This window comes from Echeneis naucrates, chromosome 3, assembly GCF_900963305.1.
Source record: "Echeneis naucrates chromosome 3, fEcheNa1.1, whole genome shotgun sequence".
Lineage (NCBI taxonomy): Eukaryota > Metazoa > Chordata > Actinopteri > Carangiformes > Echeneidae > Echeneis > Echeneis naucrates.
The window spans coordinates 17,075,332-17,219,510 of record NC_042513.1 but is presented as its reverse complement, the minus strand read 5'-3'; the positions used below and the strand labels follow the sequence as shown (position 1 = coordinate 17,219,510).

At 40.6% G+C, this 144,179-nt stretch overlaps 1 protein-coding gene across 1 annotated transcript; it reads left to right on the top strand.

Annotated features, from left to right (window-relative positions):
- Positions 1–46,315: 46,315 nt before the first annotated feature.
- Positions 46,316–134,156, top strand: cdh8 (cadherin 8). Its single transcript, XM_029497716.1, has 11 exons — positions 46,316–46,573; positions 79,279–79,573; positions 104,801–104,920; positions 111,537–111,704; positions 111,970–112,157; positions 118,460–118,707; positions 125,642–125,778; positions 128,598–128,719; positions 129,480–129,597; positions 133,238–133,489; positions 133,663–134,156. The coding sequence occupies exons 1-11, from the start codon at positions 46,316–46,318 to the stop codon at positions 134,154–134,156; spliced, it is 2,400 nt and encodes a 799-aa protein (XP_029353576.1).
- Positions 134,157–144,179: the final 10,023 nt, after the last annotated feature.

Here is a 144,179-nt window from a genome sequence, read left to right as displayed (position 1 = left end):
CCAACCCAAGTCAACCACATGCAAAAAAACAGCATCAAAAAACATTTTTGTAGGCTCTATAATAATTTGAAAAATAAAAAGGTACAATCAATTGGTGGTTTTTAACTGTAAAAAAAAAAAAGTGATACTTCTCATTTCTAACAAACGTCTTTAAATAAGATAAAACTAACTCATCCAATATTTCATTCAGCCACATACCATAATGAGTAGTGTACAGCTGCCCAAATTCCCCTTTAGCTTTGGTTTGTCTGAGGTTTGTGTCTGCCTCAACGCTTGTACTTAATATCTGAGCCCTTCACAGTTTTACTCTGACAATGATTAATTTGATGTTATCCATAAAGCAACAAAAACTATCTGCTCCCATGATGTTTCACGACTTTAGTTGTCTGTCACATCAAAATGACTGTTCCCTTTTCAAAAAATGTTCACAGTGCTGTAAAACATTTCAGGGCCAGAATAATACTGCTAACTTACTTGGAGAAATGCCTTTTAGATATTTTCTTCAAGTGGTTGGATGATTACCTTCTTCAAGTTCCAGTTCATCGGCCTCCTGCCATTTCGACTGAAACCTCGCATTTGTATTTATTTATATTTTCATTCAAATTTTTCAGCATTCATCAAGTGAAGTCCTTAAAACTGTTCAGAGCCAAACAAGAGAAATTGAGCACACCAATCGACTTAGTCACTATTATCATGCATCTGTCTCCGGGTCACGGGGGGTGCTGGAGCCAGTCCCGGCTCACATTGGGCGAGGGTGGGGGTACACCCTGGACAGGTCTCCAGTCCGCTGTTATGATGCATATTATGTAACTCATCAATATTCAAAGTTGTGTTCAGTCAAATTAGATTTAAATGCTGAACTCATGTTTTCTGAATCTGACAATGATGAACGTGGTCAGAAAAATAATATTAATCGTATTACCATTGTACCCTGAACTGGAATATTAGCTGACCCACTCTCCCTTCAAAAGGGGATATTCACATTCTACCACAGAGTATTGCATACTTCAGACCGTATTACGTCCATGCAGCCATTCTCATCGCAGGTCTAACACCTGCATGGGAAAACGGGGGGGATTTGCAGTGAGGGAGACTTGTGGGGGGGATCGTGATGCTTGGGCAAATGACTTGGGGAAGAGGATACTTTCAGAGTGAAGCTACAGGAGAGGAATTCTAATTAATAACAGGGTCTGAATACTACAGAGACGATGCAGGAGTGCATTACAAATACATTACAAATCACCTTCCTGAAAACTGAACATTTTCCTGAACATATCTGCTGCCCACCCTGAAGAAAAAGAAAAAGGAAAATCTCACACCCCACCATCCCATTTTCAGCAACAAGCCCTCTACAGAAGCAGCTATGACTCACAGTTGTGTTTTATATGGAAGAATTGAAGCAGTCAGTGTATGAGGTATAAAGCACGCATGAGGGAGGAGGAGGTCAGGGCAGAGGGATTGTCGTCATTTCCCATGTGGAAATAGCGCTCACAGTTATTGTAATGAACGAACATGTCAGTCAGTGCAACACAATAGCTAATTTATGTGGTTTTAATATAGAAGCACTAATCTGACAAATCCATTTTGTTGCTAGTGTTTTCTGTTTTTCAGATTTTCCAGCAAACTTGCATTTGTGAAAGCAGAACCTATTTTTAACTAATATGAAACTCATTCAACTTATATTTTTACGTTGTTCTTAGCACAGAGGTTCAGTTCTAACCACGGCATCCCGGGCTCCCACTTGGCTCTCCTCTTTCCCTACAACTTTCCTCCAACTCTCTCACTGTTACATATTAATGACAATAAAATATCCCCAGAAATAGGTTTTATGTCCCTTCCTCACTTGATGCAGCCCTGCAACAGTGCTCCCATGGAAGCAGGCGTGCCAGGCGTTCATTATTATGGTATGGATGGGTGACGGTTTGGTTGGGGTTAAGCTTGTTAAGGTTTATTGATTTGGTTTAGGTATATAAGTACAGGTTAGATTATTTTTGTTGTCATGGTTATGATAATAAACATATGTGGAAGGCTGTGGATAAAAGAAACAACATTTGGTTTGGTTATTTGTTCGCCCATGTTGAAGTTTGTGATTTGTTGACCCTTTCCTCCTCCTAATTAAGACTTTGTAGGTCCTTTCACACCTGACTTACCCCTTTACCCAACTTCTCAATTTCTATAATTAACAGGGGTGGATAGTAACAAAGTAAATTTACTTGTGTACTGTACTTAAGTACAGTTTTTATTATTATCAGTACTTGAGTATTATTTTTGGGGGAGACTAGAGAGTAGACTGGACCCTTCCAGAAACTAGACTAGACCCCCCCCACCCCCCAGAGGCTAGATTCCTCCAGAGACCCCTCAAGAGACCCAATAACACAAGAAAGGTTCCGCAAACAAGGGTTAACATCAGATTTTATTAACAATGAGCTTGAGAAAAAAAAAAAAAAAAAGCTTTACGGAGCTATATTGATCAATATAGTTGAGCATGCTGGTTTTGGTCTGTTGAGAAATGCAAGAAAAGAAGATAATATAGATCTGCTGTTTCAAGGATGAATGAATGCCATGGACACCTCATAGCTATACACAGCAAGTACAGCATCAGCTCTGATCACTATTAATTCACACTCATTAACACCCACACTCACCATGAACGATGTGTGCTCGTCACTTAATTTTAATTTGAAAACGTAAATAAAAAAAATTAAAAATAACCTCAAGTGTCATGCAGTGAAATCCACACAAAGAAAGACCCTGTAATAGGGAGAGTGTATAATAATGATTCATAATTTAAACATTTATTTATTTATTTATTTTTACCTAATCTACTGGTTTGAGGGCTGCTGTTTTGAAGCTTCAAGTTTATAATTTGACCATCTCCATCTTGGTTTTTGGAAACCTGAAGACCATATTTTGAGAAAAAGGAGGTGCTGAGGAGAATCTCTCTGTACTTAATCCTGATTGACAGGCAGATCACTGAGTCAATCACACAGTGACACTCTGTTGTCTTTATTTTCCTCTAAATTTGACAATAATTTTCTGAAAAACTAACATCATGTTGAACTGAAGCCAGCATAACAGCATAGTAGTAAGCACTGTTGCCCCACAACAAGAAGGTCATGGGTCATGTGCCTGGGGCCTTTCTGTGCAGAGTCTGCATGTTCTCTCCGTGGCTGCGTGGGTTTCCTCCCACTGTCCAAAGACATCATGTTTAGGTTGATTGGCGAGTCGAAATTGAGCAGCTGTTCTTCTCTGCGGCCTCGCAATGGACCTCGCAATGGACCCGTCCAGGGTGTCCCCCGCCCCCACCCAATGTGAGCTGGGATTGGATCTGGCACCCCCTGGGACCCAGAAACGGATAAGTGGTAGAAGATGAATGAATGAATGGACTGATGCCTGACATGATAAATTAATTTGCAAAATGTTTATTGTAGTATTAAATTAAGAGATGAATAGGGAGATTTTCACATAGACTTCAACACCATCTGACTGCAGTTGATCAGAGCAGTACTTTACAGACCAAGGAGCTGGTCTCATTTTCGTACATAATCTCCAGTTTTGATCTTTTTTCATGAAATTTGTTAGAAATAAAGGGCTGAGAATATTGCTCACTGCAAAGCTAACGCATCTTTAAAAATATATTTTAAATAAAACAAGAATGTAATCCAGTTGAAAATTTACCTAAAATGGAAAGTGAGGCCAATGCGTTGGAGTCAATGTGACTGGCGACATAGTGTTTAGTGCTGTTGCCTCACGATAAGAAGGTCATAGGTTCAGTTCCCAGCCTGAGGCGTTTGCATGTTCTCCCCCTGTCTTTGCGGGTTTCCTCCCACCGTCCAAAGACGTCATGCTTAGGTTAACTGGTGAATCTAAATTGTCCGTAGGTCTGAGTGAGTGTGTGTGTGTGACTGGTTGTTGGTGTCTGTCCGTGTCTGTGTGTTGGCTCTGTCCAGGGTGTACCCCTCACTGGCCCAGTGTAAACTGGGATTGGCTCCAGCACCCCCTGCGACCCGGAAACGGATAAGCGGCAGAAGATGATGCCAGTTTCCTCACATTGAGTTGTATACATGTAATTGTATTCTGTCTGTATTCCACCGGCCTAAGGCCATAGTTTATTCACTTAAGCGTGCTCAAGCTGCCAATGGAGGGCTTTTGATGAAACTGCTCTCTCTTGCTACACACCACAAGCTGTTTGCTATGGTTCATTAGCTTCCTGTTGAGTTGACTGCTAACACTTGATATTGTTGCAGGCTGTTCATTCCACACACTTCCAAGTGCTGCCCACTAGCACGATTGGAGGACAGAAAATGCCTGCCATCATAATGGGACAAGTGTTGCATTCCCAAAGAGCCGACGGAACAGTTCATCATGTGGAATGTGAGAAAGTGGTGTGCCATTAAGAATTTGTATTTATTTATTTATTATTGTAGATTTAGGTTCTGAAAAAGCATAAGGCAGATACCTTTTAAGAAGAAGAGTCTGAACAGCAAAAGAAACACCACTTTTCTTTTGTTGCTGCTGCAGGAAAAATAAAACACAAACAAGGTAAAAAAAAAAAAAAAGAAATAAAATAAAGAAGAAAAGTTTGTAAGAGGTAAAATGTGTGAAAGACTAAACTGGCGGAATAATATTACAAGTAAAGCAATCCTATGCAACACTTGCTGAGTGGCACTCATCATACTGTGAGGTACAGTATTTACTGCTCTTACAATTCTGTGTTTTAATGACCCAGTCAGTCATTCACAGAGGGGGAGGGCCAATAAACATAACAAAATTCCAAGAAAAATTTGGGTGGGGTGCCAGTTGAACCCTATGTCATGCCACTAGCGTGTCCGTCTGCCTTGGTCAGTAACTCTTTCAAATCGCAAGCAGAGATGATCCTTCCTCCGCCACAAGTTTAACAGTTTTGAGTGGTCCATCACCATGGGCAATGGTCTGCTGGGAGGGGCTTCTCTTTGTGTGAGTGTGTGTTTGTCTGCATGTGTGTGCGCTCTCCTAGAAACTCTAAGACATCAAGTTATTATTCAAGAGTGCCAAAATCTCTTTCTGGATCCTTCTGGCTCACTTGAATCTGACGTGTATAAAATTTATATCAAGGAAAGTCTCACTTATTTACCAAAACACTGACTGACAAAGGTTTAACCAACAAAGTGAGACTCCAGACTTTCTTCACTGTCCTGGTCTCCCTGCCTCGTCTCCCAGCTTCGTTCTCATCTCCTCTGCCCAATGTAACACGTAGATAATCACCTCATTCTTTTCTTAGGAAGATTTCATCAAATTGCTTCTGATCTTACTGGGCTCTTGGAATTTCTGTGCATAAAAAAATGACTGTAAGTCTGTTTTCCATTCCTCTTTTATTTTCTCTGGCTGACAAAATGCAAACAGAGCACACAGGTTATTTACAGCAGAAGGAGAAAAGCAACACCATTAACTGATCTAAAGCTAATAAACCCAAAGCTTGATTAGAGCCACACAATCTTGTGTCAACAACCTGGTGGCAGAATGGCTACAAAACCATTCTGGCTGTTATCATCAGAGAAAAATCCAGGAATCTAGGAATAGTAATTATTTTTTTATCTGGTATAATTTTAGCTGCTATAAGAAAATGATCCAGTAAAAACAACTGGAAAAACAATCTTGGAATGTAGCATGAACAGATGAACACGAGCTTTTTCCTCTCTCTGGGTGAGAAAAAACTGTAGCATGAGCTCCAGAGAGAAAACGCAAATGCATTTTCATCTGTACTTATTTTTAGTCATAGCATGTTGATGTATGATCGTATGGTAACAGCCTGCTAAATGAAATGATTTTCACAGCTTAGATGAGCAAATGTGAAATACTATACTACCCACTGCTGTCAGCCACCCACCCCTGTGTATGGCCAAGTAAGACCGTAGCAAATAATTATCTTTTTTTGCAGCCAATACAGCAATTTGTGAATGAGTGTAGTGTGCTGAGGCCTCCAACAGGCAGCAGCATAACATGATGTACAGAACATGTCTGTTCAAGCTGCATATCTGCTTTCAGTATTCATTTGGACACAGCAAAGGGATGCACACATGTAGTTTTGTCCCTTTTCGTGCAGTAATGTCTTCCAGACCACTGTAAACAACTGTCAACTGCCCAATAAAGTGCTGTTATACCACAAATGCTGCAGATACACCTTCCGCTGAGAGCGAGCTTCATCCCCAAAATAGCTGTCAGAGACCCAAAATTGCCAATCTAAGTAGCTCAAGCGAAGAATCCAGCACTTTTAGGGGCGTGCCAGCCAAGCGATGAAGCTGACAGATCTGTTTCCCCATGTGATGACAATGCGGACAACAATATATAGTACACAATGCCTCTCCCAACGCAGACGTCACAGTATTAAAGCATATGTGATCGCTTTTCAGAGGATTGCTGACCAGGTGTATTCATTCAAAACTTTTCATTTTCATTGGTAGATAATGATGGAAGGTAATCAGTGATAATATCCCAAACCAATGTGTTATTAGAAGAGAAAGTAAAATAATTATTTGAGTTCATCCAAATGACACATGTAAAAAGGATTATATGTTTTTTTTTATTACTGTTGTTTTCTAAGTACACAGATAGTTTTTTTGTTTTTTTTTTTTGGAAACATCCACTTTTTTGAAAGTCTTGGGATTGCTGCAGTGCAATGAAGGTTAATGGAATTTTGTCTGTGCTTATCAAAGCAGTGAAAAGATATTTTCTTCCCAAAACAACAATATTCTGGTTTTATATCCCAGCACATAAAACCAAAACTACACTCTGGATAATCCACTCATCTTTCTGGGACAGTAATGACTATTTCTTTGGTTAAAAACTATTTCAAGAGAAAACTGTCTTAAGCGAGGATTATATTGAGTGACCAGGGACATTATCTTTGGAAAAACACATTGTTGTTGAGCATCTGGCAACTTTCTAAGACTTGAGCATCACAAACATAGCTGCTTCTATTTTATTAGAGAAACAGAACGAATTTCACAAATCAATAAATATATGAAAAATTGGCTGCATAAAGACAAACCCATCGAAACAACTCTCCACCGCCAGATAACTTAAAGGATGGGAGTTTCTGGTAGAACACTTTTTTCCAACTATACACTACAAGACATCACCTTGTGAACTGATCGGGCATTAGAAACAGATATCTGACCTGGCACCAGATGGGTACACACACAGGGAGGACAGCTGGACGGATCAATATGGCTGCTCAGAATGAGAAAAACTGGGCTTTTAATACAGATTGTGCTTCTACATGGATGTCTACTCAAAAAGCTCCCAGTTTTAGCTTTATCGTAGCTGGAATCAGAGCCAAGAGTTGTCTCTAATCATCATATTAAATACTTAGCACTGTGCTGCCCTTCAGGTGCAAGAAAAATTAGGATAAAACTGACTGAATTAACTCTGTTTACAGGTAAAAATCAAACTTCTATGAACATCTAGGGCTAAATACAAAAAATAAGAGCATCAGGTCACATAATAAACACGTACAATCAATTTATCGGGGTGCATACTGAACTTCGATGAAGATTACATATTTGTGATTAAAGATGGATGATGGGAGAGGGCTGAGAATTATGGTACCCTCATTATTCTCTGTGATCAGTCTCGGTGTAGACATACGAGCACTTGTCTCAACATGAAAAAGGACAAACCAGGATCAAAGTAGAATGAACAGAGAGAGAGAAGAATAAAACAACCTGCAAAGTTAAGACAGGATGTATTGCAAACGTTTTAATGAGTCTGCTCTTAATTAGTGCAACAGGAAATCAATGGTTACCCCAAATCCTTGTCATTAACAAACGAGCAGACAGATAACCCGTGGGATCTGTGCCGAATAACCGCTGTTTTGTTCTCTCTTTTTGTCCCTCCCTCTTCTTCTTCTTCTCTGTCTTGTGTTGGAGCTGAGGACCAGGAGGAGTGTGAAATTGTGTATAAAATTGAGCCTACACCTAAGCGTCTGGTTTCCTGCCAAGCAAAGCAGAGGATTGATATTTTTTAGATATTTTTTTATATTGAGATTTGTATTGGCTGTAGATAAGAAGAAAATAAATAATGTACCTGAGACATGTGGAAGGGAACTATCGAAAATATGGTGAAGTATACTTATGTTTCAGAATAAAAGACAAACAAACAAACAAAATAAAAAACGGCCATTCTATTGTAATTTATGCTCCCAACAAAGGAACTATGGATCCTTATTTAACCACAGTTAAATTAAAACTCACCAAAGATTTTTTTAAAAAGAAAAAAAAAAAGCTTGAGGACCCTGGTGTTTGTGAATACAGTCTGAAGTACCTATTCACTGTCACTTTAACACATTCTCAGGAGCATCAGTTCGAGCTGTTTTTCTGTTACTGTCCTTAAATATAGATCTTACCTTGATGCTTAAATAATTATATGCTCTTAAAGGGGCCATTTGAAACAACGCCAATTTCATCCTGTCTCTGTCAGCTCTTTCCTTGTGGTGAAGTTAGCATGCTTAACAGCTAGCCAGTCATGCAGTTATTCGACTCCAATGTGCCCTGGATGTGTAGTACTGCTCACAGGGCACATTATAAAATGGTGTTGGTTCAAAACAAAAAAAGTCTTGTAATATATGTCTTATACCAGCGTTGCAACAGCAACATTTACTGTCTCTAAACCTAGCTGTGCAGCAGAGAACACCAGGCCCACTTGCGATCGAGTAACATATCCAGTTTGCATACATTGGTTTATATTTGCATGCATTCTTACTTTATCAAGCATATGGCACAAGGACAGCTCATAAAATAGATAAAATGGTCAAAAGTTTTTATGGTGGCATTTAAGCTGCATTGATTTCAGCATGTCAATCGTACATTCAAAAACATGCGACATTCAACCTTGAAAGTGTCTGTTAAGTACCAGTAACTGTGCTGAGCTGCATGTCTAATCATGTGAGCATGGCTGAGTGATGTATGTATGTAAAATTGCCACTATCAGAACAGTTATTATAAAACTTCAAAAATGTCTGTCATATCTCTGTATGGTAGCAACGCACGTCACTTGCCTTCCAATTACTTTACGACCTCTTGGTCATAAATAGAAATGTAACAGCTTCGGTGCTATTTGCTATCGAAACATTCATATTTGCAATAATGTATCAAGTTAGGGGAAGGTTTTAAAGCATTTGTTCCCTGAGAATCTCATTCATACTAAGCTGGAATAGTATGATAGTATTCACAGTGCTTTGCTTTTTCTACATTTTGTTATGTTGCAGCCTTATTTTAATAGATTAAATTAATTTCTTTCCTCAAAATTGTACACACAACAATCCATAATGACGATGTGAAAAAAAGTATTTTGGAGTTTTTTTTCAAAGCAAAAATAAAAATACTAAGAAATCACATGTACATAAGTATTCACAGTCTTTGCCATGAAGCTCAAAATTGAGCTCAGGCGCATCCTGTTTCCATTGATCATTGTTAAGATGTTTCTGCAGCTTAATTGGAATCCACCTGTGGTAAATTCAGTTGATTGGACATGCTTAGCTATGTAAGGTTCCACAGTTGACAGTGCATGTCAGAGCATATCTAAACTGAATGATTATGGGGGGGGGGGGGGGGGGTCTTAGTCAGGGAGAGCTCCAGAGTTCCTCTGTGGAGTGAGGCAAACCTTCCAGAAGGACAAACACCTCTTCAGCAATCCACCAATCAGACCTTTATGGTGGAGTGGCCAGGCGGAAGCCACTCCTTAGTAAAAGGAACATGGTGACCCATCTGGATGGTGCCAAAAAGCACCTGAAGGACTCTCAGACCATGAGATAACAAAATTCTGGTGGAAAAGCATGGTGGTGGCAGCATCATGTAGTGGGGAGGTTTTTCAGCGGCAGGAGCTAGTCAGGATAGATGTACAGAGACATCCTGGATGAAAACCTGCTCCAGATAGCCAAGACATCAAAGGAGTGGCTTCAGGACAACTTTGTGAATGTCCCTGAGTGCCCAGCCAGAGCCCAGACTTGAATCTGATTGAACATCTCTGGAGAGATCTGAAAATGGCTCTGCACCTATGCTTCCCATCCAACCTGATGGAGCTTGAGAGGTGCTGCAAAGAGGAATTGGCGAAACTGCCCAAAGATAGGTGTGCCAAGCGTGTGGCATCACACTGAAAAAGACTTGAGGCTGGAATTGCTGCCAAAGGTGCATCAACAAAGTATTGAGCAAAGGCTGTGAATGCTTATGTATGTGTGATTTCATTAATTAATTAATTTAATTAATTAGCAAAAAACTCAAACTTTTTTCATGTTGTCATTGTGGGGAAAAATGAATTGAATCCATTTTAGAATAAGCTATAACAAAATGTGGAAAAAGTGAAGCGCTGTGAATACTTTGTGGATGCATTATATCTAACTTAATCAATTCAGGAAATCTGTGAAAATGCCCAGCCTCATTATAATTTCCTGTCATGTGACAGGAAATTATAACATTCACAACATTCACAAGCACCCCTCCTAGGCAGGAAATAACATTCAGTGCAGACAAAACCAAGAAATAGTCCCTGACAATCTTCATCCACAGCACCATCCTTGGATGTTGATTTATTCTGTCGCATTTTCAATACCACTTGTAAATACTACTAGTGAGCAGGTTCACAAGACCTACTCATGCTATTCGTTAATCACACACAACATAGGTGACAAAATGGCATTGCTCATACTCAAATCACAGACAAAGCTAACACAAAATACAGTTCCCAGCCAAATTATTACAACTGAGTTAAACTGCCATTTACTAGCTTTTAACTTTTACCTGCTCCTGATGATGAATAGATAAAACGTGCTCCTGTCTTTGTCTACACAACATGTATTTTCTCATCAAAGTCACCTCTGAGGATTCACCCTACCATTGTGGGATACGTAACTAACTGCTCACACCCCTTGTTATGTATAACGCTCACATTCTGAGACAGGGGAAGACATCGACGTGCCCCCCCCATGAGTGAGAAAATCATCTTAACTTTTTATTTTTTTATTTTAAGGACATTAAAGCAGCAAAGAAAACTGCATCACTTTATGGGAGTGCTTTGAAGATTAAAGTTGTCTCATTCGGCATTATAGTAGGTACTGCCATGCTCAGAGACAGCATCATTTATTTCCATCGGGATCTGTCAGTGTCAGTTGCAGGCAGAATATGGCCTCTGTTTGTGAAGGCTTTGACTCGCCGAGCGCTTGATTGGAACGCACAAGTTTTAAAAGAGGGACAAGCCCTCTGACTTTGATGGATTTCTGAGCAATATTAGTCAGTGAGCACATATCCCCCTAAGCTGTGGTGGAACTGATCGAGGTTGACCAAATAATCTGCCAATTCCCTCGCAGGAAATGCAGAGACGACAAAAAAGGTCTAAGTCTCTCAAGCCCTCATCCCTGAGAGCTAGATCAGCAGTTGTGTCAAAAAAAAACCTCCCATTCAGAGCACAAGATTTCAACTTAAGAGGAGGTGGTGAGAGAACTTGCAATTTCATGGTTTCACTTTAAATTCATGCTTAATCAAACAATCATTTATTGGATCACAGAGTGAGCATTGGTGGAGTTTTTATTACATATTTAAAAAAACTGAAAAAAAAAAATCACAGCTTTGGTTTTGTAATGCAGCTTGAAATTAACTGTTACATCAATTCCTGAAACCTCATTTATTATGCAGATATTGCGCCAATACCTGGGACAGAACATTTTAATGTTTTTCTCTTTGGAATTCGTGTCAAGTGCTGGCCTTGAAACTCCCAGAGCTCAAGGGATTCTCAAGTGTAGTCAATAAGGTGTATAAAGTTGAGGTCTCCCTAGGTCATGCAAGAGCATCATATGAAACCTGAGCACTTGGCCTCCACTTCACAAACAAGTTCTCCCCACTTCAAACGGGCGTCAACGTTACCTAAAATTTTCTTCTCTTCTCGTTTCCAATAGCCAACACTGCTAATGGCCAGCGGCTCTCCACATCTCCTCTCTCCACCTGGCAGTAGCAGGGAGTTCACAGCCACAGCCAAAGGTAGTCTGAACCATGACGACGCACAACACAGCATTGGGCAGTTTAACATTAACCTAAAAAAAATTAGTTAGTCATTTCCATTGTTTTGACAATTTCCCCTGGAATTGTGCAAGAGCCTTTTTTTTTTTTCAGATTTTACTCTATTTTTTCCTTGTTGATTTCCTTCAGAATCTCACTGCTGCCTACAGTTTCCACAATGTTCAACAAAGTGTGTTCAGGAACTTGCAAAAGAACATGAACTGAATAAATATCCTTTGACATGAATAATACAAACAAAATGAGATCAACTACAGAGTTTTTTCATGATGAAAAGTGGTTTTAAACTCTCAATTTTTGCACTATAATTTATCTTGCATGATATGAATCTGCATCTTTGTGGGTACAGAACAAGAAAATCTTATTTCACAACACTTACAGCACAAGTTCACGTTGTGTGTATATATATATATATATATATATATATATATATATATATTACATAGAATGCTTTATGCATAATTTGGTTTGTTTATTATTATATATTTCATGAACCCGAGACTTCATTTTCTGAGTCTGTGGGGAGTTTCAGAAAGTGGTTGCACAAAGTCATGAAAAAAAGATGGGCTTCATATTTTCTCCAAATTGAAATGATGCTTCTGTGGAGGTGTGGAGACGTAAAAAGTTGAAGCAAACTTGTGCAGAGTGGTGTGTTCTGGGTAAATGGCAGAAGCTTGCGGAGAAGCCAGTGCACACACCTGTCAAGTGTCAGCGATAACTAGTGCAGGAAAACTAACCAGCAAACTGCTCAGCTTATCCTCCAACAGAAGTTTCTCTTTCTGTCAGGGTCAAGTTGGATGTTTCACTAACAGGACTGCCACAACTGATCCTCGAGTGGACCACTACCAACCCAGGTGAAAATTACAGTAACAATACAGTAAGTGAAATTAGGAAAAGACAGAATTCATTATTTAATTATAATATTCATTCTTTTGTTTTTATTTAGTTATATCGGCAAAAAGTTAAGAATCCTATGACATTTGAATGCACCGCCAGTTCACACGAGCCTCTAACAGCCAATCAGGAGGTGAAGTTGAGGCTCGTTGTGTTTTCCCGCCCTCTTAGACTGCGGACCCGGAAGTGAATGAAGCTACTTGTTAGAAAGCGGAAAGCAGAGAAATCACCGAGAGTACCTGTGAAGGCAGCTAGCTAGCTGGCAGGCCGACTTCCTGTCCTCCATCTTGTGAGCGGAAGTAAAAACCGGGCCCGGTTTTGATCGTAGACCAACTCGGTGAGTAATGTGTTTATTTTAGCTGATCTGAAGTTATTTATTGGCTGCTGCTAAATGTCATAAACCATTGTGGCCATATTAAAATGTGTTGGGATGAACTGAGGGGAAGAATTGCATGTAATTCTAGTCCATGCGGTTCATCATGTTTGTATTTTGTGGTATTTTTGGTTTGCTTTTCAAAGAGAAATGACTTGATATCATATATTTCATGATGATTACAGTGAATTTGTATTTAATTTTGTTATGTACGTTTGTGAAGGAATATATTTATTTTCAATTGTGAATTAGAGGTGGAGCAGAGGATAATATTTGGTGCAGCTTCTCCGTCGTACTGGTCTTTAGTGCAGAGAGAGTAATGAAGCATGTTTTTCATATCAAACAACATATATTTCACATGTTGTTTCCTCCATTTTATTTGTAATTTGTGCCAAATTTTAGGTGTAATGAGCTATATTTTATTTCACTAATGTTAATGGTTGATAACTGAATGAATACTGTAGAATGTGTTTGAGAGTTCCTGAGTGCTTGGTTCACATAATTGAACTTGATAATCTTGAGTGTTGTACAACTAAATTGAAATACGGAGTTTGCACTGTCTGAGTGGGTTTCCTCCTACCATCCAAAAACATGCACGTCTAGGTTAACTGGTGACTTTAAATTGACTGTAGGCGTGAATGCAAGCGTGAGTGGTTGTTCATCTCTGTTTGTCTTTGTGTGTGGCCCTGTGACTGGCAACCTGTCAAGGGTGTACCTCGCCCTTTGTCCGATGTGAGCTGAGATTGGCTCCAGCAGCTCCGTGAACCGAAAACGGAGAAAGCGGTAGACGATGGTTGTTACCTTTTGACACTGAAGCCTCGAATGATTCCTCTTAGAATAGAATGTGATAAATACATGTGACCTTGTATTTAGGTTAGGTTTTTTAGAGTGGACGGAGATGTTTAGAGCCAATGGAGATCCAAGGAAATTGGTTACACACAGGAAACTAAAAAAATGTCCCTTCAGTCGTGTTGTTGCCCATATTGTTAGGGGCGCCTTTGTTTTTGCTGTCCCAACACAGAATAAAAGAGCTTTCAAAGGGACACATACAGTATTTGATGACTCCAATTCATCCAAAGGTGCTAAATATGTTAGAAAGAAAATTTAATTTCTGTCAGAAAGATTGAGCTCCACCTTTAAATGGGTGTATCTATTTTTTAGGGTGTTTTAGGATGTATCTAACCCTAACCCTAACCCTTCCCTTCATGATCCAGTGCAAGTCTTCAGCTTCCTGCCTGGTACTTGTACTAGTGCCCACATGCTTGTGCATGCATGCACAGACTATACGGGAGCAAAGCGCATATATTTGCTTCCTGCTCATTTGCCAGAGGAGCAGACACAGACACAAATGCCTCCACTTGTCTGTCTGCCACCCCACTTCCCCACTTTAGCCCATGTGTTGGGCCCCTTTCCTCCACCACCCTCATTGTACAGCCAATTTGAACAGCAAGTGCAGGCTGGGCAGCCATCCAGGAGCTTTTCAAAAGCAGCTAAATATTCATCTTCATTAGGGGTATTACCACCCCCGCTTTGTCCAGAGCTGGGGCCTTTTAACAAGGAGCAAGTGGCTCAAATTGGGGGAGTATGTGTGTTTCTCTCTCTCTCTGTAAGTGTGTGTGCGTGCGTGTGTGTGAGTACATGTGGGGTCGGGGTTTGGTGGGAGGTATACACCAATTTTTTCCTTCTTATTCTTATTCTATTTTTTTGCTCCTGAGGCAGCATGGGCACTCTTGCCCTTGTCAACATATTTTTAGCATTTCCCTGGTCCTGTTGTTTTGACACTGTGGGGAGATCTGGGCTGCAAATAGGTTTGGAGCCGGTGCCATTGATTTGTCACTGCCTGTTGAATAACAACTGAGCAGAAAACTGAATTGTAAAGAGTTGACAAATCCCTTTTCAGGACAGATAAATTGTAATTCTACATTTTGTATTACTAAATTGAAATACCACACATTAAAATAAAACAACAAACTGCTTCACATGAAAGGCATTAATGTGGACTATACCACATTTTTTGGTTATTTCTCAGTTTGCTGTTGCCTTGCTTCATGAGTCTCTCACTTCAGACAGACATGGAAATCTGTATTAAAAGACATTTTGACTAGTTTTCCAGCTGATGCAATCAAATGATATTCCAATGTGTTATATCTGGTGCAAAAGAGACACACTGAATACCTGCACTGACAGACATATAAAAGCGCAATATTTTTTTCCGTTCCTGCAATGACAAATACCTGAGATAACCCTGTTGTAAAGTATAGCTGTGAACATTCAGCATTTTTTCCGCATTGATGGAAAGAACTATTTGTGGATGTGGAAACTTGAGAGCCTACTGCATTTCTTGCCAAACCACAAGTTGATGTGGACGTTGCCACAAAAGTGTGTTGTGTGGTGTTTTTTTTTTTTATTTATTGACAATGCAATAGATGGAAAACACTTGCTGTGATGTTAGTGACTGAGATTGAGGTGCATGAGTTGATAGTGTCACTTGACAGTTTGTTAAAGCCCCCCCCCCCTCGCCCCAATCCTCAAACAAAAGCTTAGTAGCTGCAGCTATAGAGGCTTGTCAAATATTGAATTTCACAGCAGCAGCAAGGCTACTGACTCCACTCCACAGGGTTAGGGTCTGACTAGGACGCCTCATGGGCTCTTGAATGGATCTGCAAAGTGGATTAATTTAAGAGGATGGATGGATAGGGATCACTGATTCAGACCAAATCTTGCCCAGACCCTACCTTTAACGACTTTTAAAGCAACTCATCCAGAATGGATCTGGATCCCTTAGGGTTCCAGATCCAAAATGGTTCATCTTATTTAACATGCAATTAAACAGCACCTCAACTGCTTTTTAAGCGCTTGAATACTTACTATAACCAGCCCACATTTATTAATACTAAAATATTCATACAGTCAAATATTCATACGAGGAAAAAAAAATCCAACTTAACCATTAAGCACCCACCTGCGATCCTCCAGTTAAATGCTTTTCTTGTGCAGCAGTAATTCAACTTAGCTACAGTTGTAAGGGAACCATCAGTTGAGTATTGATTTGGGGTCAAATAACAGTTATACTAGGCAACATAAATGCATACCGATTTCAATTCTTTATTTGAGGGGGAAAAAAAAGCGGTCATTACTAGTTATAAATGGGTATTGCCATATGCATAATTGCCATGGAGGACTGGGAGAAAAAGAGAAATTTGATCCCGCAAAAAACTGATCTATTAATACACATTCAGGCTCACGTGTTATTGTCTGGGTCTGCACCCATATACTCTATTTCCATCAGACGGGCTTATTCTCATCATCAGAGGAGGGTTATTTGTCTCCATCTTCAAGATTCTCTTGAGGACTAATCACCCCTCCTGACACCTGAACATGCCTAACTAGTACTTACTGAGACTTTTCTATTTGATCTTCTAGCACTAATTGCACTTGATGGTCTGCTGTTGTCCCTCACCTGTGAGGAATAAGAATCTCTGTAAGTAGTATACTGAAAAAGAAAGAGCAGGAGATACTGTTTGCATGCATGTGTATCTTACAGTAAAAAAAAGCAACTTGGGCAAAAGAGACAGATGCAATGCAGGTTGTTCATTTATGAGTTGAAGAATAGACTTTCCCAAAAGTCTGAGTGAAGATTTATCACTGAAAAAAATCAGTGTATGAAAATGTGTGAATTTATGAATAATCATAGGAATTCTATTTTTTAGAACACATTCAAAGCCATGCAGATACTATGCGCACCAGAATACTTGTTATTGTGAACTAACAGCAAGCTGATCTTTTTGGGTAGAGAATCTGACAATGGCACGCCCCCGGGAGCTTTCCCTGTGTGCTGCTAGGTCCATCCATTGTACTGCACGCTCTAGGATGTCATCATCAGTGACAGCACAGGAGACAGGATTGTTTCATTTCATGAACTGCACCCAGTTTGTATGATTTAGTAAGAAACACAACTGTTTGTCTAAAAACTGAAATCCAACATTTAAAGGAGAAAGAATTCATTTTTGAGAATGTGATTTCATTTGTTGAGATAGATATTCTAAATAATATATATATAATATCCTAGAGAAATACTTTGGATTTGAATTCAGTATTTCATGGGTATTAAAGCTGAGTATAACTATGGGATCTATTGTAGAATTTAATTTCAAATTAATCTGTGATGAGCTGAAAGCAAATCAAACCACTTCTGTCACCTGCAGTTGACAATTCTCAGGATCTACAATCCAGTCTCAAACGTCATCATCTTCCCCAATAAATCACAATGAAAAGTTTCCAAACATTAATAAACAAGATAATGCTGATTAAAAAATAAATTGTGGGCATTCTGTTTTTGCAAATTTCAACCCACCTACAAATCAGACAAAGACTGCCCCTCCTTCTATTTCCAAAATTTGCTGTTTTATAGAGCTCTCAGATATCTTTAACTTATATTCTGACCAGACATATACATAGAGACAACTATTTTGAGGGGAATTTGAACCATATTCCCCTCTTTTGAAAGTCCTTGATATTTGCTTTATTATCACCAAGCATGCTGCCATATTGCTTTTTTCCCCTGTAGAATTCTCTTTCAGGAAATGTAGTCCATTGTTGAAATGCACCGTGTTTTCAAAGTCACTGTGTTAAAAAAAAAAATGTGATCTCTATCTTGATCAAAATAGTCATGATGATTCTTGTCATGATTGTGCAGCTCTATTGTGCAGGTTTGTTCAAAGGCTGATAATATGAACTTCTGCAGAGGAAGAATATTAGAATATATAATTCATTTCTCGTCTGCTTTTGACTCACTAGGGCGGATTTCTCTACTGCCTGGATTTCAAATTATTGTCTAACATGTTACACGTTCACATTTCATTTATCTGCTATCATCGCAAACCTGCGCTGATGTTTCTAATTGTTAAGATAAATTATTGCATTTCTCAAGCCCAGTATTTGCGCTTCAGAATCAGAAAATGTAATTTATCATTTATGTCTCAATGTTTACAATACAAATAAGACACTGAACAAACTTAGAAAAGAAAGAAATCTATTAATTCTGCACTGTACCGATATAGCTCGGTGTGCTGTTTATGGGTTGTACAATAAAGACAAGACTTTTGTTAACAAAAAGGAATTATTGAAAGGTTCAGTGTGCAGGCAGTGATATCAGTGCTTTGTGCCTAAAAGAGCTGATATAAATAATAAAGTCAAATTTACTTGAATTTCACAATACAATTTTTTTTTTTAAGAAAAAAAAAAAAAAAAAGCACAGAATTGACAGCATTTGTACAGAACAAGATTTATTAAAATTATTGCGTAACAAGGGAAATGTATTTTGATATCAGTCTATCATGGGTTGATTTGTTTAAGCAATATATATATTTTTCTTTTTCCCAGTAACTCTTCTGTCGTAGCAAATCCTAGCACGCTCTGCCCTGCTTCACCACATTTCCCTCACCTGAGTCTTTCCACTTTCTTCCACAGCATACCCTCATCTTCCTCAGCGGTCTCACCTTATGTACAGCTCTCTTTTTTACATGCTCCTTGTCAGATTGTCAAGCCACATCCCTAGCTCTTGTCCTGCCTTTTTGGGTTTTCCAAAGGCTTCTCCATCTCTAGCTGGAGGCCTGTTTTTGAACTCCCTGTTTTAGTTTAGTTAATCCTTTGTTTTATACCTGGTTCATTGATTTGTGCTCCGAATAAATTTGAGCACTTCTGAGTTTTTGCTTTTACCATCTTTCAGAGCTGTCCAAAAGTTATCTCAATAAAGTTTATTTGGGACAAAATATCCATATCTCCATAAACAATTCAGACACTCATTTTCCATTTTTTTCCATTTTTCATTTTCCAGTCTGATCTAGACTCCCCTTTGTTTTTCTCTCTGCCCTGTCCACCCTTTTTTGTCACTTCTGTGATTTGGCTCATAGGCCACACATTAGCTGCACCATTGTTGCTAATTAAGTAGAACAGGCTTAATTGAGAAGAGAAAAAACAAACATCATCAATCACAAGAAAATAACTTTCTCTTCTGAAAGAATTATGCAATTAGTCAAATACCTTCTGAAGCCAAGATTATTAATCGATAACTGGTGCGGCAGATCGACAACAAACATAAGGAAATTTGGTCCAATCAGTCTGATTAGTCTGAGTTGTACTGTGATGATCTAGCTCCTCTTGTATGAAACAGTTGACTCGTTTGTATTCCAATTTCATTTCAATCTTCATAGTGCAATCTTGTATAGCTAGATTAGCTAAACTGTATAACATGTAGTCGTACTTGGTCAATTATTTTATAGTTGTAGCGATGCAATTTTTGTCATAGTCTGACTTTGATCAACAACATCCAGTCAAAACTAAGGTGCTCCACCTCTTCATTTTTAACTTCTATTATTAGAAGAGCTGCTGTCAATTCAACCACCCACATTTCTGAACAGGCTCTGAAACTTCAACACACTTGAGCGTAACTGACATTATTAGTCAGAGTTGAATAGTTGAGTGAAGGACAAAGGCACACCCACTCGGTCACTGTCTTCGACGATGTTATGTGTGGAACGAATGTGATTTCCAATTCTAAAACTTTATCACCAGTTGAATCTTGAGAGTCCACTTATTGCTGGTCACCTCATTGTCACCATAACTGACAATACAGTGTTGTTTTGTTTCAGTTGTTCTCTGTCAACTTAAGCTTAATTTGGGCCTTAGAGGGAAATTTTGATTCAAATGAGCTTTTCAGCTAATCCAGTAACTATGTTATCGTAATTCATCTGCCAGATGGAGTAAAGCATGTAGGCTATGCTATAAACAATGTGATCTTGGCCATTTATATATCAATTTAAGTAAATAAGGGGTGAGTGTCCTGTGTGAGGTAGAATAGAGAAGGGTTTTGTCTTAAATAATTCCCTACTCCCTTTTGCAATTCACTATAAATGGATTTGTCGTGCTTTCTGCAGTATTGTGGCAATTGTAAATTATATAGTGGGCTACAAGTATCCCACAATATACCTTTTTTAGAAGTAGCTTACAAAAAAAAAAAAAAAAAACACTACCTGAGTAGCATCTCAGGTTTCTCTGTTTGTCAATTTTGCTCATGAGCAGTCTGTATGGTCTTCTACATAGAACTGCCTCAATAGTGAACGAGTGGGGAATTTCAGACAAATGGCAATAGCTAAAATTTGTTGTACATTTCGCTGTCAAGAATGATACAGAATATTAGAAGGTCCTGATCCTGATCAATTCAGTCACACCCAGCGATCTGGTCTTTCAGACAAAATACACAGTAGGAATACAGCAATGTGTTTGCTTTTCTGAAATTCTGACAGCCACGTCTGCAGGTACTCAGTAATCTATCAGAGCCAGATGTGTTGTTAATGTGCTGCCTTAGGTGCCAAACTACACCTAATCAAACCAAATGCATATAATCTAGAAGGAGTCGTGCTGTTAATGTATAGTCTCTGTGGGTACATCATGTGCCTGTTCATGCATCTGTAATCTTTTTTTAAAATCACATCTTCTGACAAACCAGTAGTGGTTTTCTTCATCAAAGCATCAAACTCTCACTGTTTCTTGTTTTCCAAATTAGAAGAAAGGCCCTCCTCTGCTTTCGAGAAGAGACAATAATGACAGAGACATAGCGAGCATTTCCACTGGGAGTGCATCAAGACACTCACATCTTCCACTCCGCTTCCTAAAATCTGCCAGAGACAGGTAAACGCAAGGTGCCTGTGGCGCAAATCAGGTATGCTCTGCTGCAGTCATCAGGAACTATTTCATGAAAAGAGTACACCTCATTGCCTGAAATGCCTCTTGTCCAATCATCAAACCATTTCAAATGTAGCATCAACAGTAAACTGTGCTGTTAAATGATAAAAGCAGTCAAATAAAGTGTGTTGTTGCTGAGCCATAGTGCGGGGGGAAAAAAAAAAAAAAAGGGTTATATAGTATGTAAACTAGAGATGTATACAGTGGACACACCTTCTCATTCAAATGAATAGGAAAGTGTGTCCAAACTTTTGGCCTGTACTCTGTCTCCATCACTAAGGTCGATTTGATATGCATCATACACTGCCACCGATACAATATAATTGCGATACACTGAAACCCCCTGTTGATACGATACGATGCGATGCAAATCAATCCTGTTCACGATACGGTTCATCGTGCTGCTAACATACTTGATAGCCCCTCTGCATTGTTTGCAGAATGTGTGCATCTTGTCAAGTTGACCTCCTTGCTTGAAAAACCTCAAATATTGCCACACGTTTGATTTGTGTCTTTTTTGGTGCATAAATTATCTTGTCGTTGCTAATGTGGTTCTCGTTTTCCTCCATCTTTGTTGTGTACAACTTCTGCGTGCTTGCATTAGTTCCTGTTGATGCGATAGTGAATTTACGTTGCCTCGAAAACACAATAGGGCAGGGATTATATCCGATGCACCCTGGATCTACTGGTGCAGTTGCATCACAAACGCTTGTATCGAACCACCGATATAGATCGGTGAATCACGCCATCCCTAATGTAAACGAGTAGAGAAGGTGTTTTTAGAGTATTGTTGATCTCAGGGTCATCTCATAGAACCGAAGGGCAAAGAGCCTCATGAACTGAGCAGAGGTTCACGCAGGCATTCAAAGAGTCCGGGCTATTTCTTAGTTATTGCAGTATGCGTATAAATTTGACTCCTGCGTCAGAACAAATGGAGAACTTCTCCAAACCACAAGGCTTCACATGGAGACATTTTCTGCCAATTACATCATTTATTTCTCTCAGTTCTAAGTCTAAAAGGGTTTTGCCTTCTTTTTTTTTCCCTCTGCTTTTCCCCGATGCTTGTCAGATTGTGCCTTGTGTCTATCCCCAAGCCCTTCCAACAAGGCACTATAAAATATACATTATAGCTTTGTATAGAATTTGCCTTACTTCCCTCGCAATTATGCGTGACTCGTCACAGTGTTTTATTGATACATGAGCCAGGCTTGATTCTGCTGAGCCTGTGCTGGATGTGCGTCACAATTAGAGGTGAATAGAGAGAGAGGGAAAAAAATTCAGACAGACCTGCAGCTAATGATGTAGGTTATATCTAGCTAGGTTAGTTTATGTCAGCAAGGAAAATTTTTTTTTCTGATGGCCTTATGGGATCACCTGCATGAAATGGATAATTCATAAGAAGTAAAGGAATATAAAGCAGGTTAGAATGGCTGCAGGTTATCAAACCATAAGTCTTTGTTGGCTTAACACTTGAAATCATTTGCTCAAAGTCAAAGTGTTTACCTGAAAGATTCAGAGACCTTTGGCAACGGCGGAATATTAATGCCTTTCAGAATTACTTGCCAAAATAGATCAGCATTTGTTGGGCCCAATTTTCGTCCAACTAAGACTTTGCCGCCTCAAAGGGAATTTTCTACTGCTCGGTGAGCAGCCTTTTTCTACAAAAGTATGATAGAAATTGTCTATGACAACCGCCACTCAAACTGAGCGGCCCATAACGACAAGAGAGCCAAGAACAGGCTTAATACTATTTATAAATCTCTAAAATGGCAGGGTTTGCAGGAAAGTGGAGGAATAAGGGATGGAGGGTAGGAGGTGGAATGTGGGTTCTTTTTTTTTTTTTTTTCTTGCCCACCCCAAAGCTTCTTATGACCTTCGTGTTCTTCCAGTCTAAACATAGACCCACTCCAAATACAACGGATCCTTCCAAGCCAATGCATCCCTGTTTAAGGGATGCATTTTAAATGCTGTCACACTGCAATGCTGCCCTTTGTATTTAATGAAAATAATCTTAAATTAGTTTTTCTATAAATATAAAGTGTCGATTTCACATAGTTTTGATATTGGGTCCCGATCTCTATACAAGCATAAACGTTTTCTCAGTTTCTGCACAGTGTGTTCATTAATTGTCCAAATGAAATACTCCTAATCCCAAAAATAGTTTTATCCTCCTCACCATAATTTCAACTCTTGACTCTAAGGCTCCTTACTTTTCCAAGAGCACAGCAAGTGCTCAGTCCTACAACATCCAGTTCTAAGAAGTCCCAAAGGATTAGCCAGATTATTGAATCACGGCTTTAGATAATACCATCAGTTACAGTTTACTTCTGAGAACAGATGTAAAAAACGGGCAATATGGCAATGTTGTGAATGTGCTAATGATAGCAGCAGATTTTTCCTCCAAATAAGCAGATGCGGTGAAGTTTAAACAGCTGTCAAATATGATGAGCGTGACACAAGCGCCTGCATTGGAAACTGTGGGACTTTTTCCTGTGATATAGCAGACTACACACCAGCTCAATGTGCCAGATGACAGATCACGCTATCTGGGAAACACCTGGCTCCTCTCTTTGAGAGGAGATTTAGGGTGCAGAGGTATTATTGTTTCATCATATACTCTACATACAGTTGAATTAAGTATAATAATTAAAACATTCTGAAAAAAATGATGATGACAAAGACATCAAACCTGTAGCTTTATGTAGTCACTGTATAGGTACTTTAAACTAGAAAATAAAGATTTTCTTTTTTCATGATCATAAGGCCAGGATATAACATGCACGGGCTGATCATTGATGTTATTTGCTGCAATCTCCAGATGTGTCATGACAATGCAATCTCGTTTAAGGGTTACTTCCCTCACATCTGGAAACAACATAATTTATCACCTAGTGTTTATGGTGTCCAATGTACTTATGCAGACAATTTTGGTTTTCTGTGCTGAGATCTTGTCTTTGAGATTTATGCCTCCGCAGCAAAACAATGAGGTGACTGCACTTTTATTTGCAGTGCTCAAAGCCTCACAAAATTACATTTGAAAGAATCAACTGCAGTGTTCTCCTCAAAACTGCACACCACTGATCCACAGAGGAAAACAGTTGATGATTTTAGTTGGAACTACTTTTTCCCAATCCTCCATACATATCCAGCTTTCAGTAAAGATTTATCTTCACTGGTGACATGGACATACAATATATGACATTGTTGTTTTGCAACTGGTTGACAGTATGTCAACATCCTATACTGGGTTTTATACTAACAGGAAATGACACAATTTATTAAATGCTGAAAATTGAACTTTTGAAATCCTCTGCCAATTAAACTTTAAAAAGAAAGATAAAATGCCTTGTATGAAAAATTTAAACTGTTTTTGATTTGTTTTCCAAGGTATTTCTGAACATCCAATTCAAAGTTTTTGCAATGCACTGACAATTATGAAATGTCAACAACATGCCATCACAGACAGCAGTTTTGTTTAATGGGTACCTTTTTGTTTTTTCCAATACAGAATTTTTTCTCTTTTCCAGTTGAACTCAATGAAAATTTTGACTTATTCCAAAGCCTCTTATTCCAACTCCCCCCCAAAAGAGGAAAAAAAAAATCCTCAATTTGGTTCAAATCTGGAGTTTTTTTTTTTTTCTTTAAATAATCAAAAAAAAAAAAATCTAACGGATTATGGGAAAAGAGAGCATCTAGTTTCTCATCTAGTTGCCAATCTCATTATTTTCCTAAAATGTGCATTTAAATGAATTTAAATATACACTCTAATTGTGTTTAACCATGTATCTCTCAGTATAAATTCATTTCTGAATTTTATATTTAAAGCACTGAAATTATGCATATTCATTATTATAATTTATTTACTGCTTTTTACGTGCACTCACGCCTTATTTGTGAATGAGATCTAAGTGTGGGTTCCTGATTAAATAAAGTATAAATAAAACAGTAAACCACTTAAATGATCCTGGTGATCCATCCCTGGTTAAATTATTGGTTTAATAGATAAAAATTGTCATAATTTTGTTACAGCACTGCTATTTTAATTTCAACTCTGCAGCTTGAAAAAAATCAATAGGCTCCTGATTGACTCAATGTGTAGGACATGAGATATAAAACAAGAACAATGAAGTAAAGAATAATCAGTATTTGTATAATGGATGTGATATAGATAAGACGTCCTATATGCTTTAATAGAGCATGCTGGCTCTATTAAATTTGAAATCAAGGGTGATTGACCTAAAACATGTTTTGGAGGGTGTTGGAGCTTTTGCAGTCCATCTGCAGCATGGCTGAATCACTTCACATTCCATACTTGATAAGCTGCCACCAATGTGTTGTGTTACAATTACAAGATTAATGGACAGGGTGGATTTTGGTTCACAGGAATTAATTGTGTGTCATTTTACTCCCATGCCCCAACAGATGAAACAATCAGGGCCGTAAACCTGATGGCGATTCTTGTCAACAAGAGTGCAGATGTAAATTAATAGATGCTCAACAGGCCATTACATCCCAGAGAAGCCTGGGCCATTTCAGGACACAATGGTTGTGCACTAAGTCCATGTACAACATTGTTTTGTTGGTTTTCCTTCACTCTCAAAGTTAAGACCATCTATAATCATGAGATAGTAAACATTGTGATGCAAATATTTCCTTATTTCTCATACAGACAATCAATGACATCACAGATCTGAGAGCTCAAAGGCATTGTGGTTTAAGAAACACATGCCAACATGAACAAATTCAGAAAACAGTAATTTAACAACACAAACGGTGCAAATATCCACAGTAAAACCAAACACACAACACATTCACATTGTGCTGCAAACATTCACAAGGCGGTCAAATGAAACATTTCCAATAGTGAACAACACAACAAAAAACACAAACACTGCATGCTCATAACACAACAAACGTGTTTCCAGGATACACCAAAAAGTGATGAAACGGGCTGGAAAACATTTGTTCAGTGATTTGTGACTTTTGAATTTAAAAGCATTGAACATCAAGTGTGCATCCATGCACACATGTCCAACTGACCAGGAAACTCAATTGGAAATGATTATGACTGAGTACTCACTTAACTGTCACTCACTCAGTCAGTCGTCAATCAGGTTTTCATCACGACACTAGACACTATAGCTGCCTTCCCTCTGTTCACTAACCAAAATCCGTGATTGGATTTTTACAGTACTGGCCGTGCTTACTAGGGGGAAACATGAAATGAAACAAACCTGGCAGGTGAGGGGAGACGTCATTCAGAGGAAGTGAATTTGGGATGACTTTGAATGGTGATGCTGTTGTGTTTAATTATGTTCTATAAATGATTGTCGTTGCATTTTTCTAAATGAAAATTTCATCAGATGTGGAGCCAGCAATGGAAAATAGCACTAAAGAACATAAACTATTACTAAAAAGGAGCAAAGTTATTAAGAAACAAGTGCTTATTTAACCAGCTACTCAAGTTATAAGGTCTGCTGATAAGTCTAATCGCAGCTCTGCTTTTGTAATGTTACTAATTGTTGGTCAGAGTTGTTCATTGAAGTGTATGATCACTAGCGGTGTGGCTGAACTGGATTAAGTTATACAGTGAGCTGCTTCTATTAGTCACCTTTCTAACAGTTGAATTGAACATAAAATACTGACGTTGGATCCTTCAGCTGTGACTGCTAACATTTAGCAGCCAAGCCATGCATAGTTTCTGTAACATGGCAGGTGTGTTTGATATCGGAGGCATGTCGCGGTTACCGGGTGGCCCAGCTGATCGCCTAACTTCCTCTCATTTTCTCACAAGTTCATAGATAACTCAAGGACAAGTTAAGTCATGGATATTGAAACAGCACAAAAAATGACTACTGCAGTATGACTGTTACTGTAATGAGAGTAAATCTAAATTACTTCAGCCCTAGTGGATATATTTTCTGTATGGCAACTTTCATAGATACTGAATCACAGTCAGTTCTTTACATGAATGAAAAACGTACTGTGAAAAAGAATGTCAGCAAACACCCCAAGGTACAGAAATCACTGCAAAAAAGAAAGAAAGAAAGAAACAAAAAAAGCAAAACAAATACAAACACAGACATAAAAAAGTACAGGACTTATGAACACAGAGGGAAATAAGCCAATAAAAGGTAATAAATAAAATGAAACAGCTATTCAGACAAGTTACCCAAAAGCGTCACTGAATTGAAATATTTTCAGCTCCGTCATAAAAATGTCACAGGAGTCTCAGGCTCACGACGACAAGGGCAGATTATTCCATAAATTGAAAAGCACAGTCACCTCAAAATTTTATTTTGTGTTTGAGGGGCAGCCAGTAATTTTTGTTCAGCAGACATAAGAGTCTGATTGACTGCATATTTGGGGGGGGGGGCTCAGCGATCTCCTGGCAAAGCTTCAAAGGTTCATGCCACTATATTAGAATGCTGAATTTAATTGCATGCCAGAGCAGAGAGGGTGTGACGTCTTGCTATTTGTAGTTAAAAGGAAAGCAGTTGCATTTCCATTGGGGGGGGGGGCATGAGCAAATTTTGGATAATTACCAGAAGACAGAAAGGCCAAAGGTGATTCCTAAATTTAAAAGGTTATGCTGAACATGCTGCCTGGTGTTTTGAGTTAAATATCTTTGCTGTTGTTTGCCAACAAGTCAGCCGTATCATCTAGAAAGGTGTTGATGTGTCAGTGGTGTGCTGTTTCCACTGCTCCCCACTGACCCCCTCCAAAAAAAAAATAAAAAGTTTAATGCAAGTTGAAGAGCCTGACATGAAATAAATAGGGGATGAAATATTTTCTAAACTCCCCTGAAAGCCAGTCCCAACTGAGTTTATCCACGGAAGGGTTTCTAACGAATGAATCACACAGATACACTGACAAACAAAGGCCCATCCTCTGAAACAACAGCCGCTGCATGTGCTGCTGTTTCTTTTTTTCTTTTTTTTTTTAAAGGGAAAAGACGAGAATGAGAAGAACAGGAGAAAAGCTAAAGAACATAATTATGATTTAGATTCCCTTCTGAAAAATATACAGCTCAGCGTACTTTGATTAGTTGATCTTGTCCAGTTGATTTACTTAAAATGACTTTGTTATTGCTAATAATAATGTTAGCATTAACAACTGTTTACTGACCAGTCCACTTTACAGGCCATAAGATTTCTTCGGTTTTAGAACAACCCTTTTGTTTTACTTTTATTTTTATCACTGCTTTACATTCTGTTTTTCTTTTCTTTTTCAAATTTTATTCAAGATAATTTTCTAATGTGTCGGCAGCATGGCGGCATAGTGGTTAGTGGTGTTGCCCCACAATAAGGTTACAGGTTTGGCCCCAGGGCCTAGGGGCCTTTCTGTGTGGACATGTGTGCATATTCTCGTTCATCCAGGTCATAGCCAACAATTGAATTGAATGCAACTGGACTGAGGACTGAGGACTGTTAAAGATGTTTCGCCTCCTTATCCCAGGGGCTTCATCAGCTTGGAATGCATCGGTCAGACTAGTCCTCACTAGTCTGACAAACAGTGAAGTTGAACCCAGGTATTTAACCTCTGACAGCCGTTTACTGGAGGCCTCGCATGACTATCAATGGTCAGTGAAACTCCACTAATGAGTTTTTGTTCACCAGGAGCTGTGTGAAGACTCCCACAGAGGTTAAATACCTGGCTTCAACTCAGCTCAACTGTTTGTCAGACTAGTAAAGTGATAGAAGTTGAATGAATGAATCTAATGTGAGTTTATGTCTCAATGAGTTGTTGAGAAGGCCTCTTATGGACTACTGGACTTCCAGTACCACTACTACCAATTTTGATTTAAGTTGCTTTTTATTCATCTTGAAATACTAAAGACATTTGTGAATTGCATTTCTATTAAATAAAATACTTTTTTCTTTCCCTTCCATATGTGGTGACATTGAGACTGACTGCTCAGGGAGACATCACTGGTGTTTACTACTGTCTCTAGTTGGGGTCTAGGTTCATGTATATGAAAGGCATTACATTTCCACCTGCTTTTATCAGAATCTGTCTTTGCCTCCAGCCGAAAAACTCCTCCATATGACACAGTCTGTAGCTGGCCCAGACTACAGGGTGCGCTTTAGTCTCTCATAGACTTTCTTCTCAGGACGCATATAGGGCACATTCAAACCCAGAAACCAAGACAATGCCTCTGAAAATCTGACACTTATCTATTTAACGGGAAAGTAGTTTCATGGTAAGATACTGAAATCCAGTGTGTAGTGCTTTGTTAGCAAGGCTGACTGTTCAACTGCAAACCTATACAGCTCTGTATGGGAAAGGAACTTTCATTCTAGTTTCAGCTGAAAGAGAGGCCCTGCACCCACTAATGCTCAGTGAGGTCGGGCGTTTCGTGTGTGGCAGATGCACATCCACAGTGATGGTGCTGAAGTTATCTTTCTGCTACGAACTTGGCAACGAACTTGGCAAAAATGCAAGTCTGAAGATAATGAAGCCCCACATAGAACTTTGAGCCTTAATGCAGAAAAAAGGAGCCATTAAAATAAACAAAAAAACACCAAGATATTTGAAAGAAAAACTTTCCGGAGTCAGATATTTGGCACCGCTGTTATAGAGGAGCGTACAGAGTTGTGGGAAAAAAAACTGCATACATGGAAAAGAACCTCTGCAGTTCAGCGATGGGCCCTGCGGCCGCGGTGAATCATTCTGTAGTCATATCTGGTCGTAGGTGTGTGTTGCAGGTACACACGGAAACACAAGTAGAGCCATCCCATTGAAGCAGACGCTCAGTTTTACTTTCGGCAAGCAGTCAGCAAGTCAGCATCCACTAAGTGGAATAACTTAATTATTTAATTCAGAATTTACTACATACACAAATAATATCAGTTTTATAATTGTTTGTATATTTGCAGATCTATTTCATTTTTGCAAGATATTTTTGTTAGTTTACAAATGTATTTTTTTGCATCTGTGGAAGGTGATTTTTTTATTTACAGATTACACATTTACACAGATTGTCCATCTGTTGCAACAAACAATACTGGGACAGAAATCTTGAAAGAAATACAAATGATTTTGGCCAAAATTATGTGGCAATATGGAAATATAATGCATTGTAAGGATCTCTAATTTTCTCTTACCTAGAAACTTCAATTAAAAGAGAAGAGGCAAAAAATTCTGAATATCAAAATGACTTTGTAATACTTATTTCCATTTCCCTTTGCTTGTATGTCTCTCAGACCGTGTGTTTCAGTGTCTGCTGTGCTTCTGTTGTCATACATTTGAATGCTAATGACGTAGTGTTTACTGTTTTCAAACAATATGGACTGACAGCATTGGTAGACCTTCGCTACAGTCAAACAGAGCAGAAATTGTTCTTCTCTGATTGAAAACATACAATTTTAAAGTGGTCTTTCATTACCAGCAGATTGTGATGTGTCACTGTGGATCATAAAAATACATGTTTATGAATATTGTGAAGTTTTCATGAAATTAGTTCCTGAAACTTGGTCCACGGTTTCTTCTTATTTCTCTGTCAATTTTCCCTGCTCTGAGAACCAGACAGATCTAGTTGTATTCTTCGTTTCTCCAAATAATACTTTCGCTACAGTTATATTCATTCATAATGACTTAAAATAAAGTTGTCAGTTCATGTATTTGCCTGACAGGTTATAATTGGTGCATCTGTGAGTGTGAGTGAGTAAAACGCAGAGTTGATCTGATTTTTGTGTTCGTGACATTAATGATTAGAAGTGGGAAAATTATGAGCTACAGTTAAACTGCATGTTTGCATGCATGCTGGTGAAACAGTCACAGATATTATAAACAAAATTGTAATGATGAAGGATAGCTATGGTACAGCTGTACCAGTCTTTGCAGTAACCTCAGCACAAGGAGTTTCATCAGGTCACTGTTGGAATGTGGCGTTATATTTAAAAACTCAACATAGACGAATTGAAACAAAGAAAAAGCGAACAAATGATCCTGTATAAATGTTAGTGTTATCATGGACATAGGCATTTTGGTTAGGGTTAGATTAGATTGTCTGGTTTTCCATCTGGACCAGTATGCTGAGGAATGACAAAGCGCTCAAGTCCAGTGCGGTACATCTTTCTTCTCTCCTTGGCAGCAAACAGAATTCTTGGACTTTCCTCACTTTAGTGCTTCTATCCCAATGCCATCGAGACACTGTTTACTGGCACCTGAGGCATGGAGTTTTACTGCAGCTGCAATAGCATGTGGCACCTTCTCACTCAGAGACACAAGAGGGAAATCTACTTGATGACTCCATCACAAGGCAGCATTGCGGCACAGTGGTTAGCGCTGTTTCACCACAACCAGAAGGTCGTCCGTTTGGTTCCCATGCCTGGAGTCTTTCTGTGTGGAGTTTACCTGTCCTCCCCGTGCCTGCGTTAGTTTCCTCCTGCTAGTCTAATAATTCATTTTTGACTCTAAATTCCCTGTGTGTGAGTGGATTTTACATTACATGTTTTGCTACTTGCTGGACAAGAAATTTAATCACTAATAATGCTTCATAAAAAAAAAAAACCCCAATTGCTTTGGAAGCGGTATTGTTGTGTAGAAACCTATCATGCTAGAGTAAAAGATATTATGACCTGACCTGTTATGATTGTTGCTCATGTGTATTGGCTCAAAAATGTCGTCAAAAACATTTGGAACTTGTGAAAAATAGAGTTTCTTTCAAGATGGACACAAGCAAAGCTTATACCAAACAATGTCTAAACATATTTGAAATCAAAATCTTGAAATTTAAAATGCAAACTTGAATTTGTCTTTTAACAAGGGGGATTTAAAACTCCAAACTACAGCTAGTTTCCCAATAAAAAATCTTTATGACTACAATGTTCAGCTTGATGCTCCTGATAATGTTTGAATGAGGAGTCTACAGCAATAAATGCATAGAGTGTCTTTGGTAAACTTTGGTCCCTTTGTCAACGTTATACTGGACTTTGCCAGCCCTGAATATAAATTAGCATTCAATCCCCTCAACCACCATTGTCTCAAGTTTAAATTGATGTTGCAGACTCAGTTTTCTGACTGTCCCTCTGTAGGATAAAGGCCTGTAGCAGCAATAAAGCAACTGGTGAATTTGCAGTAATGTGCATGACTCACCCAAGTCCACACTGATATAATAAAACTGGACTCCATGATGATGGATAAAAACCTGTAAATAAGCAAAACGAAAGAAATTAAATGGTGATCAATACCAACATAAATAGTCAAGGACTAGTCTTCAGTGGTTACATCGTTGATGGAAAGACAAGACGGTGTAGGACAGCTTTGTAGACTAGGCATTATTGTTCATTTAGGGTTTTCTATTTCACAATCAGATGCAGAATATGCAAATATGCTCTCCCTCATTGGTACTTACTAAATTGATAACTTTTGTTTTCCTATCACTATCAGGTACAAAAGGGAAAGTGCATCGAGATACAGTATGTATGGGCTTTGACATATATAAAATATTAAAATGTATTTTAAGGCAAGAAAATAATTGATTAAAATCTGAAAATAAAACAAAAAAGAAAAAACAAACAAAAAAACCCCCCAAAAAAACAGAAACCCAAAACCAAACCAAAACAGCCCAACAGTGACCTTGGTTTTGGTTGTACAGCCTCTGAGTCGGCTTTGAATTGAACAGAATCTCTCACCAAACAGAGAACCTGCTAACATGGTCGGTTACTGCCTCTGCAGTGGTGAGGAATGTCAAGGATCCTTTGACCCATTTTGAGTTTCCAGTGATGGATATTGGCAAACAGCTTGCCGCTGTGAGTAAGGATAACCTTCCATTTGATCAATCTTGCGCCCGTCTCTAAGACTATACCTCCCAATAAATCAATAGCCTAGATTTGTTTGTCCTGGTGCTTTCCATTCCTCTCAAACCCTCTCCATGCACTCATGTCCTAAAGTACCTTTCTTTCCTTTTGCTACTCTAGCCGCGTTGTCTTTGATATGTGTGTCCCTTTGTTGTTCTTTTACTTCTTGTTTTTAAGCTTATTTGTAAGACATGATCTAAAGGCTGTTGTAAATTGCATCGTCTGCTAATTTGTCATGATACAGTATTTCACAGTATTTCCCAGCGCTTGTCATCAAACAGACACACAACTGGCTGTCTGTTTTGGTTAATTTAATAGAGAACAAAGGAAACCTTCTGCATGTAGCAAGGGAGAAGCGATTTGGACTGTGAAAGCTAGAAGATATGGAAAACCAAATACAGAGGGAATTTGATTGAGTAGTCAAGACAAAAGGCAATTTATCATCAAACTATGAAATAAGGCACTGAGAACATCAGGACTTGGGGCATTGGCTTTAATATTTCTCCATTAGGATTATTCCAGTCTGGAGAAAAAAAATATACATATTTTTAATTTTGTGTTAGAACAGAATCATTATTTTGTATTACTCATAGGAACAGGTCTGTGGATGCCACAATTAAATTTCCTGAACAAAACACGTTGGGTAGAGCTGTGAAATCCCTCCAGGATGTCTTCTTTTTCTCCTAAGATTTAACGAAAGGGGGTGTTTTCTAATGACTTCAAATAATCTCAGAGCATCAACCCCATACAGCAATTATTAATTAAAAACAAAAAAATCCCTCTGAGAATTTGGTTTTAGTAAAAGAAAATAATATTTAGGTAATCCCATTGTTGCCACAATGCAAGCCACTTTTAACCCGTTTTCAATTGTCGGGTGAAATATACTCTGAGATGTATGTATACATAAATCATAGCATCTTCACTAAGATTATATAGTGTATTAACTCACACATTGTCTCTGACCTTTCAGATTCACTAACACGTTCAGTTTTTTTTTTTTTTAATCAATGTCCAAGTCCAATTCAGTCCATTAATTTTTAAACAACCAAAATTAAGTTAGCTATTACTGGAAGACCCAACATACAGCTTTCTTAGAATTGACTCAGTTTAAGCTGGAAATAAATCAGTATCATAGTAAATCATTTGTCATTTATAAGGGACAATTATAAACAATTAGTATTAATTAGTATTAATTGTTTTTTATGTATTTATACAGTGCCTGATATCAGCAACCACATCCTGACGCATTCGGTACATTGTTATTTATTTCTTAACTTTCTGTGAAAGATAGACAAACAGCAAATGACAAAACCTATTGGCTAGCTAACAATTATTTATCATTCAAATATAGTGAAAGTTCAATATGACTAGCATTTAATGTACTAGCTGGCAGATAATGGTATGCTTCATAATTACTATAAAACAAAAACATAACTATACCTGTCTCCATGTTTAGTTTTATTGTTTCAACAGCACTAGTGAGTCAAATATAGATTGTAGTCTCAAGCATAGTTTATAATCAAACTTAATGAACATGTTGCTTTAGTCATATTTTGCTGTTTTGGCTGATGTCTGGAAAAACTGGATGCTGACAGCATCGCAAGTAATGGGACCCACTGCCAATAATATAAAGCCTGTTCTGAATGTTATACAATGAACCTATAATTAATCTTGCAATAACTGTTTTTTTTTTTTTTTTTTTTGCCACTTGACAGCAGCAAAGACAAGTTGCAGCACAACATAGAAAGTTTAACCACCCTGCCAGTTGCCAACTTATTAATTACAACTTTACACATCCAGCAATTACAAAAACCTGCTCATCCATTTGGAGACTTGAGCATTTCTGTAAAGTAATACTTTAATGCTTCTCTTTACATATATCTCTTTGGCCAACCTCTTTCAGACAATACAGGCACTTTACATTTACAGTCTGTTCATATTTTTGCTTTGATGCAGTTATAGGGCCCTTGGTTTGTTTGGAAGAGGATTGAGAGACAACCATGTTGCCCTTTGGTTTTTTTGTTTGTTTTTTTTGCATTTATTCTTTTGTCTTTCATTGGCACAGCCTCATTTGCAAACACTTCTCCAAAAGTACAAAACACCTTTCATAAATGTTTCATTTTGACTGTGTCAAAAATTATATGGCAGAATGGACCAGTTTGCATATTTTCTGTGCTTTTACCAAGAATAGACTGTTAAAATATCACACAGAGACTCTTTTGGCTTAATTGCTCACAAATATTCACAAAACAGGACCTTTATTAAGACCAAAGAACCCTTTGCACAGTGATTGAGTGATGTCATAATAATTCAGTGTATAAAGTGTAGGTATTACCTTATTGTTGGTAATAAGTGCAATACATCAGGATGTATTATGCTTATCTGCACAATAATTCATGAGACCCTTTCCTCTGTTGGTGGTCTGACGACAAATGTGCTCATTGCTCATCCTTGTTAACCTAGCTAGTCTTGGCTCACCACTTGGTTATTAAAGGTAAAGTGTCATTACTGCAGCATTATGTCTATTCATTACAACCATCAATGTCCATTGATGTCTGTCTTCATCTAATCATATAGCACTTGTCGTCATCCATATCTTCCTTCTCACATTAGACCAGATTGGTGGCAATTTTCTATATATATATCAGCTGAGAGAATGAACATACTCAATTCGGTCAAAATTAAAAGATTTAATATGGACAAAAATGAGACAAAGCAGAACACTTAAACATCATAAACATAAAACAGCTACAAGCAAGTAACAAGTCAGAGTCGTATCTAACTAGTCAGCTGAGTAGGGACAGAGTTCTTTGTTCCAGGTGGTTTAGAGAAGTCTGACAATTACCCTGTGACTTGAGTTTAGTTTTATACATGTAACATCTGGGGAGGTCAAAGGGTGTTGGTAGTCCTTTGTCCATCATTTCTCTGGGGGGCGTCAGATGAGCCTTCCTGTCCTCTAGTCATCTTTATGACCTCAGGTGACAAATGCCACTTCCTGGCTATCGCTTCAGGATTTTAACGAATGAGGCCTTCAAAAATCAGGTTAGGGCCTCACAGTTCAGATTTCCCCCCACACGGATTAATGTAAAATTTCTTTTTTATCTCATTCGCTCATACTATCACGTCTTACTCATAGAGTGCTACAACTGTCAGCTGAAGGAAATGGTGAGACACCCTTCATCCAAAATTTTGATCTGTCTCTTGAGAGTGATTTTCCATAAAGACCAGCTTTAAAAGATCAATTCAGTTTACGGGAACACATTCACCTATAATCTAATCAGTGTATCCAAATGATCTTGTCAATTACAATTTACAGTTGCTGGCTTGATATCTGCTTCAGAACTTGAGTTACTTTTTCTGTGTCATTCTGACTTTGCAGTAACCTCAGAATATTGGGCTGTGGTCTGATGAAGAGAAAAAGATATTTGGAAGCACAGTTGAAATGATGATTATGGTATTTAACTTCCTTGGTTCCCTAACAGTCCTCTGAATGTTTCAAGTGAACACTTTACAATGATTTCATAGTTTTTTTTTTTAACTTGTCCCATCCCAACATGTATATCTATAACATGTGTATAAACATATGTACAGTAATTAAAAAAAAAAAAAAAAAAAGGGCATTTCACCCCATCCATATGACTTTCTAACACTGAGCCAGGTTCTTGCTCGAAGACTGAAACTGTCACTGCTGCACATGTGAGCAACTGCAGAATGTTTTTTTTTTTTTTGTTTGTTTTTTTTTGCCCAGATGTTCTTGACACAGAAGATTGAATTGTGGGTGACTTTTCCTTCATTTCCAATCTCAGGTCAACAATATACTGTGTCTAAATGTAGCAACAAAACATATCACCACTGAATGCCACTGCCATGTGCTACACCCTATCTCTGTTGGTCGTTGCCACACACTATCTTTTGTTTTGCAGCTCAATTTTTGTTGTTTTTGGGTGATTTAAATTTTTTTTTTTAAATTGTGTAATTTCTACCTATGCTGGTCTGTCATTCTATAGTCAGCATGGTTTGTGCAAGGATTTTTCAAATTTGACTGTTGACCAGCAGCAGCAAATTGTCCATCCTGAATCTTGCCATTTTTTTTTTTTTTTTATTATGTTCTTTGCATTGACTGTTTTAGCTCCACAGTAATGTGACATCCTTTGGCTAATTCCATGCAACAATGAAGTCCACATATAATTTAAACGAGAAAATAATAGAGAATATACTTCATTAAATTGTTTGGTTAATTAACATTTCACATGCTCTAAATAAACATCTGCTGATTCACCATTTCATCCTAAGATCAATGTTTTTCTCAGTATTTTTTCCAGACAGTTTGGGGTTCTTTATTATATTGCATTAATATTACATTCCAGCTATTCAATGGATTTTGGCACGTAGACATGGTCAAAATTATCTGCTGAAGCGTGAACTGAGTATCGGAATGAGAAAAAAGTAGGTTTCAGTGGCTTTGAATGAGACATTTGATGTACCAGACAGGCTGGAATATTTCAGGAACTGCTGATCTACTGCGATTTAAACATAACTCTCTATGGTTTAAAGGGCCAAAATGCTTTATTGACACCAGCAGAGGACCACACCAGGTGTCCGACCGTCAGCTAAGGACATGAACTGATGCATGAAAATTTGGAGTAAACAGCATGAAAGTCTGGAGCCACCCCGCCTTATACCGGCATATCAGGCTGATGGTGGTGGAATGATGCTGTCGGGGATAGTTTCTCTGCACAGTTTGGACCCCTGAGTACCAGTTGAGCATGGTTTAAACACCTCTGCCGATGTTATTATTGCTGCTGATCATTTCCATTGCTTTACAATCAGTGTACCATTCTCTGAGGGCTACTTCCAGCAGGATATGACACCATGTCCGAAAACTCAGATCATCACAAACCGGTTCCTTGAACATGACGAGTTCACTGTACTGGCCAACATACAGAGACAAAGACGATCACTCAGTCACACTCACACTGACGGGATATTTACCACCACCAATCAACCTAAAAATGCATTTCTTTGGTCGATGGAAGGAAACCGGAGTACAGAGCTATGCTGCTCTGCTAACCTTCATTCATTCATCTTCTACCACTTATCTGTTTCCGGGTCATGGAGGGTGCTGGAGCATATATATATATATATATATATATATATATGCTCCAGCACCCTCCATCTGCGTGCGTGAAAGTCTAATCTGTTGCTCGGGATTCTTGCTGTTGCAGCTCTTCAACCTTGGATACTCATTTGTTCCTTCATTCCCTCACCATCTTATTACATGCATCTCCTAATGAAGCACGAATGGAATTTCTGTTTGTTATATCAGCAGGGGTCAGAGGACTGTCCTGCATAATTGGAAAGTAAGTGGAATAGATATGTGAATGTAAATAAATAAGCCAAATGTAATTAATGAGGACCAATGATTCGACCGGTGATAATTAAATCTGCTGTGTTTTTCAATTTGCATGATTAAGATGTTAGTTAATGTTATGTTGTACCCACACGTTACAGGGTGTTCATTCTCAAAATGTCAACATATCAGAATTCTCAAGACTGCACTTAATTATCTTCAGGAGCTTTAAAACTATCAGCTAAATCAATTAACTTTAATCTGCAACCAATTAAAGTGTGACTTTTAGGAATGCTAATGTGCCACATGCTGTAGTTACATCTTGGCCTGCTCAAACACAGACATCACCCAAAATTCAATTTGCCACAAAAGTGTGGGGGATCGCTTGCGCACTTTGCATAATGTCTCAACAGGAAGTGTTTAAAAAATGTTTTTTCCTCACACTCAACTCAAATTAAGTTTTGTTTTATGCTGCGTTTTATGATTCAAAAGAGGGAAGAAGTGATTTGTATATTTTGACATTTTAAACAATTCATACCAGCTCCAAAAAATTTATAAATTAATAAAAAATAAAAATTAAGCCCTGGTGGATTTGAAGGAGCCAAATTGAAAGAACCTACCCAGGTTGTCAATTGTGCTGTTGCTGTTATACTGTCAACTGGAGAGGACAGCACCTGACAATTAAAAACTGAGTCAATCCAAGGCTTTCATGTCTATAAGTCGCAGGCATATTGAGTAGAGCACTTTTACCAATATGCAATTTTAGTGTTTTATTGATCAAGACAAGGGAATGAGGTGATAAGAGGGGAGGAGTAGGAAGAGTAGGACAATCATTTTGGACACACCGCTCTTCACACCTCACACACCCCCTTAACACCTAGACTCCATCATACCTCATGGATATCGTGACTGTAACCTCTCTTTTGCCCTAATGACCGCAGCAGTAGCCCAAACATTAGTGAGACACGTTTGTGACTGGAGGGGAAATTACATGAGTTTCAATCTCTGGATCACAAGGGAAATTGAGGGAACAGTAGTCCCAACTGTCCCACTTCCTTTAAAGCTGCAGAGTGAGATTTATTTTTATTTTTATTTTTATTTTTTTCCAGCAATGAAATGGCACCAGATGGGATAGATATATTACACAGTTTCATTCTGTATGTGAACAGTGACAACACCTCCATTGTTTGGAAGTCTTTTTTCTTCCAAAACAACCCATAACTCTTTTTCTCGTATGCCATCGCTATGGCTTAAGGACTGATTAAATTAAAGCAGTTAAAAATATTCTGATAGCGACAGGAGGTGGTTTGAAGAAACAAGTGTTGATGGCTGGTAGGTGATTGAGAGGTCACGTAAATTCCAACACTTTATGTTTGAGCTGCACCAACCGGTTGATCACTAGGTTGATTTGCACTAATCGTTGAATTTGTAATCAACAAATCTGAAAACAATTAATCTTTTAGTGCATTTCTTGAGATAAAATTCCATGATTACTTTATGTTCAGCCTCTCCTGTGTGAAGATCATCTACAGTTACATTTTGTAAGGTGTGATTTTTAACATGGAAATAATTAATCCTCCTTGGTTCCTCTTTTTTCGTCAATCCCGAGAAACCAATTAATTTGCAATGTAAAAGTAAATTAATAGACAATGAAAAAACTTGTGGCATACAGCAATAAATAATTTCACATTTTTTTTAAACAAAATACAAATACTTAAGAGTAAAAAAAAATACAAAATACAAATGAGCACTGTATGGGACTATAATGATGGAAATATATGGCACTTCTAAATAATTAGAAGGATTTTCAATCCATTGTGAATTTGAAGCCAGTCGACGCATTTCTCTGATGTAGACATGATGAGATAATGCACAGTTAGTAAACGTGCAACATAACTTTTGAAGTAATTGTAGCTATTACCACTTTTTTTTGCTTCTGCACAAGCATGGTGCATTATAGTGGCATCCGATGATTTAGTTGAGCTGTTGGAAAGATCAGAAGAGGGCTTGCTGGGAAATATATCTTAATATAATATCTGACTTTTGTTTCTCAGCAGGGAGTCCAAAATGATCTGTGGGTTCTCGGAAAGAGTCATTACTTGCACATCCACATGAGGTCAGTTGTCAGGAAAATGTAAACATGCTGTCATTTTTCACATCGAATGCATCTTTTCAGACAGCTAAATATCTTTCAGGTTGTATTGTGGATGAGCGTGGCCAGTCATGAGCAAATTGTAACTGTCAAGATGAGGCTAGCAGTCACGTCACACAGCAGCATCGGTGTGTACAAACCAATGACAGCAATGAAGGACAAGCAAAATACACTAAGGAAGGCGCATCAAAACTAAAAACATAATTTATGGTTGGCTTTCAAAGCCTCAGGCTGGAGGCTCTTTCAAGGTAGACTGCTCATCAGGATGAGTGATACGTCAGAAACTTGGTGAAATTGTGAGCCACTGGCAGGGTGGAAGGTTATGTGTCTTTTAGAGTCTCTACACCTGCTTTAATAGCTCATATTCTTGCTAATTTGAGAATATACTGATGTGAATATCAACAATTATGACCTAACTTGTGCCTTTGATGGCAACCAATGACAAACAAGCAAGGTTGTAGGTTGCTATATGGGCAGTAGGGACATGCCCACACTAATAGCTGACCGAAATTGTCCACATTGTCTTTTGAGTGAGGTCATTTGCATCATTTCTATGTGTTCTCCAGGCAGCTACGTCTCCAAGACGACTGATTTATGCATACTAGCATTTGATTTGCTCAAAGCGTGAAGAATATCTTGAGGCACACAAGATGTATGAATGCTGCATTTACTTCTAGAAACAAAGGAGGTGAGCCTGGATCAGTGTGCTGACAACAGTAAGTCATCAGCGCTGTCAGTCCAGACCTCAAGCACTGGTGAAAATGTAGCATTTCACCCTGTCCTCACTGCACAGAACACACAACTTTATGTTGTCCATACCAACAGATTGTCGAGATGCTGTGGATATAAACCCACTGACAGAGACTTAAGAAACTTTTTCTTTCACAAACCAGAAAAAGTTACAGCCAGAAGCCATGTTGGCCTGTAGTGAAAACCTGCTACGTATAATGTCACCAGTGTGTTCATATCGATGAAGATGAGCTACACTCAACTGTTAGAGAAGGTTAACTTGGAGCGCGCTTAAAGGGAGAAAGGGGAACTGAACATAAGTGTCATAAAAATATCTGATGCAAAGATATTGTTCTTCTATCTTTCCTGTTAACAAATAGCCAAAATGTACCTTCTTGCAGTCCTTGATTTATTATTGTACACAGTTTTTATTTTAATGAAAATCCAAATGTTTAATGTTGAAAAACCATTTGCTTGACATCATTAAAAAGCCCTCTTTCAGCAGGGTTGTTCTGTCCCTCCCAGTGGGGTGACCAAACCTACACCCGTCGCATACGGGAAATTTTAAATCAAGCAAAAAAACTCTCCGCATAGTTACAGTCCCTGTGGTGGTGACTTTTTGTGTGGCACCTCAGATGTGGAAGTCTGCGGCGCATGCCGCAACAGCTCTGTGATTAATACCTCTGACAAAGCAGTAACTAATGATCGATTGAGGATGCTTGGGTTCTAAAGACTATTTCCCCTTCACTTACTTTGCCTATTTCAAAGCCATCTGATATTTTGAGCACCAGCGGGGACCATGTCAGTGGAATTATCAGTAATTTAAAGCTGGAGCGTTCTCATTTACACATAACTCACAGACTGAGATTGGGAAGGATTTGATCATTTCAGATGGTCCTGATGTCAGCAAGGCCTTCATCTGAACTTTTTCGAGCGGGTGCTGAGAAAAACAGCGATCCCAACACATTCTTATAACATTATATATTCTTCTATTAAGCATAATTCAAGGCTTGCGCTTTGAAGTTTGACACGTTTTCTGTTGTGTTTGTGCGTATCTGTCAGACGGATCAAGCAGAAGATTAGACTGCCTCTAAAAATGTAATTAAACCATGCCAACAGCTTCAGTTACTGTCATCTGCTCTCTGGTTGTTTATTTAGCATAATGTAAAGTGATTTTAAATTAACGCCAACCACCTCCCTCCCTGAGTGGGCCTTTTTTTTTTATACACTAAACTCTATTCACACATACTTGAAGTGCTCTGAATGTCCGTCAATGAAATCTTAATTCATACCAAGTGAGAGAAACACAGCTCAACATTTACAGGCTAATGTATAATGCAGCAGAAGTTTTTAAAAATGATGATTGGAGAATTCCCCACTGAAACGCAGTAGCAATATTAAAGCATGTGAGTGGGAGGAAAATTAAATGGTAGAGAAATAAATAATGGTCGACTTGATGTCTTTGCTAATTGGGATCTCTGGCACTTGGGTCAGAAGGCCTCCTGCAGGCGAAGCCTAAGAGGAATGCTTCTGTAACATTGAGGTGGTGAGGAACAATAACATGCCATGCTCCCAGACAAACTCTTTCACTCATTGACTGACACTTGTTACCACCGCCGCGTGCACTCCCATCACGAGGTCGAGCCGGTGGGAGTGTAACATCGCTGGCGGAGCGGCGGAGAATAACGCTGAGGCTGTGTTTAAATGCTCAAATGATCTTCCTGAACTGCTTCTCACAGCTGAGGGAGAGTGTTGTGTGTCAGACAGTGCACTGACCATCCTCTCCTGATGCACTCATAAAGGCCTACCCCCCCCACCCTCCCAAAGGCCTGCCTGGCTGCTGCCAAGTAGCCTCACAAACACTAGAGGGCTCTCTCCATGGACAGCAAGATGGGCAACCCCCCACCCCCCCCCTCTCCACTTCTTCTCTGCTGTCACTCTCACACACTACTGCACTCACACACAAGCACTCGCATTCAGCTATGCCATGATGAGCATGACCTTTTCACTGACTGTCTTAATAAAACCTGTGCAACACTTTCCCTGCTCCTTGTATTTTAATAGCCCGGGCTTTAGTGTTGTTTTTATGCACATAATTTCCTCTCGTGTAAATGCATGTGTCAAGAATACAAATCAACCAAAGTTCAGAACAGTCAGGAGAGGAGGAGGAAACTGGGGGGGGGGGGCTGCACGAGACGGAATATAGTTCTTTGACTCTCCATTGTGCCAGCGGGGGCCACAGTGCACGTGCGTCCATCTGTTCATTGCTTAACCCTATCAAGTGACAGTGTAAATGAGCAGCCTCGGCTTCGTTTCACCGATCGCCTGGCCTCTTTCATTCCACTAATAAGGGAGAGAAGTGAGGACGAACTGAAAGCGTCGCTGCGTTAGAGCAGCGTTGGGAGGAAGAGGGGGCTGGGGGGGGGCTGTGGAAGAGAGGACCTCACCTTGTGCGCACGTTTTTGATATCTGCAGTGGCGGCAATGTGAGACCGATAACCTTTTTTTTATCATTATTTTTTTTCTTTTTTTTTTACGCGTCCTTGCCCGTGCGGAGCGGCGCGCGTTCATTTGCGCGCCTGTTGACCCGGCTCCTCATCAACCCAATGAACGCCGCGGAGGGGAGGCTCTCTTAGCCGCCGTGCATCTCTCCTCCATCTCCTCCTCACTTTTCCAGTCGGCCAGCGAGCCCGTCGGAGCTCTCAACTAACAAACCCCAACAACACTGTCAGTCTGCCTTGACAAACTGCACGGAGGATTTCTAGCCCCTCGACTGTCCGCATTTTTTTTTTTTGGCTCCGTCCCCCAGCAGCCAACTCGAACGAAACGCATTGGACTTTTTTTTCTTTCTTTTTTTTTTTTTTTTTTTTGCGTATTTTCAAGGAGGTGGGGGGGTTGGAGGAAAAAAAATCTATATTTCAACGATGAAATGATGCAGCAGCACAGAAGGATGCAAGTCTCAGTAGTAAGTAAATCCCGTCACCATCACATATAAACCTAACAGGTATCACTGTTGTACGCTGGTGTTTTGTGGATTTAATAGGACTTCCCTTCAATCCATCGCGGAGCTTAAGTACATTTTTCCCCCCCGGCGGATTTTCACGAGCGAGATGACACGAGCAAGTCTACAGAAAGGTCTGCAACTTAGGCTTCCTTCTTTATTCACATTTGACTTGGCTCCGTCGCGCACATGTGATGTTCACATATGTTTTTAATCTCTGGTAAACTGCGCTGCTTGCGCGCACCGGTCCCATATATGACGCACCGAGATGGACCGACGGGAAACACTGGTCTCTTCAAATGGGTAAAAAACTTAAGAGAGAGGGAGAGGGGGCAATTTTGGGTATGTGCTGCGGACTGTTGCAGAGGTGTAGAAAAGAAAAAAAAGGCAAGTGAAGACCCTTAAACTTCGTGGATTGGTTGGCGGTTTTTCCTTTTCAGATCGGCTCATCGTAGAAACTGAGGAGGGAATCGCTGCCCGGCTTGGTTCTCCTACCTTGGACAGCTCCTCCGCTGCCGGCGCTCCGTTCCTCCGCAGAGTAGTCTGGACCGGAGCTGTCCAACCCCCGTGGTGCTGAAACCACTTGCTTAGTCACGCGCCTTGGTGACTTGATAATGGACTAAAAAAAACAGAGAAAGAGAAGAGAAAAACAAACCTCCCATTTTCACGTTATATCCTATGTGGACCATAATTTTTCTGTTTTATGACATGTATATTAGAATTTATTAACCTGGTTAATAAACTCGGGTTGGTGCCGGTAGTTGGTGAATGCCACGGTAACTCGAATCCCTCCACACTTTACGGTGTTGCAGTTGCCTTCAGGTGGAGTACATTACAGCTTATTGTCCTTGGAATTGCACTGCTGGAGCCGTGTATTACTCCACAGCGCCTATGACCACGGTGACATACTGCGTGTAGTAAAAGTTATCAAAACTAACAGTGACACTGTGCTGAAAGCCAGCCATTCAGTGGGCTGATAGCATGCCCACCTACATCAGTTTAGCTGAGGACAACTCACAGCGAGCCCTTTGTGTCTGCGCTTTTTTGGCCTCTGGTTTTGCATTCTGGCGAACAATACAACATCAGTGTGTGGTTCTCTGAAACCACTAAGCTGGTGAGATGGATGTAAGAGCTCAAGCTGCTTTTGATTGAAGGGCAAAATTTGCATCTGGTTGCATTTTTTTTTGTTCCTATGTCACAGCAGTGTAACTCTGTTGTAATTAATTTGGTTATTTAGTTTGATCAAGGAAAAAGTTTTCGTACATGCTTATCAGAATACAGCAGCTCCAATGTAATACTGCACTTCTGATTAACTGACTTAAACATGCCTCTAAATACCTTCACAATGATCGCACCAGGACCACTGTAATATCAGTGAGCTGCAGCGCTGTTGAAATTGTGGCGCTCACCTGCAACCAGCCTCTTTCTTTAATACTGACACTTCTGCACGCATTTCATGCACGGAGGAATTTGATTGCAGCATCACGGGGCATTTCACCCGAAATGTATCGGCAAAACATTAATCACAAGAAACATGTAATTGCTCTCAATCTTTCAAGGATAATCCCCAGAACAACACATTAAAACAACACAATCTGATGTGATGGGGCTCCATAACCTCAGAATACAGATACTCGTTTTGTTGTGTAATCATAGCAGGATGACACAAAAACAAGATTAAAATAAAGACTCGTGGCTGCCGCAGACAGATCATTTGTGATGATGAAGTGACATCTTGTCCTAGAATGAGAATTTCCTTCCAGTTTTTTTTATATAATAAATCCCTTTTTTCTTTCTCTTTGGCTCCCTGAAAAGAAAATTTTCTCTCCTTCTGTCATTTTGCCCATCTTGTCCGATTTTTTTTTTTTTAAATGTTTATTTGCCTGTTTATTTTCTTATTCCTACCTCTCTTTCTCCCCAACACGCTGACAACTCCTCACAAGACATCTAACAAACTGTAATTGCTTCCTTGCAGGTCTTCCCCTCGGAATAATGCCAAATGGATGCTGTGCGGAGCACCTCAGCCCCTCTCCGACTGCTATGGAGGCATACCATGCAAGTGACCTTTAACACACCATGAATGCAAGCTTTGTCGTTCAAAGAGGACACAAGTACCCTTTCTTTATCTGAGGAGCTGTTGATCTAAAGAAAGTAGGGGGAGACAAGACAAAGCGAGAGAAGAGTGTCGTTAAACAAACAAACAAACAATCAAAAACACACAAGGACAGGATGCCAAAGCGGTCCGAGGAGATGCTCATGGATCTGTGGATGTCCTTGTTGCTGGTGTGGATTACTTGTGTTCCCTGCGTGTCTATGTCTCCTATCATAGGCCAGTCCAAAAGTACACATACTGGTGGGTCCACAGCAGTGGCGAGCGGTCTTGGCGAAGGACAAAGATTACTGAGCCGCGCCAAGAGAGGATGGGTTTGGAATCAAATGTTTGTGCTGGAGGAATTTACTGGACCAGATCCAATTCTAGTTGGCAGGGTGAGTGTGCTGTGATTGTCAGCATTATATTAAGCTTGCTTATCGTGTGGAAACATTAATTCGGCCATTTGAATGCTCCCTCCATTTTTTTTTCATCCCATGGGCAGTGATGGGAGGGTTTTGGTTGTGTGCGTATGTGTGTGTGTGTGTGTGTGCGTGTGTGTTTGTGTGTCTGGGGGGGGTGAGGTGGATCTCCAAATATTTTTGGAAATAATTATACTCCCATCAACAAATGGTGGCAACATTATTCCGCTGTTTCGGATGTCCTTGAAAACGCTGTAGCAGTCACACAGATTATTACTGTTTTTTTATTTTATTTATTTTAACCAGCTACTCTCTCCACACAAACAGCATATGCCCGAGAACAAATGTTTTCAATTTTTTTTTTTTAATCTACCATTGTTGTCCACATCCACATTTGTTTCCTGCAAAGGCATGTGTTACAAATTGTGCATAGCGCGGATAAGAGCGGGGGGGGGGGGTGTATTTTAGATATGGGCAGTTTTATCCATTGTGGCTCTGTAATGAACAGAACTGTGGGCTAATCCTGCTGCTAAGGGCCACCTGCTCCCTGGCGTGGAAGTCAGGCAGGTTTCAGGAAAGGGGAAGGTTGCTGGCCAGCCTGGCCAAAGCAGCTTGTTCACAGCTCATTGCTGGAAACTCACCTGGGGAGAGTGAGCCTGGCAATCACGTCTGCCTTTCTCCCCTGGAATTTCACCCAGCCACTCTGGCATGAGTGCACACCATCAAGCAAAATATTTTATCTCATTCAGTAATAGCTTTTGAAAACAGTGTTTTGGTGCTTAATATTTGATAAATAGTGGGTATGCCTTCTTACTTATGACATATGTGATAAATGTTGTTTGTAACCCTTCACACAGGGCACCTAATCTAAAGCAAAAGAAAAAAGCTGGCTTCATTTTTATTGCACAGGAAAAATAAGTCACATGTTCTCCAAGTAAATAATTTTAGTATAGTTTAATCATTTTAGTCCTCTTAAACCAGTTTTTTTCCCTCTCTCTTTCTCAAGTATTGTCATATGGTTGCATCAATTAAACATTTGCCACCATGCGGGATTTGCACCTGTGTTTTCTAAATACCATATGAACACAAAAATGCTGTTAAGTGATGCATTAATTTTTTAGGCGAGTCAATTAGACAGCCTCTGCTGGATTTGACAATGGCTGCTCATCAAAATGCTGAAACAAAGAAACGCTCACCAGTGTTCATCCATGAGCTGTTATTTTCCATTTGAAAGATGGAAATAGTGTCAAAGATTTTGACTGGTCAGTTGGCAAACCCTCATATATGTATTGATAAATCACCTGAAAAAAACAAACAAAAACAAGTACCTCAAGTGTAAGGTAAGAAAAGATGCTGATGATGGAGTTTTGATTCATAATTCTGAGCTCACATTCACTGTACCGTGTGCCTCTGGCCCGAGTATGAAGCCTTCTGCAGATCAAGCTCAATCCCAGTCATAATGAATGCTTTTTCTCAAGGTCTCAACTAATGTTTTGCAACAAATTAGAATTTGGATAGGTTACTCATAGGTGTGAGCATCCTATTGTTGAAGGACAGTGCAGGAGATTGGGTATGGGGTAGAGAAGGCGGGGGGGGGGGGGTAGCTCTGGGGCAAAGAAGAACGTGGCTTGCCTTTTTGCGAGGTGATGATGATGGGTTGCGTTCACTGCAAGGTTAAGTGCTCATGAGTATGCCTGGCAGAGCTAAGATAAGTTCTATGTTAAACCAAGATGGCACTGTATTGGTTTAAGAGTATAAATCTCTCCGCTGTCTCAGTACCTCTGTCTGCTTTTTCCTCCCCTTTCTCTGTATTTCTCACACTTAATTAAAGAATGAATCAAATTGGGTGGGAGGTCTGATTCAAATGGCTAATACAGCTCTGTGAGTGAGTATTTTGCTGAATTTCCTCAGCTGTGTGTGTGAGGCGGCCTGTGTCTGTGGTTATGGGTTGATTGTCAAAGACATCCAGACCAGACCAAGATTGGACTTTTTCCATCCCATAGTGTTTTTTTTTTTTTTTTTTTTTTGCTGATGCACTTTGAGTTTTAATCATCCATGTATCCCCAGTCTTCGTCAGTGACAGGGCTCTCTTCATCTATCCCAACATTGGGATTGAGCGTGAGATATGGTTTGTGTGAGAGGAATGGGGAGAAGAGATTGTCCCACTGATTTTTTTGAACAGTGTGCCATCCTCTGTGTTCCTTCTCTCTATGCAGAGTATTAGCATGAAGGCAGGACAGCAGGGTAAGGAGTGGGCGGGTGGAATGAAGAGGTGTGGAAGAGTGAGAAGGACGACCACAAGGTGTGACAGAGGCACCCCTCCCTTTATTTTCCTATTCTTTCGCAGCGCATTGTTTCCTGACATTGTGATTCACGGAACGGTGCATTTGTCAGCCCCCATCAGTCCCATTGGCGTCAGGGAGGCAGACATGCAGTACCTGTTAAAGTGAAGCAGGGAGACAGCTGTGAAAGCTTGTTGCTCAGCTGTGGCTTAAAATTAACACGATGTTGGAAGGGATTTCAGGATTACTCATCATGAGCCAGGGACGGTTTAGAAATAACCCGTCATTAAGAATAAAAATAGGCAAATGGAGTGTGAATGTAGATAGGTCTGAATGGATCACTCATAAGCACTGATCTAGGGAACCTGCATTTACTCGTTGACACCAAGTGGGAGATGCCACTTGAGCATGTAAAGGCTCTCATGTAGACCACTGGAGGGAAAGGGGAGGGTAATTTTATGCAAAGCAGCTCTTGATTTACCGTTTGAGTGTAATTGAGAAGCATAGCCAGGTTTTTAAAATAACGAGAAAGATTTTACACAAAGTGGATGTAATCCTCTTTTATAATTTTGGCCTATTTGAACCTTATGTGACCGTCAGCCATGTTTATACAAAAGTTGGCTCCTTCAATTAAAGGACTTTCAATTATTCACACAGAAAAAACAAGCAACTCGTTTACATCAGGCCATTAAAGGCAAAACAACGCAGGACAAAGCATGAGCAAATTGCTGTGTTTGCACCAAAGGAGAATACGCTTTCTTTGTAGCATGAGGCAGATAGCACAGAAATATCTCACAGCCTCTGATGTAACTTTTCAAGAAATCTTTACTTTCTCAGCGATCATTTAGCATGTGGTGTGGGGATCAACAGTGATGGATGCAAGTCTGTGGAGTTGTAGTGCAGATGAGGTAAATTGACTGATCCCTCATCCTGTTGTCCAGCACTTTTATCCCCCACGGCATCGTATGTGTTTTTCAACAAAGAGAATTAATAATCAACCATTAATATTCATTAATTCAGGCGGAACGTGGAGATTGCAAGGACTGACAGCGATACAGAAAGAAGAAAGGCTTTGATTATTGATTCAGCATAGACAACGGATATGTCCATAAAAAAAATATGCTTTGTCTTTGTTCATGCATGTGCAAGGAGAAGGAAACACAAGCTTCGTTCTTTCAAACAAGCTGTTTGACAGGGTCCCCAAGAAGATAGGCCAGAGAGATATCACATTGGTGGTTTTTCCTGCAAACAAAAGACATTCGATGTGATATAAGACATATTTCCCCGAAAAAATTGAAGACCTTTCTCTAGTGCTGACTTAGTCTGAAATACTCCAGTCCTCCTTTCTTGTTTTCACTTATAAATGTTCATTCAACTCAAACTGATAAGAGGCCACGACTTAGATTTGGGAATAGCAGTTGCTTCAAGCATTTATGTGAGGCCTAAAGGTTTATCTACTGAATAGTATACCTTAATAAGCAAAAATATCATGGATCGCCATGTTAGAAGTTAAGATTGAAGGGCTTCTTTTTGTGTGTGGTAAACACCACCATGATCTTTCAAATTCAATCTAGACCTTTTTGTTGCTTTTGTTGCTTTCTGCACTTTGGACTGCTAGTACAAGATGTGGTACATCAGTCTATAAATACTGATGCGAGACTCTTCTGCACGGCTGGATTGCCTTACTCTGCCTCTGTCCCCTACCTCCACCTCCGCCTCTCCCACTCTCCCTCTCTTTCTCTCTCTCTTCCTGTGATGGGGTGATTATGGAGAGAGTGACTCTTGAGCCCCAGTAAGCTTGCCTCCAGGGCTGATAGGGTGTGGTACAATGACATTGTTAAAATTTCTCCAAGTGTTTAGCTTTGGCGACGCGAGTAAGCGAGGCAAAGCTGATGCAAGATTGAGTCCTCAATGGGGCTGAAGATTCCACGGTCCTGCCAGCAGCCCTACAGTTTCTGGTTTACAGCAGATCAAAAGGTTGATCCCCCTTCTTGATGGAGTTGTGCCAACGTGGCCTCGGATTACAGAGGATCGCCCAATTTAATCTGCGTATACCCAGACTGGCTCCAGCCGCTGAGCGGATATAAGAGCCAGCCTTTGACTGATGGATGAGGAGTGGGAGTTAATGAGAATATTAGCCGAGTTATTGCCACTGATTGATAGCCATTATGACACAAAAAATTATAAGCATTGGCCTAGTTATAATAAATTCTCCAACATTTCCAGAATTAGGCACAGGTTCAGGAGCCATGGTGAGAGGGTTGAATCAAAAAGCTGTCATTAAATTCAGGGAAGGGAAGCCCATCAATGTCTGTTGGACTTAATTTCATTGCATTTGGTTTTTCTCACACCCACACCAGCTCCTGGAATGCATGCTGTGATCTCTTTTCAGGCAGCACCACAAAGATCCATATTGAGCTGCAGACCAGCAGCAGCTCCTCTGTCTTTCAGACCTTAGATCTCCATTCTCTCCTCATGTGTAATTTGGGGGGAAAAAAAACAAAACATGAACATCCCTCTGTTTCTTGCCTTCGCTGCCCTGCTCCTGCACTTCTCTCTTTCTCCAATTCTCACCTGTACAGTATATCACTAATGCCGGCAGGGCCATTATATCAATGGGCCATGGTCACAGGCTTCCTCTTCCTTTCCAATCTCTTCTTCTGTCTCTCCCTCCTGGTTTGTAATAAAACACCAGGCCCAGCGGTGGCTCTGATAGAGCTGTGGGATCACATTAGTGCTGCCCTCAAAGAGCTGGACAGGTTGTCTATGGCTTTGTGTTGCCGTCCTGCTTCCCATTAACTAGCTGCGTATGTCTATGTCTGGGTGTGTATGTGTCATGCACTAGTCCATCCAGGAGTGTTATAGCCCAGAATGAGGCAGTCTTGGAAGGAGCATATTTAGACATGAGGGTTGTGTGTGCAACGGTAAATACAGTGTGTCCAGGAAGCTTTATAGCTGCTGTATCTTTGCAAACATTTGTTGGAGTGTCAGCACTGGCATATTTATGAAATATCTCTCACTAAACTGCTGTATATGTGTTTTAAGATGAAATTGCAGCCTGAAATCTGCGCTATCGCAAATTTATAGGTGACCTCAGCCTCACTGGTATTACTTTTCCAGCAAACATATTGGCATCACTTGTATCTTAAATGTTATTGCCAAGGAATTTTGTTTTTAAAAGGCTGACAGTGATCATTTAACAGAGGTACTGTTGTGTCTACTGACAGTATACTATTGCCTTTCTTTTTTCTTTTAAAAAGCGCTCATTCAGTTTTCCTTCCTTTACGTCTTTCTAAAAAGACTCCCGTGGGTATAACTATTGAGCATACACAGCTCACAATGTCCTCTCTTTGCCTCTCATATGCACCTCATAACCTCACAAACACTGCATTAAATCAAATGCTGTATTTTCATAAGGGAGATGAAATCATGTTTCACTTCAGTGTTCAGTGTATCATGAGGAGGCACATGACACGTCTTGTCCATGATCCCGCGGAAGCTCTCTTGTGTGCATGCATCAGCTGCAATAATAATTTAACATGAAAGCACATCTATTCACATGACTTCGGGACTCCCTCAGCAAAATAACAAGCTTTCCGCTATCGCTCACATCTGCGCCTCAGAATCATTAAATCTGTGTTGTACAGTCAACAGCACACGCGGGGGCTACTTTCCCAAAGCTTCTGCATCATTGCTAATTCATCGCAAATGGTCCTTTTGTGAGTTCACCTTGAACCATATCGCTGTGATTAGCCCTCTCCCATGTCAGTGTTTGTCAGTCAATGGTGTCAAACTCTTGGAATGGAAATCCAGAAAAGCCCCTGCCACTCATTAAGTGAAACTCATCCCTCAAAGCCCACCCTCTTCGTACTGCTTCCTCTCTGTTCCGGCCCCCTCACTCTCACTGGCTCACCGGGCTTGGTCTGGACTGGCTGTGCAGAGGTGGCACGTACCAGGCTAAATCATCTGGCTCTCTGCCCTGAACTTTGCTCTAACTAATTTATAGGAATTAAAACGGTTCACCTCAAATGCCTGGCTTTGGCTAAATTAGTCTAGTTTTTTCTCTTTGTCGCCGTCTTTGTCTGGATTATATCTTGTACATGCGATGCATTTGTAATTTAACAAACTTAAACATCTTGGCTTTTCTGTTGTGCTGACATTTAAATGATGTTTATTTCCCAGACAAAACACCAGCTCATGTATAATCACATTTTAAACAGGCAGCGATAGACGACTAACATTAAAGAGCCTGATGTTGGACATTCTGCCTACTTATGAATCTGGACTGGGTTTTCCAAGCCAAAACACCAGCCAAGAATCAGTAGCAATAAATGAGGTTACAATTATTCAAATATGATTATTCAAATCAAAAGATTATGATTATCTGAGACCTGCTAATTGGCCCTTGCCTCTGACATAGTGGTTGCGGGCACAAGCCACGGCAGCAGCGGTAGTGGCACCGGCAGCAGCAGCAGCAGCAGCTAAAGATTCCTGCTCCCTGTGCCAATTTGCTCTTGTGGGCTTGATGTTTGGCTCCACTCCCCAGGCAGCTCCTCTCCTATGGAAAGCCCAGAGTATATGCAGAATGCTGCAGGCGGCTTATCCCTGCGCCTCTGCTCCCATACATGTCCCATCAGCCAAACTGGGACTGCCGGAGTAATCTTGTTAAGAATGGATGTTGTTATTGTGCGGCTGGATGTGCATTTGGCTTCATGGTTAGCTGAGAGCACACGTGGGCTGGAGCAAGAGAGACAATGGGGAGGGAGTTTTGGATCCGGGGGAGGGGAAGGAAAGTGTAGGTGGGGGGGTGCCTATTTCTGGCACTTAAAAGATGACAATCCTCAATCCTCTTTCTCTGCCTCCTTTACTTTCCATTCTTGCTCTTCCCTCTATCCATCCTAACCTTTTCTCCCACATCTCACACAATATAATAACAACAAAACAGCCTCTGTAAGCAATGGATGTGACATTTACTTGAAGATCGTGTCTTCACCCATAACTGGTATTAAAGATAATGATTATCATCACAGCCGGGTGGAAGACCGAGGGTTGCTCACCTCAATCACAGAGTTGACAATAAAAAAAAATAAAAACACAAAGAAGAAGAATCGATGGCTCCGTCCAATGCTCCCTCTGCTCCCTCAATGCCAGCACTCCAAATGCCGGTATCTGGGTGTCAGCAGACTGTGGCTTTGACCTTTCTCACAAATGAATTATTTGGGTTTAATGATCCCTTCTGCGGCAAGAATAAAAAGATAGCCGAAATAATAGCCAAGGGAAGGAAGGAAGGAGGTTTGTAGAAAGGGCAGCACCCACACACACTAAGGTACAGAGAGCCTTAGCCTCCAACTTTACCGCTGCTCTACATGTGAAGACACCTGCACCCCTCCAAGAGACCTCGTGGTTGTGTCTCCAAGGTGCATGTGATATATCCAGCCTGAACTCTTCGAAGTAACTGACTTCAAGCAAAAACATAGAAAAACAGCCTGTATGTAAGAAGCAGCTGGTGGTGATGAAAAAGCATGCTCCCCCTTTGTGTGTGTGAAAGTGACATTTTCTTCTTTGCTTCACCAATGTTTGATTAATTCACATTCTTTTCCTTTTTTCCCCTCCTGTCACATCAGAAAAGAGGGTGGGATGTGGAGGGGGAAGGATGGGTAGATGCATGAAAAATTCAAAACGTTATAATATAAAATCCAGATGAATCATGAATGCTTAATGGGAATCAGGGCTGGGCATGCAGGATGTTGAAATTGTTCTCAAAGAATCCTGGTGTCTGTACGTTGGCGGTGCCGCGTGCACAATAAGTGACATGGCACGTTACGTTGCCTCTCAACTGCTCTCCCCACTCTCGATGGCACCGAAATGATGCTCTCAGGGAAACTGAACAGAGGATGCCACAAACGTGTAAAGTTTTTTTCGGGGCTAGAGGCCTTCTGTTATCGAAGTCTGGCTAATTGCCTTTATCCTAGCCCCAACTGCTTGTTGTTCTGCTTGTGGATTGGACATGCACCAGTGCGCTATCTGATGAAATATTAACAAATCTTTGCTAACACCCGGTCCTCTTTATTGTGTTTTAATGAAATGCAGAGTTTCAAGAAAAACTTCTGCTATTATGAATAATAGAAGACCCAATTAGCGGAACATTATCACAGATGAGTTTGATGAAAGGCTGGACTGGTGTAATGTGTGAGGAGTGTGAACATTTAGTTATCAAAGTGTTTGAATGTAGCAGTGTTGTGTAGGTTGATCGCTTATAAGAATTGATATTAATGTCTAGAAGATTAAACCCAGTATGATACTTAAGTTACATTCACACAAAAAATCTGAGCTTCAGCAGATAAATGAAAAAAGTTATTTTCATCCAGATTTTTTTTAATTATTATTTTAGAAAGAAATCAATTTTATACAAGCTACATTTGTAGAAATAGCACTTAAACTTGAAGGCAGCAGTTGACGTTGATTCATACTTGAGAGTATTGTGAGTGTGTAGTCCCAACAGATGGTAAATGAAGGCCTAATAAGTCGATGGGACCAATATAAAGCTAATCCTAGGTTTTCCTATTCTTACATAGTTAGGGTTGGTGCTAACAGCTGTTTTACTTGGTGTTTGAAGAAGAAACATTGTGAATTCAGCATCATACTTCATGCCTTTAGTCCCCAATAGCTGTCTGCAGCTGTTGAAAGTGACAACAATGTTAACTCTTGTCTCAAGTGAATATTTTCTTCTGCTAAAGCCACACCAACCACTTAGCTCCAAAGATGCAGCTCTTCCCACAGGGCGTATTATAACCAAATGCCTTCCAAATACAACAGTGGATGAAGCAAGGGAATGAAGAAACTGTGTTCTTAAATGTGGAAACTGAATTAAGAACTGAATGTTTTATTTTTGATTATTACCTTAAGAATAAACCGAAAGATGACAGAAAAATAAAATTTCTTCGCAAAACGTATTTCAGTGATTATATATATATGAATGTATAAGTGACTTTCTTGAAAAGCAACTATCCCTTTCATCTATGCTTATCTTGTTTAGTGTCCCAGAGGGGTTGGAGTCGGTCCCAGTGTGCAATGGGCAAGGGGCAGGGTACACTCTCACAGGCTGCCAATCTAACACAGGACTAACACACATAAAGACCGACACATTCACACTCACATTCACACCTACGGGCAATTTAGCGTTTCCAGTTCACCTAACCTGTAATCGTCTAAAACCCCCACGGTAGCAGTTATGAATGTTCTTTTTGCTGGCAGCATTATGAGTTCAAATATAAAAATTAATAAATCATTGATTTATTAATCAGCTTTAAGTGAACACAATATTCTGGAAATCCCAAAAAATGAAATGTTAACGATTGAACAATGATATCCTTTGAAGAAATTCTCTTTAAATACTGAGCAGAGAAAACATGAAGTGTGAAGATGCTGTAAATTCCACAAAAACAAGGAGCTGTGTCTTGGAGGGAAACCCCCACTGAGTCTCATGAGATGACTCTCCTCGCCTCTAAGAAGCGAAACACTGCCAAATGGCAGAGTGCCCTTTCATGTTACTCTCTGTGCTTTATCTGCATCATGAAGCTGCCGTCGCTGCTGTTAGCTCACAAAGGGGAAGGAGCCGCTGTGGTGAGGCGGCAGTATTTCAGTCGCTCCGCAGATCTTTGAATGGTTTGTCCTCAGGTGGGAGCAGGGGGCCAGGGCTTTTTTTGGGAGGGGGTGGGTCAGAGGCAGGACCTGGGCCAGCCCCCAAAAAGCCATGGTAGGCTCCATCTGGATGGAAGCATTCACACAGGTCCTCATTTCCCTCCATCTCAATCTGTGCAGCAGACCCAGTGTTTCCAGAGGCCAGCGCCTCCTTGAAGCACCACTTACCAAGATGTGGCACGTTAATCAGCATATCTTTCCACATTTCTCCACACACAGCAAAATGCCAGCACATAAACACAGATACACATGCATGCACCAACACATGTTGTTTATGTGTCTCATTGAGGGATAACAGATAACAAAACGTGACATTATCTTTTTAGTGTGTCTGGGTGCCTGTGCATGCACATATGCACGTGTGTTTCTGCCAGTGTGTGCATGTTCGTGTGTGTGTATGTGTGCAGTCAAAATGCTTATGTCATATGTCTCTGGATGAACTTTTCTTCTTTGTTGATTCCTGGTGTTTTTGTAAATACCATGCTGATATCCTGAGATGTGTAATTACCGCACCAAAGCAACACGCTACCTCTTTATTAGTTTTCTGACAATGGCTTTCCTCGTCACTGCTGAGTACTGTGTTTGTGTGTGTGTGTGTGTGTGTGTATTACAGTGTGTATGAGGCTATGTTGTCCTGTTTGCACAGCTGAATCCCAGTCCTCATACTGCTGCTCTCACGCACATCTGATAAAGACTATGGATTGAGTGCGCGACCCTGCTCCTATTTATATATGAGTGTAGCTCAACTGTAGTCATAATAACCATAATATCCCATTTCTCATCCAGTTATTCATCCAGAGCAACTGCTTATAAATGATCTCCAGGGATTCATAACTGGATCAGATCCAGTCCAACACATGGATGGAATTAGGATGGAAGGATTTATCGAAGCAGATACCTGAATGTGCTGTATCACTTCACCAAATACCACATCAGATGGCAGCTGCATTCAGATCAGATGTCTTGAGTAGGATTTCTGCACGCAGTATGTGTGTGCTAACATTTACAATGCAAAAACAGGAGCGGTATCCCTGCCTTTGTTGCATCACTGATGCGGAGGGAGAATGCATGTCAAAAAGGTCTCTGTGCATACATAATTAGATTGTGCTCTGCACAGGCTCCGCGTTTGTCGATAAAGATCACACTCCCCAGGTTCGACTCCGGGGATTAGGGCATAGGCCTTTTGATCTCTGTGGTTTTGCATAAAAATCACAAGTCTCCTGAATCCTGTAGCAAAGGAGCTGAGTAAGCTAATTGGGAGGTGCTGCCGCATGCGCGAATTTCCACTGTAGCTTCGTGTAGTGTCCTCAAGATGCCTCTGACAACGCTGCAATTATAGTAAAGTCAGAGTGCTTTGTTAATGACACTTTCTGAGTGGAGATTAAAGGGTTTGGGTTGGTTATAGACCACTTGATGCACTGTAACCATGCTTTCAATACAGCAAACACACACACGCACACTTTCAATAAACTGTGGGCATATGATCGCAAACCTATCCCAATCGCACCAGGCAATCAGATGAGGAACTAAACTTATCCATCATCAAATAGGAGCTGTGGTTAGTCTCGGCATATGAGAGTGTATCCTGAAACACTTTCAGGGTCCCCTGCGTCCACATCGGATCCACATGCGCCTCGGCAGCCAACGCAGCAAAAGCAGAAAGGGGTGTGCCAGTTACGGAACATAATTGCTACTAATGACCATTAGGAGTTTGGTTTTCATCCTCCAGGGGCCATAGAAAAGGCCTTTCGTCTTATCAGTTGATTAGAAGCAAATAGACGGGGCCGGATCCTGCATATTAAGTAAACAGGGGGCTAAAATGGTGTTACTCTATCAGGGGAGAGCCTAATGGAATGGCGGGCAGCTCATCCTCTGCTAATGCCTGAGCTGCAACAAATGGACAACTGCTCACAAACCTCTGCTCCACTTGTCAAATATTGGAAGCATTTTTTTTTATTTTTTCCTCACTCCAACTGGAAAACAAAAACAACAAAAAGGACTGTTGCATCAGTCCAGAGCTTGGGTTTATTTTCCTGCCTCTGTTCGGAGCAGGATAATAATATGTTTCTTTGCCACAGAGCAACACAAAAGTCCACAGAATTTAGCTGTAGACCTTTGTGCTTGCTCTGTTGTAGTCACTTATGCTCTTCCAGCAGCAGTGCTGGTATCCAACTGTTAGCAATGGCAGCAAAGTTGTTTTTTTCCCCTCTCTCTGAGGATTCATTTGCATTATGCAAATGAACAATTGATATGGATCTTCTCCCCTCCAATGAACATTTTGCACAGCAATATGCCGAGCAAGTAATTACTTATTGACAGAATGATATTACACAGGAAATGGCTGCATAAAATGGCAAAGTCATCTGATTGAAATGGTGGCAAAAACAATATGACTAACAATAATAAAATTAGAAATCATCTGTTAAATGGACAAGCATTATTGGGGCTTACAGTCATTGTGGCTGTTCTCACTGCACTCTCTTTACCACCACCTGTGGTTGCACTCTGGGCTCATGGCTTTGCTTTTTAATTAATTCCAAACATTATTTAGGATCCCAATTCACTGTCTCGCTCCACTGCAAGACGCAGCGTAGTTTAGCTGCAGGAATAACAGTTTTTATCCATATTGTGATGGAATATTTATGCTTTTCGTGTAACCTGCATGTCAGAATGTGTTGAGAGTAGTGATAAAGACCTTTGGTAACTTTTTCTTGATTTCCAAGAAATTGAAACAGTAGCATTGGAAAATCCTCTCAAAGAAAAATTATTTTTAATGTATTCTCTTCAAATTTACATGAACTGACAGCAGCACTTTTCAATATTTCTTCAGCTGGACATCAAGTTTTTGTTACAGTACACCAGTTTGTTTCAACACTGTTTCACTCTGTTGAATTATGGATCAAAGCTGGATTGAAAAACTGTGTAAAATGCATTTCTTTTTTCCTTTTCTAGTCCAGTTTTCAGCAAAGTTCGGTTTAAACTCGAGGCAACATCAAAGCAACCGAAAATATGGAGCATTACAGCACTTTAACCTCGAGTAACCTTGAGAAAAAGAATGATCTGAAAAATAAAGTTACCTAAGTCACCAAAGCCGTTAATATCACTGGAGGATGATCTGTGCACAGTCCCAGAAAAATTGCATTTCTTTTAAAACATGAAATAATGCGTGATGATTTATCTCGTCGTTATATTTCTTTTTGTTAGTTTTGCTGGTCTTTTTTGCGTCAGCGCCATTCCAGCTCTAATATCGAGCATCCCGTGAGATTGGCACCTGGAGGAACGCAGAGGAAGGGGAAAAAAAGAGCCAGTGTGCAGCTGCATTTTCTCTCCCAGTAATCGAATCCCTCAAAAGGGGTCAATTTTTCTTCATCTCACCAGGTCCACAGGACCTTTAAACAGAGCAAGGCACCGAAAGAAGGCGCCATAGAACACAATTATAATTCCAATATAGTCTTGTAAAGAAAATGTAAACAGATAGCCGGGCTGCAAAGCTGCCCCCATTTTCCCAGAAGACTGGTAATAAAGTAGAAAAGATGTAATACTGGAAGAGGCTTTTTACCCCCTGTCCTCTCCTCACTCCAGAAATTGAAAAGTGTGGCTGTCTGCAGTGACACTGGTAAAGAAAAAGAGATGCTCAGAGATTTATGAGGAGTTCTTTTTTTTTTCCTTTTTACCAGAGGCATTAATGTTGTTTTCCAAATGAGCTCTAATACATGACTATTGATAAGAATAAATGGAGTTGGCAGAGCTGCTCTTTCCAGTACAGTGCCTGTGTATGGACCGTCACGGGCTTAAATTCAGAGCCCTCCAGACTGAAGGGGGTTGAAGCGGGTCGGGGTTGAGGGTGGGTGGGCACAAACAAGCCACCATCCCCCTCCAGAAATTTAAACAGGAGCAAATTGGTAGCAAACTTTGATTTGCAAAAATGTGTGGCTTTCATGTTTTGGCAACACATTTTCTTCCCTATCAATAGTTTTCTTCTCTCTCGTATATTCCATTTGTTGTGCTGCTGTCATGGGAGTAGTTCTTTTGTTTTTGTTTTTTTTTTATGCCCAGTTTTGTTTCTTCTCCTGTTTATTGTGCAATCATTGCAATGCATGAGAAAACAGTAGTAGGCTGCTTATGATAATTTTCCTGACAGTTGTTGCATCTGTCCCAGTAATTACCGGAGTTGGAAGCTGTTCAGGCACGCCACGACTCAAGGGTACAAGTGACTGGAGTCTTTTTTTTCTTTTTTTTTTAATTCACCCATCAGTCATGTAAAGGGTAAAGGAGGTCCAATTTATTAAACAGCCTTGAGGTTAAGATGGTATTTCATGAATATTGTGTTATGTTATTTCTCAGCATAAGGATTCATAACAGTGACAAGTAATGTCTGCTGAGGATCCGTGAGGTCTATGAGGTAAGACCCATTGTCCTTACCATTAAACTGTGAGTGCAGTCTGGTAGAGCTGATTGCGAGTGTCTGCACAGTTTCATGTTAATCACAGAAAGAAAGAAAGAGACACTTATGCAGCTTTGTACTTGTGTGTGCGACTATGAACATGACCGCGTGTGTGTCGGTGAATCCGCGGCCAACAAGCAGTGAGGCCCAGCAGGCCAGGAAGGCACGGAGGAGGGGGAGTGGAGTGGAGGGGTGGGTGGGTGTGACAGTTTAGTGTAAGAAGGGGAAATGGCACGGTGCTGTTGAAGCCAGTCATCCGTCTGCTGTGACACCCAGCGTGCATGGAAGATGTCCCCGGGATTTGCAAAGGCAAGAGAGGAAGTGTGGCGGTGCAGAGGAGTGGGCGGCAGAGTGAAAGTGTCATCCTCTCTCTAAGCGAGACTCATCTTGTCTTTCTGTTGCACAAGGACTTTGTGTCAGCTTCGCACTCTGGACACACAAGCGATTGGTTTATGTAGCCCGTTGTAACAACTTAACACCCGTTGTTGTGAATGAGAGGGCTGAAACGTCCAGCTTTTGTGAAAGTTGCACAGACCTGTTAAAAAGAGACTTACACAGTGAAAGCTCCACATAATGATTCTGCCTCGTGTGTAGTCAGATACTCAGGTAAAAATCTGCCAAGCCACTGTTTTTTCTTGTTTTGTTGCTGTGAAAACAAAAAAAACACTGCAACTTTGCAAAACTCATAATTTTTTTTTCCCCTCATCTAGGTGCTGAGTCCAAAACTGCAAGTGTGACTGTGATTTCTGCCTACCAAGAACTCACAAAACTGAGTTGACTGTTACACTGCATTACATTAAAACAAGTACAAGGTTCGCAGCACAAACCAGGACAGGTGTGCATAAAGGTAAACAAACACAGCGGTATTTCGAATGTCACCAAAAACAATTAAAAAAAGGCAGTGCGAACAAGTTAGTGCAGTGTGAGTCCTTTGTAGGCAACAACGACCAAACCTGTTTTGCCTGCCCCTCTATTGACAAGAGCCTCGACAAAAGAGCCATTTTCGGGGGGTACAATGTTTGGAAATGCTGAGTTTCTTTTGCATTCACAGGATATATGCACACAGTATTTTTATGGTATGTCTGCACTATAATGTTACATGTCATGTTACAAAGTCTGTTCTAGCCTTAGCACTGCAAAATAATGTGCTCACTATATATATATATATATATATAAAACTAGAAGTGTGTTTGTCATTTCCTTTGTGAAATTAAACTCATTTTGCACCAGCTGCAGGTGGCTCTGGCACATCCTACAGTACAGTTTGTACTGTAACACTGACATTGGTTTATATATATATATGTGTGTGTGTGTGTGTGTGTTATTGCACACAACTGCAGCTTGTCCACTTGTTACAGTACCTTCAGGTTTTCCAACACATGCACAAATGTCTGTTCATCAAAGGAGTGAAAGAGCAAGAGAGAGAGAAAGAAAGAGCGGGAGAGAGAGAAAGAGATTCATGTTTAGCACTAAAGTTAAGCCACAGCGCCACCATAAAACTCAGATGTGACTCCACCCACAAGAAAAATGGACCGGCCCAAAAGACAGCAGTCAGCTAATTACTACGCTACAATATACAGTTATATACTATATTGAATGTCCCAGAGAAACGTGCAGTAAAGCTTGGCTGTACCCAGCAACACATTCACTCCCTCACTCAATAAACAAAATAAATCTCTTTTTTTTTTTTTTTTTAACTAAAACTAGCTATCCCTGGAAAGACTGGCAGGCTTGGTCAGTGTGTGTTATGAATGATCAATCTCACATCTAACCCTCCCTCCTCCTTACTCCAGTGCAAGCTCTAGTTATTAGCTGTGCTACAATCAGTACCAAGTCTCTCCCAGTGGGTGACCCATTTAGGAGAGGGAGAAAGACAAAGAGAGCCCAGGGGAGAATGGTTACATAGTGTGGTCATGAGCCTCCGGTGCAGAGAACAGGCTTGACCAGACGCCGCTCGAGCGACAGCATCAATGTGCATCTCTGTGCTGAGGGGAGGGGGGGGGGGGGGTATCCCGGCTCCCTGAATCCTCCGCAACTAAAACGGGTGTAAGGATGGAAGCATGTGCTGCGTCTGTTGTGTTTTTTCTCTCCTCCCATAAATGATGCTCTTCTTCCCGTCTACCTGTTATGTTTGTGTACACTATTTCTCAACCCTGAGGTGGCTCAGAGGAAGAAGGAAGAGGAGATGAGGGATCAATAAAAAAGGGAGAGGAAAATCTGTGGGACAAAAATGTAGAAAAGACAGAGAGAGAGACTGGTGAGAAGAAGCTAGACAGTGGGGAGAGACGGAGAAGGTGCAGTATTTTCACACTATTACTGTTTTTAGAGCATTTTAGCACCTTCAGTAACTGTACTGTGTCAGAAGAAAATGATGTGCCGGATCAAAACATCTTTGTGGAAAATCACAGTATGACCCAGAGCAAAAAGAGCGGATAAAATTACAAATTACTTAAAGATAATTTCCCAAGCTCTACAACATTACTGCAGCTTGTTTTCTTCAAGGAGCATGAAGCTTCTCCATGTCTGTTTCCCTGTTATAAATATTTCAAACCTTTTTTCTTTTTTCTTTTTTTGTTTTGTTTTTTGTAGAGGCAGGAAGAAAACCTGCCCAACAGGATAAAATGTATTTGTCAGGTTTGTATTTTCGATCTCCATCCCTCTCCCTCCCATTAGCGGATTGGCTACTCAAGTGCTGCTTCCTGTCAAGGGAACTGCAAAAACTCTGCACGAGCCAGAATGATGGAAATTACTTTTCTGGCTTCTCTTTGTGGCCTTTGTATGAGACCAGGAGTGTATTTCACATGTAATTGAGTTTGTTGCATTCACAAAGGCAAAAAGATATGTGTTGTGACCAAAAAGAAAAGAATAAAACATGCACATTTTTTCGCTTTTTGGATGCAGCAGCCAGACTTTTTAACCTTCCAGTATTCCCTTGGATGCTTTTGGCCAATGAAATGTGATTGTTTTTGTTTTATATGAATGACTCAAAAGCTGCTTTGTTTGGCTTTGATGTTATTAAATGAAAAGACCTCAGGATTGCGGGACGTATAGTGGCACTTGCTCACGGCATCATACACATACAGCAACCTCTGGGAATTCAATTACTTTTACAGCCAGTCTAATGACAACAGCGACCTCGCAGAGTGAATGCAAAGTTAAACTTTTGTCCGTCACAGGCTCTTAGACATTATTCCTGAGCCTGTGACGTCCTTTGTTTTTCCTTCAGTCTGTGCCGACTGTGCAGGTCACTAGGTTTGGCCACCCGCTTTTTGTGTATGTAAGCATTTTTGCCAGCATCTGGAACGACTAAATGGATATTGGAAGCTGTTGCTGGAGCCGAAAGAATGTTGGACAATGGTTGAGATTGATGAGTATTTGGGCGCTTTCCCTGTGACCCCACCGTACCTGGCAGGAACAAAGTCAGGCAGGTGTGACAGCCAGCATCCATCTACTACTCAGCTGTAATAGAGAGTGGGGCATTTGTACAGTGACACGCACACACGCACACACACACACACACACACACACACACACACACTCTAAGGCATGCCCCCTCCCCCTTGCACGTACACACAAACAAGTCTGCAAGCGAGGCAAGCATGTGCACACTCTCTCAGGCACACAGAAGCACAGACACACACACACACACAAACACAGACACACACACACCGGCTGCGTTCCTGGCAAGCTTCACTGTGTGTCTTTCCAGGAAGGAGTCGTTTTGCGATGCTGACTTCCTTCAGATGTCTGCAGGCTCTCATGTCTCATTAAGGGAGACAAACGGCATATCATACCAACGCCATGTCCCGACAACTGCCGCAACACAGTTGCACTAAACAGCTTTCACCCTCTGTCGGCTGGACACGTGGGACACCAGGAGAGCATGCACTCTGGGAGTTTACATGTAATCACAGATAGATAAGGCTCTGCTTTCAGGCACACACTCTTCACACAAGTCCACCAATTTTCACTGTCTCTAACTTAGCAGCAAGAAGAAAATGCTGTGTCCTCAGGTGTCCTCACATTTTGAGGTATCTACCACTGAGATTTTACCCCAATCGAGGTTAATTCATTTCATTTTCAGCTCTTCAAAAGCAAAAATCAGCATCTCCACAAAGGAAGAAACCTGCCCGTGTTCCCGTTTAATCCACATCACTTCCTACAGGTGCGATAAGTAATCATCATCATTGTAATTTAATATGATTGTGTTCATCACGGTGATCATTACAACCAGCATTTCATGCATTTCCACATCCCTGAAGTAGAAAAAACAATCAAACCGACGGGGTCCATGTGCAGGAACATGAGGACAGATGTTAGGAAACATCTATGTTGCGTTCGTATTAAGGTTTGGACACCACAACACAACAATCAATCCATGTCCAACCAGCTTGAAATACATGCAGAGCCATGCTACTGGTCTTAATCAGCTCAGCGCAGACAAAAACGCAGCAACAATGACGCCGCAACACACACTTCGCCAAAATCATGGCGGGGTTCAAAGGGCTTGGTATTCACAACAAATCTTCACACTGGTCTCATTCTGAAGTTCCGTCTGCGGGAACCCGACGGCATAGGGATGGACACGTAACAATTTCAGTTAGTTTTCCATTACATATAAATTGAAATATACACAACTCTGAGTCACATTTAATCAAAGTAACTTATGCATCTTTCCCTGAATTGTGTTTGACTCATCATTGGCCGTTTACTTATTAGAAGGTCAGGAGTTTGACTTCCAGATTACTGCCCCCTGTGTGAATGTGAAGGTGAGTGCCGTCTGCATTGTAATCTTCAATTGAATTTACCTTCAGTTACAAGCCACTGAACACCTCATTTTAGGTTTAGGCTAGGTTTTGGGGGTGTCACAATAGCTGGGGTCAAATGGATGGAATTACCAGATTTTACCTGAAGAAGGAAAATGCTCTAGAACTCGGATATATAAATATCCAAACTCAAAAAGCTTTTTCATTATTACGGCAAAGAATGGTCTATATGTGTGTATGTTTGTTTGTGTGTGTGTGTGTAGCATTGTTTTTCCTTTTTAAATTTGTCATTCAGGTTTACAAACACCCTCAGTTTAATGCTGGTAATAATGTTATGCCTGAATAGTATGTTGAAGGCTGTCACAAATGCAGTCACTCCGGTCCCGAACCATCCTGGAAATAACTTAGTCAGACCTATGTGCTGCTGTGTTAGCAGGTTGGTGACATTTAAGGAGCAGGGCCTGGACGCAGTCATGCAGGTTTTCTTTGCAGTAAAAGCATGTCTCAGCTCTCAGCCAGGTGGTCTACACCAACCATTGTTAAAGTGCCTTACTGTGTCAAGCCCCGAGGTGCCGGCTCCATCCTCCCTCTCTGCCCCCCCTGTGCACTCATCATCACTTTGACCGCCGTTGCCACAACCACCGTCATTGCCACCGCTTCCCTCCCTCCATTGGCATGGAAAATCCCCCATGAGCCTCTTCTCTGATGTAAATCACAGGTAGGGGAAATGTGAGCCTGGCTGATGCACCGGCACTGTGCCGTGAAATCTCTGTTGACATTACCGATGGGCGATTCCAGAAAAAGAAGTGTGTGAGCAGGAGAGGAGGAAGGGATTGATAAAGAGGTAAAGTCAGCAAAAGAGAGAAAGATGTTAGGAGTGTCACTTTTGACTTTTTTTTTTTTTTTTTGGACTCATGGTGTTATCTTTGTCTTCAGGTTGATGGACTGAACTCAGTAGGTTGCATGCTTTCATGCCCTGTCTCATTGAGATTTGGCATGTTTAATGATTTTTTTTTTTCTCTCCCACAGTTTTATAGGCTGACACTGAGAAACTACCTGCTTTTAGTGGTCTTGAAAAAAAAAAAAAAAAGCCCTTTAATTCTGCTGCTGAATCGTACAGCTCTAATACCCCCTAGGCCTAACCTGTTTTTCTCCTTTTCTTTAGGTAACCTTTTAACAGACAAAGATAGATATTTTTCCAGATCTGGTTGCTTTGTTATGTGATAGAAAGAAGTAAAGATGAGGGCATCGTGAAAATGAAATGGAGGTAACAAGGGAACCAGGGAAATTGTTAGAGACTATTTTTAATACCCAACGAACTGAAAGGAGGAGTGAATGAGTTTTACTTAATCTGGGTTTTGATACAACTTATGTTGCCTGTTTTTAATTTTATTTGGGATTGAAGTGGTGCACCAGTCTGTAAAGGTTGCCCCTTTTTAGCCAAAGAATGTGTTTATGCAAGCGAGAGAGGCCTTAGATATTTGAGTTACATGGCAGAGGCAGGCTGGGGGATTTGGTGTTTTTAGCGACGTGGTCAGGCACTTGATGGTTGCCCGTATGGGGCGAGCGGAGGGATAAAAAGGAACATGTCATTGCCTAAGACAACAGAGATGACTGTGTGTCTACTTTTCTTCTGCTTCGTGTTCCTTTGTTCTCCCCTGCCTCCCTCTCCCACCCCACCAATCTTTTCGGTCTGTGTTCCTGCCTGAGAGTGAAACACGTATAGTGGCATCATGACACATGGAGAAGGAGTGCTTGTGTTTGTAGCCGCCATCCACTCCAAGGTGATCTGACATCTTAAAGCGATTCTTAGCGCAATTGCACATTCGCTTAGACAAGTGTGTTCACGTTGCTGCCTAGCCAACAGACCCCTCCTGCTCCCCTTACCAGTCTGAAACCGGCTGCCAAGTGCTTCCGCGAAGAGGATGGCTTAATTGTTTCTGCCACAGCCATGCCTCTTCTTCATTTTTCTCTCTTTCCTTTCTAATCCCAGGGACGGGAAAATGGAGCTGTTATTTGCATGTCTAATGATACTCGATATCAGAAGCTCCTCAAAGGAGAAGACACAGATGATTATTAATATAACCAATGAAGCCCTCATTTATACTACCTTTTGTTCTTAGACCTGAGCAAATACTGCTTTCCAATACCTGCCTATTAAAAGCTGCATCCCCATAAAGAAAAAACTGGCTTTGATTGTTGAAAAACTACAGCAGATACATGCAGAGCCTTTTGTTTGTGTCTCTCTTTGTTAGCGTGGATGCTGGCAGGAGACACTGATGTAAAAAGAAGATACTTAGGCAAAATAATGTTGCTGGGATATTGAACCCACTGCAGATGAGCTCGGTGCTCTTCTTCCTTTTTACACACACAGATCATGATCCTTTGTTTTTTTTTTCAGCCACTGTTGGTCTCGCTCCATAGGCTCCTTGTGAATCTGATGGTTTGAGCCCAGCTGTGTTCACACGATGACAGCAAGAGAATAACGCTTCAGTTCTTTATTCAGACAGGACCTCACAGTGGAGACTCGGTATACAACAAACAACACAGCTTAAGGAAAAGCAGTCGTGGCCCATTATTCGAGACCCCATAAAGAAAACTTAGTACACACCTGCACGAATTTTCAACAGCAACAATGCATGCCTCTCCAGTGGCAGTGGCAGTGACATTGAAACTGGCTAATTTGCAAGGCTTCTCAGGTTGAGAACAATGACTCTGACAGCTCCAACAGGCACTGTGGAGCACATCTGCATTTTTCTGCAGGAATAAGCCCCAAATTATGGCTCCAGCACTGCATGTCTTCCAATTATGGAAATTTGTGCACGTCGACGTATACCATATATGAAACACTCCTTGAAACACGCTGATTAGGAGAGAATCTGACTTGATTTTCGTCCTCTCGCAGCTTTGTTCACAGTCATTTTTAAAGGTTGCTGTTCAAGTTTAATTCATTACAGATTTACTGGCGGTGCATAGTCACACACTTGTTGCAGTGTGTAAATGATATAAAATACATTTAAAATGTTGTCACACTGGACACACGTCCAGAGAGTCAGTAAATTTATACTCAAGTATTCTATTTAAAGAACTGCTTTGTGATACTCATACTTAAAAACAAAATTAATGATTCCAATTAATTTCAATGCAATTCAATTCCTTAATTGTCATTGAAAATCAAGCAAACAATGAAATTGCGCTAGAATCCACTTAAAATCGCTCTCTCTCACACACACACACACACACACACACACACACACACACAAAACAAGACAAGGACAATACAATAATAAATAAATACATACATAATAAAAATACAGTTACACAGCATGCTGTGTGACTTACAAAATGCTACAGAAGCATTCAGATCATCTTGTACCACATTTTTATACTTAATATTTCACTGATAATGCACACTGTACTTTAAGGTAAGATTTGAAATGCCTGACAAGGGAGGATTCATTTGCTGGAATGATTGTACGTGTTTTAGGATGAGGATGAGGCTGAATGCACTCCCAACCATCTCTACTTTTCACTCTGGAGTTTTCAGGCCTTGAACATGGAGAAGCTTGGAATCACTGTTTCACCTTTTTTTTTTGTTTGAGAACTCTGGGCGTGTGTTTTAGTCTGGGGAAAAATTCAGTGTTAGGTCTCAGAAATCATGCCCAGTGGTCAATGCAGCCTGAGTAACCGTGTCACTGACCTTGTTGTCTTTGCCAGCAGCTGTTGCGCAGTGAAGTTCTGCATTCTGACACTACAAATGTCTTTGTGTGTTCCTCACTTGCACTATTATCTGCACCTAATCAGCTGATTAGCTGACCAGAGTACAGCTGATTTGGGCTTCTTATTTACATTACCTTGCCCATGTGCTGCATTGTTTCTGGTGCAGAGCTGAAGCTGTGCCCTGGATGTTCTTTTTTTTTTATTATTATTATTTTGAGTAATTTCAGGCCTTTGTGTGCGATTGACATGCTGTGAATGGTACATCCGGTTGGGAGTCAGGCCGACCTCCTGCTCAGGCCTCAGTATGTCCATATGTTATGTGCTTTAGCCACTCACCACCAGACCGCCTCCTAAAATTCTGTCTTAAAACAAAAATGTAATGGTTCCGATGAAGCCTGAATTGTGTGTTACACTTTGTAAAACAGTGCCAAAGGGTCATTAATATTTTACTTTGCTAAAACTGCAACACCATCCTCACAACATTAATACCCAAACACAGCATGTCAAAATAATATATGATGATAATAATAGTGAATAAAAGTGTTTAATTGTTTGCCCCAGTTTAAAGTTTAATGTCGTCATGGAGCTCACAATATAATCCCTGCTTGTACAGACAGAGTTGGTGTCCTCAGTTTATGGCCGAATGCAAATACAGCAGGATCTGAGTGTTTCTTCCAGCAAAGCCAGAAAAACTACTTTGAGGAATTGTAGTAATCATTTTCTCTACAAACCAGGACTCTGCTGTTCTGCTTTACTTTCTCAAACATAGCTCCAACAGCTCGACCATGAAAGGCACCTGTTGACATGCGCCGCTGGTGACATTTAACGAGATCACAGGATCACATGTTTGACAAATGAGTTTGTGATACTTAACCACGTCAATGCTCTTTCAGTCAGTTGCTAAAACTTGGAGACAAAAAAAGGGGGGAGAGAAAAAAAAAAAAAAGGCAGACAAGGGGGAGGTGGGGGTGGGAGTAAAATGTTAAACTATGAATTACAAACCCGAGCAGCACCATCTGGACCGAGAAAACACAGATCATAGTGGAGAGCCGGCACACTGAATTAGACTTGCCATGGGATCCATCTGCACCTCGTGAAATCAATCTCATTCCTTGATTTGATTAGGTCAGCCGCATGGAAGAAAGAGAAAACTTGTTTTGCTCCTTGATTAAGCTTGTTTTGTGTTTGTGCCCCTCTACACCCACCCACCTGCGGCATGCTGTGTATGCCGATGAGTTTCGGGACCCACAGGTAGGGTAATGACAGTAGTCGAGGTTAATGCTAAAAAATCTCCCTCTATTTAACACGCAGCATGTGTGCCATAGCCCCTGTGGCTGAGCTCATTTACACTTTTCCACGGCTGTCGCATTATTGTTTGGAACATTTCTTTTTGTGTGTATGCGTACGTATTTTCTTCATCGCAGGTTTTGCTGGCAAACGGCTTAAATCATGCTCCTGAGCTTTACATGTGGAGCTGCCATGAATTGGACGCGTCTTCTACCACAAGTCTCGCTCTCTCTACATACATATTAGAGTGTATTTGGAGTTGAACCAGGCACACAACAGTGAACAGGCTGGGTGTCCGATGCCACACAATAGGTCAGACTTGGAGTGAGAGTCAACATTGCCCTCAGCCTGGATCTATTATGCTGATTTGTATTATCCCATTCTTTCTCTGCAGTGACATTGTACCCTCCTGTGATTAAAATTACATCCTCCCCTGCATCCACACTCACAGACAAAGGGCTTTTCATAGGTGGCTAAATCTAATTGTGTTGTCCTCTTGTACTAAAGGTAGTTGGTTTGACTTATTTTCCCGACACAATAAATGCACCAGTGGCTGTGAATGCAACATGTATGCCATTGCTCAAATTGCAGGGATGGACACGGTACATATTAGCCCTGATTGACCTTGGCACAAATAGCACACAAATCCACTACAAATGGTCCTATTCTTTTGTACGTCTGTTAATTTATGATTGTGCGTGAGGAAAATGAAACAGGAATGTAAGCAGAAGGTGAACGTTTCGCAGATAATTCAGTCCTAAAAGAAAGCAGAAAAGAATTTGCTGTGTGCAGAAGGTGCAACACTGTCGGTCTCTGTACAGATTGTAATTACTGCACCTTTTCTGAGTTGGTTGGCTTCAATTCCAAACCATCACCTTTACTTGTGTGTGGGTCATGATACCATCTCTTTCGAAATGTCTGCGCGGGTAATAAAAAAACGGGGAAACGTGTGAGCCCTTCTTTCCCCCTTTTGGCCTCCATGAATACGACGGGTGACCTCTCAGTAGAGGGATATTGATTATTGTTTGTTTGTAACAGATGCCCACAAATCCCCATGGATTTAATTCCTCTGTGGCCATTACAAGAGACCACCTTAGGATCTGTATGAAGATATGTGTGTGGTTTTTGGCTCTTTACAGCCAAAAGTGGAGTCTACACTTCTCACTTCTCAGTATATTTTTACATCTCTCTCAAATTCACCCTTGGCCTGTCATCGCAAAACGTCAGTCAGCCAATCAGAATAGAGAGTCAGCTCTTCTCTTGAAATTGACTGACAGTTTTCTGTGTGATCAGATGAAGAAATATAGCAATTTCAGGAACTACTCAGGGAAACCATATCCAATATGATTAGATGATGCAACATGATAGATCACGAAGTTCCAGCAGTCCTGGAAGCTATTTTTAACGCTCACTTTCTGAATTAAGACAGTAAGCATTTCTCTGTGGACTAAGACCTTTGATACTTTTACTGTATTAATACAGAACCAAGACTTGATTAATAATGAAAAATGCATATGGAAATTTTACTTCATCTAATATGGCACCTTAAAGCCTTTACTTTTACCTTTAAATTTCACACCTTTAAATTTTTATGATACAAAATGAAGGCTACAATATTTTTCAATGGAACTTTTCCCTTGTTCAGTCGAAGGTTTGTTACGATAAAATGTCTGTCGTGGCTCACACCAGAAGGGAACTTTACTGTCTAATTTGATAAAACGCTACGTGCCATGAGACAGACTGGAGGGAGAATGTTCCCAAGAATAGCTAAGTGTATCATATATCATGCATCGCACCATCTGTTCCGTACATTCAAAATGTTATTGAATATTTAGAATTACAGATTATTCTTGTAGGTGTAATTAACACAGTTGAAATCCGACAAATGGGAGGAAACTACAATTAATTTCCAGACATGTTTGAGTAGAATCTGTCTAGAGTCACTATTTAGGCTACAGTTGCCTTAGGATGTACAGATGGGGAAAAAAAAAAAATGTTCGCTCTAATTTTACCAGTTCTGGCAATAAATTAGCCCTTGTTGATCCCTCACTGCAGTGTGTAGCCCTTTGAAATTCATTCTTCAGATTTGTTCTGTGCCACGTTGAGCAGATGAGGGGGAAGTGGCCCGTAAAAAGAAAAATTGACTGAACTGGATAGAAAAAGGTCAACATCTGGCTGTTACAAAAGGTGCAATGTGAACTAGTCCACCCAGTGTGTGGCTTTGGGCTCTCCATACATTTTACATAACAACATGCAGAATGCTGAATTTTTAATAGTTAACATGACTTTTCCCACCGCTATGATCACCTGATCTGGTTATGCAGCCTCAGTTAAACAAGCCTGTCATCACCACATCAGGATCACATGACATTTATAGTCAACATAACAAGACATTCCACAGCTTTTTTTTATGCTGCTACCAGATCTTTTGGTAAATTCATTCTCATGATATTCTATATAGTGTAGTATTGTAAGTAAGTGCTCGTATTCGTACAGTTTAGAGGGAAACGTGCACTTTGCTCCTTTCTACTTTTATGGTTAACTAGCTACAACTCCATCAGCTACGGCAGCGCAAAGCTGGTTGCACGCCGTTGCATCAGTGTTAACAATCTAATAAAGTCATACATAACAGCATGTCAGTCACAGGAGCCATCTCTCTGCACAACAAGACTGTTATTAGTAGAATTTTGAATGCAGCACCCCTAATGGTTTATTTTAACACTTTGACTTAAGCGATAAATCAAAGTGAAATGCCTGTTTAAATGGTGTGGGCATTTCTGTATTCTTTTTAGAAAGAGGAAAAGTAATCTCTGCCCCAGTGTAGCATACTGTGAGCAGCAGACAGCTACAGAGACAAGCTGCATCATAGTGACAGCCTCTCCTCCCTCTCCCATCAGTCTCCCTCTCCTTCTCCGGTCCTACTGGTGCTCATAGGAGGAGCAAATGTCATATCTACCATTTGCCCTGACAGGCAGCAAAATCATTAATTCCCTGTGTAGAGCTACACTTAGGCATGCGTTGCCTGGGCCTGATTGCGGAATCTGCACTCTCTTCCTCATTAGGACACAGTGATTGTTCAAGTGATTGCCATTAAAGCGCAACTTCAGCAGGGACCTGACGTATTTCCTCCTACACTGGCAGTGTACGCAGTCCCATGCAGTCACCGATTGGAAATTGTGGCTAGGAAACGGAGGTGTGCTCATGCGAGTGTGTGCGTACACTGAAAAGTACTGCCATGGGATTTTTTTTTTTTTTTTTTTTTTTTTTCAATCATCCAAGGCTTTCATCATCGTCATTCCCAGCTGCTCCCTCGAAATATATAGATGTCCTTCTTTTCAACAGCCGAAGCACAAGCCACTAAGGCAAGAGCTGGAATAATTTCTTCCAGCCCACATGTTGTGATGGCATGATGGCTTCTGTGTGATAGATACATGATTTGCATACATACAATAATGTAGTCAGTGTTCACATTGTGGACAAGGACATTCAAACCACACATAATGACGCTCAGTATTATTTAAGGTGTCACTTCATTGTCATTTCAATATAAGCTCAGGCTGGGCAAAGATGTGTCTAAACAACTTTCACTCTGCTCAGAGGACTGTGACTCCACTCTGCATTGACTACAGTCTATCAGTGTCCATTATCTGCACATTTTCAGATTTTTAACATTGCCCAGGCAACTCAGTCAATGGCAGGACCTTTTTTAAAGACTGGAGATCCATGTCGCAGCTAGCAGCTAGCTCTCCTCAACTTTCCCTGAATGCACTGAATGAAAGTGGCAGCTGTTCTGATTGAAACCAAGACTTTTCTTCTTGAAAAGAAAGCGTCATTTATATATATATATACATATATATATATATATATATATTTTTTTTTTTTTTTTTTTTTTTTTTTTTTTTCTTACAAGTGATGCTTTTACTCATACAACTACAATTTTTATTAACCTGTTAGCCAGCATGCTCCACAGCTCATGCTAACCAGACAGCTATATGAATGAACCTAAAAAAAAGTTAAATGCTACAACTATCCACAAGAAGAGATATAAATATCCAAACTAAACTAAATATATACTCAGTTGAGAGTAGACCAGTCCTAAGACCAATTTCAAACTGCTTCCATCAGACCTTAAAGGGACCCTCACGCATCTTTTAAATGCATCTTCACATAAAGGTCTATACAGCCAAGGTTCTTTACTTTGACAGTTATCGTGCATCTTTCATAAAACTTTAGTTGACCTTTGACTTCCATCCCAGTGACTTTTTTTTTTTTTTTTTCTCCAGCCATTTATACCTCATATTGATAAAATACTCAAATAGTGCTACTCCCATGAGCTAAAATGAGCTATCAATGCTAAAGTTGGGGTCAGGGTTCAGATCACTCTTTTTGGGTCATCTGTCGACTGCCCTTTACAAAGGTTGTGTTGAATTTCTTCCTGTGTCTCTGCTACCTGTGATATGTCACAGGACAGTGCCCTAAGTCATCTTTTCTGGTCGTGTCCCAATCTTAGGAGTTTTTGAGATGACATTTTTCATTCGTACGGTGACATATACAGCAGACAGTTAATCCCTGACTGTCTCTTGGTGATATTTGGTGGCTCCAACTACCTTTTTGACTCTTCCCCCAGCATTGCATTCAGCCCTCAGGCTTAATATGGTCATAGCAAAAAGGGTTATCCTGAGAGAGCAGGAATTGGTCTCACCTCCTTGCTATACCTTGGAGAAATGTACTCTCCCCAGCTCCCACCTCAAGTTTCTCTCGATTTGAAGACCCCTCATTGGCCATATCAGGAAGGAGGGTGTCAAGCTCTGATTCTGGTCTGTGCCTTGGACCTCAATGGTCTTCACTTGATATTGGTTCCATGAACTCTGTTTCTGACCTTCTATCCACATCACAGTCAATGTTTGGACTTTCTGTATGACCTGTCATCATGTTATTTTAATCTATAATTTGTTCTTGTTGGACGTGTGTTATAATTTCACAACTTTACACATTCACTTTAAGAAGCTGAATCATTAAGAATAGGTCAAATCCTCACTTGGTGTACGTAGAGTTCATACTTGATTTTCAAATTAGCCATTCCAATGCATCAACATGAGGATGAAACTCTGTTGCACTTTTCTAACTTAAGTCACCGGACAGCTGGGGGTGGGAATCTTTTACCATCTCATGATTTGATTTGATTCTGATATTTGGGGCTACGATTCGATTCAAAATGATTTGATTCACAATGATTTCTGCTTCAATCTGTTGGTGTGCAAAGGATCCTCTTGATCTACTCCAGTCTGCTTTGCAAGACAGAATGACAAATGGAGACATTAAAGTGCCTTTTTCACATTTATTAAGTTTTCTCAATTCCCAGTAGGTGCACCTGAACATGTGACCTGAGCACGGTGGCACAGTGGTTAATGCTGCCTCCCTGTAATAAGAATGGCGTGGTTCAGTTCCCGGTGTGGGCAGACCTGACTAGACCAGAGACTAGCACCTGAACATGTCTAGGTTAATTGGTTAATTGGTGATGAGTAATGGACTGGGCTACAGCAAGGAATGGTGACCCCCCCCCCCCCCCAGGACTTGGACCGGACCAGACCGGAGCAGACAGACTGGACCCCTCCATAAAAAAACTGGAAGAAGAAAAAAGAAAACTAATATGGGAAAAATTTAAACTGAATTTGGGAAAAAATTAAACAGATTTTGTAGGGCCCTAGGTAAAAACCTAAATGAGTGTTTGCCTTCAATGAGAACAGGGCCGGTTGAATTTCTCTTTCTCCCATTATTATAGTTTCCTCCTTTTTTTGGTGCTTACTGCGCATGTCTATGTTCCAGAACGCCTCTGTGGTGACATTAGGATGTCCCGCATACAAAATGGAGGCAGACAGCCTGCAGATTTGTTTTTTTTTTTTTTGTCAATTTTGGGACTTTTTAAATCGATCTTAATCATAGTAAATGAGAATCGCGATTCTTATTCGAATTGATTTTTTGGCACACTCCAGACAGCTGTGTCTGTAGGTTGGTGTTATTACTTCCAGCTCAGTGCCACTGGTCTGTACAGCACTGCACATGTGACTAAAAGCTCAGCGGTGTACTGTCTTGACTATGTTCCTATGATTTTTTACAATGGCATTTGCCATCTTGTCCGGTCTTGCAGACTTTTAACAAAGAAGTAAAAGACTGAATCACAGCTCAGCTATTGAACAGCTCTAGTGTGGGAATCAGGAGTGGTGGCTTAAATAGTTTATAAAGCGCTACATGGAGCTTTTCATTTCTGTTCTGCTGGAGGATCTGACAGCAGCTAAACCTGATGACATGGTTGTTATTACACTGTGACTGTCATTATTTATTTTATTATTCATTCCTTACAATCACAGTTCTATTTTAAATTATTTAGACTGCCTTTTGCTTACACAAGCCTTCAATCATCTTATTTCTTATATTTTTACTGTCAGGTTTTTTGGCTGCCTTTAGTGTAAAATACACAAAGTAAGTCTGATTAACTGATTACCAGGGGGCAAAACAGCTCAGTTTATATATACTAAAAGTAACAAATGATTGTCCCAATTTATCCCTAACTTATTCCTAACATTGGTGGCAGAAGGTAACAGAACCTATTTGCTTTTTCTGTAGCTTTTGATTGCATCACAAAGTGCTCATCCATCTATTCAGCTTGCTCAGTTGCCATTGAATTCTACACTTTTTTTAACCTTGCATGATTATTGTTAAAGTTGAACTTGTCAGTTCAGTCTGGCTCTCCAGAATGAACATATTCAGAGTATGGCACATTTGAAGAGCATGGCATTAAAGGGTGACCTTACCTGACAAATGAAGTAAGGGAGCATCAGGGTCACGCACACCAGGATTAAATTATTGCTGCCTTTCTAAAACAAAGAAAACTGAATCCAAAACCAACATGAAAGCTAAGATTGTTAAGTTGCCACCCTCAGAGAGACGCAAACACATGCAGTCCTATATGCTGAGCTGTAGGCATATCACTTCCCATGATTCTCACATACGAGAAAGAAAAAAAAATTCCATGACAGACTGTCATTAATTTGAGCTCATTTAAAGAGTTTCTCAGTGTGAAGGATGTTGTGAGGCATTTGTGTTAATGAGCTACATCATTCATGTGAAATGATGGCACAATTAGGAAAACAAAAGTGCAAGGTGTGACAATTTAAGTGAATGTGCTTTGTCAGTGTCTGCAAACAACACCTCAGAGATGGTATATGCATAAAAGCCGGCTTAGAGAGACATAGCAGCTGGGGTTGGGGGCTGTTAAGAGGTCGGGATTTTCACCGTTTTTTGCTTCGCTATTCTGCACCCTAACTGTGTTCCCGCAGGACTCTCTGATGAAACACTGTGGCAGGAAATGAAATTAAAGCCGCTGAATACAGATGTTTTGATGAGTGCCTGTGCACTCAGTTGTGTAGGTGAAAGCATGTGCGTGTGTGTGTCGTGTGTGTTTCGGAGGGATGGACGTTAACAAAAAATACACACTAAAAAGCAGAAGGGCTGCCAGCTGTGTCACACATTGTAAGCGGTCCATTCTGCGTCTCTCACCTCCTCCTCTGAAAGTGACTCACCTTGGGGATCAGGAGGCTTATATGCGGTGACTTACAGTAAGCGAAGTGCTCTCTCCGTTTATGTTAAGAAAGAAGAGCTCTCTGCTTCCCTCATGTTGTGTTTCACTTTTTCTCTGACCTCTTTCTTTCTGCACCGTTGGAGCTCCTGCCCTTCCAATTTACCTCTTTAACTTGAATCAGCACAAGCTTTTTGCCTGCGCTTCTGTCTGCCGATGTTTCGATGGAGTCATGAAGCATCGTCAGACTCATTAGATATCCTCAGCACATGTGGCGGACGTCAGCCAACCACTCAGCCTCGCATGTAATGCAGCTTTAGTGAACTAATGAAACTGTAATCACAAAAATAATGAGGAACATGCTGTATCGTCCAGTAACTTTGGGGCTAGTTAGTTTTGAGTATGAATCATAGTGTGCAGTTTTCCTCCTTATTTTTTTATGAATTCTGGTCTGTTCTTACAGTGTTATTGAATGCACTTCCCAGCTTCTTCTGTGCATTTCAGACTGTGGGGAGCAATATACCCAACAATGTGTGCTTGTGTGATGTATTTGCGATGTATAACGAGGAACAATGTAGGCTAAGGTCCATTTCCTGTGCTGCTTATGAAGTTATTGTCCCCAGCGGGCCTCATTTAGAAAAGTGTAGGCTACGTTGGGCCATGTTTAGTATCACTACTATACAAGGTGCCACAAAACCCAGCAGCAGAAAACAACACATTATAATCATGCTGCACACTTATCTGCATTTACATGGCAAGAACTTTTAGGGTGTGCTGAGCTTATCAACTTGCATTCATTAAAGCCCCCAGTCTCTGTTTACACAGTGGAAACACTATGAACTCTGTTGAAACTTTTAAATGTTTTTTTGTTTTTTTTTTGTCTCTCTCTTGCCTTTTGATTGCAGTTACACACAGACTTGGATGTGGGCAACAAGAACATCAAGTATGTCCTAGCAGGTGAGGGGGCAGGCACCATCTTTGCCATCAACGAGTTAACAGGTGACATCCATGCCATGAAGAGGCTGGATCGTGAGGAGAAGGCAGAGTACACTCTAACAGCCCAGGTCATTAACGCCGACACAGACGAGCCTTTGGAGCCGCCATCCGAGTTCATCATCAAAGTCCAAGACATAAATGACAATCCGCCGCAGTTCACTGAAGGCCCATACCAAGCTTCAGTTCCAGAAATGTCTGCTGTTGGTGAGTCACAATGGACAGACTTAATTTCTGGTTTGTGCTGCATGCAGTTGCCTAATCAGCATGTGAGAAATAATGAGTGAATAAGAGCAAGAGGAAATGAGTATGCCTATTTACAAGACTGCCCGCTACGAGTATCTCCGCATATGAAAATACCAAAATGATAAATCAAATCAAATCACAAGAACTTCACCCATAGCTCAGTGCTGCAAATGAACAACTAGCGTAAGTTTCAACACACAATAAACAAGGCAGGCTGATGCGAATGTTACATCGTCTCCAAACAGCCCACTCACAAAGAAGTCCAACTAACGATATGCAAAACATGTGCCAAACAACCTTATTTTGCAAATTTAAAATACTCACATCAGTAGGAAAGAAGTGAATGCTAAACTAAAACTCTCTTGCAGACAGTCTGTGCCTTTCTACCTTTAGTAGAAAGGCACCATTTATGCATTTCAGACATTCAACAGCAACATCAGGATATGTAGATATATCACTTGTCCTTCTGGCAAGCATTAGATAAATGCTACTTTTTCACCTTTTCTGTCAAGGGCCATGCTATCTTTTTGATGTGGACCACTTCAGAGTATGTTGAATTTTTATTGCGTCCTTTAACATTTTCATGTGTGCAGTCAGTTAAGTCATAGAAGCTGGCGATCACGACGATCAAATATTTATGGTAAGATTCAAAGCCTCTGACTGAAATATTTCCTGAATGATAAAAACTGTAAACAAGGGACTAGGTGTGGTAGAGACAATTGTGCAGTACCCAATAATGAATCAGGGGAATTTTGAAGTGGCCATTTAACCTTTTATGCTTACAGCTTAACAAGCTTCAGCATAGAAAATTGTGTACGTGGATAGTTTTTAATTCAGGATTCAAGCATTTTGCTCCAATGACTAACAAAACAAAGGAAACCGAATAAAAGCACAGAAAAAATATATATATATTTCTTTTTTATGCATTTGCCCTCCTCAATTTTTAGCACCGCCCTGTCACTTAGACAGCACTGACTGATGCTAATTGCCACAAGTTACCACCTTATAAGCCCCTATATACTGCTACACAAACCAGTGCAAGTACTTTCAGTTTTGCTATATGGTAATGCATTCATGTATTTACATATTTATTGCAGCCATGAATTTAAACGACTGCCATGTGATGATTACAATGTTCTAATGTGTTGCTCATATAAGATGGACAGAGGCCTGAATGTTATTAGCACACTGTGTGTGGGTGTATGTGTGGTTTTCTCTTTTTTTTTTTTCTTCAGGGGAGCTTTGCCACTGACCCCAGAGCAGCAGGAGGCTTGTAGAAAATGTTTCCAGTGGTAGCAGGAAGGAGATCAGAGTGTGTCTTTATGCCGTTTTGACATTGGTGGAGTTCAGCAGGGGTGCCGAGGTCTGTTGTTGGGCGGTATGCGCTTGTTATTGTGTTTTCTCATTGAGCTCCCTCTTGTTACCTGTCATGAAGCTGACATAACACGCCAGGGCAGATGGTGTTAGGTATGTAATGGAATCTGCTTCCTAAATCCCATCTGTAGATTGCGGCCTTGGATTAAAATCTTTGAAGTGACTGTGATTTCAACTTCAGATTCTCCTGATCATTGCAGTTGATTCTTATTAGCGGCAACTGCTGTGATGTGGAGGCAAAAAGGAACAAAACAGGAGGCAAAAATATCCATGTAAACACACATTAACAGTGAACTCCTGCTGTCTGAACTCAGTTACTTGATCTTTGCTGCTCATTGTTTTGGATCTCAGTTGAAATGTACTGTAGCTCTCCAAGGGGTATTTGTCAGTCAGAGTCGGGACAGCCAATAGTGACAGGGTAGAGAGGAAAGTGGTAGTTGACAGCACTCTGTGATTTGCCAGTGGGAATAATTCATAAGAAATAAGCATCTCTTTGTTGACTGTTGTTCCCTTTTGTCACTACTGATTAATTAAATATTCACAAACCCTCAGTTGTTTGCTTGAAAGGCTTTTCTTTCAGCAATAACTTTTCCTCTTGTTAAGTTTTCATACACTGTGTCATTGTAGGAACAATTTGAGGCCCTGGACAAACCAATAATAAGTCATTGATCTCTCTTGCCTCGTATTCATAAATCACCAGTTTTTCCGCAGTGGTGTTTCGTCTTTATCACACATAAATGAGAATTCGGTGCCGGACTCAGTGGATTACTGGGAGTGTGCTGAGCAGTGGATAACTAATAAAGTCCACAGGAAAGGGAGCCTTGAATAAACGGATGGTGTTCAAGTTGGATGCATGCGACCAAATCTCCACAAGGACGAGGAGGAGCAGGGAAGCATTTAAATGTAATTATGGCACAGGCTAAGAGATGCAGCATTACGTCTGGTACTCGGTTCCGACAGTGCTGAGTGCGCACTAAACCTAATGTGAGCCCACTTGCATCACGTCATCAAAAACTCTAATCCACACCGTTAACAGGCTGCTCTGCCTGACAATGTTATCCACTTAGAGAGCTTGTCAGTTCCACTCCAGACTTCATCAATGTCTTACCAGCCCCCCGCACCCTATCAACAAATATCAACACCCACCTTTTATCTGTCAAGAACTGCGGCAAGATAGAGAAACCCTCCTCACTGAAGGTCACCATCCCCCATAGAAAACGGTCCCCACAGCCGGATGAGATATGTGACATGGGCCACTGAGGTCACTGTGTTTCCTGTGTGCGGAGGAGCATAGAGGTTAATGGGAAATGAAGGAGAAAGGCCTTTTGTTCTTCCTTTAAAAGGGCCAGTCGGATAAGACTTGTAGCTTTCTGTGACTTTTTCCTGACTTTCACTTTCCTGAATGGCTGCAAATGGAGGTGACTACCATTTTAATTGTGGAGTGGACTGTCTCTGAAAGTACAGTGCAACAATGAGAGGAAGTTCAGGGAGAAGATGGTGGGTGTACTAAAGGAGGGAATGACAGCAGGGTAGAGTTTGATCTCTCTAGTGATCCAGTGTAAGTCTGTTCTCACTGGAAGTGCCCACTTACATTGACTTGGCGTTAGTATGTGGTGCATGAGTAAAGGAAAAAAAGCAAAAACAAAAAACAGACTGGATGTCAAGATGGTCTATGTGTCATTGCGACGTTTTTTTAGAGACTTGGGCTGCATGTCAGTTTTTAGGTAGCAGGCTCCTGTTAGCCTTGTTAGCACAGATGGACTAACCCAAGGCTAATTCATCTGGCAGGTGATTTATGAGCTAAGCTATCAAGCCTGTTTTTGGTGACACAGGCAGCAATAGCTGTTAATGTGTGTGAAGCTTCTCAAAGTAAAGTTTCTTCTCTAAAATAACGCATGAGAAAGAGACTCAAGCCAATGTAGTTTTATTTAGAAATTGCCTTCGAACTGGCTTTAAAGTTGGCAACCATCTGATGCGGCTGATGACTGGTTTGGTTGGGGTTGGGGGCGGGGGGGCAGTAATAATAATAAGGGAAAAGAGGGAAAAGAATGCACAGAACTATGGGAGAGAAGCGATGGCAAGTAACTAACATGAATTAATGGGATGTGAACGTGTACAGATGGATGAGCCCAGTGCATTATGGGAAGCCCCTAAGCAGTGAAGCTTTCGCAGCATATCTCAGGGATGGTTCTTGACAGGCCTAAGCTGGCCCAAAGTGTAGGCATTTTCAAAAGAATAATGTTTTAAGGCTACCCACAAGACCCTAAGTGGAGGATGGGTGGAGCCGGACATGGGAATGCTTCCCATTTTGGTCTTGCAACCAAAAGTTGGCCTGTATTCCAGGAGTGGTATGGGTTCTTTAGCATATGATCATTTTTGACCTTTGTAAGAAAAGAATTTTAAATTAAATTCAGTGAGAGCAGACGTGCTACTATGAGAGAGATTTCAAGCTCTTCTTAGTTCTTGTCAGTACATGTGCAGCAGCCCTCTGGATCAGCTGTGGAGTCTTCGGAGATTTGTCTGGCCAGCCTTATTATCAGGTATTGCAATGGTCCAGCAGTGAAGTAACAAACGTCTAGACTAGTATGAGTTTGTTTTATTAAACATCTTGCTAGATAGAGCCGAGGTCCTCTGCTAATTCTGTGAAGATAATTTGCAGTTTATAGGCATCATGCGCTTCCTATAACAATATTTTTATGGGGTGTACAATGGTCATCTTGAAGAGACGTAAAATTAAAACATTAAAATATTGTTTTTTGTGTATGCTCCCTGAAAACTTCAACCAGTGCTGACAGTACAATTCATGAATATGTATTGGGCTTGTCAATAAAAATTTGACTGTTGTAGCCTTTTACTAGAATGATCCTCTTTGTTCTGACGTCAATGTTCAGAACATTTTTTTAATGCAAGTAATGCAGTATGTGTCCCCACAATGGTAGCAATTTATTGAAATTCACATATAAATATATATATACAGTACAGGCCAAACGTTTGGACACAATTTCCTATTCATTTGAATGAGAAGGTGTGTCCAAACTTTTGGCCTGTACTGTATATGAATGAATGAGATGCTGCATATATATCTATGCACAACACAAAAGTTGGAGGCCGGTGGGCATAGAAAGTGCAACACTTCAGCAGCGGTAATTAAGGGCTGATATCTTATGCATTTTTAGGTTAAGGCAGCAGTTGCATTTTCTTTGAAATTTGTGTTTCTTCATTTCTGATAACTGCTAATAAACTCTTTTAAGCTGGAAGTCACTAGAAGCATAATTTCCGCATTGAACCAGGCCACAGTCTTTCATTAATGTTATCCAAGCACTGGAAGGTAAACCACGACGTAATTGTTCATACAGCTTTATTCTTATGTTTTTTTCAAATAATTTAATAGTTGTTTTTTTTTATGTATTTTACAAATCCAGAGGTTGTGTCTTTAATCTCCGCGCAAGAATTATGATCTTTATTTTAATTGAGGGATAAAAATTCAAATCATTATCAATCTATTTAATAAAATGAATATTTGATATAGTCTACCTCTGCACATCTCTCCTATGTTCTTAGCTTCAGAAGTATATTCATTAGATGATTATGTTTCAGTGTCAGTTCAATTAAAAGAAACTATATTACTTGTTTGTGCAGGCCCCATCCATGACTAGAATTAAAATTCATTTCCATGGATTGCACAGATCTCACAGGATTAGCAGATCCTGTTTTCCTGTTAATGGGGTCTTCGACTTTAAGGCCACTACAAGCTGACAAATTCCCCCCCGTATGGCTGCCGACCATATGCTGGAATTACGAGGCTCTGCTACCCTTCTGCAGCTAACAAGGGGGTTGCCATGTAGTTGGAAATGATAAAGTCCTGAAGTGACGCTTCAGGTAATTAGGAGGGAGTGACTAGACCCTCCTCCATGCACTGAGCAGGGTGCAAATGACAATAATTGCTACACTGCGAAACAGACTTGCTGCACGTTGTTTTGCCGGATTGAAACTTGTGATAGAGATGCCTCAGGAGTGTGAGCTGTGAGCACGCTTCATTATCAGGGCGATTAATAAACAGGCACGTAGACAGATGGCCCGTCTCCTCTTCATGTGGGTCGCCCTCTCTGATGCCACCCGCACGAGCTGATCATCCTGTGCCTCCAATTTTGAAGCAGTAAAAAACTCCCTGTGATCACAGGTGATTTAATACCCACATGGTTTTATTAGAGATAGACTTGTACATAATCTGGTCTGAAAGATACCATTGTAAAATACTCTTTGTTTCATCAAAGCACATTTCTTTGTCCCTGTCTCTCTATCTATCTATCTATCTAACTGTCTAGCTGTATGTCTGCCTCATATTGCTTTTTGGCTACTTTTCTACACATAGCTATGTTTCAGATCAACGAAGGGAAAGCTGAGCTATTTTGAGAGCATTTCATGCTCCACTTGAGCCAGATGTTCTATAAAAATCCCCTTCCTAGATATACCTTAAAAAATACGATTGTACTTTGCTAATCTTGCAGTAAATCTCAAGCATATCGCGGCCTTGGAAAATGTGAGTCCGAACACATTAAATGCAGTTTAATTTGTATAAAGTGTAGCAGTATTTCAGGGTCATAGCAACCCACATAAGTAAAAGAAGCACATTTATAGTGCATCCTTTTATCTGGCATTTCTCTGTTGAGTTTTGAGCAGAGAGCTAAGAGCAAGAGTGTCTGGTGTCTGTGTCTCTCTCTTCTCTGATCCTAGACTCTGCTTTGCAGCTTGGCAGATGGACTGAGTGGCAGGGGGCCCTTGGCCCTTTAACATAGTGGGCAGCTGGGCCAGAGCTGGGCCAGTGCTGGGCTGGGGCACATCTGACGAGCGGTATCCTGGGCCGGGAAGGGACACAGCAAACCGGCGCTGCTGTGATGGTGGTGGGCGGCTCACAGGCTGAGCCGGGGTGAGAGGAGGTCAGAGCGGTGAACCTGGCCAAGGCTCTGACTCTCTCAGGCCTGTCTAACTGCCAGGCAGCGTGCATGCCAGCCTGCCCTTTTCTGGGGCCGTGCTAAATGGGGATAGGACAAGCCACCGAGGCAGAAAGGATTTAACTGACACACAGGAATTTCTCTGTAAATAACCTGCTACTCCTATCTATCTCACCTCATTTGGCAACAACATCTGCACTTGTGTTTTCTGTGTGTGTTTGTTCGCACTTTACTGTGTGGGTGTTTTTGTCGGCTTGCTTTTATCCACAGCTGTTTGTGTCTGTGGTACTTGTCTCTTGTCAATAACCCAGTGACTCCCTGTCCTTTGTGTGCATTCATTCTTCCTCGCTGCTCTTGTCTGTGGCTGCACCCGGTGGTTGATGGAGAGTCGATGCAAATTCAGCATCTCTTTGTTTCAATTACAGCCATTGTATTGAAAAAAAAAAAAAAAAAAAAAAAGAGAGAGAGAAACTCAGATGTTTCCTGAAAACATGTGTTAGGGTTAACACACACACACAAACACACCAACTGTGTAATAGTAATTCATCAAGTGTTATTTACAATCCAAAGCACCTCTGCATTATATATGGAACATCATCAGTCATCTGTCCAGATACAGTAATATAAGCTCTTTAGAGCCTCCAGGGGCATTGTTTCTTTTCTACAGAATGCAGGCAAACATACATGCACACACACACACACACACACACACACGAGTGTGCACACACGGTGAATACATGCACAAGTGCGTGTCAGCACGCATGTAGGAAAACACATACCTTCCCTTTGTTAGCATAAAGCCACCATGCAGTTGTAAAGATGCTATTGTTGAGGTGTAATTTGTCCCTGTAGCCCACAGAGACGCACTCTTTGTAACTCACTCCCTCTCTCTCGCTCTCTATTTCTCCCTTATGCACCCTTTTTTTCCCCTCCCTCTCCCCCTCTCTTGCTTCTCTCTTCCTCTCGTTTGCTCACCAAGCCTCTCTTTTGCGAAGCTAATGCTCTCTCTCACTCTTCCCTTGAGGGAGAACAAAAAGTAGCTGGCTTCCAGGTAATGAAACCCTTCAATGTGATCTGCATAAGATTGCCTCCCTCGCTGGCCTGGCTGCTTTGCCCCGATGAATAGCAAAAGGCTCTCAATGAGAGCAAGGACAAAAAAAAAAAAGGCAGCCTTTTTCTGAAGCCACAGTGTAGTTTCTCAAACAGTTGCCTTTTTGTCTTTTTTTTTTTCCCTGTGCCCATGAAGTAGAAAGGGTTAGGAAGAAAATAAAAAGGATGGAGGTAAATAACAAACAAAGTTAATGAAAGTGACAGCAAATGAGGGAGGTTTTGTGTGTTTGCGTGTTCGAGTGTGTGTCCTTTTTGCAATGATGAGGAGGATGCGAATAGCTGAGGCTGTCAGCGACACTACCCTCTGCGTCACTGTGCTGAGTGGATGTGATTAAACTGATTTCATGTAACAGGTCCAACAGTGTGACAATGGGATGTGAAAGAAGCAAAGGTTGAACATGAAATTTATTTGGCTGAATGCATGTTGGTTTTTTTTTTCTTGTCATATTAACGGGCGCAGTCTTCCAATTAACACCTGGAAGGACATTTAGTCAAAACGCATAATCCTAAACATCCCAGGTTTGTAATTATGCTTTTTACAACCTTGAAATGCATGTAAGTCTCATCTTGTGGTGTCATGCTGTCACACACTACTAATCACTGCATCAAGGTCACTTAGTCAGTTTTGGAGTGAAAACAAGGACAGTGCATCCTCACTTCAGCAGTGCTGCAGGGGAGGAGAGGGACTGATCTGTTTCAGTGTGGCCCTGAGACACTGCGATGTCCTCTGATGGCCACCGGTGGGCAGATAGCAGACAGTGAGTGAGTGAGTCTTCAACTATGTTGATGTAGAGTCCTGAGGTATGGCTGCCTCATCATATGCCCAAAAACACACATGCCCAAAAAAGGAATTATTTTAACTGAGTTAGATGAATTCATTCATCATATAGCTGAACACTAATCAGTTTTTATTATGATATTGATTGATTGGTTGAGTAATTTTTCAAACACAAGCAATCCGGGCTTCACATTTGTAAGGAGAGGCTGCTTTTCTTGGCTTTCACTCAACCTAGAGTCGAAAGCCCTATTTAAAATGTCGGCTTGGTCTTTTATCAATTGTAATTTTCTGACCTTTTATAGAACAAAAATAATTTAGCGTTTTAATGGATTATTTGAGAGAGTAAACAACAAAAGCCTGGACTTATCTGATGGTTTTGAATTTGAATCTGCAGATGAGCTCCCTCACTGATAGGTATGTAGGAGACAGATCATGCACAATTCAAGAAAAATTTCATACAGCCTGCTTTGATGTTTGTGTCTACTGTAGTTATTTAGCATTACACGTAAAAATTGAGGGGTGGTGAGAGGATAAAAAAAATGAAAGAAAATCAATGCAGGGTAGACCGAGATATTCCAATTCTAAATCCCCTATTTGGTTCCAAAAGTGGATTTTAAAAATAGCCTTTTGTTACACCTGCTTGGCTGGTTGATGCCGATGTGTGTTGAACCTCACACTCATCCATTATCTCAGGCTTCACAAAACTCCTACAGAGCCACAGAAGACATCACACCAATGATTTCACCGGTTTGCAGCCCTCACCACGAGCTCTAAGTTTACGGCACCATCTTTGCTGGAGTCGACCCCTTTAAACAGAATTTTAGTGCAAACCTACTGCTGACGAAGAGCTATTCTATTGTGTTTTTGATCCTTTCTAATGACTTGAATGGCCTTTGTTTTTCACCCCTAACGTGAGCCAGCTGTCGAAAAGCACGTCCTGTTTGTGCACTGACCACAGCTTGTAGTAAGCCTCTGTTCAGTCGCCTTCTGACGACCCAGTGGAGCGTGTGTACAACTTTGAGTTGGCACAAAGCTGAACAACCTGATGAGTAAATATGACAAAGACATTACGGAACATTTTTTATACATCTGATGGGTTTTAGTTATTTTACAGGCGCGGTATTGAATATTTGGAGCAAATTTTGCAGTCAACAGTATAAATATCAGTAATACAAGAATACAGCATTGATGTACAGCTTTCACATGATGACTTTATGACCTCCAGTACATAACTGCCAAACAATATAACACTGCCTTGAATATGTTACAACTTTATACGATGTACCTGCAAATGAAGAAATTTTTGTCCTCCAATGCTCTAATATAGTTTATCTACATTTATTTCTGTGCTCTGCAATAAACTGACAATATTTATACACCGTCACCATATCCATTAAAATATTGCTTGTAATGATAATGGAATTTTCTGACATTTGGGGGGAAAAAAAAATCAAAGTATTTTTAGAAGTGAGGATTTGAGTTAGGTGAAAAAGTGTGTAGTTGACAGCAATAAGATTTCATTCCTGGTTCTGACATCTGTGACTTTTGCTCCAAATGGCACCCGCTGCACCTATTCAGTAAAGACGTAGCAGCTGCTACACTTTATGCTATGTTTGCACTTGTTCAAAATTGGGGCTTCACTTTCAGATAAAGGAAAAGCAGCAAATCAAATCAATCAGTCTTGCAATCAGAAGATGTAAAGTCTGCCTTTGCTCAGAAATAATGAACATGGACTTGAATGATAGGATTTATTTGTAGCTATATGTCTAAAAGCAATTTAATAAAGGAGACATAAATAAGACACTCATGACAAAGAGGTCAGACACAAACAGATGATTAAAGTTAATCTTTAAACAATAAAATGAACCGATCACTTTGTCTCTGCTTCTTTAGGACCTAAAAATAAGAACTCAAAGCTCTGTTCAACATGAGCTTTTATCTCTGATGGCAGAAATAAAGCTTTCCCACTCCCTCAGTGTTGTATCAATGCAGAGCCTCCATACATGAGAATTAAAAAAAAAAAAAAAAGGTCAGGTGACATGGCTGCTCAGCTGATGTAGCAAACACACTTTGGATTTAGCAGAACAGACTTTCCAGGCTTTGCAAGGAAACTGTGTTTGCTGTTTGTTCAATGGCTTCTTGGTCCGTTGTTCTCATGGTTGGATATAAGTCTTATATGTCCACTTTCCTTGATTAAACCCATTAAATAGACTTGAAAGTAATAAAGAAGTGTCACTGGAGGTAAAATAATGCTGCAGAAGACACTTACAAGAAAATACTGATGGACAGATAGCAAGATGGGAGAAATTTGGAGAGATGAAAACTGACCAAAAGCTGAAAGTAAAAGTCAGGCGAAGTCAATAGCAGAGTAAAACAATTTAACGTGATTTACTGAATAGATTCCAATACTGTCAACATGGATAAAACAAACATAAATTGCAAAAACAGGCAGAAGAAGAAGCCGAGCTATATCTTACATGGCCATCGTGCAGTACTCTAACCTTTTACATCATGGGGGTTGGTTGGCTTCAGACTAAAGCCTGAAGTTCCAGCTGTTTTCAATTTCACCACCTATAATGCATGCTCTACTGACTGTCCAACATACTCCGTCTACTGCGGCAGGGAAAGGGCACTAAAACATGCCAGCAAGGCAGGGAAGAGATGGCATTTAGCAACCCACACAAGCTGGCAGATACCAAGACACCATCTCTGTCCATCCCTAAAAAAAATCTTCATATTCTAGGTGTATAGCACTTATAAAAACATCAGACACTGTCAGAAAGAGTCTCTTCGACGCTGCTCCCCTGAACATGTTTCTCACACCATATACCAGCCCTCACAAACATCTGCTGCACCGCTGTCCCATCCTGACATTAACTAATAAATAACCAAGAGTTATTTATTAGTTAATAAATAAAGCCACCAAAATTATGAATAAAAAAATCCCACAATCATTATGAAACCTGAAACTCCCTCCAGAGAACAGCCAAGTGTATTAAATATATGATATTAAATTAATATGAGATGGCCCACCTCCCCAAAAGCCATCAAACATCAGTGGCACATGTCAAAAACACTGTAGCTGTCAGAAACTAATGAAATGCACAATGAATTAATGTTCCCCCATAGTGCTGAACATCCGACTGTCCATACAGGAGAGATTCTTTACATTAAGATACTCGTAGCAGTCAGACTGGAGCCTTTTATCAGTACTGTGCTACAGAAACCTATGAATAACTCCTCACAACAGATGCTGCAAGTTGATCATAACAGTAACACATAAACCAAATTCACGCAGATAAAAGAAATTGATACAATTAAAGGCTTGACTATCTACAGCTGAAGTTCAATGATGTTCAAATACACTGCAGCAGAATCTCAGTGGATGTTGCTGCTGGAAGGTGCATGGTTGTCTGGAGAGCCATGTTTACAGATGTTTCAATGTCACCCCTGACACTTTGAAATGAGCCAGGTAGAAAATAGGAAGCTAATCGTGACACACATTTGTCATTTTTAGTTTAAGCAAGGTTAAGCATTAAACCAACAGGCATTTTTCACATCCTCTTCTGTCAATTCCATGTCTGGCCACTGTCAATGAGACAGTTTAGAGAGAGCGCTGTTCAAATCCAACATATTATCTCTAAGCAGAATTCAACAGATGGAGAGGTGTCCTCACAACACATGCCACATCTTGCTGGAGATAGTACTGGCGTAGCTCAACTGAAAGAGCCATTTTCTCACTCAGTCAGTCATACACTTATTCATTAATTGCCTATCTGCCCCCGGTTCTACTGACGGCTTGCTGAGCTGAGATTGTTCGCTACACTTTCTCTCTGCAATCCTGCTGAACTGCACAACGTGTTCTTGTTTACAATGTTAGACAGAGGACATTTTTAGAAACATTGCTGTTGACACGCCTCCATTTATTTAGGCGCACACAACACAGAGCTTTAGTCATTAACTTTGGGGGAAATTCATTTGCTGATAATTAAAACAGAAAATATTTTATGGACGGTGAAATTCTGTTGCTGGGTCCTCAAATAAGACACTTGACAAGTTCTATTTCCATGGTTTGTGGAAGTAATCTAAATTTTTGTGTGTGAGTTTATATATGTGTGTGTGTGTGTGTGTGTGTGTCCTTATCAACTGTGTCTCATATCAGCCAGAAGTGACAAGGGATGGTTTGAAGTCATGCTGGTGAGTGGGAGGTCCGCTCTGCATCATCGCTTTAACAGGCAAAATGAGGAGGGCTCCAGTTCGCACCTCCAACTTGGCAAATGCTTACTCATATCTGCTAAGTTGCCAGGATGCTTTCTCATACGCATTCTTCAGCATGCAGTCGTGGCTCACCCATTAATTATTCAAGGAGAGAGTTGTGGATATTTAATGTTGTTGCAGGGCCTCTTTTTTCCTGATACGCTTCTTCTCTGCATTCGTCCTTCTTTTTCCTACTGTGCTTCCCTTTCCTGCTGTATCTTGCATTGTGCAGAATGTCATTCCCACTTACTTCTGCTTTTTTTTTTTTTTTTTTCAAAACAAAAATGAAAAAGAAAAGCAGAACTTTTTTCCCCTGTTGCTCTGCAGCCAAGAGTCAACGAGAATGTGGATGTGTGTTTTTGAGCCGGCGTGCACCCTTGTCAACGCTTCGGGTGATGTTAGAACGTCGAGCAGCGCGAACAGGATCTCCTGTACTCTTATCCCTCCGCGTCTGCATTATTAATTGTCTGAGGTACCAACCATGGTTATTTGCACCCTGCGGCCACCTGGCACTCAGTACTTAAAATTAAAAGCTGCAATTGCATCCCATTGAAAGAGATAATAGCACTTTTTAAAATTGCATGTGGCTCCCACAATAGGCTTTGTGGACTTAATTTAACAGTGAGAGAAACAAAGAAAATATTACATTAAAAGGGAAAAGGGAACTTAGCAATATATTTATTTGTGTTATTTTATTTTATTTTTTTATTTTTATTATTTTTTATGTGTGTGCGTGTCTGTGCGGGTGTGTGAGCGAATACACCTTCAAGTGGCTACAGAAAAGATTCATGTGGCATTCTGTAGGCGGGAGCGGAGGGGATTGGCCAATGCAACATAAATGGGGGTGGAAAACATTCATCAAGGTGGCAGAGATTTGAGACTAGAGAGGCCCATTCAGTCACCTGCAGAGAATAAAAGGGGAGAGGCATAAAAGTCCATACAGCAAGGTAATTTGAAAAAGAAGCTGATAAGACGAAAGGATCAAATCTCCAGTGAGGACAAGGTCTTTCTCTTGAAGTCTGTCCCCATTAACTAAAGCCTTCGCTCGGCCTGTACAGTTGTTGCCAACTGTCTGATACAAGGAAGAAAAAAAGAAGAGTTATCTGTCACACTTTCAATGCTTTTACTCTGTCATAAAAATGTATAGCCTTGCTGGTAATTGAGTTTGTAACCTTTTCTATTTTTTTCTCATTTCTTGTCCAGATATGAAATGTTCAGGTTAGTCTTTTGTTTGTTTGTTTGTTTTTTATCTTGTTGTCTTGTGGACCAGCACCTAATTCAGGTGTGCTTACTCTGTGTTTTACCCTCCTGTCTTGCTGTGAGGCAGGCAGCCGGTTTGTGGCATCACACAGTCTTCTTCTTCTTCTTCTTCTTCTCTGGCTGTTTTTGTATTGGAGGTCTGGCGGCCGTATTGCTCTCAGCGCTGCAGTATGGATTTAGTCAATTTGTGGTTTTTCCACAATAGCGGTGATGTCCAGGCACACGCGCACAAACATAAAGCCACACGAAAACACAGTCAATCCTACAGCAGTTTTACTATGTCACACTGGGGGCTGCTGTGTAATTGGGTGAATCTGCTCTCCAGCACACTACAGAGATAGGCCTTTAAAATTTCACTTCACTTGTGGTGTAAACAAACCTAGGGATTACTAGGGGTGTAAATCCACGTTCCACCATTTCTGTCACTCTCCTCGACTGTCATTTATTTTCCCCTTTTCTTTCTGATAGCTACCCGCTTTGAGAGTTTAGAGGTGGGTTAGCTGTTTAGACTCTGTCTCTGTCTGCCTGCGTGAGCTTTATGACTGTTTTCGTGTGAACAATTGAGCATGAATGTGCATTTACCTCCATCGCTGATATGTGTGTGTTAGCGTGTGTGCCTGTGCCAATACTTTATGTGGCGGCATGCAACTTTCTGTCTGTGTGTTCTCGGTGATGGATTACTTTTCAGACAGCCCCGTTCTCACCGGCTGACGAAGACATTAATTCGCCAGTCACGTAGACGTACTACGTTTCAGCATTCCTCTGGGAGAACGCTTTAACCCTTCTTGCTCCAGAACAGCTGTCAGATGACAGAGTGTATTAGTTCAATGAGGCTCGCTGCTAAAAATCCACAGCACGAGTGGATTCGCTGCAGTTTGTCGTCTTAATGTAGTTGTATGGGAGGTGAAGGACCTCCGCCCACTGCCATCAGACTTTACAGCTCCTTACCAATTTGAAGATACATACAGCAAGAGGAAACATGTTTGATCATATTGGAATATTGAAAGCTGATGAAATGGCTGACTTAGGTTTGATGATCACTTCAGGCTGAACAATCCCCAAGATCTCGCCACAATTTTAGCAAAACCCCCGTTTGTCCGAAACTGTGAAATCACTTAAAAAGTTGTTTGATGTAAATTGAGCGTAACATCATGAGATTAATCATTTTTACAATTTCAGTTAGTTAAATTGTTAAATATTTACATGTTGATAAGCAACAATCAAAGTTTTGAAGGGAAAAAAAAAAAAAATCAATTCGAACCAGTGATAAGGAGACATCCAAAAACTTACCCATGTCTTGTGAACCAAAGCTCTGGCAGATTATTTCATGTTCATCTACGACTCTGTTGCTCCTAGTAGGAAGCTGATTGAATAAATTGGGCTTTAAAAACATAATCACAGTCTAAGATTACCTTTGTAATTGAAAATTTATTAACTTAACTCACTGTAGCAGAAAAAGAATATGTAATAATTTAGTGGTGCCCCCAACCTAAAATTGTCAAGGTGTCTTCTATGTCTGCACAGTGCTGTCTGTTTCTGTCTTTTTGTCTGGGCTTCAAGGGGAGTTTTCTGAGAAATCATTTGGTCTTCTGATTTGGTCTAATGGCTGACAAGAGGATTTGATTCTAAGGACATTTGCTGCTAACTTGCTGTGAGAACTTCATAGACCAGCAGGGAAACTGTGCAGTTTGTGGTTGAGCAAGAAAGCCTCAGACAGGAAATTTAAGTGGGCAGGAAATGGTTTGCTGTCCTGGAGAGCAGTCGATTGATATTCCCCTCTTATTATATTTATTTTGTTTATATAAGACTTATTAATATTTTGCCTAGTTTTCAAATATAATGTATCGTTTCATATTTTAAAAGTCCCATTTTATGCATAGTCAAATTTGTCTTCCTCAATTATAAATCAGGTCTAGGTTCTGTGCGGTGAAAGTATCCAAGTGCTCGGTCCCCACAGAAAGCCTCACAGCCTGTATTCACAATGTGAGTGCTCTTTTACTTTGCTTTTAATTTACGTCGCAACAAAGGAGTGACTGCTCTCAACCACTCACTCCCAAAACAGGGTCATCTCTCTTCTGATTGGCTCGCCTCCAGTGAGGAGCCTAACAGGACATATAAAACTACATTTGAGATAGTTTATATTCAAACATATATTCTTGTTGATACCAACACTTCTAATAGAACGTAGGAAAAATGTAAAATATGGGAGCTTTATCGTGAGTAAAACATAGCCTATATTATTGCGAAATCCCTGATAATAACACATTGGTCATGCTGCAATGTGCCCCGTCTTATTTCGTGGTATAGCCATAATCCCGGCTTCAGTAATACCGCCTGTGACTTTACATTCGCAGTAACGCACACATACACTCAGGGAGTTGTCTACTGTTGGCCTCTGAGCAGCTCAGCTGGAAATGCATTAGGCCACGTGTCTAGTTACGAGCATTTTGGCAACAACATATACAAAAGTAATTCATTTCTGGTATTAGGTAATAACTTTGATCTCTGGTTGGTTTCCAGTCTCAGGAGCTCGTGCTGATGTAGTAACCACAAGTTCATTTCCCACCACGATTCTGCATTATGCTGAAACTTGTTTTTTTCCTTTCCCAATTTTTTTTATTTTTTGGTTAGGGGAAGCATAATTCACATTAAAAACCCTCACCCCTGTGGTACAGTTCTCCAATTAGGTAACGTTTTTTTCATTTAGCCATGATAAAGTTGTTCATTAGAAAATATACTTTGCTTTATTCTTTGTTATTACTATGCCATTGTAAATGCTTTGGGAGCAATTAAACATGTGAAGTGCCCAATTTCCTGTCCTCGACTTCCAGTCCTGAACTCTATCTGCATGTTGCACACATTTACTATGAACTAATTAAAGTGAATCAATGACACAACCCTTTAAAATGGCGGCATATGTCACAGCCATCAGTGGGGAACAAAGTACCCTCTTAATTATTTTGTTCCTGTAAACGCTTTGTCAAGGCAGCGGACTCAGTGGCCGACTCCTGGAAGACGGGATGTCTTACACAGCCACGCACACATACAATCGGGCGAACAAATGCGGACGCATCTGCTGTCCCTTGTTTCTTAGTTATGGCTCCCTCTCTATCTTATGAAAGACTAGTAATCGTAGTACAACAATGACAATGTAAGTGCTTAAGTGTGATGGTCCCCTTGCTCTTCAAAAGCGCAGCATCCCTTATCCATCATTGGCTCTGGGGAGCAATTTCTTGGACGCTGACAACCATATCTTATCTTCAGGATGTTTGTTTTTTTTTTTTCTGCCTTTTGTAAGCCCGCTTCTGGCCCGTGTTGGCCAAGTCTAACTTCGAAAAGTGTGTTATGTCCTAATGTAATCACACACAGCATATCCAGAACTTTTTAGCCCCTGCAGGGTGCTCCTCATTCATTCACCCAGTTCCTCGGCTGCATCCTGTGGATCTACTGGAACACGCAGTTTAGTGTGAGTTTGCATCAGTCCTGTTATGAAGACTGATGAACCGAGGGAGATCGTGTTTTTTCCTGCATTGCAATTATTTACTGTGCCTTGCTGTAATGTGAAATACTTATATCCTCCTGATATAAATATGAAACATGGTGGTGGAGTAGAGAAGAGAGTTTTGGTCGCAGCCTGGGTTTTGGATCTGTGACAAATGAAGGGGTGGGAGTTTTCAGGATTCTCTGGCAAAGGACAAAAAGTTCACACATGCCAGTTGTTTATGGGTATGTTTATTTGTTTAAGGGTTTTCCCATAATGCCCATCTGCAGTGTTGCCATAAATGCCCATCTGCAGCCCAGGAACCTAAAACTGGCTTTGAAAATCAACTGGCGGTCCTCCAAGTATGTCATCTTCTCCTCTGAGAGAATGGGCGAACAAGGATGGATGGATGAAAGAATGCATCGAAATGCTTGTTTCCTCCGCCTCGTTACAACCGTTTCTGTGTTATCAAGAGCTTTGGCCTGCCACACTACAGAACAGCACTACACTTTGTATTTGACAACACTCTGCCTCGCGGTGCTACTCACCTCTTAATTCTTGTGGTATTCCCCATCCGTGCACATGCATTTCAATCAAATAGTTGCTACTGTCCAAAAATAAAGCCGCTAGCAATGCCTGGAGAGAAGTGCTGTCAGTCTCGCTGTCTGATCATGAGCTTTTTTGCTCTCTGCCCACAGACAGGAGAGAGCGCTACACCAGTGTCTATGTGATTGTGATCAATACATAATCACTTTCCTGTCACCGCAGTGGTGCTCTCAGGGTACAGTCCAGCCCCACCCAACAGCCATTTCAGAAAAAGAGTTTGGCACGCCATCTTTCTGACCTAGAAAGTAAGAGTGATTGCCATGGGATGTATTATCACATTTGCACTATGCTTGTGTTCATTACATTTCTTTCCAATATACAGTTTTAAGAAAAGTGATAGCTATAAAGATGAAAACTATTTACTGACCCCCCCCCAGCCCTACTCATTCCACCCCCCCCAAAAAAAAAAAAAAACATCTTCCTCCCAAGCGAGGGTAAATGACAGGGGAGCCTGAGTTAACAAAATTTATTACATGGCTTCATTGAGCAATTGTGTAATTGGCCAATTAATGCATTCTGAGGTTTGCAGTTCCTGTAATAATAGATGTTTTTTTCACATTTAATCATGTCAGTCCACAATCAAGAAGTCTGATTGTTGATAGTAATCAAATTATCACTGACACCAAGTGGGGGAGAAAAAAGTAATGAACTTTGACGTTTTCATCCAAAATAACGTGAAAAATGTACCTGAGTGCACAGGTTATAAAGTAAGTGGGGGGGGTCCAGCAGTTCTTAGTTTCAGATACTGGATGTAGGATCAATGCATCATCACATAATTATGTCAGACAGACACTGATAAACTGTGGTAGTTAAGCTGATTGCAATAAAATGAGGTTTTATTATAATTGCATAGTTTTTTGTTGTTATTTCTTTTTGCATTTGAAAGTACAGAAAGATCTTGTCTCACCAAGCTGTTTTTGCTTCAGCAATGGCAGCCTACAAACTGACTCTGACATGACCTTTTATGAACAAATGAGCACAACACAACTGATAGATGTGTGTTTAAAATGAAGCTTTTATGCTCGTGAAATGGTTCTCCTCATAAAAGGTCAGTTTTTCTTTGTTTTTTGTTTTTAACTTTATGCTGTGTTTTCTCTTTAAAATTGCAAGTATGGATTTTATTCAGGCACAGCAACGAGATTTAATATATCATCATATATACAGCCAAATTTAGCAGTTTGCAGGCATGCAGTAACCTCAGTATTCATTAGAGGTCATTGTCAAGACTAACAGTGAATTACTATCTAATCTTTCAGCAACTGAATTCTGGCCTGTTGTTTGGCATTGCTAGTTGTTATGTCTGTAAGCCATTTTCTGCTACCCAGGTAGGGCTCACAGTTGGAAACAACACTTGCATCTGACCAATGAATATTAATTATAAATGCTTTAACTTCAGTAGAGAGAGTAACCCTAGTTTTTCGCCACTGTATTCAGCAGACTAATTTAGGAAGCCATCTAATGATGATGTGTTAGGTAATAACTTCTAGCTTCCAGCAGCTAATTTTGGGTTGTGTCAGCTCATTTTGTTTAACTAACAGGTTGACATTTTCTCCTCTCTTCTTTTGTGATTTTTTTTTTTTAAGAAATAATGAAATAACACATATCTGTTCCTTTCTTCTGAGAGAGCATTTCAATTTTATAATTGCTCACACCTCCTGTTGACTAATGGCAGTAGTGTGTGGTGGCCTTTGTGCCCCCCCCCCCCCCCCCCCCCCCCCATCCCCTTTTTTTAAGCAAAACTTTATAATATCTAATTTCTGCTTCCTGCATGTATTGTAAAAATAAACCAATGCTGCGCTGGTGGGCACACTTCGGCCCCTCTGCTCCTCTCCCCATATATTTCTCCCTCTTGCTTTCAATCCCCGCAGCGTAAAGCCAGTCAGACATAAACAGCATTGTTTTACCTGGGTAGGGCTCACAGCAGGGCACTGTTAGCCCCACGCCTCATGCGGCCCACAGCTCTCCCCATGCCTCAGTGATATCCCTTCTCTATGGCTCAGTGCCTGCATACATATGAATGCCCCCTGTCTTCTACCCTTCACGCCTCTGAGCTGGTCCGTGCCGAGCATGGCGGGGTTGTTACACAGCCGCCATTGGATGCAGGGATGTTGTGGAGAATTCCAGTAATAATAAATGAACTGTAATGATACATTCCTTTGTGCGATCATAGGTATGATGACACTTGAGCCAAAAGTGCTTCCCCGTGGTGTGGTTTGCTAAGTTATATTATGGGTGAATTCTGTGCAATAAGAGTTTAAAAATAAAAAATAAAAAATAGATAGCTCATGTTCCTGTGAGATCAACTGGAAAATAGAACCTGTGTAAATGCAAATATTATAATGAATGCCTGGTAATAGTTTTCTCTAGTGCAGTTTTTTGCATCTTGCACAATATGTCATAAATGGACCTGCATTTTTGCAAATATATATTAAGCGTACCTTTGACTGTAGTATAATATTTTGTTTCTTTCGGCTTCTTAAATGCAAACACACACACTTTTATTTATAACAGCAGAACATGGATATTATCATCTGACACTGGTGAATGAATGTTTTCCCATTTTTTTCTTTTGCAGCCCAGCAGCCACATTTTGATATTTTAGAAACTCAGTCATGGTCATTGATTTCCTGTATTTTGACCGATATGTTGCTTTTTTAATGGTGGAGATATTCCTGAAGAGTCAAAAAAAAATAATTAAAATATCCGGCATAATATTTAAATACCTCAGTATTTCTTTTTCTGTATTATGATGACTCAGCCTTCCATCTCCGTGGCCTTATGCTATTTGTGTCTCCTTGTAACGCATCTATGGGAATAAGCGGGTCATGGAAATTACTTGCAATGTCCTTCTGCTGCCATTGTGTGCCACATTGTGTTGCATCCCCTAATTTATCCCTACCCTGGTTCAAGGGAGATTCCTATTGATTGGCTTTCACTGAGCCAGTGTACAGAGTAAATAGGAAGTAGGTGCCCTATTATCTGTGGAGGTAGATAAAACAGAAGGCTCGAACCCCATGTCTTTATTTCAGGGCCCATCTAGGGACAACGGGCCCTTCAAACCAAAGGGCAACAGCAACTATCAGCATGGTATTAAATCCTGAGATTTCGATTAATGAGATTACATTCACGGTGGGAAAATAAGCGTGAACGCAGGCTATTTTTTCATACATGCTTTATGTGTGTCACCCTGTGGGTTACTGCCCAAACCAACAGAAGGAGATTTGCTTTCCCCAAGAGAAGGTAACATGCAATCTTTCCATATCTGGGCATCTGCTAGGCAGCAGGAGAAGTCTGAGACAAATCCAGTCAGACCAGAAAAAGCGTGATTGCACCTACTTCCACATGTCTGGCAGGTTTGACCAAAAATAGTGTTTACTGTAAGTAAAACTGTTCAGGTTGAAAAGCTGCCAAAGCAGCAGGGGCGTGCAGGACATCACACACATTTTATGTTAATATTTTCTATCGTGGGCTTTTTGCAGAGCTAATTCCACCCCGCGCGGCTTTTGTTTTGAGCAACCATTCAGCTTTTCATCCCCGGAAGTTTAAAGGTGTTGTGTTGCTATTATTGTAATTGCTACAATGCTACAGGCTTCAAATAAAAGCCAGAGACAATGTCCCCTCCTACAATTGAGTTTCTGTGCCCGTTGCCTGGCCTACAGCTGCATCCATCTCTGCAGTGTCCCTGAAATTTCTGTGCATTATCAAGGGGAAGGATGAACTAATCTGCAGTGATTTGAAATAGGACCAAAACACTGGCTTTCTTAATCTTTCATTTTTTTTTATCAGGGATGGTGAGGAGCATTTTACCCCTGTGGGAGGGAAAGGAAGAGGGAGCTATTTCATGCTCCAGCAGTTCCACAGTTTTTATGAAGATTTTTTCCCTACTCTTTACTACACCCGTTTCAATTCATGGTGTAACTAAATTTATAAAGCCTGTTTGCAATAGTCAGACACCTTTTAGAAGTATGAAGGTACTTTTCACAATTAAGGATGCGCAGATGGCTGCCTTCTCGCTCTGTAGTCGTAGTAATTTAACTTAAAGGCAGATAAGGAGCTGTATCTCTGGGAAAAAAGGAGGTGCAATTTCCTTAGCTGTCTTTCATTTTATTCATTTGACAATTGGCAAACACCTATGGCACACAGGATGTAATTCGCTTCTCAGCATTACTGCATGAGTGCACCAATTTGGATTATTGCACACACATCTGTGGAATGTAATTATGTTTTCTTACATTATGTCAACCAGTTCATTTGATATTTTATTTACTTGTTTGTTTGGGGGGAAGTTGCCACACGCTAATTTTTCACAGACATGGTTTACCGTTATTGAGGCGTTATTCTATACAGTGTTCTCATTTGCATCATAACCTAGGCTGCTCATGGTAAGTGCAATGCAGTAAGTGCTTATATAGCTGATTTGAAATAAGTGGAATCAGTTTATTTCGCATAAAGTCAGAGTAAGTGATCTAAGGGGAGAAAAGTCGAAGTGTAGCAGCAGCTGACACCCAGGTATAATGTACTGTTTCTGTTGAAACACAGCACAAACAGAAACAAAAAGAGCACATTGATCTGCTGTGATCTAAACACTACAAAAAGGCATGCGGTGTAACAAGCAGGAGGAAATTTACAAAGTAAGCTTTGGCAGCACAACAGCATAGGTCATGATAAGACTATGAATTACTAGAACACCTCAGTCTCAGAGGACCACTTGAGGCTCTCTCACTGTGAAATAATTGGGTTGCAACAGTGAAACTCCAACTGCAGTTAGAGTCTAAAGGTGGCGTTTGCTTTGTTTTGCTGTTGCAGGACCACAGACGCAGCAGTGACTATTAATCAATGGCGGACACGTGTAGCTAACGGCATAAAGAGAGAGACGAGTTCAGAAACTGTACCATGCGGATCTGAAAAAACATCACTGGTGAATTGCTTCTCAACAAAAACCCTCTCTCCTGTTTTTTCTATATTGGACATGTTTTTGTTTTTTTTCTGTATGTGTGTGTGGTTTTCTTTTTGTTTGTTTTTGACACGGTATTCCCAGTTTGTTTTTACCTCACTGGATGTATCTTGAAGATCAAGTGTTTACACTTTCCCTCTGTTTTATTAGAAGTTCTGGGCTTCCATAAGATGATATAATTGTGGTTTTCAGAGCCAAAGCTTCTCTTTGGAGCTCTTTTGTTTTCAGGTCGATCAGTCGATCAGAAGATACTCCAAGACTCTTGCTCAGAGACTGTTTCCAACCTGGTAACGTTGTGAGGATGCTGGATATTTTCTTGTGACATCACAAAGCCACAAGGTCCTGGCAGCTGGTTTCAAAGCTCAAGATTCTGAATAGAGGCTGTGAGCATTTCCCTGTGGACTGAGACCTCTGATACTTTCACAGGATTAGTAATAGAACTTAGACCTGATTTATAATCAAAAGGTACAAGGACATCCACCTTTAGAATATATGGGATCTGTAGGTCATCGCTGTTCAGCAGATCAGTTGGAGCCCTGGGCTGTGCTTCTTGTGGCAAAAAAATCCAATCTTCTAGCAGAATACAGATGTCTGATTTGTTGGTTACATGCTGTAAACTCTGCAAGCACTGTGTTTCCATCACATCTGTCATTGCATTTTTACCTATTTATTTATTTATTTTTATTCCCATGTTTTAATTCGTGACTGGAATCGCTGAATCACAGAGAGAAAAAAACTGCACTCTTTGCAGCAAGCCTTTCTTCAGTGGACAGACTTTAGACACCCGTGGCAGGATCTGCGCTGTATGCAACAGGGGACATCTCCCTTTGTTGTCAGATCACCACCAAACATCTTTCACGGAAACAATTACCATACCATCTGTAGCTTCCCGCCAGCACGTTGCTTGCTGCCGGCACGTCAGCAGTCGCTCCCCTCTCGGTTTTTTTCCCCCCCCCTCTCTCTTTGACACACAGTCCGTCACACCGAGACTGATGAGGAGCGAGGTCAGTGTGATTTAAAATTGATATGTTTAATTGCGTTAATAGTCGCTTTGCATTCTTTTTTTTCTCTCTGATACCTTATAATGGAGCTGTCAGTGATGGATTGAATTCTCACTAACCTATTTTATGCTTTGCCTTGAGCGGTTGGCAGTGTTGGTATATTGATGAAGGTCCCTACATACATTTCCAGCAAACCTTTAATAAAGAACTTAATTTATGTCCTGCTATTGTCACTATGATGGGAATGGCTGATCGTTCTTGAGTTAAAGGAATAGTGATATTAGAGAGCATTACATGTCTCACACATCCTCCATTATTCCAAATGATTGAATTCTTTGAACTCTTTGTTTGTTTTCTTTTGTTTTGATTTTTTTCTTTTTTGTTTGTTTCTGCTTTAGGCAGTGTTCCTCAAACACACACAGTAAATATGATTATCTGCTAACCTTGAGAAGTGTTTTCAGGTGCTGAAACACAGCTGTTTTGTGCATATTTAAAGTTTACAAAGTCATGAATCCCAACAGCTGTTGTTTTATATATGGAGTTACTGTTCCTGCCGTGTTGTCATAAATAAGTGACAAAGCCATCAGTACCGCATCGATCGCAGACTGGCTAACATATCCAGCAGAAGCTAACATTACAGGAAGGTAGATGACTAATCAGCTCTGACATGGCTGATTTGCTCAGTTAGGTCAGACACACATTATAACATATTTCATCTGAAGTCATGTCACATTTTGCTGCAGGTAATTGACACTTTGATGCCAGAACTGTACACACCCAAGTGAAAGGCAAATTAAGGATGGCGTAGAACATTCCCAGCATCAGTTTGTGTGTGCTCATTCACATAAGGTCTGTACTCAAAAAGGCTGAGACATTGTGAAGACCTCAAGTCTTTACAGGGATAAAATCTGAGAAAAAAGAAGGGTGGTGTATTTGATTATTTTGCTGAAGTGAACTGGAGAGTGTCTAGAAACACTGTGCCAAAAAATTTATTATTTCCAATGGTTTGTTTCTATTTAACAAAGAAATAGAATACTTTTATTACATTTTTTTGGAAGTGAAGTTGAAGTTTTCTATATCAAGATGAAAGAAAACAATGGACAATCATGGTGTTTTTTTCCCCATTTGTTTTGGTTTCCTTTTAAGAGTGAACCATGCATTTCAGTGCCCATCCCCATTCCAATAAATTTCATACACTCTTTTACTTTGGAAATTAAAAATATGCAGATTAAGCTCAGAACCGTTCGATTTCATGTGTACTGCTGATGTTTCAGATATTACAAATATTAAGCAAAGGTGACAGATGAGTTGACTCGCCAAGGGTTCAATAGTGTCATCTGAACTGCACTTCACAGCAATGTAGAGATGGCTGCCTCTGGAGTTACACCTCATAATCGTGCCTTTCTGCCCCACAGGTACCCCAGTTGCCCGGGTAACAGCTACCGATGCTGATGATCCAGTGTATGGGAACAGCGCCAAGCTGGTCTACAGTATACTGGAGGGACAGCCGTACTTCTCTGTAGATCCAAATTCAGGTAAGAGCAGCGGCCCTCTTTTTGTTTCCAACTGAAATTAACCACAAAAGACATGGCATGCTAAATGCAACACACACAATCACAGAGAGGACCACTATAATCTCCATGACTTAAAAAAAAAAAAAGAAAGAGAGCGACACAAAAGGATGACACCTCTGTGGTACAGCCTGACAACGAAGCTCTTTGTGCTGTTATTCATTGTTTGCCTGACAAAGCCTGAAGAAGATCTGTGTGAGATCGAAACGTTGCTTCATTAAATTTAATGGGAGCTATTAATATAGTGTGCAAGTCCTTTGTCTGTTTCTAACCAATGGAGAGCATAATGTATTACAAAATGAAATGAATGAACACCACGCCCATGACGGGACAAAAAGGAAAGAAATAGGCTTTACAGTAAGACTGTGATTACATCAAAGGATTATTTCAATAGTCTTTTTCTTCTGGACAGGGCCGGGCACATGAGGCCAGAACCTTTTTAGTATTTAACATTGTCCCTTTTCATTACCGTCTCTCGACCTGGATAAATGAGCTTACAAAGTCGCTTCAAGTACCAGGTTATCACTGTTTGACCAAATCTTTACATAAGTAAGACCGAAGGAGCAACTTTACATTGCACATAAATTTATATTGTAAGGTCCGACCTCAACTATGAAGCCTATTTTAGAATCCAGCTGCGTTATCTGAGCCCCCAAAAACAGCTGGGGATTCAATCCGGAGCAATTTTAAAGGAAGAAGTAAAAAAATGATTGCTCTAAGTTTTCAAGTGTCAGTTAAATAAATGGCATGGCTGCCACCACAGTGAAACGATGAATATAAATTTAGTATAAATCCTGCCAAGTGCTGTCTAAATGTTTCCAATCTTTCCATGGCAACTTCAATATGACAAGGTTTTCTCAAAAAAAAAAAAAAAAGTGCTTGAACTGACACAGCACAAATAGATTGTAGTTTTGTCCCAGAGAAAAAAACTTTTCTATGCGTTTTGAAGGAGAAGGGATGCTGACCGGGCTTTTCAATGACAGGGGGAAATTAAGCTTGTGGCCTTTGATCATCTGATAATTAAGGTCTTCTGTTTTCTCTGAGTTTTGCCAAAGATTTTAGACTTTCGCCGTCCTCCATTCATCTTGAAAGGTGAAGCTGTTCTAAGAATGTCTACTTTGCTTCTCAAATAACATATTTGCTGCGGTAAAAGTACGATGAAGCTGAACAAATCAAAAAAATATTTCGAGATTAAATTTTTTTTTCCAAACTATCCAGTCATGTAGCACAGTGGTTATGCAGCATCGCAGGTTGGGGCTTGGTTTCATTTAGCCAAAAGGCGACAGTTCGACAAACATGTTCATTAAGCACTGCAGCCACCTCTTAATGTCTTCTTTATAATAAATGCAACGTGTCATTTATTCAAAAATGAGGTTGCCTCTAAACAAAATCTGGAGAACGATTATGCTGTCATCACACTGTAATTGGTAAAGCATCATTTCTAGGAGCCAGTGAGAAAATCAGTTTTGCTTTTTGGCCACTTGCTTAACTGTGACATATAAACAGCAACGAGGCATCTACATCCTTTAGATAAATGCACATGAACAAGCTGGCGTTCATGATGGAGGGTTGTCCCACATGCAGAATCTTTCACACGAGATTTGACCAACAAATTGATCATAATCCATTAACATCGAGCGTTCAGTTCCTCATTAGTGTATATTGATTTCAAATGTTTTTTGCGGTATAGGTCTCTGTGCTGCCAATACTGTGGATTTCGATGAGAGAGAGGGAGAAAAAATGAGTGACGTGATGGCGGTGAGGGAGAGGGCGTCTTTTTAATATGCATGTGCACTGCTTGCAGGTGCTGAAAGTTCCACAGGTTCCAGCAGGTGGAGATGCAACAGCTTCCCCACCTGCTGGCCCACTTGAGGTAATCCTACTGTGTTGTGTTGCATTAGCTTTAAAATTCATATGTTTCCTGAAAGGACAAAAAGGTTTTTATAGTAGGGGAAAAAAAGCACTTATCAGAAAACCGAATGGCAGCTATGTTAATGTGTGTTGTTAACCACAAAGTATATGTGATGCCGTTATATCACTTCGGCCAGTTCCAGCGCAGCCATTAGGGACGGCATTACCAAATGCTAATAGGGAGCTGACTGTGTTGGTTTTCGATTTTTTTCTTTTTTTTTTAAGTTGTGCAACAACAACAACAACAGGCCTGCAGGTAATTTAGCCCATCTGTTTTCTGAGATCTTTGTGGATTATGACTGCATGAGGCTGCTACTAAGGCAGTTTCCCTTTGCTACCTGTTCCCTCTGCAGCTGCACGCATGCTAATGTTTCAAAACACACACAATTCACTGAGGCAAAAAACAAAACAAAAAAAAAAAGCACTAAACAAAGAAACGTGTATGGCTGGCGGCTTCGTAGCTAAACTGAGAAGTGCACACTCTTAATTAAACTGCGAAATAATGCAGTTGGTACAAGGGAAGGAAAATTGTCAAATGTGTTAAACAAGAAGGGGAAAAAAAAAAAAACACGTTGATATAACCGAGTGAAATCGAAATAAAACCCATTCACTGTGTCAGTGGCTTCCAATAAATTTAATAATTCAACATTTGATCTCACAGAGATCTTCGTCAGGCTTCGTCAGACAACAGTTAATGACATCACAAATGAAAGGTATCACACACACACAACATTACTCATGGCTGATTGGAATCTACATAATATAATCACCTCGGCCCCTACGGCAAGCCAGGGTGGCGTTGAGCTGGTGCTGATTTGCAGCTGGAAGTGTGGGCAAACATATGCCCCTATCGCTGGGACACAAAATACACCGGGTTGGCTATTGTGTCTGCCCCGGTTGAACCCGGTCATCTGATGGTGACAGCATCACCGCTTATCTGATAGTGATGTACTCAACATCACCATGAGTCATGATATTCATTATTAAAACCACAGAATTATCAGATGATTTATACAAGTGGAGCTTTGTACCACTGAGCTGCAAGCCTCCATCAGCTGATTGGATGGTCCAGATGCTAAATGGGCCAGTGATCATACGCAGCTCCTTTACATCATTGGCTTACGAGTTCAAAATGATAATAATGATATTAATAATAATAATGATAGTCACTACTTCTTCCTTTCACAAGGCGAAACTCTTCAGGAGTGTCATGATGCATAAAGTTATCTGCAAACAGATTCCTGATTGGATCTTTAATTGCTTTTTTGGCTGACTTTTTGTCATGTGTCTGTAAGCAATATGATTAAATAATGGTGAAATTACATTAATAAGAAATGAGATGGAAATCGACAACTCACAATTTGGAAAGCAGCACACAATAAACAAGCTGAAAAGAAAGGCAGCCTCAAAATTTATGTGCATAATTAGGATGAGTACTCCATTCAGCACATAGGAGCGTGGCTCGTCACCAACGCTATATGTTTGAAATAAGAAATGCGCTGAACGGACAGTTTAAGGATTAGCATTCATGCTTTGTACAATGGTGACGCACATGCAGATGGCTCATTCAAGAGAGCCAGATGTTTTAATGAATGTTTAAGAAAAATAAAAGGTAAGAGGAAAACAACAATTAGAATGCATTCAATAAATAAATAAACACCATGCCCTAATTCATCACTTGGTTAATGGTCGGTGAAGAAAAAAAAAAAAAGTTGAGGCAAATATCTATGGAAATGAATGTTTGTCTATCCTCCCTTTTCAGTGATTAGGAATTAATTTGAATAATTAACGATGATCAACAGAGATGCGAGTGTTGCTTCGAGCAGGATAAGTGAAGTATGTTCCTGTGTGTGTGTGTGTGTGTGTGGAGGAGTAAGTATGGCTGATGTGTTTGTGTTGCTGTTTTTATTTATGGATATATTTGTTTGTGTGAGTGAAATTGAGGTAGGCCAACCTCACTAATGCCAGTCAGAACACTCACTAGTCAGTCAGTCTTGTGACTCAGACTCATGTAACAAATATGAAAGACAATTCACACCAGCAAACACTCATATATGCCTTTGAGCAGAGCAGGTGACACGAGATGAATTATATTAAATTTTTTTTGTTTGTTTTCTTTCTGTGAAGTTGTGATAATGTTCACTCGCTCCATCCTTTAGAATTTGCTACAGCTGCAGTTTGTGCCACTGTAATGCAAACACTTCACTTCCTGCAACCATTTCAAATGAGAACTCCAACTTTTCAGTGGACAGAAAGCCTTTATTTCTTGAAAGGGCTTTTTATCTCCGATGAGGCTCACTGCAGTAAGTGAATTGTCTCAGATACCGTTGTTTCTGATTTTCATACCCATCCACGGGTGTGACAGCCCACTAATTCTCCCAATAGCGGAATAGCCTGTGGAGCAGTCTTTAGTGCAAACAACAATAAAATCAGAAAAGGACTCTCACTGTCAGAGCTGGCGCTCCGAGGACAATAACCTGTTTATTTCTATGTTGACAGCACATTGTGCCCCAGCATTTTGAGACTTTGATATTAGATTGAATTTATAAACAAGGTGTTTGGCACATCTTGTGGAGTGGCGCTAACCAGTGGTACTGAAACGAGGATTCAGTCAGCATGTTAAACTCGTACTCAGACTTGCGTTTTGATATGTATGATGGCGCCCCCCGTGTGGCAGGAGCATTAAAAGCCTGCAGATACAGGTCAGCAGCTTCAGTTAATGTTCACGTCAAACATCAGAAGGAGGCGAAAATGTGATCTCAGTGACTCTGACAGCGGCATGATAGTTGGCTGGTGTGAGTGTTTTAGAAATTGCTGATCTCCAGGGATTTTTTCATTCGCAGCAGTCTCTGGAGCTTTTAAGGCAGAAAGGTGTGAAAAACCTAAACTATCCAGTGAGCAGCAGCTCTCCGGTCAGAAACACCTTGCTGATGAAAGAGGTCAGAGGAGACCGGCCAGACCAGTTGGAGCTGACAGTAACTCAGATAACAACTCAAAATGCACAACACATTCAGTCTTTAGGTGGAGGTGCTAGAACAGCAGAGGATCATGTCAAGTTCCCCTCTTGTCAGCCATGAACCGAGACTTGAGGCTGTAGCGCCCAACCTGTGTGATGAATATGTATTTCTATTCCATCAACAAATGGTAGGGTTTTTTTTTTCGCATATTTCTTGATAAAGTTGGTTTGAATAGATCATTTTGTAATTATCATTGTAATTGTGTTTGTGGGCGGCATAGTGGTGTGGTTAGTTCACCTCACAGAGGAAGTTATGGATTCCCACAGTGCCTGAATGGGTTCCTGCCAATTCCTCCAGCTTCCTCCATCAGTCCAAACACATGCACATTAGGTTAATTGATGAATATAGATATTGCATGGGTGTTTATGTGTTTCTATATTGTCTCTATATGAGCGTTTGGCCTGCCCTTGCCCAGTGGCAGCTGGGATTTGTTTCAGCTGCCAGCACAAATAAGCATCATAGATAATGTATGGATTGATGGATTATTCATGTGTTGTGTCTTTGTGAAACTGAAGGGTTAAAATCAAAATACCAACTTTGGTGTGCACAAAACAAGCTGACAAATAATAGGTGAAAGAATACAAATGGTCAAGGGTCTAGAAATGGTGGTTTATGGTGCCAGTGTGGCCAGCTGATCCAAAATGATTTGCTGTGATGATCCCATGGTGAGCAAAAACACAGGTTTTTGTTGCTTTTTATGACTGTGCAAATATCAATGATTTATAAAGAATGATAGTGATAGCGTGTCATGCTGGAGTAAAAACCAAACCCCAAACCCAGTGAAATAAAGGACTTTTATGTATTTCCCAATTTACATTTTCAAAGCAAGGCTATAGCTTCATCCAACCGGCGCAGCCTTGTTTGCCGAGCTTGAGGTAGATATTTTCTTACATCCAGTTCTTGTCCTTCACATTCTGTAGTTGTTAGATCATCAGTGTTGTGTGTGACCTCCAAAAAGGAAAACTGACCCTGAAATTGTGCTACATCTCTGAGGAATATCTATCTCAAGAATGGAAAATGGAGGCACACACAACATCCTAACCCCTCCCATGTTTTTCATCATAGCCAAGCATATTCTCATTGTCTGAAGCAGCTCAGGATCGAGGCAGGGTGTCATGCCAAAGCCTGGCTTTTATGAGGGGTTTTATATTCATTTGATGATCCTGCAGGCCTCTGTTTCCTGAGTGGATTATCTGTATATGCCGGAGCTGAGCCCTTTTTATATTCAGTCAATAAGGTCCATTCTGCATACAATATTCAAGATTATACAAGACAGACAGCATAATTCACACTCAATCAGAATACAAATGACTACAGACAGCAAAACAACGTGTTCGAAGACAAACACAGCTGGAGCTGGCTCAGTCATGACCACCTCGCTGTGCTGTCAGAGACTTGCTCCTTCACAGGATGAACTTGCAGGGAAATCTTGGACGTTTTGTTTTTGTGAAGGTGTGGTCTGAAATAATGCATGGTATAACCTTGAGACGCAAGGTGTGGATGAAGGTTGCAGTTCGTCTTGCGCTTTTCTTTTCTTTTCTTTTCTTTTTTTTTTCAATAATGCTCCCATGAGCATCATTAAAATGAGCTACAGAGTATATCAGTTATGTTTATAATTGCACTAATGTGTTATGAACTGTTTCCACTTCCAGCGACCATAAAGATTGCTCTCCATGGGATGGATCGGGAGATGAGAGAAGAGTACCTGGTGGTAATTCAGGCTAAGGACATGGGAGGACACATGGGGGGCCTTTCTGGAACGACTACAGTCACCGTCACACTCACAGACATCAACGACAATCCACCAAAGTTCTCCAAAAGTGAGTAACTTCGTGGCCCTAAACAAATTGAATAGCGAGGAGAGGCAAATTACTGCCACTCTAAATGAGTATTTCGCTGATGGGTCATAATTGGGAAAAATAAATGTTATCCTCTAAATTTCATCAAACAGGCTCCTCAGAAGCAATTTTTTCTCTAACTGCCGCAATGTGTAATGATGATGCAGTGCTGTAATATGCTTGCACAATTTGGTTTAATTTGATAAGCATTTCTAGAGGCCAAAGATCCATGTCTCTCCCTCAACAGGTCTCTACGAGTTTGTAATACCTGAAGATCTACCGTTAGGGAAAATGGGCGGCAAGGTGAAGGCCAATGACAGAGACATCGGTGAGAACGCCAGGTCAACATACAGAATCATTGAGGGAGACGATCAGGGCATCTTCGAGATTTTCACAGACACACAGACACAAGAGGGGATTCTCCGACTGAGAAAGGTAAGACCTTGAGATCCCGCTAGAAAAGGCTGAAGTCGCTTCTTCATCCTCTCTGTATCTGTAAGTCAACGGCTGCAGAGGTGGCGGGGTGCACTTTCTAATGTTCGCAACAAATTTAGCAACTGCACTGATCCGTTACATCTAATCAACCAGAGACGTGGGCAAATATTGCATTTAAAAAAAAACCCAACAAAACATTTTTTTCATGCATAAATGGCATGCCAACATAAGGCCAGATTGCTCAGGCTCCTCTGTGCCACTTCTGTGTCTTAACATTTGAGAGAAGACTCCAAGTGTAGCATTAAATATTAAAACAGTTGGTGACTGAGTAGTTAGAGAGCTAGAGGAGTATTTGCTTGTTGTATATTGTATGAACCCTTATTTTTTGTCAATGTAAAACATTCTATGGCAGAAGAAAATGTCACTATTGCACACTGCCTGCTTGAAGTAAAGCATTAGGTTTCGAGCAGGAGTGGCCATACGAAGAAATTGAGCAAATATTATAAAATATCAAAAAGTGCCAATTTCTTTATTTTCTTACAATATACTGTTATTTTCACATTTTACTCTATTGAGCTGCAGCTGTCTTAGCTTATGGCAAATTGCTACATATTGCAAATGTTTTCAGACTTGACTCTAATGGTTATATTGTGTTTGGCTGACATCAACATCACCATTGCCATAAGAGCAGATGGGCCTGATCCTGAAGTTGTCTGTTGCAATGTTAACACATCCACATATGAGACCTGCATTTTTATTTTTTTTTTTTTTCCCAACCCGAAGCAACCTCATCACAGTTGTTCTTGGATAACTGCCTCACTCAAAGGTACTTTGGCAGTGGCTGCTCCAAGAAGAAAAGACAATACATTTTAAATTTCTTCATCAAACTATTCCCAGGTGTGTGTTCCTGAGGCGAACAAGCAACGTTCCTGTCATAAAATCTGATTTTGTTTCACCTTGAGGCGAACACTTTAGCACATAATGACATTCTGCATAGTGTTGTTGGTGGAGCATTGCATTGAATTAGCAGCATTACATTCATCAGGTAATTCAAAAGTGAGGCAGAGGCCAAGATACATAAGAGCAGCCAGGCCTTGGTACATTCATTTTCAACCGCTTATCCATCTCCAGGTCGCGGGGTGCTGGAGCCAACCCAGCTCACTTTGGGGGAGGTCAGGGTGCACCCTGGACAGGTAGCCAGTCCATCACAGGGCCAACACACAGACACAGACAGAGACCAACAACCACTCACACTCAGACACCGACAGGATCAGTGCTGTCTCTTTGGACGGTGGGAGGAAACCCACGCAGACATGGGTAGAACATGCAAATTCCACACAGATAGGCCCCAGGCCGGGAACCGAACCCGCGACCTTCTTGCTGTGGGGCAAGAGTGCTAACCACTATGCCTGCCACGCCACCCTGCCTTGGTACAATTTCACACAATTCTTTGTGTGTGCAGAACAAATATGGATATAAAATCTGGTTAAAAGATGTATAATCTTGGACCTGGACACCAATGTCTGCCTTTAGACATTCAGAGAATGCAGTTCCTATGTCTCGCTCAACGCTGAAATTTACATTTGAATGCAACAACGCATTTTAATAACACTGTGACCTGCAAGCTAGTTTAGACAAAGCTGTATCTCAAGGACAACTGTATAAAATCTGACTGCGATATAAACACATACTATCAAAGACACCAACACGCAATGCTATTTATATATTTATATATTCTGTACTCTAAGTTTATGGAAGCTTTGCCTGGTAGATGATGTTTGCATATATTGAATCATACGCATGATTGATGGATGGGCGTTCTCAAGTCTTGAGTCATGGTAGGTTCAGTGTCTGGAGAGAACAGCTATACATCACTCAAACAAGAAATGCCATTGTGTTGTGATGTAAAATGACATTACCCCAAGGACACGTGGTGTGACTTTGTCGAAGTGTGAACAATAAACTGCGTGGGAGGCGGAATGTATAAGCACCATGCCAATCTGTTGAGACTTCATCACTGCCATGGAAAAAACCCCAAAAACATCAGGGCTGAAGAACACAAAGTCATAAGATCTCAAACTGTTGACAAAGCAAATGTCAAATGTGTTGGCTTTTTTAGGCAACCTCCACTTCCATGTCCTGCAGAGAGCCTCGCTCTCCCCATGTCTGCTTGGCTTTCTCTCTCTGCAGCCCCCCGAGTCCGGTGGCCACATCACAGAGGGTTGATGGGCAATAATGTGACGGGAGAGTAGCGAGGCATTTGCACACTTGGTGGTTGTTGTTGTTGTTTTTTTGCACCTGTCCTGACAGCAGGGCCGCGTGTTTAGACGAGTTAAAAGGAGCAGGTGTTACGCCTTCGCTGTTTCGTTCTGTGTCCTCACTGGTGTTATCTTGCACCCAAGGTGACAGAAGAAAAGGCTCTGTGAAACTCTTTCTCCAACGCATCCCCATCCCTGTCAACAGCTGTACAGGTCTATAAACTGCCATCTAACGCGGAATTCAAATTATTAAAGATCCTTGGCAGTAGGGTTAAAACATATTGATCTAACTGAGGCTGGAGAGGCAGAAACCAGGGCAGAGATTCTTTGCTGTTTGGGTTTTAAGCTTTTTATCTGCCAGCCCCCAGGCCTGTCGAGGGATGTTAGTGGGATGCTGAGCTTTCACCCCTGCAGCCAACACTGAACTTTGAAGTCTCTAAATGGCCTGTGTACATACAGATTTGATGCTAACGCTTGAGAGAGACCGCAGAATGACACAGTAGGGTTGTGTTGTGGGACACGACGGCAAGGGGGTATTAACTCGAGAGAAACCAGAATCTGCCTGTTGTCTGTTGACTGCGACTACATCTCTGTTTAGAAATTTAGCTTCATTCAGCTAAGCCATGTTGTTCCACGCCGCATCATGCACTAATGGAAGCTGGCTTCAAATCACCTCACATGCATAGTATAGCTCTGTGGTTTCCTTTTTACGCTCTTGAAACTCTTTAATAATTAACAGTAGTTGTACAACAGTAGCAGCATGCATACTAATAAAAGTGGCTCTCTTTGGATTACTCATTCAAAGCGCTTTGTACGTTTATTGAATTAATAACTTGAATGGGTCAATGACTATGACTCCTGATTCCATGGCCAGGATAATATACAGTATTTAAAGAGCTTGAAAAGATGGTTTAGTTGATTTTGTAATTGATACTGAGAATAATATTAATCAAACTTAACTCAGCTAATCAAAGAAGCTGCTTTCCTCAAACCATTTAAGTGGATTTTCTGTAAATAAATACCCCCCTCCTCCCCCTGAGTACCCCGCTCCCTTCTCCATTTTAGTGTCTTTAGTACACCGGGAACAAATATAATGAGTTGTTTTCCCATGCTGTCAAGTGGGAATAACGTTGTGATGAGGGGGGAGCAAAGTAATCTGAGCTACATATACTTTGCTACATAAGCTAAAAAAATGTCCCAAAAATAATTCATCAACATTTGGTTAACAGATAAGATTCTGAAATTGTATTTGTGAAAATTCATTTGTGTAAAAATTGCCAATAAACCTCAATTAAAGTGGTCAACCCGTGGGGATTAATCACCATCAGTGTCCTGTAGCTCATTGTCTTGGTTTTATGGCCCACCACCGTTCATTTAGCAGCTAAAGAGAATGAAACTCAGACAGAAGGAGAGAGAGAGTTAGGAGACAAACAAATGACTTAACTGCAGCTTTAATCTTTCAGCTTCACAGCCTTAAGTGTCCTTGGATGATGCATCTTCAATTTTCATAATGCATCACTTAGATTTAGTACGTTTCCAGTACAAATGCTGCCGGTTCACATCAATAACATGACACAATGGCAAAAATGACCATAACACTGGTATTCAGATATTAAAATTAGAAACAGCTTAAAGTAAGAAAGAACAAAAAAAAGGAGAAACAAGAACAACAAGAGCCAAATGCATCACCTCTGTCGGACATCAGCCAGCTAAATCAATGTTTGTGCTGGTAAATGATTTTCAAATAATTATTAACATTAAATTTGGGCCTTTTCCTCTCTGCCAAATCCCATATATTAGCTTTGACTATCCATCCAGAAGCTAACAAAGGCTCTGACTCTTCACTACGACGTGCATTAATCCATTGGCTTGAGCTCCAGCCACACTGTGTATTTTCTCGGCACAGATGGATCAGGATCAGAGAGAGAGAAAAGGAAAGGATGGAGGGCGGGCTGGGTGTCAGTGGTGAGGAGGCGCGGGAGGGGGAGAAGAAGGGGAGGTTAATAATGAAAGTGTTCCAAATAGCTCCTCTGGCTGTGGAGGAGTGGGGCTTGGAGAGCCTTGAGGGGCTTGGGTCTGTCTACTATAGTGTCCCGGTGCCAGGAGTGTAGGAGCGTGGAAGTCAAAGCCCCGGGTTGCCTCTCCCGTCCCCACGGTTGCTGCCACTGTCTCGCAGCCGGAACTGACCTCCCTCACCTACCCACCTTCCCCCTCTGCCCTCCAGAGCTCTCAGCGCTGGCCCTGTCAGGCCTCAGGGCCAATTCCTCTGGCTCTCGCTCTCTTTTTTTTCTAACTAAATACTTTTCTTGTTTTGTTCATCTCCCTCCTCTTAGTCCTTCCCTTTTCCCCAAGCCCACTCCCATCCCCTCAGGCGGCAAGGCCCAGTTTTGATTTCCCTATAAATCCTGGTTATGGAGCGTGGAAGTGACTTGATCCCATTATTCTCGTAGTATGAGAATGACAAGAGGTGATTCAAATGAAATTGTGACAGTGTGGGGTGTCCTCAGAGATGCCAGAAGAATAAAATTGTGACTCTCCTATTTCTCTTAAATATTAATAAGGAGCCGTCGTAAAAGATACACTGCATAGCAATAGAAAACAGAGATTACGCAGATAACTCAGTCACACAATGACATGTCCCGTACAAAGTATCTGTTTATTTATTTGATGTGAGCTGGTTGTAATGGCTGCATGCAATCATCTGCTATCACACTTACACACAAAGCTTTAGACGGGAAACTTTATATGTCCTGTTATACTAGAAATGGCTCTGAAATATTTTCAAGCAGTGCAACTCTTAAAATTACAATATTGTGACTGATTTGTGAAATTTTTTTTTTTTTTTGCTGGAATAAACGTGTTCCATGATCACCGTCCTTCACAAACTCTGTCTTTAAATTAAAGCGCCCTGTGTGCTGCCTTACTTTTATTTGTGATCATGTTTGTGATTAAATAAGTTTGTTAGTGTGATGTCTTTTTAGGAGAGAAATACTTGGATGTCTCAAAAAAAATGCATTGCCATGTTTTTTCCTTCTTTTTTAAAATAAATGTCCTTTATTCCAGTTTTTCTGAAGTTAAAGTATGAAGCAGTGTCTGTGACAGGGTCCAAAGTCCTCACTATGCAGAGTGGCCCTTTGAAATCTCCCATGGTTTCTGTTTCTGTTGAGGTGGAATTAACTTCAACCACTTTATTGTGGCTAGTTTAAAAAGGTCCAGGGGCTTAAAATACAGAGACTGTAAAAGCAAAAGCAAAAAAAAAACAAAACTGGGTGCCAGATCTCTCTCTATTTGCAATCTCTAGTACAAGTCAGCCACGGATACATCCCCACTAATGAAACGTGATGGTGTCTTTCATTACATCCCTCATGCCTGCTGAACAACACAGGCTTTCTTCTTTTTGACTTTGAACCTTTCCAAGGTGAGGTAACCTTGATGACAGAGCCAAAACAGGACACCCATTTAATCTGGGACAATGCATATGATTTCATTATGTGATCAGATGTTTAATCTTTAAATTGGCAATTTTATTTTGAAAAGGTCAATTTTCATTTGAAAGGCACAGCTATCAGATAAATGCTGTGGGGTACAAGTTAGCTACTGAGTGTAAAGCACCTTTTATTTGTGCTTAATTCAGACTTTATTGTAAGAACTGGCCCACAGGTCATATGTGTCGCAGGTTATTATGACCCATAGTTTTGTTGCTAGGTGACATCTTTATTCGGTGCATAGAACAAAACAAAGGGATATGCTTGTTTAAAACCAAATCTTCATTTCATCCTAAACCTGACCAAGAGGTTTTGGTGTCTAACAGCTCGCTCTTGGTACATTTTGCATTTTCATCATTGAAACCCTGGCAAAAACAAAAGTCTGGTATGCCTGCCCTCAGGTTGCTTTTCGGGGACACTGCTGTGCATATGCGTAGTCAGATCACTTGCATGTCCATCAGTGGCTCATAACTGTGTGGTTTGATTAGATGAGCGTATTGACACACCTTTTGGCTAATGAAACAGTTTTTTGCTCATTTCCCTCTCTGCCCCCTTCCAGCCTTTGGACTACGAGAGCAAGCGATCATTCACGCTGAAAGTCGAAGCCTCCAACATCCACTCGGAGCCCAGCAACAGCGGGCCCTTCAAAGACACAGCCACGGTGAAAATCGTGGTCGAAGACTCAGACGAACCTCCCGTTTTCTCCAAGCCCATGTACCTACTTGAGGTCAATGAGAACGCTCCCATCAACACAGTCATCGGGACAGTCACTGCCAGGGATCCCGACTCTACCGGGAGCCAAGTCAGGTAAGGGAATGAATGCAGCTCACAATGAGCCACTGACAAAAACCCCCCAAGAACTGCTTTCACTGCTTAACCATATGCTTAACCAATCAACTGACTAAAGTAATGCAAATCTTGAGAATGAGGAAAAAAAACTCCTTAGCGCAACTTCAAAAAGTGATGGAGAGAATAGGTTAACAAATTAGTCTTTTCAGGCTGTAATGAGTTGTTTTAATAAAAGGGTCGACTGAGGCACACAATTAAATCTCTTCATGCCTGCCTGTGACCTTTGAAGAGTGCAGGAGTTTCTTTTGGAGCGGGGAGGCAGCTCGATGATGGCTCTCATTTCCACAGATGTACCAAAGGAAGAAAAAAAAAGAAAAGTAGATTATGAGTGGAAGGCTGCACAACTTTCTCTTTCACTGTATTACGAGACCTGCTATATTCTCCTCTTGTGTGACTTGTTCCTGGAAATACCACAAGGGCACCTTGAGGATAGGTTATACAGGCAATTTCTCTCCCTCCATCTTGGCATTTCATTAATTCTCCAGCGACTTGCTGACCGTGTTCCCGGGACAACACTCAACAGGTTGTGTGTAATTGCACAGTGAGCAGAGAGCAGTCTGGGTTTCATAGATTGGCTGAAGCTATAGAGCAGGCCAATGGCTTCTTCTTTTTTTTTTTCTTTCCCCATTTCCTGGTGGCATCCTCATGTTTAGTGATGAGATTGCCAGGAGGAATTGCACCCTGAGGTTGCACAATGTGCCTTCCCTGGTAAAAAGAGAAGTATCTAACATCTATCTAACATATAATGATATCTTTTGCCTCTCCCTGTCCTTATTTCATGTCTCAGTGCTCTTATGTGTGGCAGGTCTGCATTTTAAAGCAAAATCAATGGCCAAAATTAAGTGTTGAGAAGTCCAGTCCATCATTAAACAGAATCATTTCTTCTGAATAATGCGCTGTATCAACTGCTAGTTGTGTTTGTCTACTTTCTCATTATTTTCCTGTCAGTCCATGATTATTGGAAAAAAAAAGGAACAAACGAATATGAATGAGCAGGCATGCAGATGGCAGCCCCCCACTGACACAATCTCCTCACCTGTTTGCTGCCATGAGACTGCCAAGACACCCTGTCTCCGGACTTGTTAAATGTTTTTAGCATGATGCGGTGCAAACCGAGTCATAGGCTGCAGCGCTACTGCAGCCTTTTTTCTTTTTTTTTTCCCTCTCTCTCTTTTGGTCATCCGTGTCTCCACATTGCTCTGTTTTTAGTTTTCCAGAGGTTGTACAGTTGCACTTTCTGTGCTCATTAAGCTTTTAATCACCAATTTAATGATTTTGTGGAGAAGTTATTTTTAGAATGGATCGCTGTTCAAGGACTTGTGCAACCGTCAGGCCACAAAACATCCACTGTGTCAGGTAAAGACACAAAAAGAGAAAAGAGTTTTTCTTTTGTTTGTTTTTTAATTGAACTTATTCATAAACTTTCAGTGGCATTATTCAAGAAAACAAAAGAGAAGGAGCAAGTGGCTGATAGAGTGATGCAGTAATCATTCATCTACTGATCAACAGGGAACAGAAGCACAAAAAGATTACACATGCAACCAGACATTTACTTGCATTTTTGCATTTTGTCACAACAAATCGCTTTATCTCTGTGATTTTCCATGAAGTTCAAAATGTACATTTACAATTTTTATTTCATTTCATTTTATTCTTGTTTTGTTTTTTTTTTAGCCCTTCAAATCTTCATGATGAGGATGATATATCACAGATGTCAAGTGTGTGTGTTTTTTGTTTAGTTTTTTTTTTTTGTGGGGAGGATGAGATGAAACAAACTATTGTCATGGAGGGCTTAATATGATGAATCACCTTCACAAAAGACCATTTGATTTTACTTCTAGCCAGGGTTTCTATTAGCCTGTAACTCTGAGCTTTCGACCACTGAAATGATTGCAATCTGGAAGATTTTAATCCTCCAAATATACTGGCCAACAGACGGCTGCAGCTTCAAATATTTCCATCAGGAGAAACAGAAACATTTTCTAAATAAAAGAGAATCTGGACAAAATCCTTCACCACCATGAATTACCTTATTTTGCTGTGCATACATAATTGCAACTAAATGTTATTCCCAGTATCTGCCAGTTTTTGTTGTTTTGGGTTTTGTTTTGTTTTGTTTTTTTTGTTTTTTTTTGTTCATTTTATGTCCACATTATATATGAAAGGTGTAAAGCTGGGCCACACTTACTGTACAAAGAGAAAAAGGTCCAGGATTTCAACCAAAAATCCAAAGATATTCAAGTTGACATGAGATGAAATATAAAAAAGCAGTAAGTCCTGATATTAAAAAGGTTTGTTATATAAATACACCTTTTGGTCTTTGTTTAGTTCACGTTTTTAACAAGACTGTTCAGAACTAAGATAAATATTGAAACTGATTTAAAACACTTAAGCAGTCATGTTACATTGAAGATTTGTGAAGAAAAGTGAAAAAATCTTGAAAAGAAAGCATCCTTTTGCAACAACAAAAGCACATGCATGGTGTCGCTTTACACTTCGCCTCATGGTGTAATTTATACTTATCAGCCTGCATTGTCCTCCTCCCTTCCTTCTGTCTCGTTTTCTCTGCTCAGAGTGTCTTATTCTCTTACTTTGTGCTTTTTGGAAAGACAAAGCCCCCCCAAAACAAAGGGCATCCTCGGAGAGGGTGTATCTATAATGCGGGGACGGCAGCATTACTGCCAGCATTCATCTGGTCACCATCTGAACAAGCTCTCAAGTCGACCGACTCTGATTAGAATTGCTCTCTCACTCTCAACCTCCCACCCCAATCCCCCTCCAGCTGGACCAGACCGAACCAGTCTGAGTCTAAACCACTCGGGGCAAGCGCTCTGGTGGGTTGCCATGTCCTCTGCTCTTAGGAGACAAACAACCCCTTAGCTGTACTTAATGCAACCAACCAACAACGTTTCAGGTGCAAGCCATGAAATACTCCCCCAGTATTGCCTCTCTCTGGAGCCGGCGCTCTGTCGTTTTCTACCTGACTGATCACAAATAAAAAGCTATGTGACATGTGGCAGTCACTATAGCTGTCTGACACGAACTGCTGGATTTCATGCAATAGCTGGGACTGCATTTTATTCCAAAATATTGATACTGTGACAAGCATGGCCAGACTGTGTTGCTTTGGATTTTAAACATGTGGGCTTTACGTCTTAGTCTTTATTCTTTTTCTTCTTTCTTTTTTTTTTTACCTTCTTTTGTTGTTGTGGGCAATTTCGTAAAGCTTGTTTCATTGTGCAGGCTTTCTTATGTTGTTAAAGCACAGCTGACAGCTGACACGCTACATATGGTAAAACAAACAGTCATGTAGAGAATTTCAAATGAAAATTAATGTCATAGTCCCAATTTATTTTTAAAATACATTGTTATTTATATTTTTATCTTTGACTTACCTTCCTGGTAACAGGAAAGCCTGAGAGCCGACCTGAATAAAAAAAATTTTAAAAAGTGTAGTATTAAAACTGGTCAGGATTCTGGGGACGGTTAAAATTTGTTCTACATCTGTGTTGCTCCCACCAGAGTCACTGACCTAACACCAAACACGAATGTCACAGAGGTATTTTGAAAAAATAAGGAGAAAAAAAAATTTGTTCTTGATCTTCTCACCTCTTGTTCCCCAAACATGTAAAAGCACTCAGTCACTCGGTTGCACAAATTCACACACGTTCCTACTCTAATGAAAATAAAACCCAACGGCCACTGTCACACATACAAAGGTGTGAAAAAGCAGCAAAATAAATGTACACAGAAACCTTTTCGGGGCATCTTTCCACCTTGATGCCCTGACTGCGATGATGGCAAGTTCAATCCTTGAGAAGATATTTCAATATAAAACTGCTAATAATAAGTTTAAGTAAAGTTTAATAAATTAAGTTACAAACTGATGTGTAGAAATGACAATTAAGGTTGTCATTACAATATCTCACTTGGATTTTATTCTTTAATTTGAAATTTAAAGTGACTCTTTGTCCCCTTTTACGGGCATATCAAGGTGCTCTAATTTTTTGGTTTTTTTTTCTTTCTTTCTCTGGCATGACCAAACCGCTGACAATGGCAACATTTAGACAGAAATGAGTCCATTTCTGGTGCAGGATGGATGTGCTGTGTTAATATAAAGATTGGGGACGCACCATGACATCACATTGGTTTGTGAGCTGGTGTTTTGGAGCCTCCAGTTTGTAATTTGGCTGTCACCATGTTGGATTGCCACTGGGTGGTTGCGTCCAAGCCTCCACGTTTTAATATCCACCATAAAGACTTTTTCATCACAATAAACAGAAATCACTGCTGTTAGTGTGTCTTACTGATTATTGTAGCAGCTTAACTCTTTTGCACATTTAGTCTTTAAATGCTTTTCCACTGCCGCTGTCCAGTGTCTGATTCATCTTTAGTGGAGAAACTCATCTCACACTCTTTTATGCGGGAAAAAAAATCCCTGGGTAATGTATGAGCAATGATAGCCGCTGTGGCTAGAAAGACAACAGGTTACCACAGAAACTCAAATGGGGGGGGGGGTTCCTGTTTGTAATATTTGATTGGCAGTTGCTGCCTGTGACAGATGCCATATCAAGGGGAAATAATAAGAAATCACAAATAAATGGGGGAAAAAAAGAGTAACAACCCCCTTTGATTTCAGCTCGTACTCGTCTTATTAATGCACGGAGCAGCTTCTGTCACACTGACACATCTTGGTTATCGAATGATGCTCGTTTTAAATGGAGACTGAATATTTCTGGACGTCTCTCTCATCAGTTGTGAGAGAGCAACTCCACTGTGAAATTTTTTTGAAAACATCTCTTAACGTGATGTTTGACTGTTGGACCGAGGTCAGTCAAATGCCTTTTCAAGAAAAATGAGATGATAGACACACACACACACGGGCGCGCACAATGCATTTGTACACATCTTCCACATCAGTTGCGAGGAAACCGCGCGAGCATTAGGTTCTGATATCATTTTTTATTTGCTTTTAATTCTTTTCACATCACGTTGTCAGTTTGAGTGACAGGTGGCAGAACATTTCAGGGTCTGTCTCCTTGCTTCCACGTGAGGCTGTCAGCGTTCGTCTGGGATCCACTCAGTCTGCAGGAGAGAGACTGCTCCCAGGTGGTTTGCTGCTGTCTGCCTGTCTTGAAAGTGCTCTGCATCTGCAGGGCAAGGGAGAAAGGGAAGGAGGGAGGGAGGGAAGGGTGGAAGAGAGAAGCGAGCGATGGAGTGGGGCAGGAGGGGTGGGCGGGGGGAAGAAGAGTCCTCATGGACCTCTCCCAGCCCGGCGTCTAGAGGATTTTACACCATTTCATCTCAAAAATGGAAATGTCACGGCTCGCTACATCTCCCCAACAATTGGAATCTGGGCCAGTGGATTATTTATTTCATTTCTGCCCATTATTGTATAAGCAGCACTCTCCCTCATAAAAATTGTTGTTGTTGTTGTGACTTTGTCTTTGCCTTTTTGCTTTTTCCTCCTCTTTCTCTCCCCCCATTCATTCCTCTTTTCATCCCTCCGCATCCCTTCCCATCCCTCCTCCTTATCGCTCCTGCTCTGTGGTATAAATACAGCAGGGGTCCTGACAACAGGTCCACAGTGATAGGAATGAGCGGTTCTACTTGGAGATGGTACGAGACACAGGGTGAGGAGGGAGGAGAGACGGGGTCACCAGGGCGCCTGGTGGCTGAAAGATGACTGTGGAAGGAAGAGAAAATGGATAGCGGGGGGCAGTGCGGGGAGGGGGTTGGATTAGGAAAAGCTCGAAACCCAGCTGTGGGGAAAAGAGAGAGAAAAAAAACTTTCAGTTAGTGAGAAAGAGGGGGAGGAGATTGTGTAAGAATGTGGAAGAAAGCCAGAGAGGATGCGTAATAGAGAGAGAGATGGGGGGTGGGAGGGACACTTGTTCAGTACACGTTGGAATTAGCTCACGTGAATCACTGTGGCCTTGTGTTTTGGGTGAGTAGGATGTTTATGAGAGTCACACATAATGGCTAATGAAATCTGTAATACCAAAGATGACCCATAATGACAGATTCTTTTTTTAGGCAGTTTTGTGTGGGTTCGTCCCAAGAATTGGCTCTGCGCGCATTGCAACATGAAAGAGCGATTTCAGAGCTTTAAATGGCATCGGAAAATTCTCTTTTATGTGCATTCCAAATTCATACCCGCTGCTGGAGATTTTTTTTTTTTTTTTTGTTCTGGAGAGTTTTAAGTCTTGTAGCTGTGTTTTTCTTTTTTCTTTTTTTTTTTCACACTGCTCATGCCTCTAAAAAGTCAGTGTTTCACACACAGGGTCACGGAAAGATGCACCCTTTGAAATCTAGTTTGTCTTGAGCTACTTTATTGACAGGAAACTGGAAAAAAAAACAAACAAACAAAGAAAACACAGTCATTTTGCCCCCAAAACTGGACAAGGTCACACATAACAGGCAGGTCAGTGGTTCATTTCCATTTCATCCATTAACCCTCACCCTCTGTTGTTTGAGCCCCTGTGTGACACGGTGCTGTCCTAACTCATTAATGCAAAGCCTCCGGGAGCCATTGAGTGTTGACAGAGCCCAAACAGGGTTAACAACAGCCCATATTTTACGCTGACATAACATTTACTAATGGCTTTTTTTTTTTTTTTCTTGCTGTGGGGGGTCACACATGATGGCAGTGGGAGTGGGGGTGGGGAGCTTCCTTGGATTTATCTGACTGCTGCTCATGTGAAGCCTCTAATTACTCCTCAGATGACAATTGTGATTTCCTGTTTTGTTTGGTTTTTCTGAGGTGCATCAATCTACAGGTGTCTTCTGATTGATAAGGTGCCTTTGGCCGCAACACCCAAAGGAGCTGCTGAAGATGCATCGTCCAAAGAGTTTTGGTTGTAATTCTCCTAACGATCAGTTGTCTTTGCAGATACTTCATCGATCGGCACACAGACCTGGAGAGGCAATTCAACATCAATGTGGACGATGGGAAGATCACGCTCGCCAAACCGCTGGACCGGGAGACAGACATGTGGCACAACATCACAGTGACCGCCACAGAAGTCCGTAAGTAGCCCCCACCCCACCCTGTGCTATGAGCAGCGTTCCTTGGGAATTGCAATGTTATATTTTTCAGAATCAAAACAGTCATCTGAATGCAGATGCTAACAATGAAGAGCGGCACGATGCCATCCTTCTCTGAGCAACTTGATAGTTCCTCTCAGTCAAAAGGAATCACTGACCTGCTGCAGCACAATCCCCTTTTCAACAGTATGGCACATTGTATACCACCCCTGTCAGTCGCTTCAGGGGTATGGCACAGATAATTAGTATTTGAATCCACAGAGGCATTAAATACGTTAATTTGCTGAGTTTTGTTTGAATTAAGAAGCTCAGTAGTCAATTTGTGGGAATGCAAGAACATTAAGACGTATCAAATAAACTCTTTCAAAGACATGCACTAGAGTGGATTGCTCCAATGCCAGCATCCATTACAGATTAAAGAACATCTGCGAACTGCAAAACTCATTGACTACGTAGAAAATCTTGCCGGCAGAGCTACAAACAGCTCAGACCATATGTAAGGCTTTATTTGCATACAGATTGTTTCAGGGTGGCTGTATGTTGTGATAAAGCTTAATGTACCCCTTAAGGCTATTGGAATAGAAATTTACACTGCATGTAACCCCCCCCCCCCCCCCCCCGCAATCCTCTATCTCTCTCACTCTCCCTTTCTGTCTCATCCTCTATCTGTCCCCTTTCTTTCCTTAATCAAAGGAAACACACATTATTTGTCAGAATAAATGAGAGCTCAAACACTGTCATAATGTTTTGGCCGTGGACTAGAGACAAATCCCACCACCATAGCAGCAGCTGGTTGGAGGAATTGAGAGTGTCTCATTTGATAAGCTGGTTGCCTTGTCAAGTCTTGCACCCATACTTTTAAAGTGCGTCTTCATGCCTCTTGGCAAAGTAGCTGTGGCTGGAGATAGTGGCATCTCTGAGAACACCTAATAGGAATTTGCCAAAATAAATATGGCAGTTTTGCTATGCTTCACAGACGGGGAGGGGGAAGGCAATGTCTTCTCTGGCGTGAAGAGGAATAGATGCGATCCCAGTTCCATCCCAGTGCCATTTGCCACCCAAATGGAGACACGTTCTGCCGCCTCGCACCAGTTGACATCTGACTAATCAGATTCTATTCCCTGTCTTCTGCTGGGGGAAAGTCACTTTAGCAGGAGGAGGGACTCTCTCTCTTGCACTCTCCCTCTGCCCTAATCCATCTATGCTGTCTATCAGACTGTCAATTTCCTCCCCCCTCGCTGCTTACCTCTTTTTCAAGTTGTCTACCGGTCCACTGGAGGCCTTCAATATCTGGGACATCCTGTCCACTTCTCTGTGTTGTTGTTTTATATTAAAAGGAAAATGGTGAGAAAGTATAGAAAAATTCACACAGAAAAATTTCAGTATTTGTAAAAGACACATTGTCACATTGAAATTATATGTATTTCCTCTTTCTCCAACTCGTCTCTTCAGTTTTATTTGATTTCTCAGATTTGAAAGAAATACACAAATTAAAATTGTCTCTTCATTATACTGAGGAGTTTTGCTGCTGCAGTTTAACACAGTTGAGGATGAAGCCTACATGGAAAGTACCAAAAACTGCATTTTCTCAAATAGCTAGTCTGCCTCCAAAAGTCCCTCCTCATAGACTCTCAGGTTAAAATGTCCAACTTTACATCAAAGATAAACATATTTATAGTCTGGTACGAAACAGCTGTATGTGGGTGAATTGCCCTTCATCTGTTTAAATTTACCTAAATTTTCACTTGAATTCTTAATGTTTGAGATAAACATAGGCTTGTTACAAACAGCTATGCAACAAAATAATGGCTCTACATTTCCTGCTGCCTTGCTAATTTCGTTTCATGTAGAAGTCTACAGCTCTAGCCCGCTCTTCAAAAAACATTGGGTGACATTACAGTGGCTATGTCCAGTTTTACTGACACTCTATGGGCCTTGAATATCTTTGGCTTATGTGGGAAATGTTAGCCAACCTTCGATATAAATTGCCTTCTCAACGTGAATAAACCAACCTTTTCTACCTTTATTCCTTTATCTTTAACGCAGCTGCCTCAATACAAAGTATATAAAAAAAGACATTACAAAATGTGATTACAGTGAGCTCTGTAAAGTAAAACAGCTTTTGCCCAAACAATCAGCTTAGACCTGATCAATATCATTTAAATAAAAAAGAAACCCCCTTCAAACAGTCATCAGAAATGATCAATCTTCTTTTGTGATTTCATTGGCCCCAAGTAGATGAAGAATCGGGAAAATAAAATTCAAAGAAGAAAAAAAAAACACAGGCCAAAGCGACATGACCTTCCCAGGCAAACATTAGCAGATAGTTGCTCAAAAAGATGGCATATGAACCACACATTAATAAACACAACAGTTTACATGAACTCTTGAAAGGGACTGTTAATTACTGGCAATGAATAATTCCAATGAAAACCAAATCAAATCAAACTTCCTTTTATTGTCTTTTTAGACTTCAGTTACCAGTGACTCATTAATATGCATGTTTTAAACATTACACTGTACAGGGGATTTTCAAAAGCACTTTGAATGAGATGGGTTTTTTTTCTCCTTTTCTGTTGCCTAGAATCCTGTTTTGCATCAGTGATAGCAGCTGAAATGTAAATTGATGTGTCTTATCAGCCGTCCTCCCATCAGTTCAGGAAATGAAGGGAGAAATAAAGACTGAAAATAAAGGAAATTAAAACTAGGTCACAGAATTTACTTGGGATTTCATGCCTAACCTTGTTCGTGTCTCTCTTTTTCTATCCATCCATCTATCTATCATTGTATCTAAATATCAGGAAACCACAGTCAGATATCGAGGGCGATAGTGGCCATCAGAGTAATGGACATTAATGACAATGCCCCTGAGTTTGCCACCGAAAATGAGGCCTTTCTGTGTGAAAATGGGAAACCTGGACAGGTAAGGAAAGAGGCGGCTCATTCATCAAAGCAGTGATCTATCACTTTCTTTCTCCCTTTCTTTTTTTCCCCCTCTCCCTGCCTTTCTTGCTTTCTTTTTCTTTCATTCCTCCCCTCTAATGATTAGCCAGAGTGAATTATAGCCTATTTATTTCACTGGGAAACTACAGAGGTGGGAGCGCGATCCCCTTTTTTTTTTTTTTTTCTCCCCTGCAACAGTTCTCCCGTGACACAGTGTCAGCGGAGCAAAGGGGAAATGAGAGCAGTCTGGATTGATCAGAGTGGATCATAATTTAAGACTGTCTTTCATGTCCTGCTCCAGATGGCACAATGCTTCCCCCAGCCAAAAAGCCTAGACGAGTACTTAGCATTCTCCATCTCATCAATCGACCTCTTTCAGGGGACCTGTGTGTGTACAATGGGGAGCTTTATTGAAAGGGGGAGACAATTGAAAAAAGGAAATCTGTCCTGAAGGGCGTGAATTCTAATTTCCAATCAATCATAAAGACTTACAGCATTAAACATATGATGACAGATTAACAGTTAGAGAAAGGAGCCTGAAAGTGTGCCAGGCTAGCCAGAACCTCATTGATAACAATCTCAAACTCCAGGAACGAATAGAACATATATTTCATCAGGTGTGATCCAGTGAGGCAATTTCAGGTGGGGAAAAAAAATAAACAGGGTAATAAATAGGCTATCTGCTGTAATGGATAGAAGCCCTGTCTTTCTATCTTCTCATCTCTCTGTTTTTTACACAGGTGATCCAGACTATAAGCGCAATGGACAAGGACGACCCAATCCAGGGCCACTACTTCAACTACCGGCTGGTCCCGGAGATGCTCAACAACCCCAATTTCACCATCAAAAACAACCAAAGTGAGAGACAAAAAGACACCACAGAAAAGAGACTCCTGTGGCAGAAAGAGTGAAATTTCTGTATATTTTCTCCAATGGCTTTCCAGTCTAATCTCTAACCCGCAGCATGTTAGCCGTTCTGGAGATGAAATCTGGTGGATCAGTGTAGCTCACAATTAGCAGATGTGAAATTGTCTGGACACCAGTTTCTTTTTTACTCCCCAGTGCGTTTTGAGGGAAACTAAATGAATGGGATCCAAATGGCTTTTCCTGGTAGTCTTGCAGTTCAATGTAGGATGACTTCCTAGGAGCTGTTGCAGTGTGGCAGGTGGTGCTAAAGTTATTTGCTAATTACTCTTGATTGGTTTATTTGCCGTCTTCCTCTCATCTCTGTTCAGTTCCTCTTCTGCTGCAATCCCCTCCAAACCTGGCTCCGCACAGGCTGTCTTCATGATGACGTTGTGAAATGTTTTCAGCTTGAGGCAAAAAATCTTCATATGCTACTATCCTTCTGTTTCAATGTGCAGCCTGCAGGCTAATTTACTGCAGCCTCCCTCTGATAGAAGAGAGAGTCCATAAAAATCAGGTCATCAAATGGGCTATCCGTCTTTTGACAAAAATAAAAACCTTTTTACTTTTACAGGTACATTATCAATCAGGAATAGGTAAGATCCCAGAGTAATAACCACAGATAATGCAAAAATAGACTCGGCTCAGTGTAGCCATATTTCGGCCTGACACATGAGACAATAATTTAGAGAGAAAAAACATGTTTTACCGTCACATATGTGACAAAACCTGACAGGAAGTCAGAAATTAGAAAGCTTTTTACCAGGCACAGATTTGCCACATAATACTGAGGCTTAAGTGTAGCTCATCTTCAGAATACGCCAAGGTTCCTGAACCCCCACACCTTTGTTAAACAGAGATTTCATATTTTCATATTTTCATATTTTAAGATGACGTGACAGATAAACCTCCCTGCTAGAAGTGCGTCAGATGTATGTACTTTACTTCCCATGCCGAGACCTAAAAAAGCATGTTTTGATGTTGATTCTGCTGTAGCTATATATTACATACCGCACCAACCACTTTTCTGCGGTGCTGCTAATTTCGAACAGAGGAAAGAACCCCATCCCCGCCCCCGCCCCCCATCGCAGCACTTCACTGGCTGAATCGGCAGCTGTGGGAGACACTTCATTGAAGAGCGTCAGGCTCCTGTCAGCCTCTGTGTGCTGCTTTTGTTTGCGATGATGAGCGTAATTGTAGGGATTGCGCAGTGAAGAGGTTAGGGGTTGCCCGCAGTGGGGAAAAATGGCTGTGGTTTTGACCAGCTGAATACAAGATACTGAGCCCTCTGACAAGTCTGTGTTCGGGAGGCAGTGTTGCAGCAGAGCAGAGTACTCAGCTCTCAGCGAGTGAGACAACAAACACACAACACAATGTGCCAAAAATAAATTTATGCTGATAAACTAATTACAGCTTTAATGCTCACCTTTTGACAGTCAGAAGAAAGAAAATAATAATAGTCTTCCAGCTACAAATGTAAAGTTGAATTCACTATCAGCCAGTCGGACCCTTGTTTGGTTTGATATGCTCAGTTCTTGCAGCTATAGTCTAATTTCAGCAGATCCTTATGGCAACTAGGACATTTCTTTATTACTGAGCTAAATGAGCAATGTCAGTGACTTTCTGATTCCTCTCTACTTATGTTAATGTTGCATCATGTTTTAGCCTTTAGCATTTTCCCGTAATTGCAGTAGTTGCTGTTTAGTAAAAACTAAAGCGACTGTTTGTGAAGTCCAGTGTTTTATTTTCTTTCTCCACATATACTGTAAGTCTGTAAGGGAGCCAGTACTTTGCATGCCTTGATGTGCACACCAAATCAGTCACTGAGTAAAAGCCTGCTTTGAACCGACGCTCCAGGGCCACACACATTTTAGGGGAAAAAGGGCTTACTCGTGTCATTTTGCAGGCTAACTACCTAGTCACAGCCACAGCATGACAAGCCATTCGGAAACTCACAAACGTCAACATCAGTCGGTTCAGAATTTAATTTATGTTGCCCTCACTGCAAAACACCTCATGTCCTTACTTCCTCCTAACTTGTCAGTTACATTTCCTGCTACAAGTTTGCTTATGTTGGAGAAAATAAAGAGCTGTCAATCATACCGAAACACCCTAGTCCTCCCGATCACAGGCTTGAAAGACGAGGGGTGGCACAAAATGTAAAATGTAGTGTTTTTATTTATTTTTTTAATCTGAATTAACTGAAACATAATTATTTCCTGATTGTGTCCATTTTGTGTGGAGACCCGTAGGACACTTAAGCATTTACTGCTTTATAGTAAAGCCGTACACATTAACATATCAATATTTATCAATAGAGCGAATCAATCAGACACAGTGATACAAACTGTCACCTTAACAATGGTGAGTATTTCCATCTGGGTGCAATCAGACCTATATTACCCCATTTTGCTTCTTCCAATCCTCTGCTATTATGTTATTAAAAAGCATTTAAGTGCTGCTGGGGCGACATGCATGAATGTGCCACGCGTATGTGCTCTGAGATTTCAGAAGTTCAGGAAGTTGTCAGAATGTTAGCATCACTTCTGCTGTCACTACTGTCATTCAGATCCTCCCACATATTGAATTATTGATAGCACAAAAAAATCTAGTCAAATGAGCCTTGATTAATATTTCAGTGTACACAGATTAGACGAAACACACTGTTAAAGTGCCGTAATATATAAAAGATATCTTTAAAAAAAAAAAAAATCTCCAGTGATTTCACAGCTGTTTACACAGGAAATGTTTCATTCTATATTTACCATCAACAGTTGCCTGCAAAGTGAAAATGACCTGTATAGTGCATAGTACACTTGTACACTCGCTCCGCTCTGTTGAGTGTTCCAAATGAAATAGGATGTGTCAGTGCTTACATAGCAGAGCGCACCATTTTTGTGGCAGCAGTCATAAGAAAATGAATCTGAGCCTGTGTTCACATCAATTACAGTTCATGCAAGGCAAATAATTCCATCACGGAGCCTTACATCTTTGGATTAAGTTTGTACTGTCGATGCAGATGTTTCAACGTGGCTGCCTCTTGAAAGTCGAAGTCACCAGATCTACCCCCCTTCCCCTCGTCAGTACAACCCTTAAGCTAGAGAGGCAAAGGTTACACTATCTGATATCATGGTGCATGTTCCACAAGATCAGCAGGGGTATGTTCTTCTGGGAATGCAAGTATTTCATAATGTGAGCAGAGTAAGGAGAGGCGGCTAATGAGCAGACAGCTACACAGAAGTGTCATCAGAGAGCAGCTGGCACCTTTCTGGGTGTGCCATGATCTGAGCGTCACCTGCCGCAGTACCTTCATTTCTTCAGCTTTCAAAGTGCCGACCATACTGGTGCTCGCCTCCTTCATAATTCCCAAATCTGGACCTTTGATGGTGGCTGAGACTAATCACTGGTGTTTGAGTGCGAGAATGCTACAAAGCCGAGTGACGGTTGATGTGAAATTAGCACTGATATTCACACAGTTTAATAATAAAAGTTTATGATGAAACAATCTGCCACCACTATGAGTGATAGTTTTTTTTTTCACACATCTTTAAAAAAAATGAAATAATCTCTTGGCTTTACCTCTCTCTGACAGACAATTCCATCAGCATTCTAGCCAAGCATGATACCTTCCGACGACAGAAACAGGAGATGTACTTCCTGCCAATCATTGTGACGGACAACGGGAACCCGCCGATGAGCAGCACCAACACCCTGACCATCCGCGTCTGTGGCTGCAGCAAGGACGGCATCGTTCAGTCCTGCAACGTGGAAGCCTACGTATTACCCATCGGCCTCAGCATGGGAGCGCTCATCGCCATCCTGGCCTGCATTATCCTGTTACTAGGTGAGGTCTTTTGGCTTTTGACCATGAAGTAGGGAACAGAGAAGAAAATGTAATTTGACTCAGGAATCTTTTTTTTTAATTTTGTTTTATAAGAAAATCCACTTGTCAAAGCTTGACCTAGACTTTCTCTCTCTGTCTTTCTGTCCTCCATCTTTTGTCTTTCTTTCTGATAGTAATAGTAGTACTATTTGTTACACTGAGAAGACACAAAAACGAACCTCTGATCATCAAGGATGATGAAGATGTGAGAGAGAATATAATCCGTTACGATGACGAGGGAGGCGGCGAGGAGGACACAGAGGCGTTCGACATCGCCACGCTGCAGAACCCAGACGGCATCAACGGCTACTTGCCGCGCAAGGACATCAAGCCGGACCTGCAGTTCATGCCCCGGGCGGGGCAGCACTCGGGCCCCAACGGCGTGGACGTGGACGAATTCATCAACGTGCGGCTCCACGAAGCAGACAATGACCCCACAGCACCACCCTATGACTCCATACAGATCTACGGATATGAGGGCCGTGGCTCCATTGCTGGGTCCCTCAGCTCACTGGAGACGGCATCATCAGACTCTGACCAGAGTTATGACTATCTCAGAGAGTGGGGTCCGCGCTTCAGAAGACTTGGGGAGCTCTACTCAGTTGGCGAGAGCGACCGCGAGACCTGACCTTTAGTTTGTTAGGGAAAAAAAAGAAATTTTTGAGATTTTTTTTTTGTCCACATACTTGTGTGTTAAACGCTAGGGGGTTTGCTGGCTTTTAGAAACAGGTGTTTAAAAAGAAAAAAAAAAACAGTTAATAACAAGGGAGACCACCTTTTTGAATTCTTCTTAGAGTGAGGTTTAGCAGTCGTCATCCACTACGTCAAGCGCATTGTAATTGTTGAGCCAAACGATGTCTTTATTAGGAGATCTATGATTCTTGTGGAGTGTAACTTAGATTCCTTTGTGGAGTGTCTAGCAGTATTTTGGGTGTTAGTCGTTTGCTGTGACTGCCAGTAGCAGAAAAAGCCGGGGTTTGCTGGTAGTTGCCCAATGAAAGGAAATACTGGATCTCATTGGCTTCGCTGAAGCTCGAGCGGAAACACATACTCCATGCTCCATGGACAGCAAGGCTGGACTACAGAGGCTGCAGTAGGACTCAGACTTGTTTCATGTGTGTCAGATAAAACAAAATGATGAAGAAAAAGCAATATATGGTCTACATTACAATGATGAATGTATGTATGATTTGAAAAAAAAAAAGCAAAAATACAAACCAGTATTGGCTTTAAGGTGAATTTGTTATCATTTGATATGTTCTCTGGTGGCCACATTTATAAACTATCTAAAGCCCAGAAAGGCTTGCTTTATAAAACTCTTTGTATTTACATGCTACAGGTGTGGGTCGAAAGTGTTACTAGCCTATAAAACACTGACGTGAAGACTAAAAAGAGAAATGTAGAAACTCTGAGGCCTTCTTTTTACAGAAGCAACATTAAATACAATTGTAATCTACTGTTTTTTGACAAGAGACGTCTTGATTCTTCATTATTGTTCTATGAGTTTTTGTATATCTGTTCTTAAAACTTTTTTTTTTTTTTTTTCCGTGCTGACAATTTCAAGTGAGTGTGTTTAGATGATTTCTCATTCAGCTGTTTTTTCAACACTTGAAAACTATTTCATAACAGCCAAATCTTATCATGAATTTACTGCAATTGATGGCATAGACTAGATATAAGCAGGTAAAAAGAGCTCTAAGTTATGGTAACAACTACAGATGATCTAATTAATTGGGAGTGCAGGAACGGGACCTTTCTGACACGTTAATTCTGTGTAAAATATGTCCCATAACATATTCTGGGGTACAGCCAGTGACCGTCTGAGCACAATAGTCCAATTGATAAGTGTAGTACGTGACTCCCTCCAAACATCCGATGTCATTTAGGAAAGATTGCTTTAGCCCCAGAAAAGTGAAGACACAAGTCCTGACCATGTGCATATTGTGGTTACACTGTATGATATCAATAAAAAAGACTTTACTGTACATAGAGTTACTGCTAATGTCATTAGCTTTCAATGAGGTGGTAGGTTTTGTCTTTGCACGTTAGCTCTTGCACATACTGAGAATCTCAATGGCACTACAGCTGCGTGCATACTCACTTTGTACTGATACAGTATTATGGCAGTTCTCGGTAGACTTAACAATATATATGGGATAGTCCTACATGCAGATCATATTTTCTACTGTGCTTTAATGCTTATAAATGTGTATGTTCAATTATTTACTCCCTGTACTGTAACCTAAGATACCCTGTATTGTTTCCTACTTTGTGAAATATATTTTTATAAATATTGCTGAATAGTTGTGGTTTTCTTACAACACTGAGATGTGACTGATGCTCACCGCTTTTCCAAAAAGCTTGGCTTACCCACCGCGAGGAGGAAACGATTGTGCGGCGTCTGTTGTTGATTCAGAGGGGAGCGTTTGGATAATGGCCGTGATGATGTCATCGTGAAGTAATTTTGGTTATCTGAGTAAACTGATTGAGGAACGTTTGCATTTGATATTATCAACCACAAACTCAAGCAAATCATTTGATATAAGCAATACTGAAAAAGCTCTTTCTTTCTTTTTTTTTAATCTCTCATTTTTCTCTCCTCCCGAAGTTTATGGAAGTACAATACTACTGTGAATTGGCCCAAGAGTGGCCCCTCTAAAATCTACTTGCAATGCAATATATTTCTTTTGATGGGATTTTTCTTATGGCTTTTTTCAAATATAGCACCTGAAAAGCCTGGAAACATCACATAATACCCGACAACAGAGCCTGAGCGCAGAAAGTACAACCAGACATATCCTCACAACAGCAGGGTGGCCGTGCTGAATCTTTCCAAATGCTTCTGGCAGCCCTATGTGTCATAAAAACAGTGTAATAAAGACAAAAGCAGCCCTATAGCGTTATATTTTTCAGACTGTTCCTCACTTAGTCACCTAGCATATCACCCTGCAATCCACCAGTGCTATAAAAGTCAGTTTCATTGTCTTTCCAGATACTGTGGAAAGCGAAAATGCACTTTTAACCCATTTGACTTGACATACTGTCATTACCTGCAGACTAAAAACAGCAACAGGATAGTAAAATGCATCAACTGGGGTGAAAAAAAAAAATTCAATTCTTATCATTTTCCAATTTCAGCAGCTTTTTTTGGCTTGAAAATGTCACTGACGTTGAAGGCAATATTTCATCTCTTAAAGTTTCTGTTTTGCTTGTTCAGAAAATATACATTCGTGTCTTAGTGACGCTCAAACTACTGAGGCAGTCATTTGGACTGCTTTCAAAATTTGCAACGTCATAACTTTGTTTAAATAAAACCTGTGTGTATTTTATTCTAACATCGTTTTATCATTAAAATCTCAAAACACCAAAGACGTCTGACTGTCACTACCTCGAATGACCATAGCCATCAAATTGACTGCATGTTTCTCTGTTTGCTACATTTTCCCACTCTTTCTTCTGCTCTATTGTTTGTTTTGTTTTTATGCTCTGTGAAGCTAAAATCTAGCGATAGCTTCACTCAAAACCCAAGAGAGGCCAAATGAGAACTAGAAGGAGAATGGCAGATGTGGAGACTTTCGCCTTGCTTCAGATAACTGTTGATGAGCAGCTCTTCCCAACAAAAGCAAGGTGCAGCTTCACCCAGTACAAAGCCAGCAAACCCGGTAGATTTGGTATGAAGTTCTGGCTTGCTGCTGACGCTGAATGCTGCATCATGCTGAATGCGATCTGGGCAAAGATGAGACATGGAGGCCAGGACAGCAACTGGGAGACAATGTGATGTTGAAATTGGCAGTCTTTTCCTGCGGAAAGGGAAAAGCATCACCACCAATAACTTCTTTACTTCCCTTCAACTTGCCAAGGCACTAAAGGCCAAGAAAACCAGCCTGGTTGGCACAGTAAATAAGAGCAGACGAGCGCTTCCTCCATCTGTGAAGGAGCAAAGGGCACAGCACACAATGCGACAGCGCAACCCGAACAGTCAAATGGCGAGGAAATACTCCGTGAAAGCACCGACATGAAGACGGCGCTGTTTGCTAATATTTTTGACCTGGCTGCCATGAATGCTTCAATATGTTCAATAAATGCACCAATGAGATGATGTCACGGAGGAACTTCACTGCGGACACATGGCACCGAAAGCCAGACAAACGATGGTGCGAGAGCCCCCGTTGGAGCAGCAGGAGAGAGCAGTGCCAAGTGTAAGAAAAACAAAGAAAGTGAACAAGGTAGTGTGTGGACGTTGCACATGGAAGGTACAGGTTACCTGTGCCGACTGAGTGACTTTGAGCCATAAGCAAAACAACGTGGCATCATAACAGCGGCATGTCTTCAGCTGGCTGGCAGCCATCACAACATTTGGGCATGTTAATCATTTCTATTTCCGTGACTACTGTATGTACTCTCTGACAACATCATACAAATTCAGCGTTCAAGTTCATTACTATATCAAGATATCTCGGCTTCTATAGAGACAGTTGGGACAACAGGACGACCATGGAGCTGCTTGTTACATTAGGAGTTTAGGAGCTAATTCGGAGATCAAGCCGCAGGAAACCTCATCATGCAACAGCGAACCCCAGGCTGAGAACACGCGTTCAGTTTCTTGAAAGAGAAATTTGGACCCACAATGTTTCCATGTACAGCGCTGGTCCCCAGAGCTCCTGCATCAGGAAGAAGACGCAGCTACTCATCAGACCTCAGTCACGATCAGGGACGAAAGCATTATATATAAATATTATAATGTTTTCGATGTGCTAGCTCAGTCACAAGTGTGCAAAATCAGTTCATGTCAGAAAAAGAACCGTACGGATTGGGTATTTTTATTTAATGCATCTGCACAACACGCTGAGCCCACAATAATTTCAGTATTTTCCCCTTAAACTCGAGAAGTTTGTATGTAACACCTTATTATATAAACTTTCAAGACAAAATCGAGTTCTGCTGATAGGTAATCAAGTTTCTGTTTTATGGGGAAATATAACAGTTTGTTGCATTGCCATGGCAACATTGTTTCATTGTTAAGGTGATGACACAAACCTATTTTGAAGGCAGTATAAAATTCAGTAAGAGTATTCATGTGTAATTTTAGAAAAGTCATGTTGGTATCAAATAAATAAAAATCTCATTCACCATCTTCTTGTATATGCAAATAATTTCTGAGCAGTCTTAATGACTGCTGTGGTCATTGGAGTGTTAAGGGCGTGCTTTATCAGGTCGATATTATAAACATGATCTTATGGGACGATTCGGCTTATAAAAGGATACAGCCTTTGGTCTGTATCGTTGGATTTTTTTTTTTTACATGTAAACACACTGAATCAGAGGGAATCAAGAGTGGCATCAACAAGCAAAGTATAAAAGCAAATATGGTGTGTGTTTCATGTCACCACGCCACACATTGAATTATTTTGGAAATGCTTTTACCATTAAACACACTATTTTTAGATTTATGCAATCTAATCTGCTTCTGTGTCTTATCAATGGGAGAAACAAGGCTTGAAGACCATTTTGTTTTAATCCTGATTTGTTATTTAAATTTCACTGAAACTTCATATGCAGGGAGAAACCAATTCTGCGCAGAGGAAGCTGTCAATACTTTAGATAGTTTGGAGTGTAAATTGCGCTGTTGTGTTACAATAACACCCTTCTTTCACTGTTATATTTTTGTAATCAGTCAAGATAAGATATGCAATTTCCCGTTTTCTCGTGTGCCCCCCCCCCTCGACTTTATTTTCCTTTTGTAATTCATTTTTGAATAATTGTCTCTTCTTCTTTTTTTTATCCTGAAAGATTAGACATCTGTTTGACTTTATCTGATTCAGGTTTCACTCCAATAACAAAAGCTTTTCAATATATCAATTACCAACCGACCAAAAGGCTCAAAACAACATATTTAGTATGCCTATGTATAGAATAGTAGTGCTACACACAGACACACATCAAAGACAAGAATAATATTTTTAGAATGAAAACAATGTAGTCATGAGGATGAAAGGAGCTGTTTGTATGTTTTTAGCCATTAATAGATGGACAGCATTAGCGTTAAGAGCTGTATCGCTTACTTTTGCCAAAAATGTTTGCCATTTACGGGACAAAATGAAATAATATGCCCTCAGAACAGCACAAGTCCTCAGAGCAGAATGGACACCACAGTGACGAGACCAGAAAAAATTCAACGTATTCAACGTACACGCTGACCAGCTGACTCCGGCCGGCCCATCTCGGCACTACCACCTTCCGAAACCTTGCATTACGAAACACATCAAACTTTTCCAAACTGAACAAAATGGAGTTGGATTGCAGGATGGGAGGTGATGCTAAACCTAGAAGCTGCTACCTTTAGGCACCTGATCCATTAGTCAGCCATGGAACACATTTTATCCAGCGATATCATCCAGTAAATGATAGAACAAATTGTTTTCTGGAATATGTGACCTCAGCAGGTCAGCAGACTCATTTGTAGTCAATCTTCATGCTCTCCTACTGCCGTATATGGCTGCAGGTCTGACAGAGGTTGCCCAACTAAACAGTAAATCAAATTATCTTCTCACTTTTGTCATGTAATGGAAGTGTCCCCCGGGTGACAACCTTGCACTTGTACCCAGCTGATATGTGCCAGATTTTATAAGGCACGCCTGTGGCTCTGGCTCATGTGGTGTAGAAACTGTAATTACTGTTTCCTGGCAGAGATGCCCTCAATTACAAACAAACTTTGGCGCATACAAATTAAGGAAGTTGCATTTCCTTCTGGATTTGGAGATACATATATCATGGGGTGACATGTCCCGCCCAGTTTTTGCTTTCGGTATTATATCTACCATTGCAAGATTTTATTTCTGGATTAACGCTTCATGAGCCTTGAGCAAAAACGAGGTGTGATTACATTATATTATATTTTACCCATAGTTGAGTCCTACCTGGCCCCTGGTTATCTTTGTACCAGTTTGTTTCTGGCCATTTGATTAAATACTTATTTATTTCAACAAACAAAATTTGTAAAACAGGTATTTCTTCAAATTACTTACCACATGTAAGTGAGAGCCTCAATTTTAGTTCACAGTTAACAACGTTTAATTACATTCAGTCCAGTTTTTAAATGTACATTTTCTTTTTGGGCAGAGTGTTATTTCTATTTCAACAGTGTTATTTCTGTTGCTGAAAGTATTGAAAATGAGTCAACATGACATGAGTTACTCATCAAAATTCAACAACCTCCCTGTTCATAATTTTATGAGCCATGTTTGATAATACCATAATAGTTTAGCCTATCTGGAAATTTCCTTTTACACATTTTGAGCATTTTTTGAAGAGACTGTGTCCAGGTAGATAAACCAAATTAATAAGGCATTTGCAAATTGGATCCCCCTAAAAAAGGGAAGGGAAAATGCAGAGTAAAACAAAGGCACTGTGGGTACAGTCAGTGCTGACCATCTGAGGACATTTATTAAAGAAGATGAGCTGAAGGAATACCGAACAGGAGAAGCGCCAGAGTAAATCTATAAAGAGGGCAAATTAACTTTGTGGTGGTGGTGATGGTGTGGGGGGGGGGCATCATGACAGCAAGGTGCACATAAAACACAACTCTAACAGTCCATTGCCTCACAAAGGCACCAGTGTGGCAAACAGAACTGCCTTAAACACACGCAGCTTGCCAAAAGTGCACGCACAAATAAACATTACCTTACAAAACATATTTGCAACAACGCACGGTGTGCTCGACAGCACAAGCTAAACAAAATTACCAAAACCACTGTGTAATGGCACAAACATCACAACAGCAGCTTTGCTGAGGCTCACCCAACCAAGCTGACCACGGCAAAATCACACAACACAGTCCCGCGCAACATTATTTTCAGCAAATATAATAACAGATGACAAAAATTTGCCCATATAAGATAATTTCATCATCAATTAATGCTCATTATTTTAATTCTCTTACTGAATCACTGAATAGTGAATTTGTAGTGAATTTTTAATTTTTGCCATTCACACATTCTTTATGTTTACGTAAGTATTTTTTAAATGAAGGTCTAACACACAGTTTATTTGGGGCTGGGCAAAGATAGATAGATGGATTCATCAAGTATCTATCTATCTAGCTTTACCTGGCAGATGAAATGTGTGAAAAACCAAAGCTGCTGAAGACTTTAGATGAATATAATCAAAAGAACCTTTTCTTTATCATCTCACCCGTGGAGAGGTGAAGGCCTCAGTGAGTAAAAGTAAGTGGGATTATATTCATTTATTCATATATTGTGATGTGTGCTATACGTCATTATTTTATATTTTGTGAATATGTCATGAATATTCTGAAACTTTAACTTCCAACTTAGACGTTTCTCACCCTTTTCTGCCCCTGCGAAGGTTATTACCTCTTTCATTCCAAAGCAACTAATTATATAGCTCTAATCTAATTCACAGCATGGTTCTGAAAGATTTTGTATTAATTAGAAATATTTAATTAGCCTTTACAAACATATATGTTATTTAAAGAAGAGGCCCCGTGAAATTTCGCTTTGACAAATAGTTCTTTTACCTTTCCTCTTAATAACAAAGTCCCAGCTGGATTCACAAACAAAGCCATTCCTCTAAGATATGAATTTATTCATTCATTATGATCGAACATATTCAGGCAAGATAACCTTAAGTGTAACTTTTTAATTAAGTTCCATCAAACAGTGTTTACATATCTAATTTAGTCCACTTTGATCTTTTGAGGTTGTTGCAAGAAATAGTCCACAACATGACTACAAAAGAAAATCAAAGTAAACAGTGTGATCAGGTGCGGCTACATGTAGTCCAAAGTGGACCTGCCTCAACAAAAGATAATGAAAGTCATCAAAGATTAAAGGCAGGCTCTTACAAAGTTTGTTTGCTGAGTGGACGGCAAATTTCGGGGCCCATTAAATATCCTGTACGGAAAAAGAATCACTCTAATGGCCTAACCAATGTTGTGTTTTCACCATTGGTCACTGAACCGCCAAACCACGTAAACACCATATGGTCCCAGCTGCTGCGCTCATTCATTCTGCGAGCAGTTCTCAAACTTTCAGTGACATGAAGGACTGTGTGGCCAAAGCTAATTCAGCAAACTTTTCACATTCATTTCAGGCAAACTTTACTTTTTTACTAATCATGTGTTGGTAAAGGCAAAAGGCATACCAGTGCTATTATATATAATCTGTGTGTGTGTGTGTGTCATATCAGGTTGGTGTTTGCCAGTGGGAGCTTTATTATCTTGGCATTTTAGTTATTGTGGCAGTTCTGTAATCCTTTTTTTTTTTTTTTTTTTTACATGATTATCTTCCCTTATCTTCTGATAGAGAAAGATTGGGATTATTTTTCAGTGCAAGAAGATGAAATATTAATCTAATTAGACCTGCAATTCAACCCGTTTGTTTCCTTGTTCTAGTTGAAGCAAAGTTGAGGAGCTGTTGTTGTGATTCATTGGCTGCTAACAGGGTGGTACCTATTGATGCACCATGGAGTGTATAATTGACCCCCTCTTGCAATCAGCATTAATTAGCACCTCTGTTGGTGAATGACACAGCCAGCAGAATTGCACCATAACCGTCCCGCCATTTCTGCGGTGCACCGCTGTCTCCCCTTCAGCCAAATAACAGCTGGAACCAAAATCAGTTCCTGAGCCAGCCGGCCCCTTCACAGCTGCTCACGGGATAAAGGAAGCTTCGCCCTGCTGGACTACGGAGCGGGTCTCATGAGCAGATGTGTGGAAACTACTTTTGGATTATCTTTGTTTGACACCTACGCTGTTGGAAGTTATTAGAGCTGGTTAATTTACAGCAGTATCGGCATCATGGATCTGTCTTTGCGCTTCCCTTTTTAGAGAAAACAACCTAAGTAGATGCATCTTTTTATCTTGTTTACGATCGAAATTGTGGCTTACTTTTGCATCACGGTTCATTCCCACTGGTCTCACAGTTTTTCAGTTTTTTTCTGCCAAGAGAGGCCAGTGTGTGCTACTTGTCCAGCACAGAGCATCAGCGAGCAAGTGAATCTTAACAATAGTAATATTTAGTAATCATCAAGTCCTAGGTGTACTGCTCCTTTCTCATCCTGGTTTCTATAATGGACATCAGCAAAAGAGGCTGCTTACGAGTTGGGTTCTTTTTTTCTGCTTTTGAAAGCGGTTTCTTGCCAGGAGGAGGTGATTGTCACTTGACAATCGATTGCAGGTTGTCGCGTCTACAAGACAAGAGGTTATAATAATGCCCTCCGAGCAGCATTATATCTTCAGGCCAGATCACAGGCTGCAGTGAGTTAGAGCTGAGAAGTGATGCGAAGTGGGAGCAGCTGGTCGGAAAAGCTAACACTGGAGCCAGCTCTTTAAAAGTAAAGGAAAGGACTTTGATAGTAAACTTGTAATGTTTTTTTTTTTTCTTTTTCTGGGCTGTCATTGCACAATTTTGTCTGGTTTATTGGGTAAAGGCTTGAAAAGCTTTGTCATGACTGTCATGAAAGCACACAGGCAAGGGTAGGGAACAGTCATGGATAAAAGCCCACTGATCAATCTTAATCTTCACACAATGTGGACTTGTTCTTTGTATAATTCCACTTAATTTCCTCCTAAATGCTGCAATCATTAGAGGTTGATTCCGATGACACATCACTGTGCGTGCTGCAATAAGTT

Excerpts from the sequence above, each read along its gene's own strand:
- cdh8 (XM_029497716.1), top strand. The coding sequence starts at position 46,316 with ATGCCAAAGCGGTCCGAGGAGATGCTCATGGATCTGTGGATGTCCTTG. Across the intron at positions 128,720-129,479 it reads AAAATGGGAAACCTGGACAG|GTGATCCAGACTATAAGCGC; the intron begins GTAAGGAAAGAG and ends TTTTTTACACAG. Across the intron at positions 129,598-133,237 it reads CACCATCAAAAACAACCAAA|ACAATTCCATCAGCATTCTA; the intron begins GTGAGAGACAAA and ends TCTCTCTGACAG.